This window comes from Galleria mellonella, unplaced genomic scaffold (genome assembly GCF_026898425.1).
Source record: "Galleria mellonella isolate WM207_F2 unplaced genomic scaffold, CSIRO_AGI_GalMel_v1 utg150, whole genome shotgun sequence".
NCBI lineage: Eukaryota > Metazoa > Arthropoda > Insecta > Lepidoptera > Pyralidae > Galleria > Galleria mellonella.
The window spans coordinates 1,442,977-1,585,523 of NW_026442002.1; the positions used below are offsets into that span (position 1 = coordinate 1,442,977).

Below are 142,547 nucleotides of genomic sequence, written 5' to 3' on the forward strand. Positions count from 1 at the left end.
TTTAAAAGTGATAAACACGTCAAACCGAATTTATCAACTAATACCTGCTGCTGATTTTCACCACCGTACAACCCGCTACGAATTAAAGTTCCATCCCAACCATCTGGACGAGTGGCCGTCCTCCACCGTGCGTTTTTCAAGGCACTTTCTTCCACGCACAACCACTTTTTGGAATCAACTGCCAGCAGCAGTATTTCCGAACCGATACGACATCGTAACCTTCAAGAAAAGAGCATATTCCTTTTTAAAAGGCCGGCAGCACACCTGCAGTGCTTTTGGTGTTGTGGGTGATCATGGGCGGATGCAGGCACGATCAGGTGAGCCCATGTTCGTTTGCCCCCGCATTTTAGCCATTGAACTGTTTCGTCTCTTTCTTTTATGCTAAATTCTAAATTTGAAAGATAGTGACAAAACAGTGTTATAGTTAAAATAGGTTTGAAGGTCTTTATGAATAAGGGGAGATACGTCTATAAATTTAAAACTACATATGTATATGTAATACATACCGTTTTCCAAATATTTTAAATTGATAATTTTGCATAATTACTGTTTTGTTGACTAACAAAAAAAAAATTTATAATAAGTCCCGTTTATAAACCATAATGAGCGGGACATTATCTTGTTATACTAGCGACCTCTATGCAGCAAAGGTACAAAAATAGAGCGAAATATACATGGAATAGCGACATCTATTTTCATTTATAGTTAGACAATTTAATAAACTATTGTGCTAATGCCACTCCACCTAACCTAAACTAAATTGTATAATAATTTTGATTTAAAACTATTAAAGTAAAAATAAATTTATTTGCATAAACATATGTGTTCTGTAGACACATACTGGTTATTTAAATGACATTATAATTCGAACATGTTGATAACAACATCGAATAATTATGTTAAAGTGAATGCTGTGAATACCTATAATAGGCGTGTGCATTAATATTGTATTGTATTTAATGTTTGTTACACCTATATGTTATAATGCAATATGCTGTTAGTGTTCCTTAAATAAATAAATAGTTTTTATTGGCATGCAAATTTTTTGTTGTTTTTACAAAAAAATACTATGTATAATAATAACAAATCAAAAAAAAAACAATGACAAAAATTAAATTGTATTTGTAAATGTCAATATAGTATTATACTAATATTAGAAATTTAGTTCTTAACAGCCTTCAGAATGAAAATTTCTTTATATTATCAAATTTTAATTTTAAATATAGAGAAATTGCGCTTCAGATACGACCATAATGTTATTAGTGAAATAAATTGTCGATGGTAAAGTTTTCCGAGCAGCCTGTACACGAAGAAAGCGTGCAGCCTTGGTGAGCGCGATCCTTGGAGTTCAGTACCGCGTCGCACGTGCTACAAACACAACGGACAACGCATAACTGTAACTAAACCCATACATACAAACACAGTGATAAAGAAAAACTGTAAACTAAAGCCGAATTAACGAGTTAAATAAAACTGTTTCTCTCTGGTCTAAAAGGATTCTAAATGCGAAATTTAAAAGTTTTCTATAAACTGCCAGCACACGCTTCACGCACAAACTTAGATTTTATCTGTGGTTTTTGTTTTTTATTTGTCTTTTTTTTTTAGCAAAGGAATGTGTTTGTCAAATTATTGAGTACCTATTGTTAATTTATTAATTAGTTTTAATAGGCAATAATACGTAAGCAATCTAGTAATATTTATTAATTAATTATTTATAATAAAAAGAAATATTTGTAATATTTTTCTTTAAAATATTATAATTTACATTTAGTGTTTTAAAATATTTTATTCATAATTTGAATGACACATTCCATTTTGTATTTAGATTGAATAAGATTTTTAATATTTTTTTTTATGTCTAAAAAAATGTTTTTTTTTTACCTTAATATTTAATGTATACTTACGCTATATACGTGTATCAACATACAAGCGTGAGTATATTAATTTATTTATTAAAAAAAAAGTATTTAAATCAATAAATTTACTTTTTTTTTTTTATTTTCTTCAGGTTCAAAGGAGAGACTCAATTTAGTTATTTTTTTTATGTTTGTTATCACATAATTTCGTCACTTATAGACGGATTTACAAAATTATTTTTTTATCTGAAAGAATACACTAACAGATTGATCTCACAGAGACTTTATCAATCAGTTAAATTAAAAAAATTGGTTTTGACCATTGTAATCACTTTTTTTTAACACAATCTGTTATTACAAATAACCAATCGCCCCGGCTTCGCATAGGTAGACAGTTAACAATATACAGCCCATATTACTAGCTAGTAATGTAGCTTCTTACTTTTGAAAGAATTTTTAAAATCGATACAGTAGTTTTTGAGTTTATCCATTACAAAAAAAAAAACAAATAAAAAGTCAAATCTTTCCTCTTTATAATAATATGCCCTTATTAATAAAAATTTATATCTTCGACAAAGCCTATTTTAACAATTACACTGTTACGTCACTTTAAATTCCAAATTTAAAAAAGAAAGTGACGAAAATGTAAAAAAAGTGTAATTGTTAAAATAGGTTTGAAAAAAAGAGACAAAACAGTTCAATTGCTAAAAATAGTTTCTGATTTATCAATAAGGGGATTAGTATAGAAAATGTTTATGGTAATATTTTTTTTTATTCATTTCGAACTTAAACATATTTATCTACTTAAACTATAAATAATGTTGTCTATTCTCGTATTTTTTTTTAAATATTTTTTTTTTTCCATATTGCATAATATTTTTTTTGTTATAAAGACAAAATACAAAGCAATTGATTTGTATTTGTCATGTACAATGCGACTAATGAAGTAATTATGTCCGTCTGTTACGTTACCCACTAATCTACAGAACTAATGGTATGTAATTTTGTAAATTGAGCATTTCACCATAATGTTTTTTTTTTTTCTTATCTCTTTTTAAATGTGACGTGAAAGTGTAAATTATTGATTTAAATATAATCTATGGATTTAAATTATAATGAATTTTAATTTGATATTATTTTATTTAATTTCTTTTCTCTCTTAATTTTTAATAATTTATTCTCGTATTTAATTTTAAGATTGCATGTTCTCAAGCACGCTGCTTAAAAAAACCACTGTATTTTCTATTATCTATTAAATTGTGTTAAAAGAAAAACGTTTAAATTTGAAAAGAAGGCGCATCGTTTCTGTAATTATCTCTTAATACTTGTCAAATTTCATACATTCAATATTATAATTCCGATAATTAATGAATGATTGTTTAAAAATATAAAAGCAACATCTGCAAAAGAAAAAAGCAAGTGTACGAATCCATACATCTTAATCTTCTATAAATTAGAATATTCGTGTTGTACAAGATGGAGATACTATATCTTTTTTAAAATGTATTAGAATAGTCAAAAACTATTATATTATACTATTATAATTATGATAGAAAAAAAAAACATGTAAATTATGTAATTTTTTTTTTTACTATATAATAAAGTCAATAATATTGTGCAATACTTTTCAGTAACTTCTAAAACGACAGTGGAATTTAATTTTTAAAAAGTTTCAAAAACAGAACTGTTAAAGTTCTGGCAGTTTATGGTTTCCGTATGTTTTTTTTTTTTATATTTTTAGTAGTCTATAAACACTTTCAATATTGAGATTAATTCCATTTATTAAAAACGATTCGATCTGTTTAATATTTTTTTCTATTATTTGGTCTTTTCTTCAATCGTCGGCTTAAAATTTTACTTTTAATAGTAAATTTAACTTAGGAAGCTAAATCTACTATTAAAAGTGAATTAGGATTTCATAACCATGGATAAAGAACAAGCCCATCTACTTAAAAATTAACAATTTATTGCTATTAGTTGGTTAATAGAAAAAAATATAGTTTAAACATTTTAAATGATCATTCTAGAATAATTATAACTGTGTTCGAAATTTGACAATTATTTTCAATGTTGCCAGCATAAGAACTTCGATTCAAACGATGTCATTAGCTCTTGTGCAAAAAATAATGCCTAAATATTGTTTATAATTATTATCTCTTTCACGTGTCCGGCGGGAAATTAATTTTTTTTTAATGTATGATTCACGGTGCGCCTTTTTTACTGTATCTTAGAATTTTGATGGTATTTATGTAAGTAACACACATAAGACTTGATATAGTTGTTTTCAAAATTGTCTCTACAAATTAAAAAGTCAAAATTTCCGAATTAAGTCAAACTAATTTTCAAAAATGACAAAACATAATAAGTTTGTCATTAAATTTCCATTGTCCAATATATATAAAAAGAAAAATACCGCCTAACGATATTAATATATAACGGACAAACGGCCAAACCATCAAAATTCTTATAGCAGTTAAAAATTACCTAGACCATAATGTCCCAGGTCAGTTTACGTCTCAAGTCCCAATATTAAAAAAAAAAATTGTGTGTAATAAAGTTGCCATTGCATGATTTTAATTAAAAAATCTAAATAAGACAATATAAATGATTGTTCTAATTATTATTTTGTAAGTTTTACATTTCCGCGATATATTTTTTTTATGGGTGATAATGGAATGGTAACCCCACCCGCGCTATCGGTATACACCGGCGGGGCACCAGTGAAGAATAAAAAGAGAGGATGAAGCTGGTCATCCCATCGTTACGAATTCAACAAGAATTGTTCACGATGGTTTCCAGGGGAAACCACGTAGACGTCGACCTGCTAAGGCATATTGCTAGCAATGGGGCTGTCAAACTCCATTGCTAACAATCCCTTTCCCTCCGAACGGAATATGTTGATTGGCCGAGATAAATAGTAGTCTATGTTCTTTGCTATGTCATATAAAATGTGTATACCAAATCTCATAATGTTCGGTTCATCCATTAAGGCATTAAGAGGTGATAAACAAACAACACTCACTACTACATTTTATATATCAATAATTTATTGTTCTTTTTCTTTTATACCACTGAGGTGGCAAACAATACGGCCCACCTGATGGTAAGTGGTTACCGTAGCCTATGAACGCCTGCAATACCAGAGGTATTACACGCGGGTTTCGACCCTGAAGAAACCTCTTTACACCCTTTCAAAGAACTCCATGCTGTAGTCTCTTGGTAAAACCAAAAATGTTCACTGCTAAACATAGGTCTTCTTCAAAACTGTGTTTTTTTTAAAGGATGGAATAATAGTATACATTGGTCGGGACATCAGGAAAAGATGATAGGTGAAATGAAAAGGCTTATTAGTTAGCCTATCGTGATGAATACACTAGGAACTTAGCACGCTGGTTTCCTGAGGAGACCACGTGGAAGTCGACTTAACAGGATATATTGCTAGCAATGGGACTGGTAGTCCGCATTACTAATAATCCCTCCCTCTCTCCCAAAGTGCGTTTTGTCTGTAGTTGCCTGTATTTATAATATTAACAAAGAAATACATATATTAATCTAATCTATTTATAAAAACAAAAATGGACTCTGAGACGAAAGACCTGGGACACTAAAACAATTTACTCATGTAAATAATTGCCACAATAAAAAATTTTGTAATATTTACACGATTTTGATGTGTTTAGATATAGAATTCAATCGAAATTATAAATTCTTATTACTTGTCGATTCAAAGATAATAAAACATGGGGTACAAGCCTAAAATTTCAAACTTATGTTTATTAAAAAATATATGGGTACTTATTTATTATATATGTATAATCCGTAGAAATGCAGACGTTATTCTTAATCTATGAGATTGCCTACATTATAATATCTTGAAAGATATTAACAAAGTACGTTATGTCTAGCATAGATATCCTTAATCTATTTAGAATGTAAAGAAAAGTAAAAAAGCAAACAGTTTTTTTTTTATTTATTAGACTATGGTCAAAAGTCATTGATCAAAAAGTATTAATGTAAAGAACTTAATACCAATTAGATATTTATAATTCAGCTATTTATGTTGAATTACAACGTTTTAAAGTAGATCAAACTGTAAAACATTATTCTTAAATTACGCGTACTTAATGTACATGCATAACTCAATTATCGAGAATGTATTAAAACCCATTACAACACAAAATGCACTGACCTTACCTTATAATTAATCATGGCGATGACTTGCTATCCTTTTCAGTTACATTCTAATAGACAAAGACGTTACTTTTTGTCTATAGATTTAGGGATGTGCTCCATTCAAGGCTATTCAATTTTGTTTTAAATTTCGATTGGATTTGTAGTCTTTTATTATAAATTAAATGATATTGACTATTTTTTTTTTAAATAAGAAATCCTACGTGATTATATTGTTGAGATGTTTTAAAAAATATACATATAATATATATATATATATAGCGTCTAGATAAAGCGTTGAGTGACAAATAAAATACTAAAAAGTAAACTGTCAGCGTCTGTTCTATTTTTTTTTTCTTTTGTGGCGTTATCTGTTCTATTCGCTGACGCATTGTTTTTTTAGGATGACTGCTGTGTGCGCAGTGCTGTCATATTGTTTTGCATAAGTAACGATGTAGGTCTCAGGTTCAAATCTCTGTCGGGTCAATTTTGGAAAAGAACTTTTCTAAATTGATTTGGGTCTGGGTGATCATATCACAGGGTGTTTTATTGGATGATAATGGAATGGTAACCTCGCCTGCGCTAACGGTATACACTAGCGGGGCACCAGTGAAGGATGATAGGTGAGGATGAAAAGGCGATTCCGTTAGCTTATCGTGATGAATACACCTGGAATTCAGGTCAATCTGACAGGGTGTATTGTTTGCAATGAAACTGGTAGACTGCATTAGTAACAATCCCTCCCCCTCTCCCTCATATCATGAGTTATCTTAGCTTGAGGAGCAGGCGGTTGATGTGATAATATGGCACTTATAATTAGGGAATTTGTGCTTGAAAGTATATGAATAACAATTTGACCATTATTTCTATTGCACCAAATACAAGAATAGTATTGCTTAAAATTTTTAATTTTCTTTTTGTATGTTTGTCACCTCATAATTCTGTCATTCATAAACAGATTTGGAAAATCCTTTTTTACTATCAGATAAGTCGGTTTAGTAATTTAAATTTTCAATCAAAATTTCGCCTCGATTGAAATCGGTTTTGTTTGTGGTATATTTTTTATTTACTATTGTATGTTTTACAAAGAACGCGCCATTTAAAAAAAAGAAGTAATGAAGCCATATTTGTCAGGAAAATTTTGTCACGATTGAAATCGGTTTTGTTTGTGATAATTTTTTTTAATTGTATGCCTCAAGGAGAACGCGTCATTTAGAAAAAGGATAGAAGCCATACTTGTCAGGAGACACTTTATCTAGATGTTTTTAATCTAATATTATAATTTCTAACCATAACTATTTGAACTTAATAACATGCTAAATTTCTTACTTCTAATATGTCTATAATTCCAAATAAATTTGTAATTAAATACAATAATATTAAAACAACTCAACACTAGATGTTATATACTAGTTAATAAATTTTTCTTACTAGCAATATTTATGAATTAGAATACAATACAACAATAATACATTTTTAATTACGTATTCACATGTTTTTAAATATTATAAGCTTTTAATTATAGGCGACAGGAAGACCCAGTAATTTTATTTTCGTACCTGTTACTATTAACGTACGTAAATGTAATTTATTTACTATTTTTCTTTTATTTTTACAATAAAAATGTAATAAAATAAAAAGCAAACTTTATGATTTTTATGAATGAGATTGAAAATTATGTAGATTTTTATAATCATTTTATGGACATATAAAATGTTTTTTATACACTTATAAAAGTATATTTGTTTGAATCACTTGTAAAAGAACGTTCATTTGGTTTTAAGTGGATTCCTAGTCGCCTATACATTTTTTTACAACAACGAACGTCTCTAGTTTTCGAAACGTCAAAATTCGCGCCAACATCGAAGCGCCATATTGAAACCAAAGACAAGGACATAGAACGTAACTGGAAGGTAACATAAATGTACGTATTTGGGATTTTCAAGATGTGCCGAAAGCAAGCAGCCGCTGTCATTCTGCCATTGCTACTGGCGTGGCTTACTGGCGACTCATCAGAGGCCCTCAGCACATTCGGTGTCTCGAATACGCGACCGCCATCAGCCGCCCCAACCGCACCGCCCGGTAATTTTTTTTATATAATGGGACCTTTTACACTAAGTGCACAACTCACAAACACAATTGGTAATCACGTTTTTATAGAACACATGGACAGTCACTGCAAGTTTTTTTACACTGAACGTTTTAAATATCGTTGGATATTTAAGATATTCAGTACGGAAATAGATTACACGGATGCTCATGTTTCCATAGAGGTTAAATTATACTTGTTTATTATTGTCCCATTATTTAAAAAAATGCCAAGGCGTACGTTTGTAGGAAGGCACTGAAATATTTTGTATAATATATTAAAAGAATGAGTCAGGTCATAAATTAATATATAATTGTAAATAACGTGCACAAGAAAATGTAAATAAAATTACATTTACAATATATTTTTTTTATACAATCATTCACCTAATAAAAAAGTTGAATATAAAAATTTAAAATTCGAATTCGGCTATTGAAAAAGTACACATTGAGGGGTATAGATAAAGAAAATGTGTCAACAACGAATGTTTACGTGTATCATGATATATTTTTACTTAATCGGACAATGTCACGGAGGTTTCAGTCCGGCATTTGGCGGTGCTAGAACTGAAGCGCCCACGTTAAGACCAACGCCCACGCCGCCGACGGGTAAGAGTTCAGATTTAGGTAATTTCCCTAATCTACTTGCACTTCTGAATAATAATAGAATAACCCACCGGACAAGTGGCAAACGAATATGGCTAAAATCGTTATCGCTAGCCAGTCCATGAGATAGAATGAGATGGAGATATACGCTGTCTCTAGGGATGGGTAATATATGGAAATAACTATATATTTTAGTTTAAATATCTATACACTAGTCCAATAACGAATATCTGTTACCAAAAACATAATATCGTATAACAGACTTTTAATATATTCAAAAATAGATACCCGACCGATATGGGCGATATCAAAATGGGCGATGACCTTTTTCCCGCCATTAATGCCCAAACGAAGCCAATATATATATATCGGATCGGTATCCATATTACCCATGCATATCTGTCTCATTATTTCTCGTGCGAGCATTTTTATTGTCTATTTCTTGTCTATGAGAGCTGTATCTGAGAACGAGAAGCTCTGATATTACAGAGCAATGCAAGCAGATTATAATATTTCGGTTTATACGACTTTAACTGTATATAAGTCGTCACAATTTTGAATCCACTAACCCGCTTTGGAACAGCGTAGTGGAGATTTAAAATCAGTTTTTTTTTTTAATATGTATTCGTATTATCTATGGTATAACTACGAACATAGATACACGTAATAGTTAATAATTTGACATAATTAATTGTTAATTAATTTATTGAGCTGTAAATATGCTTAAAAACTACTTTCCCCTTATATTTCTACATATTTTTGATGTAATAACAATATGAAAATTATCAATTACATAAATACATACGTTTATTATTCATAAAAAATATACATTAGTCTCAATTTAAATATTAAAAAAAAAACAATAATTGCACTTCTTATTAAAAATAGGAAAATAAAATTTCAGTTACAAAAAATTATAATTATTTCAGTGTCTATAATAATTAAAAAAAAAGTAGTAGGCACAGCGGCTTCAGAATTACAGCGGCTGCAAAAGAAGAATCATAAAAAAATTACATTAATTGATAATCTATGATGACACAATCGTTAATAAAATGACAAGAACTTTGAGTCACAATAGTTACTTAGATATTTATGTAATAAATGTTCTTATTTAGACAAAATGGGTATTAAAAAAGCAATAGAAAAACAAAAATTACGTTAGATTAAGTAGATAAAATATATTTCGCTATTCACCAAGCACACAATAGGAATATTTTTCGCAAAATCCTATTCAATTATAATCTATCAACATTAAGAAAATAGGCAATTTGAAAATAGAATTCCAAATTAAATATCCATAGACAAAACGATAGAACGTAAACACGTTCGTTTCGACAAATAAAGACTCGGATATACAGTGCGATAAAAATGTGGTGGTACTGTAAAAAAACTACTATGATCTCCTTATTGATAACCGGATGGCTGAGTGTACAGTCCGTCGACGCGTTTGGCATCTCGTCCTTTGGAAAGGCGAACACAGATCCGCCCAAACCTGCGACGACCACTCCACCACCTGGTAAGATTTTTCTAATTAATGGGACAAATATATAATTATATATCATTCATTTAAACACGATCATACACTTCACACATCTAGCGATACGCAGCATGCAGGAATAGTGTGAATAAATGGCTTTAACTCGATTATTAGCTGTTATTATTTCCATTGCTCTAGTTCACGTTTGGCATTTAATTTACTATACATAACTCTACGTAGCATTTAATTGCATAATTTTATTATTTTATATGAATGGTTGAAACTTTATATTTTGTTTTGCTTGCGAAATTACATGTTCAAAGGTCAGACTTGTTTTATGCTTTATTTTATTGGTTAAAAAATTGTTAATGAAAAATTAATCTATTTTTAATTATTATTCTTCTACCTAACGTAATGAATGCATAAAAAATATATACAGTACATGATTGCTGTTGTGGCAACTCTCAAGTGAGACCAAATTACTTGCTTACCATCAGGTAGGGTGAGTTTGACCTACAACTATAAAAAAATATAATTGTTTCAATTTTTACTTCAAAATGTCTGTTACGTCATATTAATAAATCCTAAACATAAGAAAATTAGAAGATTTAAAATAAATCGATCTCGCGTTTGCATCATAGCCGCTCAAAACTAAGTGCCCCGGATGATCCCGAAACTAGTCGAGCTTTCTCGATCAAATTACTAGTAAATTAAACCGGTAGTTATTACATTATTACCTCACATTATTTTATTAATTAAAACACTATTGATTTCTCAAAATATTTAGCTGATTATAATTTTAAAGAGCCAAGTAAAAATTTGCATGCGATGAAAGTGAATGAAGCAATACTTAGAGGCACCCATTTCGTCTGCCTGCCCACAAGGCGTGAATTTATAATATTAATTCCTTTATTAATATGTTACAGTTTTCAGCCTGGTTTATTTATTTTTTTGTTGCATGATTTATGGCTTTTAAGAGACAGGAGTGCAATCAGACTTGCCGTCGTCACGAGTTGGCTGTTTCAGCAACGCCTAATATATTTTTTTATAATTTCTGTTCTTAGTTTACCAATTTGCATTCATACAAAAACCTTGCTGCATTTATTGCATTAGGTGCTAAGAACAAGGAATTACATAGAAGGAATGATAGTTATTGGTTATAGAAATCTAAAAACGTGAGTAAAACTACAAATAATAAATACGTATTTATATTTAAAACGTTTACCTTTTTTTTCCAATTAGATTTTATTAACAAAAAAGTCTACACCACATCTGGATCCGGTAGTAAATAAGAAAAAAAAATTAAAAAACGTTATAGGTTACATACGAATGTTGCCATAATTTTTCAATCTTTTATATACTTTTTTATATATCAGTATTAACTGATTAATATATGGTTTAATAACTTTGACAGTTAGATAGTGGAACAGATGGAATAATGGAATAGATCAGTCTCCTTGGATAATTAGTAGATGTATTTATCGATAGATATATTTTCCCTACCCTATACGTATGATAGAACGAGACAGCATCATCGGATATCCTGTTCTGTTATATGAATGCGGCAAAGAAAACTTAGATACCAATCTACCGATTAATTCGAATATCCCTTATTTTGGGGTAGAGAATAGATAAAATTTAAGGTTTCATAATGCAGGGAATTTTACAAAAGCTGTAACAACCATACCTATTTTATTTTGGGAATACGGAAATATGTTATATATATTTTTTAAGTTCCATAAAACATAATTAATACCTATTTACAAATACGTACATTTATGTGCATAACCAAGGTCTTTATAAAGTAATAAAGGTCTTCGTTAAAACGGCTATTAAAAAAAAAACATAAACTTTGGTGATTCGATGTTAAGTTATAACTAGAGCGATATTAAAATTTAATGGTTCTTGCTTCATAAATATTACTTGTTTGTTTACTATAAATTAAAAGAAATTTCCGATGTAATAATTAAAATAAAATCATTTATAATAATCGAATTGGCTTAAAATTGTAGAATTAAAAATTAATTTTATTAATTTAAAAATAACAATGTAAAAAATCGGCATTTTGAAATTCGAACATACCATACGACGTAAAGTTACACGATTCGAATTATAAAGCTGGTAATACACGATGCGTGTGTTTTGCGGGTCGAGATGTGGTGCAGAAGGCAGGCTGCGGCGGCCATATTGCCGATTTTACTCGCCGGTTGGCTGACTGGTGAGAGTTACCAAGCACTCACCACATTCGGCAAGAGCTACTCACAAGCACCAAAAGAAGTTGAACCCACTACCCCACCAGGTAAGTCTTGCACTACACTTTTACATGCATTTATGGATATTTACACAAATAAATTATTCTATTTGCTGTTATTATAATATTTACGTGTCAGATTACGTGTCGTGTTTTATGTACCATTGCTATACGCAGATATTTTTTCTTTATCTATTATGTCCGCGTTCCTTTGCCTCATTGGAATATAAAAAAGTCTACTCTATAGCTACATATGCACTTATGGATTTTTACGCAAATAACGGTTGAAAATTTAATTATGTATTTATTATAATAAAATTGACATGTTACACACAAACTACAGGTATTTAATATGTTATAATCATACATAAGTATATTATTATGAGTTTTCGTTATATAAATTATCCATTACGAACGTGTTCCTTTGCCTTTTTCCAATTAGAAAAAAAAAAAAAAATATAATTATACTCTGTGGTCATACCGCACAACTCGCATTTAAATAAAGATTTTTAAGATTTCAATGTGAAATTTTACCGATGCGATTAACAAAATTAATTTTTATTTATAATTGACTTTTTGTAATTTTATTGTAGATATTTATTGAAATAATACTGTTTTATTAAATCAATTATAATCACTATATTCTAATATATAAAAATCTCGAGACACGAGATTTTAGAGCGAGAGGCGAGCTTAACTCTGATGCTCTGTACTTTTGTTTACCTCTGTCATATTTTTATAACTAATGTGTACAATAAAGTATTAAATAAATAAATAAATAAATCTATATTATATATTTCTAATATATAAAATTCTCGTGTCACAGTGTTTGTTACCAAACTCCTCCGAAACGGCTTTACTGATTTTCATGAAATTTTGTGTACAAATTGGGTACGTCTGAGAATCGGCCAACATCTATTTTTTATACCCCACAAAGACAAGGGTGACTCACCACAAAATTTTTTTTTTAAATTTTTTTGACAAAATTTTGTATTTTTATTTGAATATGATTTAGCATTGATAAATACATACAAATTCAAATTTTCACGCTTTTACGATCAACCCCTGTTGTTTAATCGCGATCTTTATATTCCGCAATAGTGTTGCAAGATGACAATCGAATATAATAATTGTAGTACGATATATTTTCATGTATAGTTCTAGAAATAATGTATATGGTAAAACAACGTTTACGGAGTCAGATAGTATTACTATAATGTAATATTTTACTGAAATAGGTGTCAACTTGTAGCAGTCCATAACACTGGTTATTTGGTTAGATTAATAAATAAATAAAATATTTATATACCATTACAAGCACACATAATTCATAAATAAATAAGCGAAAGAAAAAAATAATTTGGCAGTTTTATCTGCCTCTATTTTATTTATTTATTTATTTATTCATTAGTACAAATATGTGTACATGGCGGACTTAATGCTAAAAGTATTCTCTGCCAGTCAACCATAGGCAAGTGTCAGAATACTCGAATGCGGTACTAGTAATTATTGATATATATACATACTAAAACTACATATATAAACGAATAAATATATATGAATAACAAATATACTTACACATATATGACATATACTATATTATACACGAAATTGAGAATAATATAAAGCACTTATTGCTCGGATAAAAATAAAAAGTGAGCGTGAACGCTTTTTTTGAAAGACGGTTTAGTCGGTAGTCTCTTAATGGCATCTGGAAGCGCGTGCCAGATGCCATTAACAGTGATGGTGATGAAATTGTCTTTAATACAGGTTTTTTTTTTTTATTTTTTAATAAGTCTTTTGTATTTCATTAAACCATGATCTTTCGTCGTTATATACGTAGGCGCCTCTATGGTGTAAAGGCAAACTAACTCGGCATGAAGTTATGGAGCATTCGTAGCACTGATTTTCTTACATTATTATTTATTGTTATTTGCTTATTTATTACTAGTTATTTGCCAGTAATATTTAACTAATGGTAGCGGAATTAAACAAAATAATGCCAAATAAATAACCACTACAATATATTTGTAAACAATCTGCTAAATCTACTATAGAAAACTATTACGAAATCTAAGAAATGTGTTTGTCACATCATCGTCGTATTAAACGTTAACTGTCCACTGCTGGACATAAGCCTACCCCTTAGGGGGGTTTGCTAGTAGTTGCCATACTTGGCAGCTGGATTGGCAACCGCAATTAGGGTTTAGGATGTTTTAAGAGGGACGCTTCTGCCCATCCCTTTCTCTTCCTTAGTCGCTCTTACGACACCCACGGGAAAAGGAGTGGCCTATTCTATGCCGGGACCACATAACCACAGTAAAGATATATATTATGTTGCATCTCTGTGCATCTTCTATCGAATTTATCATGGGGAGTGCTCTGAGGAATTGTTCGGATTGATACCTGCTGCTGATTTTCACCACCGTATAACACGCCATAAACTAAAAATTCATCCCAACCATCTGGACGAGTGATGGTCCTCCACCGTGCGTTTTTCAATGCACTTTCTCTCACGCACAACCACTCTTTGGAATCAACTTCCAGCAGCAGTATTTCCGAACCGATACGACAACATAACTTTAAGAAAAGAGCATATTCCTTTTTAAAAGGCCGGCAGCACACCTGCAGTGCCGTTAGTTTTGTGGGTGATCATGGGTGGCGGTAGTCACTTACCATCAGGTGAGCCGCATGCTCGTTTGCCCCCTGTGTTGTAAAAACAAAAATATAAAATTGATTTGATAATGACGACAATTTGCTGTTTATCCTTATTTTTTTAATAGAGATGTAATTTTAACCAAAATTCAGCGTACATTTAAAATATTCTGTTATGGGCTCACCATAAGATCAAAGTTACCCCGATGTCCGATATTTTCATTACAATATATATATAAATAGATAGATACTCTTTATTGTTTCCTCCAAAAGATTACAATAGTAAACTTATTAAATACAAACAATTACAAGAAATAATCACAGTGAGAGAACAATGGGCGACCTTATCGCTAAGAGCGATCTCTTCCAGCCAACCTTTTATATATTATTTCTTTTTATTTGAAAAGACTTTAATTAGCGGGAGGTTAGTGGCTTATAATAGGATATCATTCGTCAAATTTAATTAATTATGAAAAATAATTACATAAGCAATGCATGTAAAGCTAGACTTTATACTGCGTAAACTTAAATGCAGTTTACTTAACTTCTACTGTACCTAGTTTTTTTTTTTTTATACAACTCAAAATGGTAAGCTGACAGCCCACGAGACACGAGCAGTATCATGGACATAACAGAGTATACTGTCTCGCCCATGATACCCCCATGCGTTGCCATTCCTGAGGACTCAGGTGTTATTCCTCTGTACCCAGTAAATTCACGCCATATCCCACCCTTCAAACCGAAACACAGCCATGCAAACACAGCTGCTTCACGGTAGAAACACGAATGGGACAGAGGTACCCAAGCAATCGACTTTTGTACAAAGTCTCCCTATAAGGAATAGAAATGAAATACTTTTGTGCGCAAAATAGAGAGCATGTGACAAATCGCGTTCGCGATGTAGGTACGATTGGAAGCTAACTGGAAAACAGGGCTTTTTTTATAGGTGAAAATGACATGGTTACCCCGCCTGCGCTATCGGTATACACTGGCGGGGAACCAGTGAGGGATGATAGGTGAGGATGAAGTAGGTCAGTTAGCCCAAAGTGACGAATTCAATGATAAATTAGTCACGATAGATATATTTCCAGGGGGAACCGCGTGGAGGTCGACCTGATAGGGTATATTGAAAGTGATGGAGTCTAACCTCCCCGTTACTAACAATCCCTTCCCCTCGAAGAGCAGGGTTGTATATCATTGTAATCTATGTTATTATTAAAAAAAAAAACAAAGAAAAAGGTAGACACAGTTTTTAAAATTTAACATTCGTCTAAAATGGGTATTAAATATAAAATGCTTTTTTTTATACAACTTAGAATGGCAAACAAGCTGACGGCCCACCTGACGGAAAGTGGTAACCGTCGCCTATAGACACGAGCTGTACCGTGGACATAACAGAGTATACTGTTTCGTCCATGATACATCCCATGCGTTGCCATTCCTGAGGACTCAAATGTTATTCCTTTGTAACCTGTAAATTCACGCCATAGTCAATTTTATAAGATTTATTAAGTAACACGTATTTTTTGCCATTCTTAGTTGTAGAAAAAAAATATAAAAAAAAATTACCGGTAAATGGATTTATAATACAAATCACACAACAAAAACAATTAACTTATAGATATTTTACACAATACGGGGGTAATGTATTATTTAATTTATGGGGGCAACATTTTGAATTTACTATTTATACGGTTATTTGAAATTAGCTAGTGAAAATTCACGATATTAATCAGTATCGATTTTTTAGAACATACGAAATGTTTATTTAATTAAAAAAATTAAAATACTTTTCGATTATTTTTTCAGTCACAAAATAATTATTCGAATATGTTTTGTTTTTTTTTAAAAAACGCGTATGAAAAGTTGTTAAATATGAACCTTTTTACATACATTGATAGATAGTAGTTTTTTATAAAAAATTAAATATAAAAACAAATGAATTACTAACAAAATATATTGTCATAGTCGTAGAATACTGACGGATCTTTATACGTAATTTTTGTCAGATCCGTCGGTATTCTACGACTATGACGATATATTAGGTACATCAAGTCAACAGACGGTATTTTTACTTACAATCAATATAATTAATAAATAAAGACAAGAACCAGTATATTTTATAAACAAAAATATTTATTAATAACAGCCAGAATGATAATAATAGACTCTATTGTCATAAAAATAAAAAAAAAACCATGTCAGCAAATCCGCTTTTTAAGCATCGAGGCATTGGCACAGCAATCAACAGTGCTTGCCTACAAGCAGCGTTCCTTTTTAAAAGCAAACGCTCAATTTTGCTTAAACACTAGCGCATGGTCACCCTTATTAAGAAACAAACGCCATATTAAATAAATTGATAAATAAAAATATTTAAAAAAAAAAACCGACTTCAATTTGACAGAATTAGCACGTGACCATCGCAAGAGTGAATCGCTTTTCGAATTACGAAAATATCGTAAAAATTTACAAAGCATTTGATAATCTATTTGAAGTCGGTTAGAAGCTAAAGCTAAAAATAAAACCAATGCACAGTTTTACAAACATATTTCACGCTAAAAATTAAACGGTTAATAAAATATATTAAAATAAAATGTTAATCGATACTGAGTGTAGTGGAATTTCATTAGTAAATTTCTATATAACGGTATATATTTTGTAGATTCTGATGTTTACCCCACGTCTACTCGGACTATGTATTTAGCGCCGCCGCAGTACATTCGTGCCCCGGTGCCGCCTAAATTAAGCATTCTCGAGAGCCAGCTGCATTTGTCCCGGGATGGGGGAAGTGATCTCGAAGCAGGTAACTTCTAGAATCCTCATATGTATACATTAATTGTCTATGCGCCCGAGAAACGCACGAGTACAGAAAATAACATTTAGCTCATATATTGTGATTTTTATATAGGTGAAAGAATTTTTAGTATTTAGTGGATTTATTTATTAATAAAAGAGAAAAATATTAATTTTCTTCCATACAGTATTAGTTCAAACATAATATATTATATTATGGAACGCGCTTCCTGATGCCATTAAGAGACTACCGACTAAACCGTCCTTCAAAAAAAGCGTTCACGCTGACTTTTTATTTTTATCCGAGCAATAAGTGCTTTATATTATTCCCAAATTCGTGTATAATATAGTATATGTCATATATGTGTAAGTATATTTGTTATTTATATATATTTATTCGTTTATATATGTAATTTTAGTATGTATGTATATCAATAATTAGTAGTACCGCATTCGAGTATTCTGACACTTGCCTATTGTTGACTGCTTTTAGCATTAAGTCCGCCATGTACACATATTTGTACTAATGAATAAATAAAAAAAATATTATATATATATATATATATATATATATATATATATATATATATATATATATATATATATATATATAATATAAATAAATATATATATAAAGAATACAATCTATATGTACCTACTGCAAAATTTTATTTAATTCTGTTCAGGTTTTAAGCACGGAATTTAGTGCCTAACAAGTAAATATGTTTACAAACTTTCACATTTATAATTAGTATTATTATATATATTTATAATAAACTTATATTTAATTTTTCAAACCGCCATCAAGGTTATCTGCTCATCCTAAAGATGTACTGGTATATATAGTTTATAGTATTCCGCCTTTTGTCCGTTTTTATTGGTTGATAAAGTTTAAATAAATAATTTCTTTTTAGAATTCTTCTCAGTAACAAAATAAAGGGGATTTAACCTATACAAAGCCACGTAAGTTTATTGTAAACTTAACAACGGATAATTGATGAGGGTGAAATCAGGTTTTTTTTTTATACAACTTAGAATGGCAAACAAGCTGACGGCCCACCTGATGGATAGTGGTAACCGTCACCTATAGACATAAGCAGTACCGTGGACATAACAGAGTATACTGTTTCGCCCATGATACCCCCCCCCCCCCCATGCGTTGTCATTCCTGAGGACTCGGGTGTTATTCCTCTGTACCCAGTAAATTCACGCCATAAGCGCGTAAATTCACGCCATGTGCATAAGCCTCCTCCATAGACTGCCATAAGGAACGCTCCTCAGCCACCTGCATCCACTGACTCTCTGCAACGCATTTCATGTCGTCACTCCATCTAGTGGGGGGTCGTCCTACACTGCGTTTGCCCGTATGTGGTTACCATTCAAGAAACATTCTTCCCCATTTGTTGTCGCCCATTGCCACTCCAGCTTGCTTATCCTCTCTTACAGACAACCTTTAAATATAAATATATATATATATATATATATTCGAAGATGTGTGTTTGTTTAGGCTTTGTTCGGACTATTTAGTAGATTGTTTATGTGAAGTTTGCACAAAATCGCTCGAGCGGTTCTTCAATTATCACATTTTTTGTAACAAATGGAATCAATAAATGGCGGAACATTTTGTTAATGGGGATTTTTGTGTCAAATTCAATATTTTTTTAAGATCCCCATCTTGTGCTGTCAAATGGAAACTTTTTCAATGTTGACAGTACAATTAAAATAGTTAGCAACTATTTTTTTTTAATAAATAAATTTGATCTTAAAATGTATATATATATATATATATATATATATATAAAATAATATTATAGTAATATTTTTGTTAACGAAAGAAGCATTGCCAAGCGGCCCCGACATGGTTAACATGGCCATGAAAAAAAAATATCGCCATATATATTCTACGTGTGTGCCCCGGCATAGAATAGGCCACCCCTTCCTTTCCCGTAGGTGTCGTAAGAGGCGACTAAGGGAGGACTAGGGATGGGCAACAGCGACCCTCTTAAATCATCTCTAATAGCCTAACTTCAGTTGCCAACCCGCCTGCCAAACGTGACAACTACTGGCAAATCTCCCCTTACGGGGAAGGCTTATGTCCAGCAGTGGACAGTTAACGGCTGAAATATTAAAAAAAATATTCTACGTACATTTTTTTTTTCATTTAACAGTTTCCTCTTGTCGGTGCAACTAATTCATGCATCTTCCTCCAGCCAGCTCTATCCCAGGTCATATCCTTGACCTCCCTACACGACACGACACCTAGTGTTTCTTTTACCTTCCCATGTAGTTATTTATCCGTCTTCCCCCTTCCTGTATACAGAGGGGAAAGGGATTATTAGTAATGGGGTCTGATCCATTGCTACCAATATACCCTATCCACGCGGTCCCCTCTGGAAACTATCGTGGTTAATTCTAGTGGGGATTCGCCACAATGGGCTAACTGACCTGCCTTTTCATTCTCACCTATCATCCCTCACTGGTGTCCCATTAGCGTATATCGATAGCGCAAGCGGGGTTATTTTTTTGGTGGGTGAAAATGGTATGGTAACCCCGCCTGCGCTAACGGGATACGCTGGCGGAGCACCAGTGAAGGGTGATAGATGAGAATGAAAACAGGCCAGTTAGCGCATCATGATGAATTCATCAGGAATTTACCATGACAGTTTCCAGGGGGAACCGCGTGAAGATCGACCTGGTTGGGTAAATTGCTAGCAATGGGATTTGTAGTCTCCATTACTTACAATCCCTTTGCCCCTTAATGCACAGGCGGGGTTACCATTACATTATCATCCATTCAAGAATCCCCCTTATTCTTCCTATATTTTAGGGGAGTAGATATACGCATAGACAAAGGCTTTTTTTTTATGATCTACGTCAAAAAAATGGCAGACGCATTTTTACTAATTATTGTACATAACTTATTTACATAGTGTAACAAAAGAAACCTCACATGGCGTCTTATCGATCCAGACTAATATATTCTATAGCATATTTTAACTGAATACCCAATGGCTAGGTCGTAGCACCATGCTTTATGGAAACAATAAACCATTGTGTTGAAACATTCATATATGTGGTTTGTGCTTTTGTCTCGGCTTTACTGCTTGAAGCAATGACTGTATGTGAACATGCGATATTTCGAATTTAATGTACTATTTCACAACTTTATTTTGTCAATCCCCCATTTTGCCATTATGTTCTGTCTTCTAAAATCTCCCATCTTCATTTTAATAACCATCTATTTATTTATTTATTTAAAGGAACACCAACAGCATATTGCATTATAACATATAGGTATAACAAACATTAAATACAATACAATATTAATGCACATGCCTCTTATAGGTATTCACAGCATTCACTTTAACATATGTAGTCATACAGTGCGAGAAAATGAAGTAACAATTATAATGAATTGAAATAACACTAGACTACAAATATTTTAAAAGTTGCGTTATTAGTTATAGAAATATACATGTATAGGACTGATATACCTGAAGAAGGTAAAAGCCCTTAAAATATTAAAAAAAAAAAAAAAACCTGAGTTGTGAACAATATCAGTAAATACGATTATAAGTGAATTAAATTAACAAATATTAAAAAATATATATATCCATCTACCGTTTGTACAACAGACTGTGCTCAGAGGAATTGTTCAATATGATGCCCACGGCCACTTTCTACCATCGTACGGCTCGCCATCGACAGGCAATTCACTATTATATCTTAAAGCATGGTTTTTTTTTAATGGGTGATAATGGAATTGTAACCCCGCCTGTGCTATCGGTATACGCTGGCGGGGCACCAGTGAGGGATGATGGGTGACGATGAAAGCGGGTCAGTTAGCACATCGTGAGGAATTCCATTAATATTAACCACGACGGTTTCCAGGGGGAACCGCGTGGAGGTCGACCTGATATGGTGTATTGCTAGCAATGGGTCAGTTAGATGCCATTACTAACGATCCCTTTCCTCCTCCCAGAACATGATTAGGAGCGTACAGTGCAGTTTGTGAGATGTTTCCACCTACGAATGGTCAGGTTATGGAATGAGCTCCCTTACGACGTTTTTTTGAGATACTACAGCATGGGGTTCTTTAAAAAACGGATAAAGATGTTTCTTCAGTTTTAACGCGTGTGTAACGCCACTGATTATTGCAAGCGTTCTATGGCTACGGTAACTGTTTAGCATCAGGTGGACAGTATAATTGTTCGGCTTTTGCTACTCATTCATTCGTCGTTTTTCGGTAAGCACATGATTGAAGTCGACTTTTTTTGTAAAAGAAATAGTACATTACTGTAGCGGCCAGCAACTGAGGCATCGATGGACGAACGTGCAAATGTGGGCCGAGGCGTAGCCGAGGCTGAGTTGAGTGAGGCTAAGGCTTGTATAGTACTTTTCTCAAACAATGCACGGAAATCAAAAACACAATTTTATTTTTTAAGTTCAATGACGAATAACGAACTATAATAATTTTTCACGCGCCATAATGTTCCTTTATTTTTCAATAAACAGCTTTCTATTTGCAAGTCAGTTCGAAATTTAAATGAAACCTTTTATTAGTTACCTCCTTGGTAGCCATGTCTCGAAGTAAAAGGTCATTTCTTTTTTAAATTACAGGTCAGATATAAGTTTACATAGTAATTTATCTGGCTGCAAAACACGACAGATATGGATTTTCATACAACTTTTGCCGGCCGCTCTGCCTGCATGTATCTGGCCAGTACGGCAATTTTGATTTATCTCGAAGAAGATTGTCAAAATAATACTCACATTTCCAAGCCTATTTGAGAAAAATATACTTGTACTCCTAGTAGTGTATTACGTTATCAGTGCCTATAAAAAGGTAGAGTAACACAGTCCTCTACATGAGTATGTCTTAAAACACCACCAAGGTCTAAATGCGGTTACCAACTCGGCTGCCAAGCGTGCTAATTATGGCAAACTTCCCTGAATAGGAGGTATATGTTCAGCAGTGGACAGTTAAGGGCTGATATGACGATGATGATGGATAAATCTGTCCCACGGATTCTTGCAAGCAGCACGCTCGCGTACCGTGTCCGGTGCGAAGGGCGAGATTTGTTGGTGACGTTACTGCGTATTGCGACTCGAGACCTGATTTCATGGACTGCAGTGGTCGACTACGAAAACATAGCAATAGGTTTAAAAGATTCACTTCAATCACGACAAAATTAATACTAAATTAAAATTACATAAAATTGGCTTATGAGTTACTAAAATATACAGCCGAATTCAGTAGGTCTTCCTATTGAAAGTACCGTAAATTATACTGTCAAATTTAGTACTACCTTCTATTGGAAGTTAGTAAAATATACAGTTAAATTCTGTACCTCTTGCTTTGTAGTTATTAAAAATAAGTAAATATAGACGATTTTGGTACCTACCTGTTATTTTGAGATCACTAGTAATATAGAAATGATTCCGGTACCTCTTCTTTTTAATGCGCTAAAATAAGCACACGAACTCTGTAACTTCCTTTTTTGAATTCATTTATAAGTATACAAACGAATCGAAATCCCGTTTTTGGCAGTCGCCACTCGCAATAGACATGTAAAAGAGTCTCTTCGCAAGGTTACCACGAGGGTTAGCCTTGGCCAAGTAGGCAGTATGTAACAACGCCACTACGACATCCGGCTCTTAATCAAACTGACCTACTTGCATCTTAATTTAGAAATATCATTGTTGAATCTAGTAACGCAAAATAAAAAGACCTTTTTACTGAATTGCAGATAGATAGATACTCTTTATTGTTCCCTCCAAAAGATTACAATAGTAAACTTATTATAGATACAAACAATTACAAAAAAATATTACACTGAGAAAACAATGGGTGGCCTTATCGCTAAGAGCAATTTCTTCTAGCCACACCTTTGGATGAGAAGAGAATTTGTTAATAATGGAGACTCCTTAGACTTAGCCCCATTGCTAGCAATATATCCAACCTAGTCGACCTACACGTTGTCCACCCTGGAAACCATCGTGCTGAATTCTTAGTGTATTCATCACGATGTGCTAACTGACTTGTTTTTATCGTCACCTGTGAGGCACTGATGCCCCGCCAGCGTATACCGATAGCGCAGGCGGGGTAACCATCCCGTCATCACTCATTAAAAAAAAAACCTTTGGATGGAGAAGAGTGATGATGATGTAGACGAGATATTATACCTTTTTTTGTTAAATCATAATTTAACAACCGTGAACTGTCCATTGCTGAACATAGGCTTTCCCCATAAGGAGGGAGAGGAAGACTTTGTACAAAAGTCGATTGCTTGGGCACCTCTGTTCCATTCGTGTTTCTACCGTAAATCAGTTGTGTTTGCATAGCTGTGTTTCGGTTTGAAGGGTGGGATATGACGTGAATTTACAGGGTACAGAGGAATAACACCTGAGTCCTCAGTAATGGCAACGCATGATGGCGTAACCGTGTACTCTGTTATGTCCATGGTATTGCTCATGTCTGTAGGCGACGGTTACCACTTTCTATTAGGTGGGCAGTCAGCTTGTTTGCCATTCTAAGTTGTATAAAAAAAAAGGGTTTTGCCAGTAGTTTTCACGTTTGGCAGGCGGGTTGGCAACCGCAGTTAGGCTTTGGTGATTATCTCTTAACCGTTCAGTTCCTTTAGTCGCCTCTTACGACACCAAGGGGAAAGGAAGGGGTGGCTCATTCTATGCCAGGATCGCGCAGTAAAGAAACACAGCTTTATGCGAAAAATGAGTACAACGAATAGGGAACAATGTCAAATATTATCAATGTCAAGTACATATTGATTTTCTATAAAAAAATATGATTTGTCGGTAATCTTTCGTGGAAATGTTCTTGCGAAACTAAGTGTTGGTCGACATGAAATATTGACAAATAATAAAAAACTATATTTTGCAGGGTATTTACGTATAGAATTTATTTATTATTGTATTTAGTAAGAATCCGCTGTGTGATCCTGGCACAGAATGAGCCACTGTAACTGTAAAAATCTAAGATTTTTTTATACAACTTAGAATAGCAAACAAGCTGACTGCCCACCTAATAGAAAGTGGTAACCGTCGCCTATAGACATGAGCAATACCATGGACATAACAGAGTATACTGTTTTGCTCATGATACCCCCTATGCGTTGCCATTCCTGAGGACTCAGGTGTTATTCCTTCATACCCAGAAAATTTACACCATAACCCACCCTTCAAACCGAAACATAGCCATGCAAACACATCTGCGTCACGGTAGAAATTCTCACCTATTATCCTTCACTGGTGCCCTGCCAGCGAACACCGATAGCGCAGGCGGGGTTGATATTCCATTATCATCAATTAAAAAAATTCTAATTGGGTATATTGGTAGGAATGGGACTTTAAGATCCCTTCACTAACATATCCCTTTCACCTTGTATGGGGAGAACAACTGTAATCCATAATATCTACTATTTATGTTTATATGAACACCATCATGACAGAGGCGGATGAAGGGATTGTTAGTAATTGGGATTAGCAACCCCATTGCTATCAATAAACCCTATCAGGTCGAACTCCTCGCGGTTCCCTCTGAAAACATCGTGATTAATTTATTGTTAAAGTCACGATGGACTAACTGATCTACTTCATTTCTATTTCAATTTTCAATTTATTTTATTCGTTACAATATTGCATTGTGTTGAATATTTTTGCAAGTGACAAGAAGATATCGTAAAATATAACAAAACAAAAAAAAATATGAAACAACAAAATAACCAATAATAATTGTCAAAAAATAACATTACAATCAATTTAAAAGTCATCAGTAAGGCATAAAATAATGAAAGAGTATTTTAAAATTCATCAATTGAGTAGATGCACCTTTCCAACAAAAGAGTATAATGTTTTATTTTCAAAATTCTCCAAATTTTTAATAGTTTTTTAATGCAGTGGGTAATTTATTATACAATTTAACCGCTTGAAATTTTTCGCCATGTTTCACTATATTTAGTTTTGGTTGGACATCATATGCAACATTTTTTCGTCTAGAATTAAAAAAAAAAATATAAAAAAATATTTAGAAAATTTGTATCTATAGTACCTTGCCAGCGTATACCGTTAGCGTAAGCGGAGTCATTATTACATTATCATCGATTAAAAAAAACATAATGACAGATTTCCTTCGTTCCAATCAATAGTTTATATATAAAAAAAAATTATTTACAGACATAGGTTATATTATCATTAATTTTTATACTAATTGAAAAGTGTAAAACAAGGGATATACCTAGTAATTATCACAAAGATACAAATAACAATTGTCCAACATTTTTTATGCTAATTTCAAGCCTTACCATGCAAGTAGCTACCAATTATTTTTGTGTTAGTTCCTTTAAAACAGTTTTCGCGCGCTTTCGTGACTGGAACAAATCACCTGACGCCATCTTACAATTATCCAAATATAATTATTATCAGACATGAACATGACAGCAATATGATGAAAAATGCACTTTTGAAATTCATACCAAACTACTGCACCGTTTATAGGTTTCTTTCTTGTTTATAAGATATAATTATGTTAATGCCGCTCGTGTTTTCCCGTGCATTACGTCAGTGCGGCCGCCATCTTGTTTTTTAAAGCTTTTAAATGTCAAGTTTATGAGTAATAAAACTTTTAAATATTTTTAAAGCACCGTTTACATTCTTTTATTTTAACCGACTTCAAAGAAATAAGTTTTTTCAATTGGACGTATTTTGTTTATTGTGCATGTTGCGCGACATCTTGGTTAATTTTGAACCTGTTTTGATAATATTTTGATGATAAGTATTCGTTCCAGTGTTGAATTCGTAATAATTTCGCCAATTTTCTCTGTTTTTGAAGTCATATTACATTATTTAAAGTCATTAAAGCTATAAAGATTCTTAGTTTATTATAAATACAAAATATATTTGTTAGTCTGTCACTTCTTGGCATATTCATGGCTTAGCAAATAGTCATTAAATTTGGCATATAAATGGACGCAGTGTAGAAAATAAAGATTCTGATTATAATCAAAATAAAAAAGCAGATCTTACAAAATAGCATTATTTCATTATTATGTATACAGAATAGTATAAGTTCAGACTCGTATTATAGATCAAGTTCGTTCCTAGGGGGAAATTTTAACTTTTGTAAATATAGAAAATATTCTTAGTCATTGTCTCGGTATATAGTTTACAACTGACCTTAATTTTTCCTTACGTGGTATTTTTAAAACATTTTATCTCAAAAACACCCATATAATAGCAACTACCGTTTTAACCTACTTCTAATAGATGGCGCTGTCAGATAACACTCGGAAGCAAGTTAAGATTTACACCTACAGACCGCCAATATAACTTTACCTCTGCTGACCTTTTATATTCTACAATTACCCTAGAAACAGGCTTACGTGAGGTACTAAAAGAGGTCTAAGTTAAGTGGTGGGCGATTTCCCGCCACAACCGTGCCGGACATGACCACTCTGTCTATGTTCCAATTTTGAATTCGAAATTAAGTGTTCACCGTAGTGATTATTTGGTCTGTAGTGTATACATCTTTATATTTCGAAATCCAAAATTCGATATATTTGTGTTATGAACATAGACTAAGAATTTCTCTTCTTATGCTTATCAGGCAAAGAACATTCGTGTGCACAGCTGAGCATAAGAAAAAAAGTTTATTTTCTATAATTCCTGATTTCCAACAGTCGAACCTAGGACTTTATTGTCCAAAGTAACGCAAAGTTATCAATACAAAATTTACTTACTTGATTGTTCGTTCAAAATTCATATATTATGTTAATTTGTAATGAAACATCAAGTTCATCTATGCGTCAAATTTACATGTCACTTTATTTTTAAAGAAAATATTTATTTACTGTATTTACAACGATTGTAGGTACTATTCTCAATCTATGTATTTATAATTTTGTACGCCACAAAACAGTAACTGTTGAATTTTTTAAAGTTTCTTCTAAACAAATACTAAGTTCCTAAAACTACAGTGAACATTATAAAAAAAAAACGTAGATTTAAATAAAACTTATCAACTGACTTTAAATTCAAAAAGAGAAAACGTTCTTAACGCGGTTCTACTTTTTTTTTATTCTGCTAGAATGCAGTAATGGCAGAGTAATGAGGTCATTACTCTGTCATTTATTGGCCGATTTGGAAACCTATTTTTTTTTTACCTCAAAGGATATACTTTCTGACTGGTTACATAGAAATTTTAACAAAATTTGATTGAAAAATTAATCTATTGAATAGTTTAATTTTTCAATCAAAATACGATTGAAAACGGTGTTTTTATGTGGAGCAAATACTAAATTATTTTTACTTTGATTTTACGTATTTATAAACATCAAGCACGGCGACTATTGGCAAAATCTCCCAATAATTTTATACTTTTTTATGCAACTTAGAATGGCAAACAAGCTGACGGCCCACCTGATGGAAAGCGGTAACCGTCGCCTATAGACATGAGCAGTACCATGGACATAACAGAGTATACTGTTTCGCCCATGATGGAAAACCATTACCATTGCTATAAGAAATGCTCTCGTTCCTTATGGTAATCCATGAGAGAGGCCTATGTTTAACAGTGAACAGAAAACGGGATGATATACCCGCCAAAACACATTATCCCCCTTTCTATCCACAATCGGTACGTACAAGTGAAATTTATACACGCCGCGCGGAACCTTGCACCCTGTGGTATTTTTACCAAGTCCTTCCAAGCAGCCTTTACTTCGGGCTCGCGACTATCTTTTATTTTGATCACGGCACTCGACATTTGCATGTCGAGGCACGCGATGTTGGCCCATGTTGGATGTTGGACAATTACTTCCGCCAACATTGCTGGACCAATATGCTTATTTAATAATTCTTAACTGTCTTACTATTAATATGTAATGCGAATTAAAAAAAAAATAAAAAAAAAGTTATATCAATCTAAAGAGTCACATATAAAATGCTATAAAATAACCGATCAGTTCAATTGGCTGAAACTTTATGAAGGTGTTAGGTACGTAATTATCGTTTAAGTATATAATACAATATAAGACCGAATTCATGAAGGGTTTAAATCGAAATGATATACGGGAACCACATAGTTTTTTTTTTTTTTGATGGGTGAAAATGGTATGGTAGCCCCGCCTGCGCTGACGGGATACGCTGGCGGAGCACCAGTGAAGGGTGATAGATGAGAATGAAAACAGGCCAGTTAGCCCATCATGATGAATTCATCAGGAATTAACCATGATAGTTTCCAGGGGGAACCGCGAGGAGGTCGACCTGGTTGGGTATATTGCCAGCAATAGGACTCTCAGTCTCCATTACTAACAATCCCTTTTCTCCCCAGGAACTACTTAGTTAGAAGCGGGCAACGGCTAGTAACATATATGTATAGGTTTATACTCATATATTGTATATAGTTATTATTTTTTTAAATTTGATAAAGGTACTTATATTTATTTTCCTTAATGTTTTACGCTGTTAACTTTCTTAATTATACTATCATACTATCATATCATATCATACATGTCTGTATACAATAATACATACACATATATATATATAAACATAAAATATCTGTTCACATACAAAATACGTACATATACATGCATAGACATAATAAGTTTATGAGGACAGAAGATGCTCTATTAATCTGCTCTTTTTCATATTTATTACCTAATAACTCCGTCAGTTACAAACTGATTTGAAATATTTATTTATTATATAAATTAAAGGATATATTAACCGATTGATCCCATACAAAATTTTAACAAAATCGATCGAGTAGTTAAGTTTTTAAATTTAAACAACTGGTTTTGCTGCAATAGAAGTAATTTTTTATGAAGCAAAACAAGAAAATATCTTTGTTTATTTACTACGTAATATTTATTTTATTTATGACACTTTATTGTACAGTAAAGTCTTAAATTTCTAAGTCTTAAAGAATAGGCCACCTTCTCCTTTCCCGTGTGAATCGCAAGAGGTGACTAAGGGAGGTCAAAAAATAGGCAGCGGCGTCCCTCTTTAAACATCTCTAAAACCTAACTGCGGTTGTCGATCCGCCAGCCAAGCGTGGCGACTACTAGCAAAACCCCCCCAAGGGGAGGCTTATGTTCAGCAGTGGACAGTTAAAGGCTGGTATGATGATGATGATGAAAGTCTTAAATTACCAGAGGGAGACTTTGTACAAAAGTCGTTTGCTTGGCCACCTCTGTCCCATTCGTGTTTCAACCGTGAAGCAGTTGTGTTTGCATCGCTGTGTTTCGGTTTGAAGGGTGGGATATGGCAGTGAATTTACTGGGTACAGAGGAATAACACCTGAGTCCTCAGGAATGGCAACGCATGGGCGGTATCATAGGCGAAACAGTATACTCTGTTATGTCCATGGTACTGCTCATATTTATAGGCTTTTTTTTAATGGATGATAGTAACCCTGCCTGCGCTAATGATATACGGTGGCGGTGTACCAGTGATAGGATATAGATGATAGATGACGATGAAAGCAGGTCAGTTAGCCCAACGTGAAGAATTCCACAAAAAGTATCCACGATGGTTTCCAGGGGGAACCACGTGGAGGTCGACATGATTAGTAACATTGCTAGCATTGGGACTGTTAGACCTAATCGCTAACAATCCCTTTCCCCCCCATGTCTATAGGCGACGATAACCACTTTCCATCAGGTGGGCCGTCAGCTTGTTTGCCATTCTAAGTTGTATAAAAAAAATTATAGAATACAGAGTTCTTAAGGAAAATATGAATACACTGGCGGAGTTATTTCATTTGTTTGTTATTTATTGTCAGTTAATTTAACTTATTTCTCTACAATAACCGTACTACGATGCTACGATAAATTGTATAAACAGCCATTGTTCACAATATTATAATATATCACTTTATATAACAGATTACACCATAGATTTACCATCCATTATTTTGTCAATCAAATTTATCGTTTATCAAAGTTGATCGTGAAATATTTCTACGTACACACATGTATGTTTACTTCAATGTAAGAAAACTAAAAGTCGTTACTGGATTTGTATTACTTTCTTATACAACTTAGAATGGCAAACAAGCTGACGGCCCACCTGATGGAAAGTGGTAACCGTCGCCTATAGACATGAGCAGTACCGTGGACATAACAGAGTATACTGTTTCGCCCATGATACCCCCTCCCCCATGCGTTGCCATTCCTGAGGACTCAGGTGTTATTCCTCTGTACCCAGTTTTACTGACATATCCTAAATATCCCTAAATATCCCCGAATCGTTACATACATAGGTAATACGCCGGATTTATTCATTTTATTGCATTACAGTGGTCAAGATTCCCTCGTTAGTCGCTTTTAAAGGACGATCTTCACGAATTTCGTCATTCTGAGAAGCCCGTCCAAGTTGGACTTCGGCGTACTATCTCTTTACAGCATTTAAATGTGGTACTTACCTTCTAAAAGCCTTTTGAAGCCGAACGGTACCATTTTGAGGAGAAAAATCACTTTTAAAATCATTGAAAATCATTGCTCTAAAATTTTTTCGCTTTATTTACATTTTCACTAGTTGGTAAGCTTCAATGTGTCACAAAAAATCATTGTCAACTTTCCCGCCAATTTTTTTTTTCTAAATAAGTAAGAAGGTTCTACGCACGGAGTTCTACTTTTTAAAAAATATATTCTAAATTCAAAAAGTTGTGTTAAGCCATGTTTTATTATTACTAATAGTGTTTATTATATCTCCTTCCAGCCCGTATCTGCTCACGACAGCCCGACTGCGCGGGAATAAGCAGCAGTTCCTGCGTGAGGACCCACTACGACTCGGTCACTAGATGTCTCTGCGGTGACAACTCCTCACCGGTCAACGGCCAATGCGAGGCGCAGTCGAAAAGTGAGTCTTTCATAGACAAAATACCGTCATTTTTTTTTAAATCAGATGAATACCTCTGATGCTTTGCCATTCCTGAAGACTAAGATTCTCTACTCTGTACCCAGTAACTTCACTACCATATCTTACCCTTCAAACTGAAACACAGTCACGCTTAGCACAGCTGTTAGCCAGCCAGAAGCAAGTTAAAAAATGTGACCTTTTTTCTCTTCTATACGTATTTCACAAATAAATATCAAGATATTAATCTTATCAAATGTATAAAACGTTCAACCCTTGTTACCTCACTAGGCGCTATCTAATTTCCGGCACTAGACAGAGACGGATGCCTAATTACCACGTGTTCGAGCGGGACGAACGGTTGACCTTAAAGCTAGGGTTGTAACGCGATGTTTTCGGTTTTGCGTGCGGCCATAGTTTAACACGAACTAATAATGGTTTTTGTGGCCTTTTCATATGAAATATTCCTATTTTATTCCTTATCAAGATGTATATAACATTAATTAAAAATGGCCGGTCAATTAAACCCCTTTCGCGTATTATGATTCTTAAGACTTATTATGCTACTAGTTATGTCCTATGTGTTTCTTCTAATGGAAGATAATGGAATGGTAACCCTGCCTGCGCTATTAATATACGCTGGCGGTTTTTTTTTAATGGGTGATAATAGAATGGTAACCCTGCCTGCGCTATTGGTATAGATTGGCAAGGCACCAGTGAAGGATGATAGGTGACGAACTTCACTAGAATTAACCACGATGGTTTCTAAGTGGAACCACATGGAGGTCGACCTGATAGGGTGGGTTGGCAATGGGTTCATCAGACCCCATCACTGACAATCCTTTTCCCCCTGCTGGCGGGGTACTAACCCCGTAACCATGTATACATCACTGGTGTGATGGATGATAGATGAGAATGAAACATACGAAGCGCACAGGTTCCTAGGGTGACCCACATTAAAGTCAACCTGATGGGTATATTGCTGGCAGTGACCCTGTTAGATCCCACTACGAACAATCCCTTACCCCTTCGTCAACTCATACTGGTGTTGGCTTATCTTCGCAAAAAATAGGAAAAGGCTACAAGAACAATAATGGTGAAGATGATAATAGGCAAATTTTGGGGGGAAGGGATTGTCAGTTATGGGGTGTAATGAACCCATTACTAGTAGTATACCCTATCAGGTCGACCTCCATCCGGTTCCCCTGGAAACCATCGTGGTTAATTCTAGTGGAATTCGTTACGATGGGCTGGCTAACTGACCTGCTTTCATTCTCATCTATCATCACTCACTGGTGCCTCGCCAGCGTATCCCGTTAGCGCAGGCGGGATTACCATACCATTTTCACCCATCAAAAAAAAATAGGCAAATTTTTACGTTTTTACAGCTTTGGCCATGTGGTCCCGGCATAGAATGAGCCACCCTTTCGTTTCCCGTGGATATCATAAGCGACTAAGGGAAAGCGAGAAATTGGCAGCAGCGTTCCTCTTCAAACATCTCCAAAGCCTAACTGCGATTGCCAATCCGCCTGCCAAGCGTGGCAACTACTGGCAAATTCCCCTAAGAAGGAGGCTTAAGTTCAGCAGTGGACAGTTAAACTTTTACGTGTACTTTCCGTTTCTTTAACCACCCAGATCACCACCCCACTCCGTACTGAAACAACCTTCGTGTAATTTATAGTAATTAAGACTAACTCTAGGTTTCGTGTTACAAAGAAGTTTAATAGTTAACTATGTGTGGTGTGTAGCCATGAAATATAATTTGTATATTTTTAATTATTTAAAACTTTGATACGGATCTCGTGAAACGAAACGTACGTAAGTTGCCATATACGAATTGTAAAACTACTGAATATTATGTTATTCTCATTCTATTTTTAAATTTGATTTTTTCATAATACTTACATCGTATATTAGGTATTTTTTTAAATAAATAAATATATCTTTCTTCTCGTTTTGTCATTCTTGTTTGAATACATCTTGTAATTTCAATGCCTGCCTCTTCAAACTGAAATACAATCATGCAAGGATAATTACTGTGGGGAGAGTATTGTAAATAATGGAGTCTAGCAACCCCATTGTTGACAATAATAGAGTACTTGACTACAATAATTTCCAGGATAGCCTGTGTGAACTTAAAACTGTACTTGAAATGGTACAAAATAAATGAATGAATGTTCGTAAAACATTTCGGTGTTTGCCTAGGCTAAGATACTTGTTTGCCGTGTGGCCCCAGCATAGAATGTTAGAAACGACAAAGGGAAGTTAATTGTCGAGGGATGAGCAGCAGCGTCCCCCTTAAAATATCACCAAAGACTAACTACGGTTGCCAACCCACTTGCCAAGCGTGGCAACTACTGGCAAAACCCTCCTTTTGGGAGCAATAGACAGTATATGGCTGATATGATGATGATGATGACAAGTTGCTAATACTGATTCAAAAAAAGTTGAGACAACAAGTAGTGATGAAATAAAATTCCGTTCCAGCCCTGTATCACGTGTGCACCGGGAGCGAAGAGTGTAACGACGGCCTCATCTGCGCCAGCCCGAACATCACCAGCGCCTCACCTCCTCACTACCGGGTCTACACGCCGCAAGACAAGATTTGCCTGTGCGATAAGGAGAACGGCTTCGTCGAGAGAGAACACACTTGCAGTGGTATTTATCGATTTTAATGCAAGATTCCCATACGCCACCACTTGTTTTGATTATCGACGATTCATACTTATAATTTGTCTTTAATGACAACTGTTTCAATAATAGCACGACGTAACTTACCCAAAAGATTATTAGATAAAAGATGGATTATCCTGATTGTCTTTGTTTTATAATAGAAATTTAATAACAATATGAACTTTGTTCCAGACGCAGACATTTTGAAGACCTCCCTATTCGCTATAATTGTCGTGACGTGCTTAAGAAAAATAGTAGCGTATTAAAACACCTTTCCTACCTTGTAAATTATACATATCATTTTATTATTAATAATTAGTAAATGACAATTACGAAATAGCATCAACTGATATGTACGCTGCTTTTGGGTAACTTTAAATAAATGGGTTTTTATAATCTTTTATTAAATGGAGAAGATTTAATCAAAGATTTAAAGTTGCCCAAAATTATTAGTTACTCTAGAGACGTGCACACTTTTTTTTTTGTTAATATGATATTTTAGAGAAGATTTATTGAGCTATATAATTTCGAATATTAAATTATAATATTAAATTAAGCTGAAAGACATTATTGATTCGAAATAAATGTACTTTAATACAATAAAAACAATAAATACGTGTAGTAACAATAAATCACTAATTAGGATTTATAATCAATACGTAATAAAATAATATGTTCAATGATTGGTACAAATTCGTATTATTATTTAGATAAAGAAAAAAAAAACAAAAACAGTAGTAAAATGTTTGTAGAAGCATTTATAGATTTCATATGACATCACCCAACATTCGTAGATAGTGCATTCTCTGACACTAAGGGCATAACACTATAATTCACAGGTATGGTAACGCATCCTAGTTTTGTTTGTATCTGTAAGTGATAGTTGCTTCTTCCAAAGACGAGGCAGAATACTTTTCAATTCAACTACGGTATTTTTAATAATAATAATAATTACTGTTTTTATTGAATAATATATTATATTTAGTTAGATCTAATAGCCACCGAACTAGGCCGACCGTGTATCTCAGTGGATAGTTAAATAACTTCCTTTGACTTAAATATTTATAAAAGACGTTACAATATCGAATATAAACACACTCAAATTTGCAGTGTCTAAGATAGTTTGGATACAACATTTTTAGTTAAATATGAGTATACTCTCATAAAATATTTATAATAAAATCTGCTTCAGGTAGTATTGATTCAACAATACTTGTTATTATAACAGTAAAATATACGTGGCGATATTGTCGAGTATGTTTTCAATTATCTACTCTCCTGGTAAATAGAGTTTACAATTCGGTGCCGTGACCAGGATTCTCTTCTATCAACCATGAATTACTTTGTACTTTAGTAACTCGTTGTTGTTGAGGAAATGAAAAACAAACATTTTAAACTATGACTATATGGGTAAAGATTGTTTAAAAGTAGTTCCTGGGTGTCCTTCCATTTATATTTGTTCGAATAAAAAAAATACTAACACCTCAGAGAAACTGTTAAAATCTATGCCATTTATGTTTAATTGACTATAATATCATCATGGAATGAATATAATTACACTGTATAATATTTTGAATCAATCTTTACACAGTGTAATTAAAAAAATAAAAATTACATAGATTATATTAATCCATTCATCGTAATTTAATTACGCTTAATTATTATTATATTTTTAATGACTATTAGAATTTATTCATCAATATTCCTTCACAATAGATCTCTGTCGGAATAAATACTAGAATATGCATTACTAAATTTATTGTATATTTTTTTAATCTTCAAACGTAAGAATAAATGTATAATAGACTTTTTAAAATGTATTTTAAGCACAGTTGTAATAACATAGTATTTGCACAGACAACAATTTAAATGAATAATAATCGTAATAAAGTTATTTGTCGTTTTAAATGTTCAAAATTATCAGAAGTAAACACTTATTATAAAACTGCTGATATTACTGCCTACTTATTATTTAAGATCATCATCAATCACTCTAGTGTTGCAAGTATTTATAGGCTGCAATAGTCATATGCTATTAGTCTAGCCGTATGCTTAATTGTTACACTCGTTGTATATGAAAAAATAGTTTATAACCATTTATAGTATAATGTTATTTAAATTTAACACACATGGGTTCCTATATATGAAGCTGATATATATTTAAGTATTTACTTTTTTTTTATAAAAAAATTCACAGCAAGAATATAAAAATGTGAAATTATAAATTAGTAAATCAAATTTGTAGGTAGAAATGTTGCATTGTAAATTAACAGGCTACAAAGTAATCTTTTTGAGCAGGCTACCAAACAAAGCATATAAGCAGATATTTTCAAAAAACTTCACATACACACACTCTTTATAATATCCTTACGACATCTTTGCAGAAAGACTATTCTTAATCTATGGTTATATCAATTTAAAATTAATATATACTATATTTATGTATTAACAAATTACCATAGACAGAATTACTACACATAGTCGAAAACAGTGTATCATATTTTTAATAGCCCATTATAAAAATCCCAGAGGTCACAATTATTAACCTTTCATACAACTAGAGGAAGAAGAAGACAAAAAATAAAATATTTTATTAGTGAGCAGAGTATTAGCAGTTCGTTGATTTGTTATTGAGACTTTTTTTAATATACGACGCTCCATCTAGATTATACAAATCAATATCTACATGTTTTTGCTAAATAGAATAGATGTAGTCACATTTCAAGTGCCTATAATTAAAATATAACGTCCACTATATTAAATGTAACAATTGTAAATATTTTGTTTTCTATATTATTGTATTAAAAGCACAGTTTTCAGAATAAATATTAAAACGCTTTGAATGTCTTTTATTACTGTTTATTTTATTTTATTTCAATAGGTAAATATTACAGTGAATTAACAATGTTATATTAATTTATACGGTATAATAATGTTTTGTTCAAGCTAACCCTCCAAAAATATACGTTCACAGTATGATCAAACATAAACACACAGCTAAACAGTCTGACAATATATATATATATATATATATATATATATATATATATATACATACAAACATGGAGTGGGGAGCCAAGCCTATAAAAACCGGGTAGTTCATCTTTTTCGTTGGCCAACTCACGAGGAGCGCATACGGTGTGTAACGTGTTTTGCTGTAATCAATACATTATTTTTCAATTACTTAAGATTGGTAATTTGTTTGATTTATTATTTAAATATCGATACCAAAATCTTTATATATCAATTTAAATTTACTTGAATAGAATTAAGGCCGTGTAGTCCCGCCAATCCGCCTGCACAAACGTGGCCACTTCTGGCAAACCCCCTATAAGAGGAAGGATTATATTCAGCAATTAACGGTTGAAATAATGATGATGATATGAATGATGATTGATTGTAATTTGACATATTAGCTTTTAAATATATGTATAAAAATATTATTTGTATTTTGATTGAAAATTAAAAATTATTTAAAATTTTGTTACGTTTGTAAATATTTATATCAGAAAAGATGACTGTAAAATGAAAAAATATGTAATAATTTTAATTCTATAGAGAAAAAATTGGGTCTCGACAAAATGTATCCTATAAACTATTTTTTTATTTATATAGAGAGTACAAAGGTCAAACATTTCGATTATTCTTTATTCTTAGACAGAGGTGTACAGTTTTTTTTTTATTTAAAAAAATCTTTATTAGGTACGTATTTCTTAATCTAAGTCATATTTAACTATGCGGTAAAAAACTTACACTCGAACCATAGCTGAAGTTTTTTCATTTGCATATGTCACATTGACAGCTGCTAACGTCAACGTCACGTTTCACATTCGATCTAAAAAATACATTTCCTAATGCTTTGTTTTCTATTTCCATATATTTTATTAATAAATTTATAAAATGTCTAATGACCCGCTTAACGAAATATTAGAATTTTTAAAGCCAGAGGCTAGGATAGATTTAAAACATATATCATTGGACCACTTGGTTGGATTGTCCGGTACTGAAGAAGGTATCTGCACATTGTTACAAAATGAACAAATAATTCGTAATGTAATAGAATTAAGTGACGACAAAGTGGAGGAAATCGCTAAAAATGCTCTACTTCTTCTTGTAAACATCACAGCAACCGCTAAGGGGGCGGCAGAATTGTTAAAATACAAACCAAATACACATAAAAACATATTAGAATTACTTATAGGTTATGTTCTGAATCCACAGAAGAGAAACGCCGATGCGGCGTGTATGATACTTTCCAACGTTACTAGACTGGAAAATCAATTGGAAATATGTATAGACACATTTTTACCGCATTTAAATGATATCTTAAATGCATTTGTCAACATAGAATTTAACAAAAAAGGATCTAACCTCAATTATTTGGCGCCAATGTTTAGTAACTTAAGTTGTAGTAGTAGAATAAGGAAATGGCTGACCGAGGAGAGTCCACATGTACCATTAATAAAATTATTGCCGTTTTGTAACTTTGATCAGTCAGTTATTCGAAGAGGTGGTGCTTTAAGCACTATACGTAACTTATCATTAGATACAGAGTATCATACATTCCTACTAAGCACAGAACTTGACTTGTTAACTTACTTATTGAGTCCGTTGATGGGCAACGAAGATTATCCTGATGAAGAAATGGATATGTTGCCAATAGCACTTCAATATTTACCGAAAGAAAAGAAACGTGAAACCGATGTTGATATACGTAAAATTGTGTTGGAGACATTGAATAAATTATGTAGTAAGAGGCACGGTAGAGAGATATTGAGGGAGAATGGGGTGTATTATGTTTTACGGGAATACCACAAGTGGGAGAAAGATCCTAAGGTGTTATTAACATGCGAAAATGTTGTTGATATATTAATACAGAAGGAGGAAGAAGTGGGCGCAGAAGATTTGTCTACAGTTAACGTACCTGATGATATGGTGGAGAAGTTTCAGAAGATGGATGAAGATTATTTAAAGAATGTTGAATAAATTATGTTGTATTAATATATTTTATTTATTGGAAAACCAACAGTTTACAATTTATAGTTTAAAATAACAATAATTCATCCACATAAAAAGCCAATAACAGATAATGATTTTTTGTTAAACTACTTTATTTTTAACATTGTATTTTATTTGATGTGTGGTCCTGGGATAGTATAAGCCAACTCTTCCTTTCCTATGGGCGTCGTAAGGGGAGTTTTATGGTTGAGGAATGGGCAGCAGCATCCCTCTTAAAATATTACAAAAGCCTATTTCCTGTTGCCAATCTGCCTGTGTGGCAGTGTGGCAACTATATACAAAATCAATTGTTACAGAGTAGGCTTATATTCAGCATTGTACAGATTTTTTTTAATGAGTGAAAATAGTATGGTGACCCCGCCTGCGCTAACGGGATATGCTGGCGGAGCACCAGTGAAGGGTGATAGATGAGAATGAAAACAGGCCAGTTAGCGCATCATGATGAATTCATCAGGAATTAATCATGATAGTTTCCAGGGGAAGCCGCGAGGTGGTCGACCTGGTTGGGTATATTGCTAGCAATGGGATTCTCAGTCTCCATTACTAACAATCCCTTTCCACCCGCATTATACAGATTGATACTCATATCATGATGATGATGAAATTAGTAATATGTTTGTCATCTTAGTCCTAAGGAATGGCAATACATGAGGGATATCATTGGCGAAATAGTATACGCTGTCATGTCTATAGGCGATGGTTCCACTTTCCATCAGGAATGCCATCTGCTTGATTGCAATACTAGTTAAATAAAAAAATTCAACATTTAATGACAGGGGGGTAAAGGGATTGTTAGTAATGAGGTCTAATAGCCACATTGCTAGCAATATAGTGTATATAGGCTCGACCTCCACGCGGTTCCCCCTGGAAACCGTCTTGGTTAATTCCTGTCGAATTCATCATGGCGGGCCAACTGACCTGCATTCATTCTCACCTATCATCTTCCACTGGTGCCTCGTCGGTGCCACCGATAGCGCGGGCGGGGTTACCATTCCATTATCATCCATTAAAAAAAAACATTTAATGACACAAGCTTAACATTAATTAATTAATATAATAAATTAAATTAAAAGTAGGTAGTCGCTATTTTGCAATATCAGCATTGCACTGCTTTCAAATAGCGTTTGTGCAATGAATCTAATAGGCACGTATCGTGGTTTCATATTTGAATAATATTTAGGGCCAATTGAAAATGAACGTTGTGGTTCGGAGATAGACAATATAATACATTGTCTATCTCCGAATCCATAACGTCCATTTTCAATTGGCCCTAAATTTGTCCGTAAGTCACGTATCTAAAGATCCAAAGTGACTCATAGACAAATGTGTCTCTAATTTTATTTAATTAGAGAATAGAAAAAAAAACATGCAAACAATTAATCGAATAAAGCGACTGGGGTAGAACAGAGGGAGACTTGTACAAAAGTCGATTGCTTGGGTACCTCTGTCCCATTCGTGTTTCAACCGTGAAACAGTTGTGTTTGCATGACTGTGTTTCGGTTTGAAGGGTAGGATATGGCAGTGAATTTACTGGGTACAGAGGAATAACACCTGAGTCCTCAGGAATGGCAACGCATGGGGGGGTATCATGGGCGAAACAGTATACTCAATTATGTCCATGGTACTGCTCATGTACAGGCGACGGTTACCACTTTCCATCGGGTGGGCCGTCAGCTTGTTTGCAATTCTAAGTTGTATAAAAAAAAAATTAAAAAGTCATGATATTAATTCAATTATTTATTATTCCAATAATAAATTAGATAATAACTATTTTACATCTCGTGTATGGTCTTGAAACATATTTAATTCGGTACTGACAAATTTATAGACGTATATGGCATATTTATGGAATTAATCCCCCATTAATATTTCCCACAATAATCGACAGATACACATAACATTTATGTTATAATATTTACAGGTATATTTCTAATAATGTAATCTACACCAGGGGGAGTCTACCATGAAACGTTATTCCGAATTTTCGGACTCAACCGTGACGAATTCACAACGACATCGACCTAGTAATCGGAGATTAACAAGTCGTTCGTAACAAATCCTACGATAAAAGTCTAATGGAAGTGCATCGTGTAACTTTATCGTGAAATTTGTGTTTTATTCAGTCGCGACATTTCGAAAAACATTTCACAGTTGGTCCTCTTAGCCGGATTAACCGTGTTGGAGCCCCTAGGCGACGCACGTGTTGCTTCTAAAACAAGAACTACTGTACCACTGTCTTAAATATGACTATAAACTTAAAATACGTTAGGTAATATAAAAAAGAACAAATAAATTATATTTGAGGGTAGTTCTTTAAATGTAATATGCACTCGAAATAGTTTCTAAAAATTGTTGATTTTTTTATTTTGATCAATTTTTTGTCCAATGGATAATCCGGCCCTGATGTAGACACTAACTGACAAGATAGTATTTGCACTGTCTACAAAAATGATTCCTTTTTTTGGACAAAAATTAGACATTTAAAGTGGCGTTTCAAAAATGAACACTGCAAAATATAAAGTTGCATTAGAGCCGGGGGTCACACGAGTGCGATCTGTGACTAGGGGCACTATCTTCTCTGTTTAAACCAGACAAAAATTATAGACAGAGAAGTGCAATAAAAAAAAAAAAAAAAAAACATTTTATTTTATCCGAAAAATCATATACACAGTTACTACAAGATTTCTTATTTAACATTTTTTTTTTTTACATTTATATAGTAAAATATTACAGTTGGTTGTGACTTAGGTCTAAAACTAGTAATACTATTTAGGAGGGGGGGGGGGGGACGACGACGACGACATGAACGACACTTCAGAATTCTCTGGTGCCCACCTCACGATACAATAACTTGCAGCTATGTGGAAAAATATGTCTGAGAATAGAAACGTACCTTTAAGGGACTAACGTGCTTAAAACAATATAGAATTTTTCATATAAAATATATATATATCTATTATATGTCAACACACTATGAAATTTATTATATATTTAATTATATAACAAAAAAAAAAGTCCTAAAAGATAACACCTTATAGTCATGGTAAATTCTAAATTTTAAGTTCTGCTTCTCAAATATAGACTGTAAAACAATTCCTCTTTGGTATAAGTCAGTATATATATGTATATTAACCTCCTAATACATAAAAAACACTCAAAATTCTCGCAAACCTATTTTAGCTATTAAAATCTTTTGTCTCTTTCTTTTACACAAAATTCCTAATTTGAAAGAAAGTGACAAACCAGTAGTAAACTAAAATAAGTAGGTTTTAGTTTGTTTTTTATGAATAAGGGGGCACTTTTTTGTATGTGGCCAGTCATAATAAAGATTTTACAACACAATACAATAATTAGTACATCAACAATAATATTATATTAAAAAAATAGTAGGTACCTATTGTACTTAACTAGTATGTCGAATATGAAACCTGAAGATTAGCACCGTTCAATATTTAAATACACTCGTGCGCAAATGGCCATCTCTAGCCGTCTCATTCTTTCTTATTGCTTCAATCGCTCTATCCCTTTTTTAATTATATAACAGCGTGGTAAAGTGCCTACATGTGTATACTGTCGGTGTTCGAACCATTTATTCAATTATTAATTGTTTTTTTTTTTTTATCATTTTAACTTTTTTGTAAAATCATTATATTTAATCTGGATCTGTGGGTAAAATTGTGAATTCCAATTATTTGCCGGCGTCCTTACTAGTGATAATATGTGGGGCGGAAGGGGGGTTATTAGTAATGATACAGCGTAAAGAATTACATTTCATACAGGAGTTTCACGAAAGGGTTAACTTTTAAAGGGACGTAGATTATTAATGGCGGATGGCAATATTTTTAATTTTCGAATAAGTTTTTGATAATTTTGACAAAATTTTGACATACTGGGTCAAAGTAGCGAAACTATACGAAACACGACTTAATTTTTTAATTTAGAATTACATAAAATTTTTAAATTTAAAATAAATATTAACTCGCCAAATTACAGTTAAATTTGACCAAACTTAATCAAATTAGCTCAAACTTGGTTAAAATTGAATAAACTGGCAAAATTAAGTCAAATTTGTCCAAAGTTACTTAAATACGACAAGAGTCGACACTCGATTGAACCTAATTAACCTGAATTACCGATTTGGTCGAGTCGAGTAAAATTTTAAATTTAGAATTTATTCGAAATTCAAATTTAAAAAGTTTAGAAATTATAGATTGTAGAGTTTAAAGATCATAGATTTTAGTAGTCCATAGAGTTCAGAGTTTATAGAGTTAAGAGTCGAGAGTTTAGAAAAATCAAAGGTATTTTGCATAAATATTATTCCCTAAGAAAATAAATGAAAAATTGTCAACCCTTTCGTGACGAATGTGGCATGACAACAGACAAATTAGACGACAAATCACTGTATGAAGACTCTTTACACTGTGACAATGGGGACTGGCAGTCCTATTCCCACCAATATATTAGGTCGACCATCGTACGGTCTTCCTATATAATACGGTGAACTATCACGGTAGTGATCTTTCTCTCCTATCACCCCCCACTGGTGCCCCATCAGCACTAACCGATAGTGCAAGTGGGGTCACCATCAAAAAATGTAATATCTCGAATTAGGACACTTCTGTCGTTGTTAACATTACGGCCAGCCATATGCCAGTGTGTATACTAAATAGCAATAGTAAAGCACCTAATTGTTTTAAATTAATTCCATACAAAAATATATACATTTTATTATACTATGAATTATAAATGACAACTGTCATTTATAAATATTATTTCTTTATCATAATATTTAAAGAGTTTTCTTTCTTTCATATATATATATATATATATATATATATATATATATATATATATATATATATATATATATATATATATATATATATATATATATATATATATATATATATATATATATATATATATATATCGTCTCGTTGACGATAAAAACTTTTAACGTAAAACTGACCTCTGTATTAAATATCAAATTTGAAGTCAAACCATTTAATTTAATTAAGAAATAAATAAATTATACATATTCCAATGGTAATTTAAAAATAACAATTCAATTTTGTATTTATATCATGAAGGTGGCAACATGCATACAGCCCGTCTGATGGTAAACGGTCACTGTAGCCTATGGACGCCTGCAACACTAGGGGTGTCACCAGTGTGTTGCCGAACCTAAAAAAACTATAATATCCCTTTTTAAGAGAAAAATTCCTTCAATTTATCATGCCTTTGGATTCTTATACATACTTCACGCCTCAAATGTATTTGGTTATATACACAGAGTAGGTCACAATATACAGTTTGTTTCAATCACAGATGTTATTTCCTGTATAACCAGGCATCTTGTTTTGTATTTTAGATTTACCATAAAAGTTAATAAGCCCTGTCATTTTTTCATTGTTTTTTTTAAATTACCATAGTAATATAACCATGTAACTTCTAAACTATAAGTTTACACTCTATATGAATTGCAAAATCAAACAAATATTGTAAATTTAATTTGATAGGTAATAGAGGTCGGTTTAGTCTACCTAACTAACTAACTAACTTATCTGACTAATTCTCAGGCGGCTTATAGTTTTTGATACCTTCCATACGCGCCCTCCGCCTCTCGGAGGGCGTGGCGCCCTTTATTTTGGTAATGATGTGAGCTCCTTTCTTGGATAGGTCCGGTTTGTACGATGTGGTCGCCTCCTGGGCAAATTAAATTATATATTATATATTTTTCCTTTTATCTCCTACTATTATATAGATAGATAGATACTCTTTATTGTTGCCTCCAAAAGATTACAATAGTAAACTTATTATAGATACAAACAATTACAAGAAATAATCACAATGAGAGAACAATGGGCGACCTTATCACTAAGAGCGATCTCTTGCAGGCAACCTTTGGATGGAGAGGAGTAATTATAAACAGTTTGATTGGAGGCACGATGAATAAATAAATATATTATATTATATTATTATATATGTATATAATTTATTTACATTACTTACAGCACACAAATAACAACACACATAGATATATACACAAAAAAAAATATTATATTATTAGATAAAAGAAGTAACATAATTTTTTATTTTGTAGGTATGCCAGTTTTAAAAAAAAATTTAATAAAGAAATTTTATAGATGTAACAAGTTAAAATAAAAAAATATTTGAACAAAATTTATTTATTTATTATTATTTATAATAAATGAAAATTCGAGTTTTGACTGTGATATGTAATGACCTTCTTCTGATCATGATGTTCTTGTAAGAATTAAAATCTATTTACTCACATCATCCCAGTTCTCTTCACTTGGTATGATGGCGGGAGGTGGTTGGACCTCCACAGTGGGCCGGTAATCATCGTCCACCACGTATATTTGAGAATCCAGCATGTACCGTTTACGGCAGCATGACACATGGTACTGGAAAAAATTGTTACTATTGAACTGTGAAGAGACCAAACAGTGTGGTTGTTTGTGAGAGAATGGGCCATATATTATATTATATTATTATATAGTATATAAAGAAGAGACTGAAGCACACAAATAACAACAAAAAATATATGCAAAAAAAAATGTTAAAGTGATTAAATTTTATACCCATTGTTATTATTTATATGTTTATTTTGGACAATAATCACTTTTTTTTTATTTTTTTATTTATTTCGAATTAGCCACACCAGTATACATATTATACATAAATTAAATAACATTTTTTGTGTAGCATGCTGATATACATACCTATAGCAGGCGTACACAACATTGACTACAGATTACATGCATATAAATGTCATAATATAATTAATATAATAAATTTACAATTACATATTCTTTATTAAAAAATATCACTGTATATAATTTATCCATTATTTCTTTTTTTTTTTTATAACACTGTAGGGGGCAAAGGAGCATATGTCACTATTATATATTTACTAATTAAAATATTTCGCCTTTCCTAATAAGCAAAGGGACAACAGCAATTAAATAAATAATATGTTGTTATAAAAAAAAATTATTGTCTGAATAAAGGCTTATCTTCTATTATTATTATAACAAAAATATTTATTTTTGTAAAACTTAATCACTTTCACTAGGATAATATCTGAATAATATTTTTTTTTATAAACTACCCACTTTACACAACAGAATTTAATGGTCCAGAGATGGGCAGTACCAAGCATAGCAATTACTGGCAAAACTGCCTTATGGGAGAGCCTTATGTTCAGCAGTGGATAGTTAAAAGCTGATGTGATATTGACGGGGACCAAACCCGCACCCATAAAAAGGGAAGACGGTATATTTATGCCCTTGGTCCTGGGATAGAATAGGCCATCCCTTCTTTATACTCGAGTGTCGTAAGAGCTAAGGGAGGGCGAGGGATGAGCAGCAGTATCCCTTTTAAAACTACTAGCAAAACCCCCCCGAGAGGAAGGCTTATGTCCAGCAGTGGACGGTTAAAGGCTGATATGATGACTATCCAAGGTTTTCTTACATCTAGTTCAACATCGTTGACAATGTGAGTGGCGTCAAAAGGACACGTCACTTTCTTGCAACCTGGGTATTGCTTCCTGCACTTTTGCAGGTGGATATGCATTCTGTAGTGCTCCACTTGGTGCGCCATGTTGTATGGACACGACATCATTTGGTTGGGCTGAGGATCCGCCATAATTCTGATAAAAAAAAGAAGGTATTAGAATTTTTTTTTATTAAATTTCATGAAATGTTCGAAAAATAAATTAGTAGGTACTGCGATAAACAATAGATTTATAAAAATAATTAATAGATAGATAAAAAAGAAATATAATTTGAAAGGATTTATATGGGATAGGAGTTTCGTTGTAAGAAACTTTCTTTGGCGGCTAATTTTATGTAGGTACCTGTATTTATGTAGGTAACAGATTTCTTCTAAAAATTACAATACCCGTTAAAACTAACGATATACATTCAGTACAATTTAATCAGTTTGTACAATAATCACATATAATTTGCTACGCACGTAATGTAACAACAAAAACAGAGTGTGGACGCGGAAAAAAATTTGCACAAAATGCAATGTAAGTCTAAGAACGGTCGTAACTAACCGCGACAATTTTTTTCTAATCTACGATTTTTTTTTTAACAAGATGTTTACGGCTCTGGAAACTTGTCTTTACGAGCCTCTAATTTATGATTCGAACTAATGTGACCATCTCATTAATAGAAAATGTGCCACAGACAAAATAATAAAAAAAAATTCTAAAATCTGCTACATTTGCCGTTATAAATATACTTACAAGGGGATGAAAAAAAAAATACAAAATGAATTCAATAAAATTTCTTTACTCAATAAAAATATTTACTCTACATGTCAATATTTGCCTCTAAATTTTCGTCTTCATTTTTCAAGTATTTTTTCTTATTATATATATTATTGTTTTTAGTTAATTTCCGTATTCTTTTATCTCCTTTTTGTGGTAATTGTAGCTGAAACATGTTGGTTTAGGAATCTATCCCTTATTTTTGTTTTATTTAGATTCATCTGAGAAAAAATTCTTTTGCACGAAGCCTTCGACATGGGCAAACATAATAAAGTTTTCGCGAAATTTGTTATATAATATTTAGATAGTCTATTTACTATATAGATTTTAACAAATCTCTTAGACATTTATCAAATTTCATTTGCTGAAGTTCGTCATCAACTTTTTGAATGTTATTTTCGTCTACTATGTTGTGAATCAATCGTCGCAATATTTAAAAATACGTGGTTAACGTATGTTGAATCATTCTTTATTTAAAGACATAATGTTAAGTTTCCCAATTATTTTAAATATAACTACTCACAATGTTTACATTCTTTGAACGACTGAATATGTCTTTAAATGCTGTGTGAACTGTTGTTTAGTGTGTTGTCTACAATATACAATCTAGTGCATAAAAACACAGTTTATATATCTTGTCATTCAAACTACTGAACAAACTTCCGATTAAATATTTGTCTTTAAAAACTGCGTGAAAAAATGTTTAAAGGTGTCAATCTTGCTTGAAATATAATGTTTAGTTTTTGATGCAATATAAACGTGCATAAAAAAGCATGTTATATATTTGTCATTTAATTCATTTTTCTGATTAAATATTTAGTCTTCCAAAAACTGACGACTGAAAAAATTGTTTAAAGGTGTCTCATTGCTCTAAAATTCTTTTGATGCAAACGTCAAAACAAAGCCTGCGAATTTTGTAATACCTTAATTCCTTTTATACAACTTAGATTGGCAAATAAGCTGACGGCCTACCTGATGGAAAGTGGTAACCGTCGTCTATAGACATAAGCAGTACCATGGACATAACAGAATATACTGTTTCGCCCATGATACCACTCATACGTTGCCATTCCTGAGGACTCAGATGTTATTCCTCTATACTCTGTAAATTCACTGCCATATCCCACCCTTTAAACCGAAACACAGATATTCAAACACAACTGTTTCACGGTAGAAACACGAATGGGACAGAGGTACCCAAGCAATCGACTTTTGTACAAAGTCTCCCTCCTATTTTATGTTTTTCGGTAAAGGTAAATTGTGTTACACTAGCATACCACGAAAATTTAGTTCCAGCGTTTTTACTTCTTCTTTTAATGAAGATTTCTTAAAAAAATAACTGTACAACGTGAAACAGTTTAATAAAATAATTATTTTTGAAAAATCTCTGAAGAATCTGATTACATGTTCAAAAATGTTTTTAAGATGATCTTTGCTTTTTTAAACAAGATAGTCTAGTAATTAATTTACAGTTGCAAGCTTTATAGAATGCAACGTACTGGCCTTCTTCTTAGCCCTCGATAATCAGGAAGAAAGCATGGGATCTTGGACCCACTCAGGTCGATAAAAACGTTTCTATTTTCTTTTCATAATTGATGATTCATTACATAAAATCGAACACAATATACACCAAAAGAGAATGAGGTAAAATCATAATTTGATTAGTAACCAAATCAATAAAGGAGATTAGAAACACTATTGCAGTTTCTTTACAGTTCATAATCAAATGACGCACTTGTTTAAAAACAGAACAAGCGTGATATTCTCGTATAATCTGACTAAATAATAAATAATTTATACTGTAATTATATAACTAATGTAATTATTTGTAAAAAGATGAATTTATTGAAAATTCAAATTAAGTAATGTGAATTTTCTTGGAATCTTTCAAATCTGTCAAAATTTGCCGTTTTTGTAAATCATTAGTATGATCTGCCACGGACATAATTTGGGAGCGAAATTTGCCAAAGCGGCATAAATTTACCACAAATGGTCACATTGGTTTCAACTACCTACCATTTGTTCTCTTTGGTCTATACAGCAGTCTAATCTTGTTCTCAGATAGCAGTTGCTTCAGTCTAGACCATAGATACAGAACCGATTTAGATTGACATTACTATCTATAGTGAGTTACTGACATTGACTTATCTAAACTGAAAATGAATGTAACTTTTTTCAATTTTAATTTTTATTTATTATATGTTTTTAAATTAATAATATAATATTATTAATATTTAATACGTATTTCAATTTTAAAAACACTTTCACAGGAAGATAAAATGGAAAAAGTATTTCAAGATCCCGTTCAACTTTCGAAAGGTATAAATTTGAGGTGAGTAAAAAAACAACATTAAAATTGTTTATCAAATAAAATTAAGTTTTCGCGTTTCACTAATTTCTAAATTGCGCCTTAATGGTAAACACCGCTACCTATATGCACTCGTAATATCAGAGAAAATGCATGTGTCTTGCCGGCCTTTTAAGAAGGAATAAGCTGGTTTCTAAAAGGTCTTTGTTAAAAAATGTTCCCTTGTGCCCTGACATAAAATGGGTGTGGGTGTCCAAAGAAGTGACTAATGGAACTTAAGGGTCGAGGGATTGGCAGCAGTGTCTCTTTTAAAACATGATCAATATCTAACTGTAGTTTCCAAACCGCCTTCTAAGTGTGGCAACTACTGGCAAAATTTCCTAATAGCCGGAGGCCTGGGGAAGAAAGATTCTTAAGTAGTGACCACATATGGATAAATGCAGTGTAGCACGCTGCCTCACTAGATGGATGACCTGAATTGCATTGCAGGGAGTCAGTGGATACAGGTGACTCAGGATATATATATATATATATATATATATATTTAAATGACTATGTAGACAATTTTAGAAAATTAACACCATGGACACTTGCCATTCAAGTGATCATTTAATGTGTAATAAATAGGCTTTATTCAATTAGTGTTTTTTAATAACAGTTTTAAACTTATTAAAAGGCAGATCTAAAATATCCTTTGGTATCTTATTATAACATTTAACACTCATTCCCATAAAAGTTCTATTAACTTTTTTAACAGGATACTTTATTCAAGTTTTAAGAACAAACTTATTAAAAGGTAGATCTAAAATATCCTTCGGTATCTTATTATAACATTTAACACTCATTCCCATAAAAGTTCTATTAACTTTTTTAACAGGATACTTCAAGTTTTAAGAACAAACAAATTTTTTTTTTAACTTATTAAAATATTAATAAATTTGATGTCACACTGATTCCTCCTAGCAGCGGAAAAGATAAAAAATCTATTTATTTCAGGGAACTGATGACATCGGCAACAGAGTTTCACATTGACATGGATTTTAAAAAGAAACAAAGCGAGATGTGTTTAAACATGGACGAAGATCTATATCCAGACTTAGACGATGGAGAGGACAGGTTGGTTTCTTAAATTCTAATTTTTTTATCTTTATGGAAAATTTGTAATTGGTAGCATCCTTTGAAAGAAGTGTTGTACCAGTAAAACACAGTATTTTTATGGAAGGAACATGAATGGAAAAAGAGCAAACAATATTGAGCCTCTTGTATTGACAAGGCAGATTAGGCTTAGTACTGAAACATAGTTCAAATTTATTATTATTATATATACATTTCAAATTTGTTTAGTTCTAAACTATGTAATATAATATAATGTAAATTGAACTCTATTTTCTGTGCTAAGCCTGTCATTTGGGTCACTGTGTGACAGAGTTATGGTTAGTACAGGCAGCCCAGCTCCATCCAGAAGCACAAAAGCTTCCTGGTATTCACAGGCCTCACAGAGCGAACTCACCGTTCTGAGGATTTCTAAATGTTAATGGGTCATTGTTTCATATTCCAAGATTATGAGCAACTGTTTCGTGTGCATCAAAACAGCATCGACATAGAGGGCTGTATGTGGCTCCTATTGTGTATAAATGTTTGTTTAATGGACAATGGTTGATTATTGTCCCTATTATTGTTTCAAGGTTTTTCCTGTCTAGATATAATAGACGTTTTGATAGTCCTCGACTCAACATTGGCATGGCCAATTTTGATTGTCTGCAATCAGTAGCGGGTAGTTCTAGACCACTCTAGAAAATTCTTTTTTTATATTTCTGATAATTTTCCAAATTGGTTTACAACTGACTGAGTTATGAGGTAACAAACGTAAAAAAAATGGAATCAAATTGAGAGCTTCCTTCTATTTGAAGTCCTTTGTAAAGAGCTCTTCACACCCTTTAATTTTAATTTTTCTTGACAGTGATGTTGAAGATGTGCTAAAAAATATTGAGGACTCAACAGACAAATTGATGCTCGCGTCCCCGGAGTACCTGTCCTTCAGCGAGCTCTCGGCCAAGATGGTGGACTGCGTACCTAGTGGGGATGTTAAAATACTGATCCTGGAAGAAGGTATGAAATATTATTATTTAATAATATATTATTTAATAATTATTATTCTTACGGAAAATGTTTAAAATATCACAACATCAAGAAACTAAAGGGTAGTCCCTAAAAAAATATTTAAAAAATGTTGTATTATTTTTATGCCACTTAGAATGGCAATACCGATAGCGCAGGCAGGGTTACCATTCCAATATCATCCATAAAAAAAAGTCTTTATATAAGTTTATATATGTATATTCATATATATTTATGTATAATTTATTGGTATCTATTTATGTAAGTATTTTATTATTATAAGTATATTTTTTTTTTTATGCTTTATTTCTCTTTTTTTAATCTTATTTTTCTGTTACGCCTCGACCTGACACATTTTTAATTATTCCTCTCTATCCTAAGGTTGCCTGGCTAGCCATTGTTGCCTCTTCATCTTGCTTTCTTCACCTTTAAAAGTGATACAGTATCATTCTTTGAAGGGGACAATAAATAGTTTTCATTCATTCATTATTTGCAGGTGATGGTCCCTTGGTGCCAGTGGACGCTGAGGTAACCCTGCATTACGCTGCCTATTGGGAGAAGACTAAGATACCCTTTGATTCGACCCTCACCATGAATTCTGGTGCACCCATGGTATGTACATTGTTAGTTACGCTATTGTATATCTATTTATTTATTAAACTTTAACACACCTAAATAATGCTCTAAAAAATGCTTTTTGTCATTATTTTCACACCAGAGAGAGACTTTGTACAAAAGTCGATTGCTTGAGTACCTCTGTCCCATTTATGTTTCAACCGTGAAGCTGCTATGTTTGCATGGCTGTGTTCGGTTTGAAGGGTGGGATACGGCGTGAATTTACTGGGTACAGAGGAATAACACCTGAGTCCTCAGGAATGGCAACGCATGGGAGGTATCATGGGCGAAACAGTATACTCTGTTATGTCCACGGTACAGCTCATGTCTATAGGCGACGGTTACCACTTTCCAACAGGTGGGCTGTCAGCTTGTTTGCCATTCTAAGTTGTATAAAAAAAATCAAGCTATTAATACATTTATAACTAATGCTCTCTCACAGACGATTCGCCTGGGCGCCGGCCGTATCCTGCCAGGGTTGGAGGTGGGCCTGACTACAGTGCACGGCCCGACCGCCCGGTTCCACCTGCTGCTACAGCCGGCCGCCGCCTGGGGCCCGCGCGGGGCGCCGCCCCGGGTCCGCCCTGAGCCGGCCCTGTTCATCATATCTTTGTATTCGGTCAGGGATATGTATGCTACGGCGCGGTGAGTATATTAATTTTACTAATTACAGAACAGTAGGATTTATCCTGGTGTTTCCCAACGTAGGGCCAATTTGATAGTTAAGGGGGGAGGGAGCAATAAAAAATGGACTAGAAGTGATTTTAACCCCCTTGCTCTGGACCATTTAAATGCAATGCTACGAGTTCATATCGGTGTCAAATTTAACAAAAAAAAAATACTTATTGGGTATAATTTCGTTTGACGTTACCAAAATATCAACTGGGCGATTAGAGTCGTCAAGTAAACTTTTTCGGGGAAAATTATGTATAGGGGCATAAAAATTTTAGAAATGTTCAAGTGGGGCATGGCACAAACAAGGCTGGGAAACACTGACGCAAACGGGATATCGATTGCGTCACACTTTGAGGTCAAATAACTAAGGACGCTTATTGTCCTTAGACCCCAAAAGCAAAAAATCATAAAGCAAGGGATTACAATGAACAAAATATTTTTCTTTTATAATATTCGTCATCATTATACCAGCCTTTAACCGTCCACTGCTGGATATAAGCCAGCTTGGGGGGTTTTGCCAGTAGTTGCCACGCTTGGTAGGATTGGCAACCGCAGTCAGGCTTTAGAGATGTTTGAAGAGAGACTGCTGCCCGTCCCTCGCCCTCCCTTAGTTTTTATTGGATGAAAATGGAGTGGTAACCCCGCCTGCGCTAACGGGATACGCTGGCGGGGCACCAGCGATGCCAGGTGATTCCTAATGAATTCATCATGATGCCAGGGCCTATCATGATGAATTCATCAGGAATTAATCATAATAGTTTCCTGGGGAAACTGCGAGGAAGTCGACCTGGTTGGATATATTGCTAGCAATGGGATTCTCAGTCTCCATTACTAACAATCCCTTTTCCCCCCGCCCTCCCTTAGTTAGCTCTAATGACGCTCACGAGAAAGGAATGGATAGCCTTTTCTATGCCAGGACCACGTGGCCATTTATTTATAATTGTTTTATATAAATTCCTATATTTTGTAATATATCTATGACTATTTATTTACTTATTTATTTATTTCTAATATTATTTTGATTACAGATTTAATGACCTTCCCATGGAGGAGCAGAGGAAATTCGAGGTCACCGTCAAAATCGTAGATGCGTTACATTCCCAAGCAAAGGACATATTTGCAAAGAAAAAATATAAAAAAGCCATAAGGAACTATCAACAATCTATGTCAGTATTAGGCTTGTCCCAACCGAAAAACGAAGCGGAGGAGCAGCAAATTAAAAAGTTAAAAATTATTGTCTATGTCAACTTAGCTATTTGTTACTATAAAATAAATAAACCAAAGTATACATTGATTATGTGTGAAAACTTAGATAGGATAAGCGATTTAGATAAACATTGCAAAGCTCTGTATTATTATGGTAAAGCACATCAGATGTTAGGTAAAAACGAAGACGCGTTAATATACTATAAGAGGGCATTAAAATTAGAGCCGAAAAATAAAGAAATAGGCAAAACGTTGGCTGAATTAGACGATTATTTAAAAAGGTCGGCCGTGAAGGAAAAAGAAATGTGGCAGAATGCTCTTGGGTCTGCGCCTGTGGAAAAAAAAGAAAAAGTTTACAACGTGGACGAGGATTTTCAAAATGGCGTCCGCGATATGTGTCAAGATTTGGCGGGAAGAAATGAGTACAGTAAATTCGATTTGCCAACCGGCATGACGAAAGATGAGGTTGATTGTATCAAATCTTTGGCGAGTGATTTTGAAGGGCTTGTCGTTTTAGAAGATGGCGAGGGGAAGAGGAAGAAAGTTAGCATAGTGAAGAAAATGGCATAGTTATGTTTTATGTAAACAATTTTATATACAAAAACATTCATATCGAAGTGTGGCAGTGTCGAAATCTCTCACTTTGCTTTTTTTTTATTAAACTTAGAATGCAAAAGCTGATTTAAAGACCCATATTTAAGGGGTAGGAAGCCGTTCTCGTTTCGACTACCATTTTCTTTCTTTCTTTCTTTATTCTTTATTGTACACAAAAGGTTATTAAAATGTAAAAACAAACATTTTAACTCATATACGTCTAAGTTAAGTATGCACTTGTGTACTTGCAGTACTGAAGCGTCGGACTTGAATCACATTGTCTTCTCATGTCCAAAATTTTACCAAAACTCTCTCTGATATGTATTAAGGATGGTTCGCGAAGTGATAACAACTGGTATGCAAGAATACTGGTTTATTACTGACAGCGCATCAAGTCTCCCATTACTAATATATATGTAGGTAGATATAATTATGCTCATTATTATTAAAAGAGGGTAGCAGATACATCATCTTTCCACCCTAATTTTGAAACCTGTTGGAAAAACAAACAATACTTTATTAGGGTGCCTGTCCATGCCTAATAAGTACATTTTACATCTAAAAATATCTTAATACTAAACAAAATAAACTAGGCCTTCACTTAAAGAAAACTGTATAATCTACTTTCTTTCTAGGCCGTTTGGAACGTCCGGGTGACGATTGTATGGTGACTGGATTCTGAATGGTAGATGTAGTTTGAGGTATCTGAACCTCCGGTTCCTGTCCCACCAAATCCTCGCCCTCACGTTCCACCACTCTACAGACATTACCATCAGAATGAACAATACAATCTGCTACGTTTGTGGCTGGCACTTCGTTATCTTCCGCACCCCCCACCGAAGATGTGTTAACCAGGTTTTGCTCATTCAGTTGTTGTGGTAATACTGATACCGTAGGGGGTGGTGAAAATGACGGAGTCCCCTGGCCGTACACAGGACAAGGGTGGATGTTTTGTGGCTTACTTCTCCCATTATCAATGGTTTTTCCGCACTTGTAGTGTATTATTTGATCTAAGTGTCTAACACATGTAGTATTTAGATCATCAATGTATACCTTAAATAATCTATTACCAATAGTGTTTACAATTACACCTAATTTCCAATATTTCTTTCTAGCACTGTACCAGCGCGCCAATACCCTGTCACCATTTTTAAAAAATCTACTGGGTTTTGCTTTATTCCTGTCGCTGTTTTCACTATACGAATATTTATGTTTTGTAGGCAGTACTAAATCAAGTCGAGATCTTAGATTTCTACCAAACATTAATTTTGCGGGTGATTGACCTGTAGAACAGTGTATGGTGTTTCTGTACTCAAATAGATAACCCATTAATTTTTCATTCAGTGGCTGGCACTTCGTTATCTTCCGCACCCCCCACCGAAGATGTGTTAACCAGGTTTTGCTCATTCAGTTGTTGTGGTAATACTGATACCGTAGGGGGTGGTGAAAATGACGGAGTCCCCTGGCCGTACACAGGACAAGGGTGGATGTTTTGTGGCTTACTTCTCCCATTATCAATGGTTTTTCCGCACTTGTAGTGTATTATTTGATCTAAGTGTCTAACACATGTAGTATTTAGATCATCAATGTATACCTTAAATAATCTATTACCAATAGTGTTTACAATTACACCTAATTTCCAATATTTCTTTCTAGCACTGTACCAGCGCGCCAATACCCTGTCACCATTTTTAAAAAATCTACTGGGTTTTGCTTTATTCCTGTCGCTGTTTTCACTATACGAATATTTATGTTTTGTAGGCAGTACTAAATCAAGTCGAGATCTTAGATTTCTACCAAACATTAATTTTGCGGGTGATTGACCTGTAGAACAGTGTATGGTGTTTCTGTACTCAAATAGATAACCCATTAATTTTTCATTGAGCGAACACTGGTTTGAGGTCTCTTTTAAAACTATTTTTAACATTTTTTTACATGTACGGACAGAGTTTTCCGCTTGCCCATTGCTACATGGGTGGTAAATTGGAGAAGTAATATATTTAATACCATTACTGGAACAAAATTCATTAAATTCTTTACAATTTATTTTGACGTCGTTATCTGAAACTAATGTGTTAGGTATACCGAAAACTGAAAAAAATTGTTTTAATTTAGTTATAAGTGCTTGAGTGGTGAGGCCGGCGCTCATGTGAATACACTCTAGCCATTTTGAGAACGAGTCAATAACTACTAGGTACACCCGTTGCCCTACAGACAGGTAGTCAATGTGAACTCGATGCCAAGGTGCGTGTGGACGCTGCCAGGGCGCGGGCGCGGCGCGCGCCGGTGAGGTACGTACGCTGGCGCACTGCTCGCACGCGCCGCACCAACGCTCGATGTCGCCGTCTATACCTCCCCACCACATTCTACCGCGCGCGTTACACTTCATTCTAACTATACCTAAGTGTGTACTGTGCAGTTCATGTAACATCCGTTCACGCAATGCTGACGGAATTATAACTTTATGACCACGCATTATAACCTCATTTTCAAATTGTAAATCAGTCCTACATTGAAAAAATGGAATAATTGATTTACATTTTATTTTACGCGGCCACCCCACTTTCATGTACTTGATTACAGTTTGTAATGTCTTATCTTTCTTAGTCGCCTCTTTTACATTGTTAAACAGTACCGCCGATGAAGCCGCGTCTAAAAAATTTATGGCGCAGTATGCGTCATACTCTTTGTCGCTTTCACATATTGTTTCCGAAACCGGTGCACGAGAAAAATAATCCGCAACTACATTTTTTTCACTACTAATATAATGAACAACATAATTGTATGCCGACAAAATAATAGCATACCTTTGCAGTCGTAGCGCGGTCGTAGTCGGAATTCCCGTTTTAACATTAAATATCGAGACTAGCGGTCGATGATCTGTCTTAAGAATGAACGGCTCACTTCGGCCATACAAATATTGATGAAAATGTTTCACTCCGAATATTATTGCCGTAGCCTCTTTCTGTATTTGGCTGTAATTCCGTTCGTTGTTCGAGAGTGAACGAGAACCGAAAGCCAGCGGACGCTCGCGACCTTCACTGTCAAGCTGTGATAAGACCGCCCCGAGGCCAGTGGCCCCGCGTCCACGGTGAGCACTAGCTGCGCCGCCGGGTCGAAGTGCGCCAGCACCCGTTCCGAGGCGAGCTCGGCGCGCACGCGGCGCACAGCGAGCCGCTGCCGCTCGCCCCACTCCCACTTAGCGCCGTCCCGTAACAACTCGTGAAGCGGGCTCATAATACTCGACGCATTCCGTATAAAATTTCTATAATAATTAATTACACCTAAGAATCTTTTTACTTCAGTAACATTCGTAGGTTCGGGAGAATTCATTATAGCTTTTACTTTCTCTGGACTTGTACGTAAACCATTTTTATCAATTACGTACCCTAGGTATGTAACGTTTTCTTTCAAAAACTCACACTTATCTTTTTGTAATCGTAAACCGGCGTCGTCTAATCTGCTCAGTACTTGTTCTAGCCTTTCTAAATGTTTATCTTTTGTGGAAGCTGTTATACAGATGTCATCTAACAACAACACTATTTCGATCGATTTTTGAAATACAGCTGGTGCGTTAGCGAGGCCGTAAACAAGTCGCGTATATTTAAATAGCCCTTTCGGTGTATTTATTGTCGTAAGTTCTTGTGAATCGTCTGATAGTAAAAACTGATTATATGCATTTTTTAAATCAATTTTGGAGAATTGTTCACCTCCACCAAGTTTTGCAAATACCTCCTCGATCCTTGGTAAAGGATATTTATCAATTAATAAATCCTTATTCAATGTAACAGAGTAATCGCCGGCAATTTTTACTGTACCATCTTTTTTTAACACCGGTACAATAGGCGTTGCGTAACGCGAATTACTAACTGGAATCAATATACCTAGATTTACCAGTCTATTTAATTCCAATACTACCTTATCTTTTAGGGCAAAGGGTATAGGGCGAGCCTTGAAAAATTTTGGAACCGCGTTTTCCCTTAATTGTAGATGAACTTTAAACTTGTTAAAGCTGCCGAGCTTATCTCGCCATAGGTTAGGGTAACGTTCCAGTAATGTGTTTACATCAATATCATAACTCAAGGTATTAATATTTGTAGTTAACACAAGATCGAAGGTGGACATAAAATCACGACCCAGTAGAGGAGGGCCGGTCGAATCTACTACGAATATTTTCAACGTTTTTGTTTTCTTATTAAATATGGCCTTAGTTACAAAATACCCTAAAGGTGAAATTTTATGTCCATTATACAAACACATTTTAATATTGCTATACATTAATTTATGCATTGAGAACATGTCGTTATACATATTTTTTGAAATGACTGATGCACCTGATCCAGAGTCTAATTCCATGGTCACGAACTTATTACTTAACATCAAATCTATACGTATCGGCTTATTATTAATTACATATCTTAAATTAAAGTTTTGGCACTCGTCACATCCGGTGTCGCTATCCGAATCATTTTTTCCGATTTGATTTACGTAAACATGTTCGTTTTTATTTTTTTTGTTACACATCTTTTTTAAATGCCCTTTAATACCGCACTTTTGACATTTGTAATTTTTATAACGGCACTTATCTTCACTGTGATTTTTCATACCACATACTAAACACTGTATTTCGTGATTATATTTACATTGATCGCGGCTAGCCTGCGACGTCCACGCCGCACGTGAATTCGCGACGCCGCCATTTTTACTGCCGCCACCGCCATTTTTACTGCCGCCACCGCCATTACCGCCGTAATTTCTCCTTGCAGATCCGTACGATAACTTATATATCGCTTCTTCCTTCACAGCCACTGAGTCTGATACGAATGCCTTTGCATCCCTAGCACATTCTGCCTTTTCCGCGATTTCAATGGCACGTGCTAACTTTAACTCGGAAACGTTTTGTTCAAACAATTTATCGCGTTCAGGACCTGGACCCAGACCTAGGACGAAACGGTCCGTGAGATTTGTATCCAAGGCAACACCAAAGTCACAGTAACTTGCTAAACCTCTTAGTCGTGCCGCCCAGTCTCCTAGTGACTCCCCGCAGTTTCTTGTTGCGGAATAAAATTTTGCTCTGTCGGCGAATGAACACTGTTTCGGCTTAAAATGGCTGTCGAGTAATAACACCAGGTTTTCAAAACTTTGCGTCTCCAGTTCTTCAGGATAGGCTAGGTTACGCACTAGACGGTATGAGTTGTCCGATAAATGCGTAATCAATATTGCACATTTACAGTCATCTTTCACATTATTCACTTTTAAAAATTGAATTAGTCGACCTTTAAAAATAGACCGTAATATTCACAGTTTTTATAGTCAAAAATAGGTATATTTCCTATAAAAGACATTTTTATTGTAGGTAGGATCGTCCTCGTCGCCACTGATATGTATTAAGGATGGTTCGCGAAGTGATAACAACTGGTATGCAAGAATACTGGTTTATTACTGACAGCGCATCAAGTCTCCCATTACTAATATATATGTAGGTAGATATAATTATGCTCATTATTATTAAAAGAGGGTAGCAGATACATCACTCTCCCTTTTTAATACCTACTTCAATCCATCCATATCTCCTTCCCAACTTCTATTCTTACCCTACTTTCTTAAACTGACTTCTTCTTCTCATTTAACAGTTTCCTCTTGTCAGTGCAACTAGTTCATGCATCTTCCTCCAGCCAGTTCTATCGCAGGCCATATCCTTGACCTGCCTATACGACAACGACCTTCCACTAACTATTATTCATAAACAATATTACAGTTTAGTTACATTGTATGACTACATATATATGTATACACTTTTGTAACTACATATTTCATGATTTGTAATTTATGTAAATATTTATTTTAATTTCTGTTTAGCACTACTACTGCCCACTCACTACTTCCTACGCCACTGTGTTAGGTTGACTGGAAGAGATCTCTTTTTTATACAACTTAGAATGGCAAACAAGCTGACGGTCCACCTGGTGTAAAGTGGTAATCGTCGCCTATAGACATGAGCAGTACCATAGACAACAGAGTATACTGTTTTGCCCATGATACCCCCTATGCGTTGCCATTCCTGAGGACTCATGTGTTATTCCTCTGTACCCAGTAAATTCACTGCCATATCCCACCCTTCAAACCGATACACAGTCATGCAAACACAACTGCTTCACGGTAGAAATACGAATGGGACAGAGGTACTCAAGCATTTTTAGAGATAAGTTCGCCTTTGTTAACTTTGTTATGGTGTCAAATGGTCAATGCCACTAAAGAAGAAAAAAAAAACAGGACCATAGACATTATGATGTGCACAGTACTTGTTTGGTGTCCTAAAATATCGAATTAAATTTGTATGAATGTAAATGAATATATTTTGTTGTAACATTCTGCCCATGTTCATTTTATTGCCATATTTTTATCATAATTGTATGAGTTGTTCAGAGTTTTATATTGCGGTCGCGTTCACTCGCTATGTTTGTATTGAAACATTAGTAGCGCCTCTAGCGGATAGTTTCGGAAGCTCACATTTCCATACAAACTTATCGACGCGTCGTAAAGTGTCTTTGTGCCATTAATATAAATATTGTAAATATTCAAATGTGTGATTTTTTATTAAGAAATAAATACTTTATATTCTTTTTTAAGATTGTACTTTTTAATCCTATAAAAAAGCACAAAATATCTCTCGTGTACGCACGCTTAAATTTACCAGCAACCTTAACCAGCGCTCTCTAGTGCATTTAATATTGAATCCACTATGAGTATGTAACATACAGTTTTTTAATGGGTGATAATGGAATGGTAACCTTGCCTACGCTATCGGTATACTATGCTGGTGAGGCACCAGTGAAGGATGATAGGTGAGGATGAAGACAGGTCAATTGGTCCATCGTGATGAATTCAATGACAAATTAGTCACGATTATTTTTAAAGGGAACCGCATGGAGGTCGGCCTGATAGGGTATATTGATAGCAATGGGGACTAACCTCCCCGTTACTAACAAACCCTTCCTCCCTATATAATACAGTTGTGTAACTACTAAAAAATCCTCGGTATCATCATATCAGCCTTAACTGTTCGCTTTTGAACATAGGCCTCCCTGGGGGGAAAAGGGATTGTTAGCAATGGAGTTTGACAGCCCCATTGTTAGCAATATGCCTTATTAGGTCGATCTCCACGTGGTTCACCCTAGAAACCGAAGGATCATAGGTGAGGATGAAGCAGGTCAGTCAGTCCATCGTGATGAATTCAACAAGAATTGTTCACGATGGTTTCCAGGAGGAACCACGTGGAGGCTGACCTGACAGGGCTGATACTGCTAGCAATGGGGCTGTCAAACTCCATTGCTAACAATCCCTTTCCCCACAACCACGTGAAGTTCAATCTGTAAGGGTATATCGCTAGCAATTGGACTGGTAGCCTGCATTACTAACAATCCCTTCCCCCTCCCTTAAAAGGTAGGTCAGTTCATCGTGATGAATAGGCCTGGAATTCAATACGATTTCCAGTAGTGACAATGTTGAGGTCGATTTGATTGGGTATATTTATAGCAATGGGGTCCCTTAGTCTCCATATCTAACAATCTTTTCCCCCGAAGCAGTTTATAGTATCTCTAATCTGTACGATTTATTTCGAAAGTTGGCCATAGGTCATAAATAATTGTGGTTGACGGAATAGTCGAGTTGGGGGGAAAGGGATTGTTAGTAATGGAGACTGAGAATCCCATTGCTAGCAATATACCCAACCAGGTCGACCTCCTCGCGGTCCCCCCTGGAAACTACTATCATGGTTAATTCCTGATGAATTCATCATGATGAGCTAACTGGCCTGTTTTCATCCTCATCTATCACCCTTCACTGGAGCTCCGCCAGCGTATCCCGTTAGCGCAGGCGGGGTTACCATACCATTTTCACTCATCAAAAAAAAAAATAGTCGAGTTAGTAAACAAAATCATAAAAATGTAGAACACGATCTCGATATCGTTTGTTTCTTACATTGATATAAAATTTACTGTATAAATGGATTATATTACTAAATGATGGATTGTTTAAATCAAATAGTATATAACCAAGGGATAATAGGTTTTTATAATTGTGTAAGGTACCTATTAAGCATTGAAGCACCTCGATTAACTTGAAATAAGTTTTATTTTTTCAAGTTGACACCTATAATAATAATATTGATTATTAATTTGATCTATGCACTTAATTTAAATATGAAACTAATTTTAAAACACAGAAATGATAAGTTAATCAAAATATATATATATAGGTATTTTATTCGAAATAAACAAATGCATTTTATTTATAGGTACATAACTGTTAAATTAAACATATACATAAACGTAATTAAACGTGGCACTAACGCATCGAGTAACGAAACGCAAAACGTCAAAGTCGTCTGACGTGTTTAATTTTCTAATTTCCCAATAGTTTTTGAAAACGTTTGTGAAACATTGCTTACGTTTGTTTTATCAATACATCGATTCGATAAGCCATTATCGCTCATATGTCCACGTAGCGAGTCTACCTAAACAGGTAAAATCAAAGTTTTTACACTTTCACGCTTTAAAAATTGTAGAATTGAAATGAAACTGGTTTATTACTTTGAACATTTTTGAATTCCTTTTCCACGCTGTTGCTCTACTCGTTTAAAAAAGTTGAAATAAAAAAAATATATATATATACCTACTTATCTGTACTATTTCTTGGTCGCTTATTTAAATATTAAAAAAAAAAATTGCAGATTAAAAAAAATGCTGCGTGTAATATTTTTCGCTGCGATGCTGCAGTGTACGATATCACAACAATATCAACAGAAAGTAGCTCCGGGCGTTCCTCCGCAGAATTATCAGGTAACAGTTTGAGAAATAAACAAACAAACAACAAATGTATCATTAAATTGTAATATTTATATTATTAACGGACAATCTCGTCGAAGTTACTGTTGACCCAAGAGCTGGCAGCTGCTTTAAGTAAAAGATAAGTTTACCAATCCAAAAAGGTTGCTGCCAGTATCTTGGTCATGCTGCCTTGATGTGGTGCGTTGGGAGACTATGTGTATTTAATTATGTTTTATTTTAAACATTGCATAAGATACTTATTATTTTTATATTTTTATTAACTATAATTTTTTTTTATGTCCTCCAATTCACAATTATAATCTAACATTCATAGGTTGTCGGGAAAAGATCCCTTTTATGGGATAAGCCCATCATTGTACTATTTATTTTCTTAAGAACTCTGTATGTTATAATTTAAAACTTTACTGTACAATAAAGTATTACAAACATACAAACAAACAAACTTAATATTAAATAGTAGTTACTAATATTATGAACTAGCCGTTTCACACGGTTTTGTCCATGTGAATTAGTATATAAACAATTATATGTTCTATGTTAGGATATAAAAAAATGTGGGCAATATTATGGACCATATGTTGCTATATTTAGTATAATTAAACAATGGGTTTAAAGGAAAATAACTAATAAAGAAAACTACAGAAGACACACTCGGCTGAAGTGGCAATAGGCTGGTCACATAGCTCGAAGGACCGACAACCAATGGGGAAGAAAGGTTCTTGAATGGCGACCACGTACGGGTAAATGCAGTATAGGATAACCCCCCACTAGATGGACGACCTGCAATGCATTGCAGGGAGTCAGTGGATGCAGGTGGCTCAGGGCCGTTCTTTATGGCAGTCTATGGGGGAGGCTTATGTCCAGCAGGGGACGGATAGTAGCTGAAATGATGAATATGAACTGAAAATATTAACCGACTATGAAAAGAAGATGATTCAAGTAAATAAATGTATTCTAATTGTAATAAACATGTTGTTACAGAACTACCAACAACCGCCACCACCGCCGCCTCCACAGCATCAACCGGTAAATTAAAACGATATAATTAAATTAAACAATAAATAAAATTTCCATTAATATCCCCTTAAAAATGGTGGTCCACTACTGTTTTTTTTAATGGGTGATAATGGTATGGTGACCCCGTCTGCGCTATCAGTATACACTGGCCAGGCACCAGTGATAGATGACTAATGAGGATGAATGCAGGTTAGCCCATCCTGACGAATTCTATTAGAATCACCAGAGGTAGACTTTGTACAAAAGTCGATTGCTTGGGTACCTCTGTCCCATTCGTGTTTCTACCGTGAAGCAGTTGTGTTTGCATGGCTGTGTTTCGGTTTGAACGATGGGATATGGCGTGAATTTACAGGGTACAGAGGAATAATGAGCAATGCATGGGGGGTATCATGGGCGAAACAGTATACTCTGTTATGTCCATGGTACTGCTCATGTCTATAGGCGACGGTTACCACTTTCCATCAGGTGGGCCGTCAGCTTGTTTGCCATTCTAAGTTGTATAAAAAAAAAAACTAGAATTAGCCACGATGGTTTCCAGAAGGAACCACGTGGAGGTCGAGCTGACAGGATATATTACTAGTAGTGGGGCTATTTGACCCCATTACTAACAATCCCTTTCCCCCCAACTACTGTATGTTATGTGCGTTTCACTTCTTGCCTCTTACTGTAAAAGTGGAATAAATTACCTACAGCGGCATTTCCTAATAAATACGACATGGGCACCTTCAAGAAACGAACTTATAAATTTTTAAAAGACCAGCAACGCATCAGCGACTCTCGTGGTTGCGGTAAACTTTTACCATCAGGTGACAGGCATGCTGGTTTCTTTTTACATAAAAATATATATATATATATATATATATATATATATATATATATATATATATATATATATATATATATATATAAATAGCTTGAAAATAGAATGACCATGGCTACTAATATGACCTTTTTTTATGCAACTTAAAATGGCAAACAAGCTGAGGGCCCACTTGATGGAAAGTGGTAACCGTCGCCTATAGACATGTGCAGTACCATGGACATAACAGAGTATACTGTTTCGCCCATGATACCCCCCATGCGTTGCCATTCCTGAGGACTCAAGTGTTATTTCTCTGTACCCTGTAAATTCACGCCATATCCCACCCTTCAAACCGAAACACAGCCATGCAAACACAACTGCTTCACGGTAGAAACACGAATGAGACAGAGGCTGCCAAGCAAATGACTTTTGTACAGTCTCCCTCTGGTGTTAGGTGCCCTGTTAGTTTAACCTTCACACTCTACTCTCTGGAGACTTGTGATTAATCCCTATTTTGTCTCAGTGAACCGACTGACTTGACTTCATCCTCTCTTGTTATTCCTCATTGATAGTACACCATAAATATTGACCAATAGTGCAAGTAAGGTTATTCCAGTTTTATCCATTAAAAAAAGTAACAACAACAATATCAGCCACCTCAGCAACAAAGATCACCACCTCAACAACAATCCTGGTTATTCAAAGTTCCAACATGTGTAACTATCATGTTTTAACTTAATAAATTATATCATAGCCGCCGTAACAACAGTACCAATAATAGCAACAGTATCAGCCACCCTCTCCCTCCCCCAACAACAGTACTAGTTAATCAAAGGTCCACCATGTGCATCAATCATGTTTTAACTTTATGAATTATATCTTAGCCGCCGCAACAACAGTACCAACAATAATAACAGTATCAGCCACCCCCTCAACAACAATACTAGTCAATCGGAATTCCACCATGTGCATCAATCATGTTTTAACTTTATAAATTACATCTTAGCTGCCGCAATAACAGTACCAACAACAATAACAGTATCAGCCACCCCCTCAACAACAATACTAGTCAATCAAAGTTCCATTATGTGCAACAAGCATGTCTAAATTAAATAAATTATATCTTAGCCGCCGCAACAACAGTACCAACAACAACAACAGTATCAGCCACCCCCTCAACAACAGTACCAGCAGCCGGTACAACAGCAAGTGCCTGTACAACAGGTGCCCGTACAACAACAACAGCAACACGGCCACGCACACCACGGTGGTGAGTTTCACACCATACTCGCTTTTTTATGAATCCCGGCATAGAATGGGTCACCCCTTCCTTTCTCGCGGGTGTCGTTAGAGGCGAGTAAGGGCACTTAACAGTCGAGGAATAGCCAGCAGTGTCCCTCTTAAAATATTACCAAAACCTTACTGCGGCTGCCAACCCGCCTGCCTAGCGTGGCAACTACTGGTAAAATCCTTCAAGGCGGAGCCCTATATTCACCAGTGGACAGTTGACGGCTGATCTGATGCGGTGTTTAACTATATACTTAACTAGCTGTTGCACGCGACTTCGTCTGCGTCATATATGTTATAATGAGTCAGTCTTAAAAGTTAGATATATACTCTTGCGGACATTTTTTAGATCAATTTTTTGGGTAATTGGAAACGTTTACGCAGCGCACGCAACGGAACGGACGAACGAACGGGACGTTTCGCCCATGACACTCCCCATGCGTTGCCATTCCTGAGGACTCGGGTGTTATTCCTCTGTACCCAGTAAATTCACGCCATATCCCACCCTTCAAACCGAAACACAGCCATGCAAACACAATTGATTCACGGTTGAAACACGAATGGGACAGAGGTACCCTTTGTACAAAGTCTCCCTCCTAAAAATTCTGTAACAAAATATGAAATTGGTGCCAAGTTTTTTTTTATGGGTGAAAATGGTATAGTAACCCCGCCTGCGCTAACGGGATACGCTGGCGGAGAACCAGTGAAGGGTAATAGATGAGAATGAAAACAGGCCAGTTAGCTCATTATGATGAATTCATCAGGAATTAACCATGATAGTTTCCAGGGGGAACCGCGAGGAGGTCGACCTGGTTGGGTATATTGCTAGCAATGGGATTCTCAGTCTCCATTACTAACAATCTTTTTCCTCCCAGTTGGTGCCAAGTTTTTAATGATAGATTTTATATGCAACGTATTCTATTATTTATTATTATGCTTATTTTTTTTTTTGATTGGCTTGTCCTTGATCGGCTTAAATTTTCTTTCAGATCCACAACTATTGAACACGGCGAACATAGCACAGGAAAGAGAGTGAGTAGAGTTGATTGTTACCATTGCCATAATCCATTAACGCCCGCAAAATTATTAATGTGCCCTCCTTCGGCCGCTAAATTATCAATATGCCCTCCTACCGGTCTGAAAATTATCAGTGTGCCCTTTCCTGGTCGCAAATTATCATTGTGCCCTTCCCCGATTACAAAATTATCAATGTGTCCTTCCCCGGCCGCAAAATTATCAATGTGCCCTTTCTTGGTCGCAAATTATCATTGTGCCCTTCCCCGATTACAAAATTATCAATGTGCCCTTCCCCGGCCGCAAAATTATCAGAATGCCCTTTCCTAGTTGTAAAATTATCATTGTGCCCTCCCCGGCCTGAAAATTATCAATGTGCCCTCCCCCAATTTCAAAATAATCAAAGTGCCCTCCTCTTGTTCGTAAAATTATCATTGTTCCCTCCTCCATTCACAAAATTATTTGTACCCGTTTCCTCGCCCTCAAAAATATCAATAACCCACTTCCCCCACCCGTAAAATTATCTATACTCCTTCCTCCTACTCGCAAGAGTAACTATGTCTCTCCTCCTTTTCCCTCAAAAAATGTAAATGCCCTCCCTCATCAGCAAAATAAAAACTAAACAAGGCAAACAACTGACGGTCCACTTGATCTTAAATGGCTACCGTCGTATATACACTTAAACAGCATCGTGGATACTGCAATATTGCGATGACCATGCCTCATGTTTTTTTTTTTATTATACAACTTAGAATGGCAAACAAGCTGATGGTCCACTTGATGGAAAGTGGTAACCGTCCGTAACCGAGCAGTACCATGGACATAACAGAGTATAATGTTTCGCCCACGATACCCCCCATGCGTTGCCATTCCTGGGGACTCAGGTGTTATTCCTCTGTACCCTGTAAATTCACGTACTAGGAGACTAAGGCCTTTTTGCCTCCGTACCCTGTACCCATTTAGGAATGTTATGCACCATGGAATGTTATTTCAGTCGAGAGCTTCCCTATGTTTGGTGATGGTTGCTTCAGTAAAGTTGTTAAAGTCCATGTTTTTTATATGAAATCTACTTTTTACCCATGTTCATTATCTAGGTTCCCTATCAGGGTATTCTAGCTCGAAGAGCTGGTATTCATTTATCAATCCATTCCACAGCCATATCCAGGAGCACATGGAGGTGCCCATAGACACATCCAAAATGTCCGAGCAAGAACTACAGTTCCACTACTTCAAAATGCACGATGCCGACAACAATAACAAGCTGGACGGATGCGAACTGATCAAGTCGCTCATACATTGGCATGGTGAGTCAAAATCTAGTACGCTAAACGATAATTTAGTACTTTGAGCAATAAAAAGTAATTTAGTACCCTAAAGTAAATTAATACCCTAATAGTGATATGGACCCTAAAAATCACTTGGTACCCCAAAAATTACTTGGTACCCCAAAAATTACTTGGTACCCTAAAAATTACTTGGTACCCTAAAAATTACTTGGTACCCCATTAATTACTTGGTACCCCTAAAAATTACTTAGTACCCTAAATCCTAAATAGAAAAAAAACCCCGTCTGCGCATACTTTTTTCATGAAAAAATTTTCATTACTTTATCACTATCACTACATAGTAAAAAACAAAATCGATTCCTGCTGTATCCTTATGTATGCTTAGATCTTTAAAACTACGCAACGGATTTTGATGCGGTTTCTTTTAATAGATAGAGTGATTCAAGAGGAAGCTTTATATGTATAATACATGCATAATATTGTAGAGGAACACTGATAATTTTAGATTTTTCTAATGTGATGTCGTAAATAAACACATTTTTTAGCATTTCACCCGTGCGAAGCCGAAGCGGGTTGTTTTTTTTTTAATTAAGCTAATTGTTTTCCCGTTTAAACTAGTTATTTTTCGCGGGTTGTTTATTTTTTTTTAATAAATAAAATGAAGTACCCTTCATTCTGGCTCAGACGGGTTACGACTTTATTTTTCTTTTGTTTATTTTTTCCTGAGAACTTTTGTTAATTTTTTTTTATAATTAGCTTTTCATATATTACTCTTTGACAACGAAAGTGATTTATTAAAATGTGAACGTTTAATACGTTACAACTTTTTTATTATTATTGGTATTTAAAATTTTATTTTGATGTTATTTTAAAATATTGTTTTTGTGCTTCGGTTCATTCGTTGAGTGTTTTTTTTTTTAATAATTGTTATAAGATAAGGGTATTTGTCAAATGTTTTTAAATTTAAAATTGTAAACGATTAATATATGCATAGAATTATAGATTACTTTTTGAATTTTCATAATTGCAATTGTTGTTTTTTTTTTAATTAAATATTATTAATATTTTTTATTTTATTAAAGTGATTAAATTTTAAATGTTCTCGTATTTATTAAATTTACATTAATTGTTTACAATTTTTTTTTATGGAATTGTTTGTTTTTTTTTTAAAGCTTTGTATATTACAATGTTTTATTGCAATAAGTGTTTATGTTCATGGCTAACAAAAGTATTTGGCAACTTTTGGCGGGAAATGCTTTTGTTGTGTGTCACGTTCTCTGTCATTTATACTTTTTTCTTTTTTTTCTTTGTATTTTTTTTTTCTGTACATTATTTCTATAAAGTGTATAAAGTATAAGGACAGACTGCGTGATTGGAAGTCATTGTGGTATATGGTTATTGGCATATATATATATATGTATGTCTATATATATATATATATATATATATATATATATATATATATATATATATATATATATATATATATATAGACATACATATATGTTATTTTAGGATCTTTAAATTGGATTATATAGATAGAGCTTTGAGTCTCAAAAACGCGTCAACTTTTTGTCAGCTAATAGTCAAATTAGCTTCTAATTTTTAAAATTGTACTTTATTACAACAGTTACTAAGTTCAATTTTGTTAAGCAAATAAGATTTTTTTTTTATTTTCATAAAACGAACTTTATTACGTTATATATGCCAATAATCACATCGCGCTGGTACATCACTTACATTCGTGTTTGTCTCTCCCCCCCCATATGTGCGGTTACCATGGCAACGGTATAGAGCAAGGCCACAAACAGACACCGCAACCCGGCAACCCACCTGTCGGCGAGAAGATATTCGCCGACGACGAGCTCATAAACCTCATAGATCCCATTCTAAACATGGACGATCATAACAAAGATGGTTACATTGATTATCCGGAATTTATTAGAGCGCAACAAAAGAGCCAGAACAAAGACGGCAGAACGTAGGACATTCCTTAGCCTCGCCAATAGAATACGGACTTTTTTGAAGATTTAAAAAACGAAAAGTGCTGTCTGTATAAAGTGCGGTACATGAAAAAAAATTTTTTTTGAACAAATTATATGAAATATATAATGCACTTTATTAGTTCACGATAAGGTTCAATTTGGAATGTCGATAATATATTGATTTCAAAATGACGACCCCATTATTAGAAGCTTTTTTTTTTAGTTGAAATGTAATTTCTTTATGGGAATACTCTAATATATATATATATATATATATATATATATATATATATATATATATATATATATACATATATATACATATATATATATTGTTCTATAAGTATAGACAACTGATTTTTTTAAATTTTTAATTAAACCTGTTTTTTAATCAAATTAAAAAAAAAGTATTTTAATGAGATTCAATTTTTTATTATTATTTTACAACACTTTTCTATTTTTAAACTATAAAAAATGCTAATTTCTATAACGTGCAAGAAAAATAATACGTACAATAAGAGAAAAACTTTGTATTTTCTCTTTCACATTATATTAGTTTACTCTTCTATGGAATACTGGCGGTTATATGCCGTAGCGTAGTATGATACCGTGCGATTGTACCGTCACGATATAATCGAAGAGGAAAATGTATGCAATTGTATGAAAAGTTTTTAAGTTACTATGTACGTCCACGATATCGTCGCGCTATATTAAACGTATTTCTATAGAGCTGCGTGCAGTGCTTTTCTTTTATATCGTAACGGTACAATCGTAAGATATCGTGTATATCGATAATGTAAACTGGAGCTAGTTATGCAGAAACCAGCCACGTTACCCCGGATAATAATATTATATTTAAGATGTATTTAAAAATATTTTTAAATATTGTTATGTATTTTCAATTCAAACATATATTTCTGCATATTTAAAAACTTCGCTCGAATCCTAAATATCAAAAATGTAGAGTAGTCATCAAATTATTTTGAAATGAGCACAGTGTGCTCAAACTTGCTTCTATATGAAACTTATAAAACAAAATTAAATTCTATACTACCGAAATATCAAAATCTTACTCTAGTTTCGATTTTTAATTGCTTTTTAAAAGTATTTCATATTTAAATGTCAAAATTATTCTAGTATAACGTTCGACGAAGTAGTAACGTTCGATATATATATCGATATTGAAGTTCGAATCAGATTGTTTCGATATTAAAGTATATCTGAAGTTAGACACAGAGCCCACCTAAACCTGATATTAATTTTGTAGTCATTACAATTGCGCGGGAATTTGTAGCCAATGTACATCGATATAAAGTTGTAGATTGATGTCAATTATATCTAATCCCTTGACTGAGGCATTACGCCAAGTTGACATCTGTCATTTGACAGATGAGCGGTGACAACCGTTTCCTATACAAAACGCTCAAATAATGTAAATTGGACTCTTTTTCCGCGCTTTGCCTCTCATTTGGGCCGTTGTGCGTAACGCTCAACTATGTTAACAGAGATTTAAAAGAGTAACTGTTGAGTTTCTTTCGGGCTCTTCTCAACAATCAGGACCCTGCAGTAGATTAAAAAAAAGGACGATTTAAAAATGCTTGTAAACAAGTCTATTTTAATAAAAGTAATTTGAATTTGGAAATATCTATGTCATCTATTTTAACTTCTATGGTTGGTTGCATGATATTATGAATAGAGTGCAACTATTTGTAAAATGCGGATTTTTTTTACTACCCTCCCAATCTATGGAGGATTTGAAGAAGAAGGGTCAAAAGCATAGAAGTGTCACTTCTATGCAGTCTGTTTTTTCTTACGGCTTTAAAATCGTTATGGAATCGAGCCCACAGGTCTTTCATAGAATTGTCAGTATCATAACAATATTTTTGAATGTTCTTATTTAGAAATTGCACTTAATTACATCAGCTTAGGGGTCCATTTTGTAAATCAACAAACTTTGTCATTTAAAATTGGACCTTATTACAATGGGACCTAAGTTCAATTTTATACGAACACTTCGTTGTATTTAATCTATAGATAGGTCTTGTCAATTCACTGAAATATATTTTGAAATGTTTATATTGAAAGGAAAGTGCCAATATTTAATTTGTCGCAAATGTTTATAAAAATGTAACAGTTGGATTCACATTACATACCTATATATATTAAATATGCCCCCAAAATGACCACTTTTCTTTGAAATCTGAAATCTTAACTGAAAATTCCCTGTAACTACTTATTTAACAAAAATACTATTAAAAATATTTTACTTTATTTATATTCTAAATATAATATTTATCAAATCAGTTTGCATGGTCTATAGAAGATTTTGTTTATTCAAAATAATATAGATATCGATTAGGTTAGTAAATAGAATCGATACAATTAATTAAATCAGTCGTATCGATATAAAGGTTCTATAAAAAAAAAAAACTACTTACTGTTCAAAAATGTTTAAATTTACTCGAATAAAGAATATTTATATTATATACTACGACCTATGAAATATAATTGATTAGAATATGTCATGGTAAAACTAAATCATGTATAATCGATTGTATCGTATCGATATATTCGTAATGTAATAGTATTATATTGATCGATCTTTGTATATGCACATTCTGTATAAATACTCCCTGTGTACATCTCTTGTGTGCACAATAAAGAGTTTATTATTATTATTATCTTAATCAATTATAATCGATTTAATGTTTGATCGATTGTATCGTATTCATGATTACCCAATAAAATATCAGATTATTTGTGTCTAAAAATAATGAATATCGATCGATTATTATTCTATGCAATATATTGTCTATCAAATAAATAAATTAATTTGGCGGTAAATCATTAATGTGAAATCAACTGTTATTTATATATATAAAAAAAAATATTCTACGTATAAATTAGTAATTATGGCGTAAATTTACAGGGTACAGAGGAATAACACCCGAGTACTCAGGAATGGCAACGCATGGGGGGTATCGTGGGCGAAACAGTATACTCTGTTATGTCCACGGTACTGCTCGTGTCTATAGGCGACGGTTACCACTTTCCATCAGGTGGGCCGTCAGCTTGTTTGCCATTCTAAGTTGTATAAAAAAAAAAAATTACATATTTAGCGTCATTTTCTAATATATTTCTGCATATTTTCCACTAGATAAGTGTTTTAAATACTTAATGGTAATATTTTTGTGTAATGTATATTTTTATCTGTGGCATGAATAAGAGTGTATTTTTTTAATATGTAATAAAAAAAATCGGCTGTTTAGCTTTGCACCTTTGCCGTTCCCGTCGAGTGTAAACTATAATTACTGACAATACATAAATATATGTATTATAAATAAACTCAATCTTGAAGTATTTTTAGTTTATTAATATTGTTTTTTTTTTGTGCTCAAATAATGTGCTTCCACAGAGTAAAGAGTATTTTGATCTTGTATCAAAATAATTATTTTTTCTCGTAAGTATTACACTGTTTACCTCCACTATGCATTTCTTTTTTTTTTTTATTGTATTATTCTTTTTTTTTTATAACATCATGAGCGCAGTATATGAATTTTAGATAACGTAGATAATGGTAATGATAAAAAAAGTCACAAATTTAAATTTGACAGATGCGTTTTGTTTTTACATCTAATAAAAAACAAATTAAAAAGTATACTTATGAAAAGTTATTTAACTATTACATGTACATTTGGAATTTATATACGAATATATATATATAACTAATCAAGTATACTTAAGTAATAATAAAAAAAAATATTCTGACATTCAAAATTGCTTTTATGACAGTTTTCTCTGCCTACCACGAAACGGATATGGCGTGAAGATGTTAAGATTAAAAAAAAAATGTAAGCTATTTCATCGAAATATTTGTGGAAAGAGACTAGATCTAGATTTTAAATCTAGAATAATTTTTTATTTATAAATATCGAATTTAGAATTTTTATACGGCTAAAAAGCCCAATTAAAGATATTTATTAAATAAATATTCTTGCTAGGAGTAAAAAAAGTCTCAGACACCAAGAAAAGTCTATGCACAAGGGACTTAAGTCTTTTCTTGTGAGTATAAATTATTGAATGGTGTCTACATTGGTTTTTTTTTTTTGTATATATCTCTTCCTGGAGAAATATTAATTTATAAGAAATTGTCTGTATATATTGTACATTAGTTTTTCGTATATTTCAGGTCAGTCATTGTTTATTTGTGGGAACTGTGGGTAGTTTACATTCTTTTTTCAGACAATAACACCATATAATTCTTAATTGTTTAATTTAAAAATAGTTTTCATTATAAAATTAAATTTCTGTTAGCGCTAATAAGAATGCATAGTTTCAATTAAGTATCCATATAGAGAAATATGGCTGAATGTGATTAGTTCTTTGGTTACGAAAAAAAAAAAATTGGCGCCAATAATGACTGCTTGTATTTTTGTATTTTTTTTTTGTTCCAATGTTTGTTATGCTTTCGAAATATAGATATTTGAATTGTTTACATTTGTAAGAGTTTACATATGTAAAAAAAAACATAAAATCTTACTGTTTTAGAGTTATAATTACTTATTTAACTATGTTTATTTTTCATCTCGAATTTTGTTTTTAATTTTTTTACATTGGTGGTTTATATATTAATATAAAATAGTTACGGTTGTAAAAAGATATTTATTATCTTCAATAATTTTATTACAATGACAAATTAGAGTTATCGACTATGCCTGTGCTGTATCTTTTTTACCGCCAATGGAAATTAAAAAAGAAAGTTGTCTATGGTCACAGTTTATTTTTAAGACATGCATTGACTTTTTTTCTTTATTATTTCTGTTCCACGGTTGTGTCGTAATGTTACAAGATGAGAGTGACTGTTGGGAATTAATAAATTTCTACAAAATAATCCTCTTTTATTGTAATTATATATTTCGGCGATTAAATCGTTTTTTTTTTAAATATATTATATAATGCCATGCGGTCCCGGCATTGTACCTCTATAGGTTAAGTACCTGATAATAAATGAATATTATTATATAGAATGGGCCACCCCTTCCTTTTCCGTGGGTGTCGTAATCGATTAAGGGTAGGCGAGGGATGAACAGCAACGTTCCTCTTAAAATATTTGGCGTGAATTTACTGGGTACAGAGGAATAACACCTGAGTCCTCAGGAATGGCAACGCATGGGGGGTATCATGGGCGAAACAGTATACTCTGTTATCTCCATGGTACTGCTCATGTCTATAGGCGACGGTTACCACTTTCCATCAGGTGGACCGTAAGCTTGTTTGCCATTCTAAGTTGTATAAAAATAAAAAAAATATATAAAATATTTCCAAAGCCTAACTGCGGTTGCCAATCCGCCTGCCAAGCGTGGCTACTGGCAACGATTTGGATGAAGTCGAATGTTGTTACTGATATGTTTTTAACCCTTTGAGTGCCGACGAGCGCCGTCGCGTTCGTGCGCATTGCAACTGAAAGTGCCACGAGCGTCATTAGCGCTCGTGAAATCAGTCGCTGTTTAGCTTGCTGTAAAAAAAAAATATTAAAATTGGATAATTTTTGGAGGAGATACAGTTTTTTTAGAGACAAGGGTAAATGACATCAACACGACAAAGATTTCTTTGGCATTTTTAAGTAGATATGAGAAGAAATGAATGGCACTAAAAGGGTTAAACAGGATTGACGTCAACAAAAACGGGTATATATCGTATACAGAATTTAAAAGATGCTGGAAATTTCGAAATTTTCAAAAGGCGGTAAAGAGGTTTCTTCAGGGTCGGCAACGCGCGCGTAATGCCCCTGGTATTGCAGGCGTTCATAGGCTACGGTAACCGCTTACCATCAGGCGGGCCGTATGCTTGTTTGCCACCTCAGTGGTATAAAAAAAAATTGAAAATTATCCAACAGGGTTATAATTGTATTTAAATGGTTAATGAAATATACGGAGCGATGTTTTGTTTTCTTTATAGATTCATCATCATCATCATCACCTTTTAAAAAAAAGCGTTCACGCTCACTTTTTTACTTTATCCGAGTAGTAAGTGCTTTATATTATTCTCAAATTCGTGTATAATATAGTATATGTCATATATGTGTAAGTATATTTGTTATTTATATATATTTATTCGTTTATATATGTAATTTTAGTATGTATGTATATCAATAATTACTAGTACCGCATTCGTGTATTCTGACACTTGCCTATGGTTGACTGGGAGAGAATGCTTTTAGCATTAAGTCCGCCATGTACACATATTTGTACTAATGAATAATTATCAGACGTTATCTGTCCATTGGTGAATATAGGCCTTTCTATATTAGGCGGTTTTGCCAATAATTGCTACGCTTGGCAGACGGTTTGGCAACAGCAATTAGCTATTTAGTCATGAGTAAAGAGGGACGCTGTTTTTTTTTAATGGCTGATAATGGAATGGTAACCCCACCTGCCCTATCAGTATACGCTGGCGGGCAGTTAGCCCATTGTGACGAATTCCACTAGAATTACCAACAAGGGTTTCCAGGGGGAACCACGTGGTGGTCGACCTGATAGGGTGTATTGCTGGCAATGGGTCAGTTAGACCCCATTACTAACAATCCCTTTCCCTCCAGAGGGACGCTGCTGTCCATCCCTCCACCATTAAGTTTCCTTAATCGCTTCTTGCGACACTCACGGGAAAGGAAGGGGTGGCCCATTCTATGCCGGGACTACGGCGATTTTTTTAATTAATCGATCGGAAACATGGACACTTACCATCAGGTGAGCCGCATGCTCGTTTGCCCGCTGTGTTGTAAAAAAAAAAACTCCTTCAATTGTTTTTGAAAATAGACAAATATTTGCGACATTTTCACACCTCGACAAACTAGTTATAAACGCTCTTAACTCTCTGTCTCCTTTAGTGAGATTTGGCGAGATGTCTCTCCCTCCCTCTTCTCCCTTTCTCCTTTATTCCAGAGTTGGGTAATATATACCAATATCAATATATTTTAGTTACAATATCTATACATTGGTCCTATAACGAATATGTTAAAAGTCTGTTATTTAAAAATAGTACATTATTGCAGCGGCCAGCAACTGAGGCATTGATGGACGAACGTGCAAATGTGGGCCGAGGCGTTGCCGAGGCACACATACGTGAGTCCATCAATGCCTAGTTGTGGCCAAGGCTTGTATAGTACTTTTCTCAAATAATGCGCGGAAATTAAAAACACTACTTTTTAAGTTCAATGACGAATAACGAACAATAATAATTTTTCACGCGCCATAATGTTCCTTTGTTTTTTTTTTGCATTAAACAGTTTTCTATTTGTAAGCCAGTTCGAAATTTAAATAAAACCTTTTATTAGTTACCTCCTTGGTAGTCATGTTTCGAAGTAAAAGGTCATTTCATTTTTAAATTACAGGACAGATATGAGTTTACATAGTAATTTATCTGGCCGCAAAACACGACAGATATGGATTTACATACAAATTTTGCCGGCCGCTGCCCGCATGTATCTGGCCAGTACGGCAATTTTGATCTATGTCGAAGAAGATAATGCTCACATTTCCAAGCATGTTTGAGAAAATAATATTAGATAACAGACTTTTAACTTATTCGAAAATAGATATCAGATCGATATGGACGATATCGAAATGGCTGATGAACTTTTTCCCGCCATCAATGTCTGGCGAAACCCAATATATAGATAAAGGATCGGTATCCATATTACTCATGCCTAATTTAGTGTGATTTATACATACTTCATTCATGTGTGTTTGACAATGCTTCGTTTGGCTGTATTGTGCAAGGCATTGGCTGGTGAAGGAATAGAGAAAAAAAAAATACATTAGGTAAGTACTTAGAACTAAATTCTTTAATACCAGACGATTTATCATATTGAAGACTAGGCAGCATGGTCTCCGACCTTAGCCTGTTCCACAACGGAACAAACGTACTAAAAAAAAAATTATAACTAAATATTGTCAGAACCACAGATAATACTATACTAGTATGTCAGAACTAACCTACTTCAGCGCGCTCCCTTAACTCACGCAGTACGTTTATTAAATAATATTACAAACATCATTGATATATTTAGTAGCAGCCTGCCAAAGATATTGGAAGCGGCTCACAAATATCTGGACTCGAGTTAAATACCTTTATTATAATTTTGTATGTCAGCACACTAGGTTTATAACATTGATTTGGCTTGATTTGTCATTTTGTATCAATTGTTTGTCGTCTTTTTGGCTCGTTTCTATGAAAAAGCTTTCACTTTTTTGCTGGTTTTGGCATTCCTTTAAAAACATGCTAGCAACTTCGATTTCACCATATTGTCTACGAAAATTGTGATCATTTGGTTTGGTGATGGACTGGTGAAGGTGATAAAGTAAGTAATATTTTAATTAAGTATTTATAAAAAGAGAATAAACCTACAGATTTATTGTCACTATGAATATTAAGGTTGTTGGTTACTAAAGAAAATTAGACAAGAATTACTAGATAGCGCTGGAATCGACACTTGTGTTTTTTTTTTTTGTTGATTATTTTATAATTAAAGATAATTAGAAGTGAAATTTCCAAATTGGCGAGTAGTTTTATTTATTTTTTACCGATATAAGTAGTAATAATTTATCATATTTTTTGTCTTTATTCTCTTGTATTGTACAACTTTGTAAAAAACATATGCTTGCAAATATAAAATAAATAAATGAATCAACGAACGAACCAATGAATAAATTACTAAATAAATAAATATTAGGTTAAAACTCGATTTTAGCGCCATCTAGAACATCGTGTCAATTTTTTTTTAATGGGTAATAATGGAATGGTAACACCAGTAGTGGTGACACCAGTGAAGAATGATAGATGAGGACGAAGTAGGTCAGTTAGCCCATCGTGACGAATTCAACAAAAATTATTCACGATGGTTTCCAGGGCGTCCCACGTGCAGGTTGACCTGATAGGGTATATTGCTATCAATGAGGCTGTTAAACTCCATTGCTAACAATCCCTTTTCCCCCGTCAAATTTTGTTTAGTGATCAACCACTTTAAGGTCGATTCTGATTCGTCATTTCTCTAAACCTACTTTAAAATTTAAATTTAAATCTGATACCACATTGAAAATCCTTATTCTAAGGACCAACATGAACTAAAATTGTAATAGATTTAAATATTATAAATTTAATTTGTGTAGTAAAACTATCAAATTAGAATATTAACTTAAGTGATAGATATAAAGTAATAGCGCTTCAGAATCGATCTCATTGTTCGTATGAATATTTTAAATATAATATTAAATACGTCTTGCATTTAATAATCGAAGATTTCCGTGAAGAATCAATAAAAACGCCATTTCCAGTTTCATAAAAAAAAATGTCATAATATAAACCGGCCATTTTGACTAGGCCGTGCATTCACCGTGTTGTGTACGTACTATGATAAACTCCCTAACTATGTCAGGGTAAGTACTTTCATTATATTTTTTTATCGTAATTTTACAATTACATATTGCTTGTCACTTTTATTGCATGTTTTATTTATAAATTATTACTTAACAATATTAGAAAAATTTCGCGCCTTTTTTTATTACCTATCTTTCAATTATCGTTGACATATGTCAACGTAACTGTCAATTCTTGTATTAAAAAAAAAAACTGCAGTAGTGTTTTCATTTGCCTCGATAAAGTTAATTATATAAAGAGCTATATTTCATAACTGCATTAAGAGAAATTATATAAAGTCACTAGAGGAAGACTTTGTATAAAAGTCGTTTGCTTGGGCACCTCCGTCCCATTCGTGTTTCAACCGTGAAGCAGTCGTGTTTGCATGGCTGTGTTTCGGTTTGAAGGGTGGGATATGGCAGTGAATTTACTGGGTATAGAAGAACGGCAACGCATGGGGGGGGGGGTGTCATGGGCGAAACAGTACACTCTGTTATGTCCATGGTACTGCTCATGTCTGTAGGCGACGGTTACCACTTTCCATCAGGTGGGCCGTCAGCTTGTATGCCATTCTAAGTTGTATAATTAAGGTTACATGAGTAAAACTTAAGATATATGTAAACAGTGGTGACATATCGTCATATCAGCGGATAACTGTCCTCTGCTGAAAATAGGCCTTCCCGATAAGTTTTGCCAGTAGGTGCCATATTTGACAAGCGGATTGGCAACCGTTGTTAGGCTTTTGTGATATTTTAAGAGGGACGCTACTGCGCATCCTTAGACCATTATGTTCTCCTAGCTGCCTCTTACGTCACTCTCAGGAAAGGAAGGGATGGCCCATTATATGCGGGGACCTTTCGGTAATGATTTATAATTATCACAAAATAATTACAAGATGGAGCCAATTGGAGTCAGCCTTATTAATGGCAAATGAAATTATCGAAAACAATTCAAAATTGCAATATATATATATATATATATATATATATATATATATATATAATTTTTTTGTTTCCTCTTAATACAAATGAGGTCGAATAACGAAACAGGTTTGTTGGTATTATTTGTTGCATATATGGTATCCCTTTATCATTTAGTGGTTATTACAATTAGGTATGGCAACACTATTAAAAATATAAATAAAAATTAATTTAATTAAATATAGATTATTATATTAACTTAATTAAATACTTTTTATTTTTTTTTAATAATATATACTCTCTTTTGTTTAAATATAAATTGATGTTAGGCACGCTTTTGTAGTATGACATTTAAACATGTATTGAACACCCGTTTATGGCAAGTTTATTTTTTATAGTTACGAAAAGACATACAGACGAATCGAGGACACTGTTTAGATTCATTTAAAAATTAATTTTTTTTCATCCGACATTTTCAGGCAAAGTCGACAAGAATCACAAAGCGTACACCGACCAGCAGCTGGAAGAAGTTCTAGAACATGCGATGAGACATACAGACTTAAACAAGGATGGATATGTCGATTATATGGAGTATAGAATTAGTGATTTCAAAGCTAAAAAAGCTATTAAAGATGACAATGTTCGTTAATAATTAATACCATTGGTCATTTGTACATATAGATGGAGCGGAGAGTGTTAATAAACGTCCCAAAAACGCTCAGGCAATTGTGACACGTCTTATTTTCATACTTAGTGTTATTAAAACATAATTTAAAAATTATAACTTAGTGAAATTAAAACATAATTTGTATTAATATTTATGCCTACTCGTTTTTCGTTATATATAAGGGATAGGTACTTTGCATGCTCGCAATTTTAGAAGTTATCTGTGGGCTATGGACTATTTGTGTCCGATCTTTGTCGGTGCTGCCCTCTCGCGCCGATCGCCCCTTCTGTTTCGAGCTTAGTATGAGTGACCGCGACTGGCCGCTCTCCTACAAATTAATTAATGAAAAATATATTTCTGCTGTCTTTCGTGTCATCTTTCTGACCATCAGAACACCGGATCCTGTAGAGAGCTGCTGGAATTGTTCGCAGGTGAGTACCTATCCTATTTTCAAATTACGAAAAGCGAGGTAAAAGCAAGCCGGCGACCCGGCTCAAAATAAGTTGCTTCACCATAGTGTTTAAATGTTCAATCCCTTGTCTGCATGTTTCAAAGATTTAGAATTATAATAACTATATTAATTTGAAAAATAAATCAATGACAATATAATCACGTTTATATCTGACAGAAGATTAAACGCTAAAATAACTTATTTAACAGTAAAGATCTACTTGGTACATTTTTAGATTAAATTTTGTATGTATCGATCATAAATTATGGAAAATAAAGAAATTAAAAAACAAAACTTGCAATATATAAAAAATTTACGTTTAGTGTTATTTAAAAAAATATGCGTCAGCCAAAAATTACTGTAGAGTGTGAATGATTATATTTTTATTGCGTTTTTTAATACTGAATGCTCCATCTTGAGGTACGTACGTAATATCTATGCGTTTATTTAAACATGAACTCCTTCCATTCCTATATATTTTTTGTTGCATGAACAATCAGTAAGCAACTACTTCGTTATTATTATAATATCAAAGTTCCATCCCAACCATCTGGACGAGTGGCGGTCCTCCACCGTGCGTTTTTCAAGGCACTCTCTCCCACGCACAACCACTCTTTGGAATCAACTTCCAGCAACAGTATTTCCGAATCGATACGACAACATAACCTTCAAGAAAAGAGCATATTCCTTTTTAAAAGGCCGGCAGCACACCTGCAATGCTACTGGTGTTGTGGGTGATCATGGGCGGCGGTAGTCACTTACCATCAGGTGAGCCGCATACTCGTGTTATAAAAAAAATATTTATCCACCAACAAAATTTAAAAAAAAAAATAGATTATTGTTATTAATTAACCAGGGCAACCGTACAATGTTTTTTTTTCTTTTAATATATGTATATAAAGAACAACTTTTTAATTTATTAATACTTTGGATAGTAAGCTATCAGACTAAATATGTGGGATATATCAGTGAATTTACAGGGTACAAAGGAATAACACCTGAGTGACCATTTTGTGAATGGCACATGCATGAAAAAAAAATTTGTTACTTGTTTTATATAGGTTTCTTTTTTTTTTGTATATGCTTTTATTTCTTTTATCTCTTTTATTACTTAGAATGGCAAACGGTTACCACTTTCCATTACTGTGCCGTCAGCTGTTGTTATTTATGTTGTAAGTAAAAAAAAAAAATAAATTATCTATAAGTTTTATATAATTTTTTTTTTTTTTATTACATCTGCCTCCCGTATGTATTGTGTGTCATTTATTAATGAATATCTTTTAAGTTAAAGTAAATAATTATGTTATTGTTTTATTATTTCCTGTTTAAATAAAATTATAAAAACGACATTTGTTTCTAATTTACATATATCTTTGAGCCATTACAGGAAACGGAAGTAAACGGTGAGTTTATAGTTTTTTTTTTATTATTATAAAACTTTAAGCACAGATTACCAAATATTTGAATAAAAATACACAAGTAAATCTTATAGAATGTTAAAATGTCTAATGCTTGAGATATATGAGTCAAAATTGGTTTCGAATTGGCTAATATCGTCATAGTGGTAGAATACTGACGGATCTTTATACGTAATATTTGTCAGATCCGTCAGTATTCTACGACTATGACGATATATTGCCAAGTTATCACTTATTTATTTAATAATTATTCAAGTTTATTAATCAGTATGATAGATTAGACAAGAAAAATCATCATTGTTTGTCATTCTAAGTTGTATATGGACAAAAAAAAGCTATTAAAGTTTTATTTGGAAGTTACAGTGGCGCCGCAGTTTTTTCTTGAAAATCTTTAACCTTCGCCTGTTAATACGGACACCAGTGAAGGGTGATAGATGAGAATCATCGCCATGATTAGCCCGTAGAACTATGAATTCATCAGGAATTATATTATATTTCTATACTAATATGTATAATATGGCAATACTGTCTCCATTAATAACAATCCCTTTCCCCCGGCAACCGCAATTAGCTTTAGTAACTCACACTACTCTAAAAGGTTTCTAAATTGGTTTTATTTTTTTTTCTTTTTTTTTATGTCTGTTACCTGTTAACTCCGTCAGTTGTAAACCGAATTCGGATTTTTTTTATCTGAAAATATATACTTACAAGATTGGTCTCGTAGAAATTTTATTAAAATCGCTTCAATAGTTTAGTTTTTAAATCAAATTAACTCTTTTAGTGACCATTGTAGTCGGTGTGTTTATACATTTTATTTATTTGAAAAAAAAAACTATAAATTACATTAAAAAATGTACTTACATATACTTAAGAACAAGGAAACATAGAAAATGTTATACGGCCGTATAACCCTACCAAATTCAGATACAACCTGCTTGCACACTTACTACATAAACTGTGTCGTATATATAATCTAGTAATGTAATATTTGTCATGCAAATAATTGACACATTCTCTCTACACTAGCCTGCTATGAATTGAGAAAATAGCAACTGACGGTGTATCTTTTGAGACTAATTATATTTGCATAAGAAGAAAGGAGGCGACCATATGATTTACAGTTTAATAATATTGTAATTCCTTGTTCTTAGTTATGGTCATAAGACAAGATTAATATCCTAAAACGTGTTAAGACAACATGAATGAGATGCAGTTTCATTATAGTTAACTAAAAACTACAATAAAATTAATTAAAGAAACAATTGAACGTAAAATTTAACATATAATTAAAATCTAGTCAAATTAACTCTTTTTCTTCAGGAACAATTATTATTCATAATGTAGTTATGTTTGCATGGCTGTGGGTTTGAAGGGTGGGATGTGGCGTGAATTTACTGGGTACAGAGGAATAACACCTGAGTCCTCAGGAATGGCAACGCATGGGGGGTATCATGGTTACCACTTTACATCAGTTGGGCCGTCAGCTTGTTTGCCACATTATTGGAAACCATCGTGAACATATGTAAATGTAAATTTTACCAGTCCATTATCATCCATGAAAAAAATGTATTATTATAGGGGGAAAGGGATTGTAAGTAATGGAGACTAAAAATCCCATTGCTAGCAATATACCCAACCGTTAGCGCAACATGGTTACCATTCAATTTTCATCCAATAAAAAAAAATGTATTATTATAAATTTTATTGTATTTCTAGGTTCCAATGGTGTGGAAATAGATTCAGCAGTCATATACAAGGACGCGGATTTGGAGGAGATCGTCGAGGGGGCGCTGAAACAGGCGGATGTGAATAAAGATGGTTTTATCGATTACGTCGAATTTAAATCAGCCGGCATGAATTAGATTAATAGGAATTTGTTATTGTTAATTTGTGAATTTATTTGTGGATGGCGTGAATTTACAGGGTACAGAGGAATAACACCTGAGTCCTCAGGAATGGCAACGCATGGGGGGTATCGTGGGCGAAACAGTATACTCTGTTATGTCCACGGTACTGCTCATGTGTATAGGCGACGGTTACCACTTTCCATCAGGTGGGCTGTCAGCTTGTTTGCCATTCTAAGTTGTATAAAAAAAAAATGTATTTTCAACCGATTTCAAAAAGAGGTAGTTCTTAAACGAGTTGGTTTTTTTCTAATCTTGGGTACCTCATGACTCCGTCAGTTGTAAACCGATTTGGAAAATTTTTATCTGAACTACTTTGTTTTTTTTTTAGTTGGTTAAAAATAAATTACATACTATTTTTGTTTACGATTTTTTTTTTTAAATAAAACGCCTACTCCGTACGCTCGGAAAACAATTATGTAACGAAAAAAAAAATTTAACACTGTATTCAACTCTGTATAACAACCGATTACTATCAAAATGACTGTTTTATCTTATAATTTAAGTCGCTTTCTTGCGGAATCCAATTATAATTCCTAATTATAAGAAATGTATGCAATTTACAAATATTTTTGTCTTAAATCTTATTATTGAATCTGTTAAATAATGCAATAGCTGCTCAATAATAGATGGCGCTGTACTGAATTATTGTAACCATCGATTCGGACTATAATGTTGGCCTCTGTTCGCTCTCGGTATAGTCAATACAAACGGTTTGAGATTGATCAAAATGAGACTGGATTGTAGTGTGGATACATAGTTTCTCAAGTAATAAAATTTTACTAGACTGAAGTAAGACCAACAGCAAACTGACACCAGCATTATAGTGTGGATCTAGCCTTAGAATATTACATTCGGCAACACTTATTAAATTTGATATATTTTATGATTTTGTGTTTGTATTTATTAAAATTCTATAACGTTGCTTATAAAAGCATTGAAATGGAGTTTCCTGACAATAATTTGAGACACCTATGTAAATATTCAAATACATTCAAGTGAGATTGTTTAAACTTTTGTATACTAATGAGACTACTCAAGGATAGATGGCGCTGTAAATATTAAAGATTAATGATGTCGGAACTTGTGAAAAGTGGACTGAGCGCGCTCTCAATTATCAATTGGTTTTTTTGTAAGAATTTTTGTATTTTTTGTTAATTGGTTATCAGGGGTAAATTAACATTTTCTAGTCAATGGGGAAATAAAAGTAAATATTATAAAACAAAAACTTGTTTTATTGTTTTTACCACAGTTAAATCAATAATTACACATATCTTAAAATAGCTATTTAATAATCAATTACACACGTACTTTCCGCAAAATTAAATACTAATAGGAAAAGTTTAACCTGTATTTTTCTTTTAAATTTATACATTGAATATAAGATTTAAAATTATTAATTTATTTCTAATTTCTAAGTTAAAAGTTTGTAAAATTTAGTCATTTTCATTTCATTTGATACGACACATAACTTACATTAAATTTTTCTTAAAAAAAATACATAAATCAATTTTACCAAATTAGTACATAAAAATTACGATAGAGAACAATTTTTATTAATTAAAAACAATAAATTATTTGTAATTACAAATGAAGTCGCGACATTTTCAGAAATAATAAAAAAGATACTTAACTCGTAGGAAATGGCTTTTTATACTAATAATATGTATATACTATATATCTAACGTCCGTGTGGTTCCAGCATAGAATAGGCCACCCCTTCCTTTCCCGTGGGTGTCGTAAGAGGCGACTGAGGGAGGGCGAGAGACGGGCAGCAGCGTCTCTCTTAAAATATCTCTATAAACCTAACTACAGTTGCCAATTCGCCTGCCAAGCGTAGCAACTACTGGAAAAATTCCCCTACCGGGAAGGTTTATGTCCAGCAGTGGACAGTAAACGGCTGTAATAATGATATATCTAGAACTAAGGCACATTTGTCTTTATGAATACATACACGTATATTTCTCACAAATTTTATTATTACAATATTTTTTTGTTATTTTTTAACTCCTCGTTAAAAATAACGAAATTTCAATACTATCACAATTTCACCAATCCAGTTTATTTTGAATGGCATCTCTAAATGTCAAACTGCGCTCACTGTAAAACTGCGAGAACCAACTGCGGAACGCCTTTATCTGTTTGTCCGTCCGTACGTATGTTGGTGAGCTAACAAACCGCTTATTATTCCAAATGGCAACGTCGCGTTCGAACTGGAAAAAAAAATAAGCAGAGATTATATTAGAGACTTTACACAATATACAATTGTGTTTAAATAAAATAACTATTGAAAGATATATAAAAATAAAAAATAATCTACAATAATTGTGTATTAGCACAAAACTTGTATGATTTACATACATATCTGTCACGCCTGTCTCCCATTAAGGTAGGCAGAAACAATGGAACGCCAAATGTATAATTTCACTCATTATTTTGGACAAAATATACCAAGATTGTTATTTAAATAATAAGCTAAGTATAAATAAACTCAAAACAGCATTTTCGCGCCGAAACAAAAAAGTTCTAGCTATTTTATAACGAAACTTACACAACTACTTAACAAAAGATGGCACTACTAACCATGTAACTTTCGATTTTCACGAACATGCCCCCTACGGGCGCGTTGTAGGTTGGCGAATACAGTCTATGCACCACCTTTTGAAGTAGAGGACCTATGGGCGTCACTGACTGTGACACCAAGATAGGTCCTCCCGGCGTCTGTAAATATAGACGGACGTGACCTGGACCGATCTGTAAAGGAATAATAAAATATCAATTCGTTTTATTAATATAACTATTCACAGATAGATGGCGCTGAATCTCTTTTACTGAATCAAGTGTTATTTAAAGGAAGTCCTCACCTATTATCTTATACTGGTACCTTGCTAGCGTATACTGATAGGGCAGGCGGGGTTACCAGACCCGAGACAATTCAGAAAAGCTCGTATTCCAAATTTGACCGACCTAAGATCTCATAAGGCAATTTGTCCACCACTGTGCAACGAAGATTGTCAAAATTTTGTTTTTTACTTGGTATTGTCCACAATTTAATTAGAAATTAATAGCCAATTTATATTTACCTGCGCCGTGTGTGTGCCGGCATAAAATAAGCCACTCCTTTTTTCCCGTGGGCGTCGTAAGAGTCGACTAAGAGAAGGCGAGGAATAGGCAGTAGCGTCCCCCTTAAAACATTACAAAGGCCTAACTAGCAAACCGCCAGCCAAGCGTGGCAGCTACTGGCAAAACTCCCTTTATGGGGAAGGCTTATGTCCAACAGTGGACAGTTAACGGCTGGAATAATAATAATTATATTTACCTGAGTCACAGACACGCCCACGTGAAACAAGTTCAGCTTCATTATCTTGTAGTCGTGCGTCAAACTCATGGTTGCGGTATGGTCATCGTTTCTGGACCAGTCTGCGGCCCACACGTGCCTGCCTGGATAATATTTCTGTTTTACAGTAGGTATAACTTAACCGTGCCGTGTGGTCCCGGCATAGAATAGGCCACACCTTCCTTTCTCTTGGGTATCATAAGGGAATATTTACCAGACGGAGACTTTGTACAAACGTCGTTTGCTTGGGCACCTCTGTTCCATTCGTGTTTTTGGCGAGAAGCAGTTGTGTTTGTATAGCTGTGTTTTGGTTTAAATGATGAAATACGGCAGTGAATTTACAGGGTTCATAGGAATAATACCTGAGTCCTCAGGAATGGCAACGCATAGATGGTCATGAGCTAAACAGTATACTCTGTTATGTGCTTGGTACTGCTCATGTCTATAGGCGACGGTTACCACTTTCTATCTATTCTATGTATACTTTTCATCACGCTACGATCAATAGGAGCAGAGCAGTGAAGGGAAATGTTAAAAATGTCCACCCGTGCGACGCCGGGACGGGCCGCTAGTGATAAATAAATTAATTAAGAACAAACTGAGACATGTACCTATGAAGTTGAGAAGGATTGGATACTTCTCGCCCAACTGCGACAAGAGTGACGGCGCGTGGACAGCATTGAGGTGGGCCACGTCGGCACCGTTCTCTGGAATCTCCTGCGAATTGGAGCATCATCACGGCATTTAATTAACGTTCCACTGCTGGGACTTGACGTCTTTCTATAAGAGACTTTGTTTGGAGAATAATTATATTATTTATATATATATATATATATATATATATATATATATATATATATATATATATATATATATATATATATATATATATATATATATATATATATATATATATATATATATATATATATATATATATATATATATATATATATATATATATATATATATATATATATATACTAATATTATATAGAGGAAACATTTGTATTTTTGTGTGTATGTACCTGATAGAGTACATTACTAGCAATGGAATTCTCAGTCTCCATTACTAACAATCCCTTTCCCCCCTACCAGAGGCATTGCAGGCGTGTTGCCGGCCTTTTAAAAAGGAATATGCTCTCTTTAACGTCGGTTGAAAAGTGGCTAAAATGTCCTCAGCTGGCTTAGGATGATTAGCTAACGACCAACCTGTATATGAGCACTGATGATGAATTCGTTCCTCCCCCTATATCCCCATTTCTTCACTTCCGGTGCATCTTCCAGTCCCCAGAGCGGCTCCCGGCCCTCGGCATCATGCCAGATCCACACAGCGCCGTCAGCTTCCACTGTTGGCCAGGTCTTGATGGAGATCCCTCGAGGAGCTAAGAAGGTATTTTTGAATGGGTGAAAAAATGGTAACCAGTGATTGGTGAGGATGAAAGCTGGTCAGTCGATAGATAGATACTCTTTATTGTTTCCTCCAAATGATTACAATAGTAAACCTATTATAAATATAAACAATTACAAGAAATGATCACAGTGAGAAAACAATGGGCGACCTTATCGCTAAGAGCGATCTCTTGCAGCCAACCTTTGGATGGATAAACAGATAGATATGAATTCAAAAGGAATTAACCGTACTACTAATTAGTAAGACTCACCAGAGGGGGGGAGGGATGGAGGAAAGGGATTGTTAGTAATGGAGACTGAGAATCCCATTACTAGCAATATACCCAACCAGGTCCACCTCCCCGCGGTTCCTCCTAGAAACTATCATGGTTAATTCCTGATGAATTCATCATGATGCGCTAACTGGCCTGTTTTCATTCTCATCTATCACCCTTCACTGGTGCTCCGCCAGCGTATCCCGTTAGCGCAGGCGGGGTTACCATACCATTATCACCCATCAAATAACTCACTAGAGGGACTTTGTACAAAAGTCGTTTACTTAGACACCTCTGTTCCATTCGTGTTTCTACCGTGAAGCAGTTGTGTTTGCATGGCTGTGTTTGGGTTTGAAGGGTGGGATATGGCGTGAATTTACAGGGTACAGAGGAATAACACCTGAGTCCTCAGGAATGGCAACGCATGGGGGGTATCATGGGCGAAACAGTATACTCTGTTATGTCCATGGTACTGCTCATGTCTATAGGCGACGGTGACCACTTTCCATCAGGTGGGCCGTCAGCTTGTTTGCCATTCTAAGTTGTATAAAAAAAAAAATTGTACATTAAAGTTTAAATAAACAAATATGCATATAATTATTTTTCTGTCCATTTACCATGTTCAAGGCCTGGTACACTAACGCACGAGCCATCTTCTCCAAACCTCCACTTGTGGAATGGGCATTCTATGCAGTTCCCACAAACGTTGCCCCCCACAGCGAGATTCGCCCCCAAGTGGGGACAGTACGCGTCCACACATCTGGCAACCCCGTCTTCACCGCGGTAAACGCATAGATTTTGACCTAGAATTAAATTTACATTAATTAATATAATATAGTATAATGAAACAAATTCACTGGCCGTGTGGTCCCGGCATAGAATAAGCCATTCCTTCCTTTCCCGTGGGTGTCGTAAGAGGCGACTAAAGGATAGCGAGGGATAGACATCAGCGTCTGTCTTAAAACATCTCATAAGGTCGCCCATTGTTTTCTCACTGTGATTATTTCTTGTAATTGTTTATATTTATAATAAGTTTACTATTGTAATCTTTTGGAGGAAACGATAAAGAGTATCTATCTATCTATCGAAAGCTTAACTGCGATTGCCAATCCACCTGCCAAGCGTAGCATCAACTGGCAAAATCTAGGGGGAGGCTTATGTCCAACAGTGGACAGTTAAAGGCTGGCATGATGATGACGATGATGAAATATCTAATATAACCATAAGGGAATATCAGTAGTTGCTACGCTTGGCAGGCGCAGTTAGGCTTTTAGAGATGTTTTAAGAGGGACGCTGCTGCCCATCTCTCGCCCTTTATAAAAACTTGAAATTTACTTTCAACTTTATATGGAATGTATTTCTCAAATTAGCTGTAAGTTTTCCTGTTATTTATATTAATATTAGAAATAAGAAATATTTGAATGTTTGTATGTTATAAATAATCTTAAAAAATGCTTGGACCGATTTTTTCTCTCTCCTATATATATACTTAGAATGGCAAACAAGCTGCCGGCCCACCTGATGGAAAGTGGTAATCGTCACCTATAGACATGAGCAGTATCGTGGACATAACAGAGTATACTGTTTCGCCCATGATACCCGCCATGCGCTGCCATTCCCGAGGACTCAGGTGTTATACCTCTGTACCCAGTAAATTCACTGCCATATCCCACCCTTCAAACCGAAACACAGCCATGCAAACACAACTGCTTCACGGTTGAAACACGAATGGGACAGAGGTACCCAAGCAATCGACTTTTGTACAAAGTCTCCCTCTGGTAAATATTAATTAAAATATATGTTTACAAAACATTTATTTACCATTACTTGTAAAATACTATAAAAAAAAAACCTTAAGGGGGTAAGAGGTTTCTTCTGGGTCGGCAACGCATGCGTAATACCTCTGGTATTGCAGGCGTTCATAGGCTACGGTAACCGCTTACCATCAGGTGGGCCGTATGCTTGTTTGCCACATCAGTGGTATAAAAAAAACCTTACCTAAAGCATCGACAGGAGTGACCCCGCCAATCTGTAAGTTTGAGCTCTCGACGATCGCAAACCAGCCGTTGGGGTATGGAGGTGGTACTTTAGACCCCAGACGCCTGGCATTCTGAGCTCGAGCGATACGCAGGGCCCTGTCGGGACCAGATTTTATGTGTTCGAAGCCTATTTCCGTCAGTTCCTAAAAGAGAAACAAATCATTATATATGTGGCAACACCATTTTAATTTCATAGTTGGCAACACCACAGATATTGTGGAGCGTTATGGCGGGAAATGGCTGGCAGAAAAATGTTTTCTTTAATTTCTAACATGTTTATTATGATTATACTGTGTTTTGAATATTACTTATGGAAATATAATTATTTTCAAGTTACGAGCCTCTTAGACTCTGGAGTTCTAGACACTGGCAGAAATGGCCGTAATAATGGCGACCGATTGCCATTGAGAAAAAAAAAAGAAGAAAATCACCACATGCAGAATTTTATATGGCAACACTAAATCATGCTAGTAGTAAGAACACTGGCCCCTTCTTTTTTTCTTCCATCTTTAACATCAATTTACATTCTGACTTTTGTAATTAGCTTTCTCCCGTGACTTTGTTCGTGTGCATTAGTATATAAAGTATGCTATGTGCTAAGTTGGAATATAACCAACTCGTATAGTAAATTTCATTAAAATCTGTTCAGCCGTTTAAGTGTAACAAACATAAAAACATATTTACATAATTTCACTATTATAATATTTGTAGCATTTATTGTAATAAACAAATAATTTACTAACTAATAGAAACTAAAATAACTACACTACTTTTAAATTAATTCAAATCCCCCCCCCCCCCAAAAAAAAAACGAAGGCTTATATTCAGTAGGGGACAGTTAAACGTCGATATTATAATGATATTAAGCTATGTGGTCCCGGCATAGAATAGGCCACCCCTTCCTTTCCTGTAGGTGTCGTAAGAGGGCAATGGGCAGCAGTATCCCTCTTAAAACATCTTTAAAGGCTAACTGCGATTGCCAATCCGCCTGCCAAGTATGGCAACTACTGGCAAAACCCCCTAAGAGGGAGGCTTACGTCCAGCAGTGGACAGTTAAAGGCTGATCTTGATGATGAAACATACCTTTGTATACAGTATTGGATTCCAAAAAGATTTATAAATTATATATATTATTAATACTAATATCACAGAAATAAATACAAATATAGTATTTTGTCGCAGCAACTCGGCAGCTGTAACCAACGCTCTGTACGTTGTGTTCAAATAAAAAAGTAAAATGTCATTTTTAAATTCCGAATTGAAGATGGCGTCGTGACATTTCGACAACGTGAACTCTTCCGGAAACTGTTTCACTTCTGATGTTGTTGCACACGTCATATCGTTTGTTTATTGTATCTGAAATAAAAGGATAAAAAATTTTTTTACTGCCAAACATTCTACACGAGCAGCCTGCGGGTCAACTGTACACAGGCCTCACTCAGTGCCCTACGAATCCAGTACAATAATAGTTTTAGAGTGCTGTTGGGGCTAGTTTGCTTTTGTAGCGCCTCCAGCATGTTTGCTCAATCTCGCGTAAATGATTACTACGCTATAAGGAGAAAGAGGACTGCATCATTGCTGCACAGAGTTAGGACAAGCACCGACAGCATTCTAAAAGTAATAGGCGGGAAATATAACTCGCCTATAATTGGACATTTCATTCAGATGCTGTTCTAGTCGGCTGGCTCACAACAGAGTGAACTGCTTTAATTAATTTGCTTGTCTTTTTTGCTAACATAGTTTGTAAGAAAACTGTTGCTAACAAAAAGGACCAAATTGTAGTCGGAATAATAAAGTATATTATTATTATTATTAAAACATGAAATCTTTCTTTGTATTTAATTATTAAAATATATTTGGTTTTATTTTTTATGAATAGAAGGGTTTTATTTATGTAACTTAGAATGGCAAACAGGCTGACGGCCCACCTGATGGAAAGTGGTAACCGTCACCTATAGTACCATGGACATAACAGAGTATACTGTTTCGCCCATGATACCCCCCACGCGTTGCCATTCCTGAGGACTCAGGTGTTCTTCCTCATATCCTATAAATTCACTGCCATATACCATTGTTCAAACCGAAACATAGCTATGCAACCACAATTGCTCCATGGTAGAAACACAAATAAGACAGAGGTACCCAAGCAATCAATTTTTGCACAAAATGTCCCTCTGGTGGACAGTATTTATGTAAAAAAAAATACAAATAAAAACTCAACTAATATCATAGAGAATTAAATGTGTCAATATTTAAGTGTATTGTCTTAACCAGCATTTTGCATGCACTATTAAAAAAAAAAAAAACTATTATTCCCGCTAAAATTATTTGTGTTTAGTATCGTCGTTACGTCACAAACCACAGAAAAAGATATGCATCATTCTCACTTTATGTCTCTGGTATTATTATTGTATCTATCTATGCTCATTCGCCGATGGTATCTGGCTAAAATTTAAAAAAAATATAAATGCAATTTTTAGGTTAGATTATATGTGCTCGAACTACAGACTTAACATAATGTACTCACGTTGCCGGTACGTAAACTTCTTTTGTGTAAATTAATCCTATTTTACAATTACAAACTATTATTAATTATTATTTTAATTATTTACAATCTTAGTACACAGATAAAACGTAATAGGTAAAACTTCTAATACACTGAACTGTCAAAATCAAATTAAATACCTTTACCTAGTTGAATAATTGGATTGTTCAGTATAAATAAAACAAGGTTCCGTATAATATAAAAGTTTTGTTTTAATTTTATTACGAATTGTAGAGGGCGCTTTTATAAATTGCAGAGGAAAGATTAGATCAGAGAAAATGTATGGGGTTGAATGGAGACTCGTTTAATATAAAGCGAATCTTTTTAACGCAATATTTGAAACACAACCACAGAATTTTGAAGGCACAACAACCTTCAAAAGGCGCCCTGCGTTATATGTATATTAAAGCCGGCGATCGGTTGTCTCTTGAATTGGGGACCGATAGACGGCGGAGGTCGCCAGTTCGGAGGCCGATCGTTTGTTGCAGTCTCCGGCCTTCCATCCACCTTCCTCATGCTCCTCAAATAACGCACTTAAAATATTGATTTACCTACTATTATAGGCATCCCGTCACTCGTATCCAATAGCGAGGACGGGATGTCTTAAATATAGTATTGGGATTATAAAAAATCTACGAATAGTATCGTGAACGAGCAAGGAAATTTAAAAGAATCTCCATACAATTGCATACATTTTGCATACATCGTATCGGTAAAATTACATGATACTAGCTTTTAACCCGCTACTTCGTTCACGTGGATTTCAGAAGTAGGAAAACTAATGACACAAACCACTTATAGATGACGTTTTAAGACGAAACATGTACTAGATTTTAAATTAGATCATCAGGAATACAACAGTGAAAGCCGCATCTAAATTGGTGCAGTAGTTTTTTTCATGAAGAAACAAATATACAGACAGATTTTTTTTATATATTTGTTATCATTAGAATTCTGTCATTTACAAAGCAATTAGGAAAGTTTTTTTTTTAATGATTTACTTTCAGATTGCTTTCGTAGAAATTTAATCAAAATCAGTTCAAAAATGAAATTTTAAATCAAAATAATTGATTCACGACTGAAGTCGATGTTAATAATAATAGGTAGCATACGGCCCACCTTATGGAAAGCAGTTACCGTAGCCTATGAACTCCTGCAATGCCAGGGGCATTAGACGCGTATTGCCGACCTTTTGTGGAACAAAATCTTAGCTTATTGTGTAATCGAGGCATTAGAGTCATGCCTGCGCCGTTTATTTATTCTTTGTATCGCAACGTTAACTGTGAGTTGTACAAAGATATTCATTCTGTATCGACATCTGTCGTGTGGTCCCGGCATAGAATGGACCACCCGTTTCCTGTTAGTATCGTAAGAAGTAACTAAAGGAAATGGTCGTGAGATTGGCATCAGTGTATATCTTAAAACATTGAAACCTAACTGTGGTTGCCAACCCGCCTGCCAAGCGTGGCAAATACTGGCAAAACTCCCCAATAGGTGAGGCCTATGTTATGCAGTAGCTAAAAAGACAATGACAAACATTTGAGTTTCCAAAACCGTCCGCTAGTGGCGCTGCTATGATTTCCATACAAATTTATCGAGTTGTCTAAAACCTTTCGATACGGAACCCTAAAAGTTGACAATAAATTCAATGTCAGTGTCAAAACGCAGTATGATCAGTTGCTATGTGTGTATGACCTAGATAATGTAACATAGTGTGTGCACGCGAACAAGGTTGATACGAAAAACAAATCTTACGAATATAATAATGCTTGTGTTTTGGCGCCATGTCATAGTTGAACTTTTTTTTTTAATCCTTCTACTTTTAAATGTGAAAGTTTGGTTGTTACCGTATACTGTTTTAATGGCTTAATGAATCATTATGAAGTTCATACACGTGCTTTATGGGGTGAAGAAGGATTTCATCATTATTACCATATCAGCCGTTGGCCGTGTGGTCCCGGCATAGAATAGACCACCGCTTCCTTTCCCGTGGGTGTCGTAAGCGACTACGGGAGGGCGAGGGATGGGCAGCAGTGTCCCTCTTAAAATATCTCTAAAACCTAACTGCGGTTGCCAACCCGCCTGCCAAACGTGGCAACTACTGGCACAACCCTCTACAGGGAGGGGGGAGGCTACATGCAGCAAAGGACGGCCTTAAATATTGCACCGCAAACAAAAAAAAAAAAAAAGAGCTGATATGATGTCGATGATATCAGCCGTTAACTATTGGGAGGCGGGTTGGCAACCGTAGATAGGTTTTAATGTTTTAAAAGAGACGCCGCTGCCCATCCTTTGCCGTTCCTTAGTCGTCTCTTACGACATCCGCGGGAAAGGAAAAGGTGTTCCATTCGATGCCGGGACCACACGGCAACATTCATCTATAGATACTAATATTACATACATACATACATACATATCTGTCACGCCTGCCTCCCATTAGGGTAGGCAGAAACAATGGAACGCCAAATGCTTCGATTCAAACAGACCTCTTTCGCTTCCTCCACATTCATCAATCTTTTCATACACGCTCGCCGGTTACGGGTACTTTTAATTTGGCCCATCTTCAGCACGTCGCCTACTAATATTATAAGAAGGAAATGTTCGATTGTTTGTTTGTAGTGGATAAACTATTTAACTGATTTTAAAATTTTTGCACATGTAAAAAGTATCGGGTTGACTGGAAGAGATCTCTGTCAGAGATAAGTCCAGCCTTGCTCACAACATTTATAAATGCATTAACAATGTAATTTACAAGTGCAATAAAGTATATATGAATAAAGTTCTTTTTTTTTATGGTGAAAATGGTATGGTAACGGGATACGCTGGCAGAGCACCGGTGAAGGGTGATAGATGAGGATGAAAACAGACCAGTTAGCCCATCATGATGAATTCATCAGGAATTAACCATGATAGTTTCCAGGGGGAACCGCGAGGAGGGCGACCTGGTTGGGTATATTGCTAGCAATGGGATTCTCAGTGTCCATTACTAACAATCCCTTTCCCCCCATACGCACAGCGTTAGCTTATACTAGTTCCAATATTATATACAATAACAATATAAAATGAGAACAATTATATATTAAATATTATATATATATATATATATATATATATATATATATATATATATATATATATATTACTTAAATTTATATTAATAGATTACTTAATAATCTCTGCAAACTGGATGGTCTTACCAATGCGGAAGCTAAACATAGGGTACAACGATATTTACAAAATCTTGATTACGATGCCAGAGAACGTGCTACGAACCAGTGAAGGTGCTCCGCCAGCGTATCCCGTTAGTGCAGGCGGGGTTACCATACCATTTTCACCCATCAAAAAAAAAAAAAACGCTGTGCATAGCAATTAACGGTGTACAATTTTAAAACTTTATAACTAATAAAGTTTATTATAGTCAATGTAATGTGAATTGTATTACTGTTGCTGTGCCTGAATGAATAAATAAATAAATAAGAAACCAATTTTAAAAATAGGCATGTTCTCAATACAATTGTGTTTTTTTTTTTTCGTTTGACTGACAGAGTTACGAAGTAACCTCACAACTTCTCAGTTGTTAACCGATTTGGGAAATTGTTTTTTTTTTTTATCCGAAAGGATACATTTTCAAATTAGTTCCATAGAAATGTTATCGAAATCTGTTGGGTAATTGTAAAATTTATTCAATTGTACAATACATCAATAAATTAATGTTAATATACGATTCCTTAAATACTAATACTAATTATAAGTAATCAGGGGGGAAAGGGATTGTTAATAATGGAGACTAAGAATCCCATTGCTAGCAATATATCCAACCAGGTCGACATCCTCGCGGTTCCCCCTGGAAACTATCATGACTAATTCCTGATGAATTCATCATGATGGGCTAACTGGCCTGTTTTCATTCTCATGTATCACCCTTTACTGGTGCTCCGTCAGCGTATCCCGTTAGCGCAGGCGGGGTTACCATTCCATTTTTACCCATAAAAAAAAATTATAAGTAATCTCCCAACGCACCACACCGAGGCAGCGTACCCTAGATACTGGCAGCATTATCTCTTTGGATATCTAAACTTATCTTTTACGAAAAGTAGCTACCAGCTCTCGGGTCACCAGTAACCTCGATGAGGCGCGCTGTTTGTCGTGCAGAAAAAATTCTTTGCATTGGCATCTGGCCCCACGGGCCCATCGTCTCTACAGCAAATGGCAGAAAACAATAAGACCCCTCCAGATGTGAGTATTTACGCCTCTTTATTGTTTCCGCTGTCACTGCCGCAGCACCAGAGGGAGACTTTGTACAAAAGTCGATTGCTTGGGTACCTCTGTCCCATTCGTGTTTCAACCGTGAAGCAGTTGTGTTTGCATGGCAGTGTTTCGGTTTGAAGGTGGGATATGGCGTGAATTTACTGGGTACAGAGGAATAACACTTGAGTCCTCAGGAATGGCAACGCATGGGGGGTATCATGGGCGAAACAGTACACTCTGTTATGTCCACGGTACTGCACATGTCTATAGGCGACGGTTACCACTTTCCATCAGGTGGGCCGTCAGCTTGTTTGTCATTCTAAGTTGTATAAAAAAAAACCCGAAATAAAAATTATTGGTGTTGCCACAACTGAAGTAGGATTTGTTTGTGGAACATAAACTTAATTATTTATAAATCCAGTTCGGAATGGAATTTCAGTTGAGAAGAGCAGGTAAGAGAATCAGCTTGTTTTTTTTTCAAACAATAAGCAGAAGACATAACTAGGTTATGATTTATTAATAAATCAATTTAACTAGGTCACATGGATGTAGTGTGGTCCCGGCGTAGATTGAGACACTTTTCCTTTCCCGTGGGTGTCGTAATAGGCGACTAAGGGAACATGGTCGAAGGATGGGCAGCAGTGTTTCTCTTAAAACAATATCACAGCCTAACTGCGGTTGCCAACTCGCCTGCTAAGCGTTGCAACTACTGGTAAAACCCCCCTATGGGGGGGGAGACCATGTTCAGTAGACAGTTAATGGCTGATATGATGAGCTTAAGTTAACTTTGAGTAGAAACGAAAGAGATAACAAATAAACAAACACAGGTTCATATTATTTTCAAGAACGTTCTTAAATATTTCATATTAAAATATTAAAAAAAAAAAACACATTATCTTTGATTAATCAAAAAAAAATATATAAACAATCAAATAAACAACTAACCTCACTTTTTAATTTACAATAAAAAAAAATAAAAAATCGTGACCTTGGCTTAATAAAATAGTAAAGAAAAAAAAAAAGTATACAAACAAACTTACCGGCAATATCAATCCATCACAGTTCGTTTCTATTTTATGGAATCTCAATAATGACCCGAACCCGGCCGCGTCAATGTTTGCACTGAGTATCCTGAATGTGTACTTGGCTTTATATACAGAACGTAGTTCTGCAGGAGTGTAGCATTAGGTTTATTTAATTTGCCAATTTGAGGTTATGTTTTTCGCGCGCATTCATATTATGTATGACCCGACGACCCGGCAAACGTTGTTTCGTTCCCTGTTGCCTGCATCTTCTTTTATTGAGACAAAAAACTACCCTCTCTTTCATGATGAAGCAAAACAATACTATAAATAATGAAATTTTGAAAATGAGATTTCATTAAAATATATAAAATTTTGTAAACGAAATTTCATTGAATTTAAATTAGTTTAGCGCTTTCCGAGATTCACGTGAATGAACAATTTTTGAAAATAATATATATCCTATATTACTAAATCGCTGATAATTTAATTTTCTTTAATGAAATAATTTTAAAATTGGTTGAAAAGTTGAAATTACATTTTCTTTCTCTTGAGTCATAATCTTAATTTTTCATTTTTCGAATTGAATTGTCAAGTTTTACAACCATTAAACTAAATTTCTAATGTAAGTAGTATATTCATTTATTTTAACATTTATTATGTAAGTAACCAGGTATCATATGTATTTATAGTGTATGTATTTATGTAATATTTTATTATATATTTTAATATTTTATTTAACTGTATATTTGTTTATGTATTAATAGTTGTAGCACTTCAGCTGCCCGCTAACGACATGCTGTCTCACTGTACTGGGTTGACTGGAAGAGATCTCTGTCAGAGATAAGTCCACCCATGCTCGCAATATTTATAAATGCATTAACAATGTAATTTACAAGTGCAATAAAGTATATATAAGTAGTTTTTGAGTTTATTTTCGTTTTAGTTTCTTTAAGAATTCCAGATAAATTAAGACGAGAAGTAGAAGAGAATAATTATTGCCAATTTTATTTATATATATAAGATATAAGGTATATATTGTATCTTTATACAAATAATCTGCCAAAAATAAGTCAACTTTTCAAACGACGTAGAAAAGAAAAAAGTTTTCAATTTGAATATTTTATGTACGTGACGTCATAACTAAGAACAAGGAATTACATAGAAGGAATGATAAAATAAAAACTGTAAATCATATGGTCACCTCCTTTCTTCTTATGCAAATATAATTAGAAAAAAGAGGACGAAGGATACACTATAAGTTGTAATTTTTCTCAATTCATAGCAGGCTAGAAAACGTTTGATACGTCAATTATTTGTCAATGACAAATTTTACATTACTAGATTATATATACGACACAGTTTATGTAGAAAGTATGCAAGCAGGTTATATCTGAATTTGGTAGGGTTATACGGCCGTATAACATTTTCTATACACTAGCCTGCTATGAATTGTCAATTTTATCACTCCCTCTATGTAATTCCTTGTTCTTAGATTATAAACCGATTTGAAAAATTCTTTTTTTATCTGAAAGGATATACTTACAGATTGATTTCATAGAAATTCTATCAAAATTAGTACAGTGGTTTAGTTTTGAAATTGAAATAACTGGTAATGCCACATTTAAGTCGGTTTTATTGAGGAACGCAATTTGATTTGTTCATGTGTACGTAAAAAGGAATACCGCAATGTACAGTTGTTGCTCAAAATGTGGAAGAAATATACAGTACTATTTTACCAGAAGGAGACTTTATACAAAAGTCGATTGCTTGGGTACCTCTGTCCCATTCCCATTCGTGTTTCAACCGTGAAGCAGTTGTGTTTGCATGGCTGTGTTTCGGTTTGAAGGGTGGGATATGGCAGTGAATTTACTGGGTACAGAGGAATAACATCTGAGTCCTCAGGAATGGCAACATGGGGGGTATCATGGGCGAAACAGTATACTCTGTTATGTCCATGGTACTGCTCATGTATATAGGCGACGGTTACCACTTTCCATCAGGTGGACCGTCAGCTTCTTTGCCATTCTAAGTTGTATAAAAAAAAACATACATTGTGAAGTTCAGTTAAAAAATAAAAACGATACAAAATACTTATTAATATAAAATAAAAAAAAACAAAGTAGGGCATTGCATTATGTTTAATAAGGATCTTATTTTGTAAGCAATATTTATATTATATCAAAGAATACCCAACCAGAATAAAACCCAACCAGTTAAACTGACGTGTAGCTGACTCAAAGTAGGCCTGTTTTCGATATTCGATGCTCTATATAATCAAAGATTACGGGGGGAAAGGGATTGTTAGTAACGGAGTGTTACTAGTTCCGATTTGTTTTAAATCGGTACATGAAGTCAAAAAAAATCGGGATTCAGGGTTGCAGATCGGGACAGTAAACAAGAAACAACGGGTTTTTAACTCTGGGATCAATTTATTGCGTTTTAAACTATTAGTGCGAGTGTAGTATTATATTAATTAGCTAAATTTAATATATATATTCTTTATTGCACTTGTAAGTTACATATAAAATAATGTATTTATAAATATTGCAAGCAAGGGTGGACTTATCTCTGACAGAGATCTCTTCCAGTCAACCCGATACAGTTGGGAAGCATGTCGTTAACGGGCAGCTGAAGTGCTACAACTATTAATACATAAACAAATATACAGTTAAATAAAATATTAAAATATATAATAAAATATTACATAAATACATACTCTATAAATACATATAATACTTATTTATTTATATAATAAATGTTAAAATAAATGAATATACTATTAATCTTACATAACAAGTAATCAGTCTAATAGACTAGTAGAAATTATAAAACAAAATCGTAATTTAAGTGTAATTGACGCATTTCAGAAGAATATATATATATATATATATATATATATATATATATATATATATATATATATATATATATATATATATATATATATATATATATATATATATATATATATATATATATATATATATATATATATATATATATATATATATATATATATATATATATATATATATATATATATATATATATATATATATATATATATATATATATATATATATATATATATATATATATATATATATATATATATATATATATTCTTTATTGCACTAAAACATACAGTAACAACAATAAGTTAATAACAATGTTAGCAAACGCGAACTTATCGCTAAAAGAGATTTCTTTCAGTCAACCTATTACAGTGGCATAGGAAGTAGTGAGTGGGCAGTAGTAGTGCAAGACAGAAATTTAAATAAATATTTACATATAATTATATATATACAAGAATATATATAAGAATAAAGTATCTAAGGATTTATGTAATTTTTTTTTATTAATATTATATTTTTCATTAATCGGCACATTTAGCGTCCCGATCAGGTACAAATCGGGACGCGTCCCCAGACCCCTGAGAATCGGGACGTCTCGCGCACATCGGGACACCTGGCAACACTAGTTGGCATACGCAATTATGTTTTTGGTAATTTTCAAGAGGGACGCTGCTGTCTATCCCTCGATTATTTAGTTACTTATATACTTATGTTACATCATAACCTTCAAGAAAAGAGCATATTCCTTTTTAAAAGGCCGGCAGCACACCTGCAATACCATAGGTGTTGTGGGTGATCATGGGCGGCGGTAGTCATTTACCATCAGGTGAGACGCATGCTCGTTTGTCCCCTGTGTTGTAAAAAAAAAACTTGGTCATCTCTTACGATACACACGCGAAAGGAAGAAATATTTTAAGTAAACTTAGATTTTTAAATTGTCATTTGGTTTCATTACTACTTATTCATTACAACATATAAAATTGTAAATAAATGATATTGATATTATACTAGAGGGCGCTGTGATATAATAAATATCACAGCGCCCTCTAGTTCTAAACTAAGCAGAACTTATAATTATTGATAAAGATTATTGAGTCCTCAGAAATGGCAATGCACGGGGGGTATCATGGGCGAAACAGTATACTCTGTTATGTCCACGGTACTGCTCATGTGTATAGGCGACGGTTACCGCTTTCCATCAGGTGGGCCGTCAGCTTGTTTGCCATTCTAAGTTGTATAAAAAAAAACTTATTGATAGAGAATTAATACTTACTTTTTGTAGAAAATTTATAAAAAAAAAAACACCAAACCAATACAAATAGACATACAAACTGTACGAGGATCGAATCTACGGCCGTCAATAGGTGAATAGTGACGACTGCTCCACTATTGCATAAAACGATCCCTTATAAATTTCAAATGTTTTTTTTTTTCATTTCATTGTGTTATTTAAATTTAGACATTATGCTGTGTGGAGGAGAGTTTTTTTATGGATGCAACATTTGAAATGGTAATTTATTTATGTTTTATGTACGCATGATCAACGCCAGAGGAATACATATGTATTACTACCAATATATATATATATATTGGCATGTAATAAATAGTATCTGTTTTTTTTTTAATATTTAAAAATGGAATGGTAACCCCGCCTGCGCTAACGGTATACGCTGGCGGAGCACCAGTGAGGAATGAAAGGTGAGAATGTAAAGGCAGATCAGTTAGCCCATCCTGATGAATATACTAGGAATTCAGCACGATGGTTTCCAGGGGGGGCAACGTGGAGGTCGACCTGACGGGGTATATTGCTAGCAATGGAACTGGTAGTCCGCATTACTAACAATCCCCTTCCCCAGTATCCTATTTTATTTTATAGTTAGTTTTTAGTTTTACAGTTTCAGAGATTGTTAGGTACTCCTTTTCCATTCGTGTTTCAACTGTGAAACAGTTGTGTTTCGGTTTGAAGGGTGGGATATGGCGTGTATTTACTGGGTACAGAGGAATAACACCTGAGTCCTCAGGAATGGCAACGCATGGGGGGTATCATGGGCGAAACACTATACTATGTCATGTCTATAGGCTGCTCATGTGTATAGGCGACGGTTACTACTTTACATCAGGTGGACGGTCAGCTTGTTTGCCATTCTATGTTGTATAAAAAAATATAGCTAAATATATATAAACGTGGAATAACTATTATTCATATAAGCAATTCAGCTGTCAATTGTATTGTAAAGTTTTTTTTTTGCTTTGAAGGCATGGACGGTCTGCGGCGTTCTGGTATCATTCAGGAGGAAGTTCCAGAGACCAGCAGCTTGGACTGTAAAGGATTTGATAGATAGATAGATAGATAGATACTCTTTATTGTTTCCTGCAAAAGATTACAATAGTAAACTTATTATAAATATAAACAATTACAAGAAATGATCACAGTGAGAAAACAATGGGCGACCTTATCGCTAAGAGCGATCTCTTGCAGGCAACCTTTGGATGGAGAGAAGTAATTATAAACAATTTGGTGGGAGGCACGATGAAAAATTTTGTTTGTTCTAAATATGGGAGATGTGATACATATATAATATATATATATATACATATACACACATACATATAAACGTCTACACAAATATATAAATACTGTTCACAGATTTGGTGCAGAAATTAAAGTTGTGTGAATTTAGAATAGAATATAATAGAAACATTTATATATATTACAATATAAAATATAAATAACATATATATTATATAATTATATATGCGAGTGTCCCAGCGCAATGTGAACAGCTGCACAGCGCTGGTTTTCAGCCAGTCCCTCTCTTAACAATTTAAATATCATTACACTTATATGACTTATATTTAGAATGAGAATAAAGAAAAATAATTAATAATTAAAATATCAATCATTTCAGCCATTATCCGTCCACTGCTGGACATAAGCCTCCCGCATAGACCACCATAAAGAACGGTCCCGAGCCACCTGCATCCACTGACTCCCTGCAATGCAGTTAAGGTCGTCACTCCATCTAGTGGGGGGTCGTCACACTGCGTTTGCCTGTACGCGGTCGCCATTCAAGAACCTTTCTTCCCCATCGGTTGCCGGTTCTTCTGTTAATTAAATTAAAAGCAATATACAATAAAACTAAGTAAATATCAATCGAAGAGGTAAAATAATTAAAATGTCAAGATTGCTATTTAAATTTGGCTTCGGTAACAGTTCACCATCAGGTGGGCCGTATGCTTGTTTGCCATCTCAGTGGTATATAAAAAAAATACTAAGAACGAGAAATACCAAAATCTTTAATAAGATATTCCTTAGTACTTACTATAAAAGGGTTTTTCTTTAATGAATGATAATTGAATGGTAACCCCGCCTGCGCTATCGGTATACGCCGGGGCACCAGTGAAGGATGATAGGTGAGGATGAAGAGGCAGGTCGTATGTGTAGCTCATCGTAGAATTCAACGATATATTAGCCACGATGTTTTCCAGGAGGAACCGCGTGAAGGTCGATCTGATAGCGTATATTGATAGCAATGTGGACTAACCTTTCTATTACTAACAATGCCTTTTCCACTTGGTTATAAAAGAGTTATGTGTAGTTAATTATGAGCAGATATCGGAACGAACACTCAGGTTGTGGAATGAGCTCCCTGCCGAGGTTTTTCCAAGAAACTACAGCATGGGGTTCTTTAAAAGGGGGGTAAAGAGATTTCTTAAGGGTCGGCAACGCGCGTAATACCATTATAACAGGCGTTCATTCCCCCTTTGGTTATAAACCATCAGGTGGGTGTAGTTGTTTATGTGTGGTATAAAAAAAAAGATATCGGTGCCAAATTTAACAAAAAAAAGAAAATAAAAAAAAATGCTGTAAATATTTATTAGGTATAATTTCGTTTGACGTTACCAAAATATCAACTGGGCGATTAGAGTCGTCAAGTAAACTTTGTCGGGAAAATTATGTATGGGGGCATAAAAATTTTAGAAATGTTCAAGTGGGGCATGGCACAAAAAAGGTTGGGAAACGCTGATCTACATTTTTAAATCTTACGAAGAATATATTAACAAAAATTGGCAAGAAAAACGGAACTAAACATCTAAACTAGCGATTAACAGAGGGAGTAAAGAGGTAATTAGGATAGATATTTCTCGTTGAAGAGGATATTTCTGTGCCTTTCACACGCGTGTCGCGGCAGAAGGCGTTTTGATCGATTCACTCTCTTTAATTGTAAAGATTGATTCAGGACATGTCCTGTATATCGACTATAAGCACCGAGCTTCAGGTCTTGTTTTGTAATACGCGACAGAGTCCTAGCAGGAATCTTCATTTGTAGCCATAAGATTTTTTGCTTCCTAACGAACTTCTGTTTCGACGAATTCTAGCTTAAATAGCATTAACAGCCTTTGTAGTTCTAACAGCACGCGGCCGCCCCGATCTTTTCTGGTCATCGATAGAGGAAGTGTCATTATGGTACCTGTTGATAGTACGATATATGAACATATGGCTGATACCAAGCCTTTCAAGAGTCTGGAATATGACCGACAGCTCCATACCCACTTTGTGCAAGGCGATCACTGCAATTCTGTTTTCTTTAACACCTCATTCTATATTGTAATTCGATAATTTAATAATGAACACGAAAATATATGTGAAATGGCGCGAAATCGAACGTTTTTAAAATAATAAACGTGTTCCAAATTTAAAATAATTGAAAAGATAAAAAAAAGTTTTTATGTAACAGTATTTATGGCCAGACTAGTTATACTCGTATATTATCGAATATATAAAACTCTCGTGTCGCGATGTTTGTTACCAAACTCCTTCGAAACGGCTTTACCGATTTTTATGAAATTTTGTGTGCATATCGGGTAGGTCTGAGAATTATTAAATGTTGTATTATAACTATATGTAACATCGTTGAAATACGGGGGAAAGGGATTGTTAGTAATGGGATCTAATTCCCCCATTACTCACAATATACCCTATCAGGTCAAACTCTCCGCGGTTACTCCTGGAAACTATCATGATTAATTCTAGTGGAATTCATCACGATGGGCTAATGGATCTGCTTTCATCGTCACCTATCATCCCTCACTGGTGCCCCGTCATTCCATTGCCACCCATTAAAAAAAATACTGTTGATATATCAATAAAAAAAAATGTCGTTTAATTAATACTTAATCTATGACATAAACGGAAACCAATAATACTTAATCTTTGATATACATAAAAATATGTCTAAACTAAGTGTTGTATTATAATCATATGTAATACAGTTTATGGGGGAAAGGGATTTGTTAGCCATAAGATTTTTTTTCCGAACAATTATTTATATAGCAAAAAATTGCTTTCGTATATATATATATATATATATATATATATATATATATATATATATAATTAAGTATTGTTAGTAACGGGCTTTAATTTCTCCATACAATACTCTCCATACAGCAGCAAAAAATTGCTGTATAAATAATACTTAATCTGAGACATTAACAGAAACCAATAATTCATAATCTTTGGTAGACAATTAGAATGTCAATACCCATTGTCAGCTGACCTTTACAACTTACAATAATAACAATAGATAAGATCAAAGGAGACCTGTGAATAGGCGAATCTGTCTATCTCTTAATTACGCATTAAAAAAAAAAGTTGCTTGCGTCATCAACTTCATTACCTTCCTACCCTTATCCCAATTATTATTTGCGGTCGGCGTAACATGTTCTCCTCTTCCATTCTTCTCTATTCCCAGTCATTTCCGCATTCACTCCCATTCTGGCCATATCGTCTTTCACACAGTCCATCAATGTCTTTTTAGGTCTTCCTCTGTTCTTATAGCCATCTACATTCATTCTTAATATTTTTTTTTTTGCAAAATAGTCATTGCGTGATTTAAAAAAAATAATGAATGCCTATTTTAGAAGTCTAACAAGTTTATCACTATGTTAATTTTATATGGATCCGTACCGTACTAGATACACAGAAGACAGGTTCTTGATGGCGACCCCATACAGCAGCAAAAAACGCAGTGTATAAATCGACCTTCACGAGATGGATTAACAGAAATGCAATAATTCATGGATGCAGGTGGCTAGACAATTAGAACGTTGTTTATGGCGGTCTATGGGGATACTTATGTCCAGCAGTGGACGGATAATAATAAAATGATGACGAGATCATACCAGACCTGTATCAGCCGTTAATCGTCGATCTGGTGAACTTATTAAAAAAAAAGTACAGAGTCATAACTTCAGTCCTCAGGAATAGCAACGCATGAATGGTATCAGTATATTCTGCTATGGTGCTCACTATTCATGTCTATAGGTGACGGTTACCACTTTCCATCAGGTGGGCCGTCAGCTTGTTTTCACACAGTTGTATAAAAAAAAAAGAAAGGAAATTGTTGGTTCATATATTTTGTTTTTTTTTTTGTTTTGTTGCTTTTTTATCTTTATTTTTTTATCTCTTTTACTGTGTATTATATGTATTTTTTTATTATAATTTGCGTGCTGTAAGTAATGTAAATAAATTATTACAATTATTATCTACAAACAGACAAATTTTCTAAAAAAAATATTGCCTATTGATAGAACCCCTCATATAAAGTTTATCTTTAAATAACTTTTATAGACACCGTCTACCTTCAATTTAATTATATTTCTAAAAAAACGTTATTTTAAGATTTTTTTTAAATTTTGTTTGTCTGTTTTTGTGTTCCGCATAAAGTTCTGTACGGAGTCATTGAATGCAGGTGGCTCACGATAGATAGATAGATAAACACTTTATTATCTTTATTTATGTCCGTAAAGCAGTTGTGTTTGCATGGCTGTGTTTACCATACCATACCATAAGCCGTGGGATATGGCTGGTGAATTTACAGGGTACAGAGGAATAACACCTGAGTCCTCAGGAATAGCAACGCATGGGGGGTATCATGGGCGAAACAGTATACTCTGTTATGTCCATGCTACTGCTCGTGTCTATAGGCGACGGTTACCACTTTCCATGAGGTTCCGTCAGCTTTGTTTGCCATTCTAAGTTGCATACGAAAATACAATTAAATATGACTAGTTCTTTTTGTCACAATATTGTACCCTTACATTGATGTTCCTTTCCACTTTGGGTGTTATTGGAAATGAACTCTTGTAGAGTTAAGCTCGCCTTTGTACATTTACTTATCCTTGTCATATTTTTATGTACAATAAAGTATAAATAAATAAGAAATTAAAATATATAACAAGGCTGTATGAACCATACACTTTGCCTGTCCGATTTGGAATAATTTTAAAACAACAACATATTAAAGGTGCATAGAAAAACTTTTAAATTTATGGTAGTTTATAATAGAGTTTTTTATTTATAACAATTTATACTCTCCTGACGTCATTCATACATCTATAATTCAGGACTTCAGTAACACATACGTTTATATTGTAACTGTAGTTTGTCCGTTGTTTTGTATAAATACATATGTGAAATTGTAATGTACGATTTGACACTGTTTTAGGCGACCGTTAGCGAATGACGGGCGCCATTTTGTTTTTCTCGAAACGAGTTCGGATATGCGTTGGAACGTTATTTTGCAGTTGAACAGTTTTAGGGTTCGAGAAAAAAGCTGTAACCGACATTACCTTTGTCTAATATGCATATTCTAGATTATAATAAAACATATAGAACATTGCGTGTAAAAAAAAAGAGACAAGACAAAATTGAATCAGCAAAACGTCACTTCAGATTGATATATATTTTTTAATTCATATTTTTTTTTCAGAGTAATAATTAATTGAATTAAAAATACCAAACCTGGTTGATATTTATAAATTTTAGGTTAGGAATATTTTCTGATATAATATATATAGGTATAGCAAATTGCTTACTAATTAATATATATGTAATAATTAAAATGGCGGCCACTTTCGACTTTTTTTTAAATGAAAACATATTTTAAATGTATACTAAAATCAAAGTATTTAGGAAAGATTATTATTATATGAACCTTTTTTTTTATGAGTGATAATGGAATGGTAACCCTACCCGCGCTATCGATATACACCGGCGGGGCACCAGTGAAGGACGACAGGTGAGGATGAAGACAGGTCAGTTAGCCCATCGTGATGAATTCAACAAGAATTGTTCACGATGGTTTCCAGGGGGAACCACTTGGAGATCGACCTGGCATATTGCTAGCAATGGGGCTGTCAAACTCAACAAAATTGCTAACAACCCCTTTCCCCCCTATATCAACCGTTGGCGTTGGCTCTTCGCTAATAAACATGACTTCTTTTTAAAGAAACTCCTTATGGGTAGCCGATATCAGTAGTTGACACACTTGCTTGCACGCCAAGCTGGTTGGCAACCGCAGTTAGGTTTTGATGATGTATCAAAGGGACACCGCTGCCTATCCTTCGACCTTTAAGTTACCTTAGTCGCTTTTATTACATCCGCAGAAAAGAATGGAATGCCCCATTCTATGCCGGGACCATACGACAAACTATTGTATTAAGAAATGTGAAAGATAACAACGATTGCTGGAAGGACGAATGGATGGATGTTTGTGACTCTTTCACGTAAAAATTACTGAATAGATTTTTACGTGAAAGAGTCTTTAACAAGTGTTTAACAATTAGAAAGCACGAGAAGTTGCAGTCACATTATTTTATTTGACTTCAAGAAGGAGACTTTGTACAAAAGTCGATTGCTTGGGTACCTCTGTCCCATTCATGTTTCAACCGTGAAGCAGTTGTATTTGCATGGCTGTGTTTCAGTTTGAAGGGTGGGATATGGCCTGAATTTACTGGGTACAGAGGAATAACACCTGAGTCCTCAAGAATGGCAACGCATGGAGGGTATCATGGGCGAAACAGTATACTCTGCTGTGTCCATGGTACTGCTCATGGCTATAGGCAACAGTTACCATTTTCCATCAGGTGGGCCGTCAGCTTGTTGAATAAAAAAAGTTAATGTTAAAAATCTTTTTTCTTTTAGTGAATGATAATGGAATGGTAACCCCACCTGTGCTAACGGTATACGCTGGTGGGGCACCAGTGAGGGATGATAAGTGGACAATGAAAAGGCAGGTCTGTTAGCCCATCGTGATGAATAGATCTGGAATTCAGCACGATAGTTTCCAGGGGGAATCGCGTGGAGGTCGATATGACAGGATATATTGCTAGCAATGGGACTGGTAGCCCGCATTACTAATAATCCCTTCCCCCCATGTTAAAGATCTTGGGATACTGATGAAAAACCAACTAAGATTTTCAGATCATATTGATAAAGTTGTAAACGAATTTAATAATTGGTAAGTCAATTAGAATTATTTTGTTCAATTCGCCTACTATTAAATGAATAAAATATGTAATTATTTCATGTAATTATTTATATTTATAATAAGTTTACTATTGTAATCTTTTGGAGGAAGTAATAAAGTGTATCTATCTATCTAAAATAAAATAAGTATTTCGAAATTTATCCTACTATCATTCAACTTTACATGTAAGAAGTAAGTTGGAGTATTGCGCACATGAATAAGGGCTCCTATTGAGTTAGGAACTAGTCGGGCATACCTAAATTTAACTCTTAATTAATTTTGATATAAACCATTACAACTTGTATTTAATGAAATGTTTGATTGATTTTTTTACTAAACAAAAGCTTAAGTCAGAGTATTTTAAATAGCATTTTAAACTAATTATTGCACGTGGCTTTGCAGGCGTACTATCGTGTTTCACTTTTAATTAAAAAAAAAAAAAAAAATAAAAACCTTATCTTAGTGGATCCTTAAGTTTTAAAATAAATCTATGAACCAAATTTTAGTTTCGATAACTTTGCGTTGATAGATTAGTCAATAAAAAAAGATTTTATAAGTATAAATAACTTATACCTAACAAGATGTCAAATACGAACAGTGAATTACAATTGACATATTCAAATTACATTATCTTTGAGAAAGTGCACAATATTTTTGCCACGTGAACATTAAAAAGAAAAAAAAAAAAAACTACGTAAGCATATCCGAACGCGCCGCGACGATACGAATTTATTAAAACCAATTGCCTCAATACAATATTTATGGGACTGTGTGCGTCAAACATTGAGATTTGAATAATGCTTACAAATATTTTGAATTTCGAATAACTTCGAACAAACATCTTTGATGCGTCGCACCTACGCTGACCGTGAATTTATTCCCGTGTCTGTAAAAATGGCATTTAGTTTAATTCGCTCCTTTATTTGTCTTGCATGTTTGAATTAGTCATATTTTTTTTACGATGTTATTTTTAACACCGTCTCATTTGTCTACGGTTTTGTTTCTAGGATTATAAGTATGAATTATCTAGGTGTGGTGAATATTGTACCTAGTTTTTTTAGTATTAAATTGTCTATTGATAATAATAAAGCCCAACGAATCACTCTTAAGCTTTCTAGCCAAAGTCTTAATAAATTTAAAAAAAACTCAATGGTTTTCGTTTATTTTTTTTATAATATATAATAATTTAACTCCTTCGGGGGATAATTCATTAAAAGTTTGCAGGCAGTAATATTACAAAAATTATATAACTTTTTTTTTTATATAGCATAGAGGGCAAACGAGTATGCGGCTCACCTAATGATCACCCGCAACACCAACGGCATTGCAGGTGCGCGCTGCCGGTCTTTTAAAAATGAATATGCTCTTTTCATGAAGGTTATGTTGTCGTATCGGTTCGGAAATACTGCTGCTGGAAGTTGATTCCAAAGAGTGGTTGTGCGTGGAAGAAAGTGCCTTGAAAACCGCACGGTGGAGGACCGTCACTCATCCAGATGGTTGGGATGGAACTCTAATTTGTGGCGGGTTGTACGGTGGTGAAAATCAACAGCATGTATCAATTCGAACAATTCAGAAAACTCCCCACGATTTATTGATAAACTGGAGCGTCTCCTCATCCAAGCCATACGCTTTATCTTCAACCTTCGAAATTCGATCACATTTCTCTCTATCGGTCTCAGTTCAAATGGCTTCCCATTCGTAAACGCAGAAACCTTAGGACTCTTTGTACCCTCTATACTCTTCTTCGAAACCCCCAGTCTCTTAATTATTTAAGCAGCAAATTCCAGTACCTTTCTGAAACTCACGATCGTAACCTAGGTTCCAGTGCTCTCCAACTATCTATCCCCTCTCACCGTACTGGTTACGCTTCAAACTCTTTTTTCCTACATTCTTCACGACTCTGGAACGCGCTTCCTGATGGCATTAAGAGACTACCGACTAAACCGTCTTTAAAAAAAAATGTTCATGCTACTTTTTATATTTTTATCCGAGCAGTAAGTGCTTTATATTATTCACAATTTCTTCTTATTCACAAGTTGACTGTGAGAGAATGCTTTTAGCATTAAGTCCGCCATGCACACATATATGTACTAATGAATAAATTAACAAATAAATTGGATAAAAGGTGCATAGAAATGCAACGTCTCTACGCAGTTTCAGTGTGTCGAGTCGGATATTTTTACAAATGTTGAAACATTTCTCACCGTTACACAATACCCATAGTGGAATGCCATTGAGGATAAAATAAATACAATCGTGAATGAAAATAACTCTCAGATTGTTTCTTGTTTCTCTCAAAAAAAGAACACAATTTTTTTTTAATAGGTTTACGGCTTTGGGCGTTTGCTTTTACTCGAACTTTATATCTATCACTCTTATTATATTGAAATGAAGACACTATTCCTAGGTAGGCGTTTAGATCTCCTTTTATATAAGTTTACCTTTTTAAATTTTGCATTTTTTATTTTGAATATTGTTTTTTTTTATAACATTTTCATTTCTTAATTTACTGACATAGGTATACGCTTTTGTGAAATAAATAGAAACTGGTATGCTTCTAATTATATTTATTGACACCAGTTTTCCTTCCTACCACCCGCACGTTTAATGTATATATATATATATATATATATATATATATATATATATATATATATATATATATATATATATATATATATATATATATATATATATATATATATATATATATATATATATATTAGGGAAGAGGGATTGTTAATAATAGGTAGTTCAATCCCCACTGCTAGCAATATAGGATATATTGCTAGCAATGGGGTTGGGTTGAAGGTTGATGGGTCAGGTCGACCTCCACGCAGTTGACCTGGAAATTATAATGACTAATTCAACAAGAATTATTTATTAAATAAATAAATAATTCTTGTTGAATCCGTCATAATGGACTACCTGACTACTTCCATATCTAACATTCCTCGCTGGTGCTCTGCCAGCTTATATATTTGGCAGGCGGGTCGGCAACAGAACCTGATGAAATCCAAATGGCTAACATTGCTAACAATATACCCTCTATTTTAGACACCTTTTCTAACACTCCCCACCCCTCGCCTACCGCAAGTATCACTATTGATATTTAGTTTGTATCAATAAAAAAAAAAAAACTATTAAAAATATCTATTTCTCATTGGTCAACTAAGCGAGAGATTGTGTATTTATCCGATTGTCTCAATTAATTCGACTCCCCGGCGCGGCAGGCCCTAATTTAAATACGTCGCGCGGGTCGATAAATCGATTCGATATATTCGAGTATCGATCGAGTAAATTCGTATACTTCCGCGAAAGTGATTTCGTTTTCATGCATTACTCTTATTTTTATAATCTGTATTTTTGCGTTGGCGCGAAAATTGCATAGAGTTATGTCGAAATAGAATGATTTGTTTATTGAAAAAAAAAATTAAACCATATTGCATAGGGATAGCACACTTGGCATACTTTTATATTATATGATATTAGTTATTCTAATACAATTTTATTAAAAAAATTGTCTCTTTTGTTTAAATCTAACACAGTTTTAATTGCTGCGATGGCGACCTTGACGTTTGAACCACATTTCTTGCTTACCATGAGTCATGTAAATTATTTGGAGTATGCAAAATATAAAGTTTCAATAAATGCACAAAAAATAAATAGATATTCTTTATTGTTTTCTTCAAACTCAAATCATCTTTATTAAAATAGATTTGTTTACAAGCACTTTTAAAACATCATTTTTTTATTAATGCAAGGTTCAGAAAGTATTTATCTGTGGTGAAAAAGTTCGCAAGAATTTCAAAATTCATCCCCATATCTAAAAGCCTGAATGGTCCCGTAAAGCGCAATTGCAGAAATGATTTCTCCTAAAAACGCTCAGGTTATAAAATGAGCTACCTGTCAAGTTTTTTCCGAAAGACTGCAGTATGAGGTTCTTTAAAAAAGAGGTCACTACTTCCTATGCCACTGTGTTAGGTTGACTGGAAGAGATCTCTTTTAGATATAAGTTCACCTTTGCTAACATTGTTATTAACTTATTGTTGTTACTCTATGTTTTAGTGCAATAAAGAATATATATAAAAAGGTAGTTTCGGGGTCGGTAACGCACGCTTAATACCAGGGGTATTGCAGACGTTCATAGGTTACGTCAAACCGCTTACTATCAGGTGGGCCGTGTCATTGTTGTAATACGATTAAAAATATTAATGCCTACTCCATCAGTGACAACAATCCTGATCTATTTTTTTATCTATTTATCTTTGTTTATCTATTTTTAAATATATTGAGTAATATAGTTAACCGCTTTAGATAATTAGTTAAATATAGTAAAATCATAATTAACTGTAATTATCAAATATAAAATTATTATGTGACACTTTATGAGCAATAATTTTTATAAGAATTAATAAATAAAAAAGAAAAATGCCTGTCTAATCATTTATATTTCTCCGTTTAAAAATAAATATCGAAATTGGCGCCATATTACATCAAATGTAATGGCAACATACTCAGAACTACACAAGCCAAATTAACGTATGGACGAATTGACGAATAACTCATTTCATATATTTCTTAGTATTCTGTGTACTTATGACAAAACTAGCGATGCCTGTTATTTTGTCGTATAACCGGGATAAAAAGTAACTTATAGCCTAGCCAAAATATTGCTATGCAGATTTTAAACGTCAAAAAAAGTGGGGCCCATATAAATCTAATCCATTGTCCTTAAAATAATTATCAAAGTTCATTTCTGTTAAGTAAAAAACTAAAAACAATTAAGAACATTGGAATGTTTTCTAATGGCGCAATCAAAAGCAAAAACATAAATATTGTTCTCATTTATTTTATTGTGTGATACTTGTAGATGGTTGCATGGATTTATTTTCAACTTTCATCATTAAGAGGATAGTGCCAACTCATAAATTATGTAGTCATTACATGTTCTGTAGGTATCTAATGTCCCGCCAAAAATAGGTTTATTTTGTAACTTCCAGGTAGGCATAGAAATTCAACTATAATGCCAGAAAATAACACTTATCTAACATTAATTTTATTACCATATAATTATTTATTCCAACGGCCTTCCTTTTATGTAACGGTTGGTAAATCTGATATAAATCTGACTACATTTATTTTAAAAAAAGTTACCATAGCATCCGATATTCGAATTTGAATAGGTATTATTTTTTTATTTGGCAATGGGTACATGGAAAACAGCCAAAAAGGCCATACATATTCCATAAGTTTTTTACTGTGACCTTATCACTTTAAGATATTTATGTATTCTACACGGTTTCCTGGTTTTTTGCAACGACCATACGAATAAATTGGGTCAATACGGGTCAAATTATTAAAGATAAGCTCTCCGTAATACCTACCAAGCCAAATTTTGCACGTAAATTGAGCCGGAATCGATGGAATGGTCAAGTGTTTTATTTCAAAAATATTTAAATTTTCGGACTAAATTCAAAATTCGAAAAACAACTAGCATAAAAATTTAACTAAAAACGATTATTCTTTATCTGAAACATATTTATCTATTATGTAGATGAACTGTCATGTGAAAAAATGTTCGAAAAGAGTGCGCTCTTGCAATTCTATTTTCAAATATGGTAAAAGTAAATCGGTGAAGAAAGAAAAAAGAAACTATTTTATTTTGACAGCACCCACACAGGGGTTACAAAATGACTAAAGCTAAAAAATAATAATAAAAAACTATTTCAGCAGTTTAGCAATAACGTGTGTGTGTGTGTGTGTGTGTGTGCTTGTGTGTGTGTGTGTGTGTGTGTGTGTGTGTGTGTGTGTGTGTGTGTGTGTGTGTGTGTGTGTGTGTGTGTGCGCGCGGTGCGTGTGTGTGTGTGTGTGTGTGTGTGTGTGTGTGTGTGTGTGCGTGTGTGTGTGTGCGTGTTTGCGTGCGTTGCAATAATCGTCAAAACAAGGCTAGTACTTAGCATGTTTTTTTAATAAATGATAATGCAATGGTAACCCCGCTCGGCTAACAATATACGCTGGCGGGGCACCAGTAAGGGATAATAGGTGATGATGAAAAGGCAGTTCAGAGAGATGAGAGGTAAGGATGTAGGCAGGTAAGTTAGTCGTAGTAGGAACGATGAATGAATACGATGAATTCAGTATAATAGTTTCCAATGGGGACCACGAGGTCGATCTGGCAGAGTATATAACAGTAGGACTGGTATTCTGCATTACTAACAATTTGCATAAAAGCAGGAGGAAGGGATTGTAAGTAACGCATACTAGTCCCATTGCTAACAATATACTCCGTTACGTCGACCTCCACGTGGTCCCTCTAGACACCATCGCACTGAATTCCAAGTATATTCATCACGATGGGCTAACTGACCTGTTTTCATCCTCACCTATCATCCGTCACTGGTGTCCTGCAAGCGTATACCGATAGCACAGGCGGGGTTTTTTTTTATGGGTGAAAATGGTATAGTAACCCCGCCTGCGCTAACGGGATACGCTGGCGGAGCACCAGTGAAGGGTGATAGATGAGAATGAAAACAGGCCAGTTAGCCCATCGTGATGAATTCATCAGGAATTAACCATGATAGTTTCCAGGGGGAACCGCGAGGAGGTCGACATGGTTGGGTATATTGCTAGCAATGGGATTCTCAGTCTCCATTACTAACAATCCCTTTCCCCCTGCACAGACGGGGTTACCATTCCATTATCACCCATTAAAAAAAAGTGAATATGTCAGTAAATGAATCATGCTTAAAGTCAATCAAGGATTATAAAAACTTGTTAAATAGTTAAAAATGTTTGAGTAAAGATTAGATTTCTTTATTAGCGAGAACATTGTTTTTTTTTACAGATACTGATCTATTAGGTGAAGTACAAATCATCATCTTCCTACCCTTATCCCAATCATTTATGATTTTATCCATATTACAAAAAGATTTGGTTTCTAGTTTTACGACCGGCCACCTGCCTGACGTCGACCCTCTTTGGGATTTTTTTTTATGAGTGATAATGGAATGGCAACCCCACCCGCGCTATCGGTATACACCGGCGAAGGATAATATAAGGATGAACATTTGTACTTCACAAGAATTGTTCACGAATTCCCAAAGAGGTCGGGGGGGGGGGGTCAAACTCCATTGCTAACAACACCTTCCACCCCCCCTCTTTGTGTTGCCTTATATTTAGCAATGGAGTTTGACAGCCCCAATGCTAGCAATATGCCCTATCAGGTCGACCTCCACGCTCCTTTCCACTTAGGGTTTGCTGGTAGAACACCACCCTGGAAACCATCGTGAACAATTCTTGTTGAATTCGTCACGATGGGCTAACTGGCCTGCTTCATCCTCACCTATCATCTCTCACTGGTGCTCCGCCGGTGTATACCGATAGCGCGGGTGGGGTTACCATTCCATTATATTATTCCATTTACCAGTGGGAGACTTTGTATAAAAGTCGATGGCTTGGGTACCTCTGTCCCATTCGTGTTTCAACCGTGAAGCAGTTGTGTTTGCATGGCTGTGTTTTGGTTTGAAGGGTGGGATATGGCGTGAATTTACAGGGTACAGAGGAATAACACATGAGTCCTCAGGAATGGCAACGCATGGGGGGTATCATGGGCGAAACAGTATACTCTGTTATGTACATAGCACTGCTCATGTCTATAGGCGATGGTTACCACTTTCCATCAGGTGGGCCGTCGGCTTGTTTGCCATTCTAAGTAGTATAAAAAAAAAAAGAACATAACAACACTTCAAAAACTTCTGTTCCCTTAATCACTTCTCACCACCTCCTGAAAATTCAAATTATTCTAGCGTTGATTATAACCGTATTTTAGGGGGAGGGAATAAGTGAGCCGTGCCCACCTTAGAAATATCTTACGCCCACCCTAACATACGAGCGGGGATTTTAGCTTTGCGCAAAGACAGAGAATGTCTGAGAGTACTTAATACGCCTTTTTGGGGGGAAAGGGATTGTTAGTAATGGGTCTAATTGCCCTACCGCTAGTAACACACCCTATCAGGACTACCTTCACCTGGTTCCCCCGTCGACCTCTACCTGGTTTCCGTTGGAGATCATCGTGGTTAATCCTTGTGGAATTCGTCACGATGGGCTAACTGACCTACTTTCATCCTCAGCGATCATCTCTTACGGGTCTGACTGATCCCGCCGCAGCAGCGGAGGTTACTATTCAAACACAGGGAACAAACGAGCATGCGGCTCACCTGATGGTAAGTGACTACCGCCGCCCATGATCACCCGCAACACCAACGATATTGCAGGTGTGCTGCCGGCCTTATAAAAAGGAATATGCTCTTAAAGGTTACGATGTCGTATCGGTTCGGAAATACTGCTACTGGAATTCGATTCCAAAGCGTGAATGTGTGTAGAAGAAAATGCCTTAAAACACACACGGGTGAAAAACCACCATTCATTAAGATGGATTATTTTCATTTACTAAAAAAAAAAAAAACAATTTTAGATCATCACTAGAAGTTTCTGAACGCAAATAAAAAAACACACACACACACACACACACACACACACACACACACACACACACACACACACAACAGATTCTTTGTCCTATAATAAATTCATTTGGCCTCCATATAAGAAAGTGGACCATGTCACGTCGGAATACGTGCTTTGTGTCACATAGTATCAATGCGGAGGAATGTTTTTTTTTTATTATTATTTTTAAAATACAAATAGAATGCATGCACCATTAAAATAAATAACTAAGATGTGGAACGCGCCCGTTTTGTAATCTGTGTCTACGAGTAGATACAATGGACTCTGTGGGCGTGTCTGTCGTGTATCTGTAAATACACGCTAGTGACGCGCCAATCTGAATGATTTTGTTATTCGAACAATTAGTAATTACCAATTTTATAATTCGACTCGATCGGAAATTAGTAAATTACTAATTTATTAATTTACTAATCTCCGTATTCGAATGATTTTACTAATTAGTGACTAATTATAACAAATGAATGAAATATATTTACTGTTTACCACTGATATTGATGCTCCTTTCCACTTTGGGTGTTGCAGGAAGAGAACTCTATTGGAGTTAAGCTCACCTTTGTACATTTGATTACCTATGTCATATTCTTATAACTGGTGTGTACAATAAAGAATTAAATAAATAAAATAAAGAATAAGTGTATTCCACAGTCTGTATCCATTACTACTACATTACCATCTTAGTAAAAACGACGACGAAAAAAAACCCCACCAAGTACTGAAATATCAAATTTCCTATAAAAACTGTATTTACTTTTATCGAAAATTGGTAATTTTCACTAAATTTAAATTGGCAACACTCTTATCCATTCATAAATTAAGACAGTCCAACGATTGGATCGACTCGGCTATGTTCGTGTCGACTCGTACATCAAAAACTACTAATGAATGACATTAATAGTCGAATAATTTGAAATTCGAATAATCCGATTAGTAAAGTCGCGCATCGCTAATATACGCTTCTGTAATAAAAACACAAAATATTGGGCAACACTAGCCCACTGCCAACTTAAAGAAAAAAAAACAACTAAAGATTGTATAGAAAATACTATTCTACTATTTGTTTCTTAAGATTTGGCCATTGTCGGTTTAATTTTATTTTTTTTCGCTTTAATATGGCAACTAGCCTTCAATGTGAATTCTGGCAAACAGGGAAAGATCAATCTTTACATTACTTTCTTGTTCATCTTTTAGCATTCAGCGTCTTGTGCTAATTGATTTTTTTATGCAACTTAGAATTGCAAACAAGCTGACGGCCCAACTAACGGAAAGTGGTAACCGTCGCCTATAGACATAAGCAGTACCATGGACATAACAGAGTATACTGTTTCGCCCATGATACCCCCCCCCCCCCGGCCCATACGTTGCCATTCCTGAGGACTCAGGTGTTATTCCTCTGTAGCCTGTAAATTCACTGTCATATCGCACCCTTCAAACCGAAACGCAGCCATGCAAACACAACTGCTTCACGGTAGAAACACGAATGGGACAGAGGTGCTCAAACAAATGACTTTTGTACAAAGTCTCCCTCTGGTAACCTAGTAAAAAAATAATCCAATAGAAAGCATACTCATTCTAAATATCATTTATATAAAAAATAAGACTAAATTAAATAAATATACATATATAATATAAATATACAGTACATAAACGTAAATATAGTAAATAGATCAAGGTAAAATCACACATAGTAATTTTACATTTTGGATTATTTACCTCTTTACGTAGTTACGTTCTTTTTAATAGATGATAATGGAATGGTAACCCCACCCGCGCTATCGATATACACCGGCGGGGCACCAGTGAAGGATGATAGGTGAGGATGAAGCAGATCAGTTAGCCCATAGTGACGAATTCAACAAGAATTGTTCACGATGGTTTCTAGGCGGAAACACGTGGAGGTCGATCTGAAAGGGCATATTGCTAGCAATGTCAAACTCCATTGCTAATAGTCCCTTTCCTTCATGTCTGTGGTTTACGCATGATCCAGGACAGAGGCGGACTGACCTTAAAGCAAACTAGGTACTCGAGGTATTTTTTAACTAACTCTAACGGTATACGCTAGGAGGGAAGGTATTGTTAGTAACGCGGACTACCAGTCCCATTGTTAGCAATATACCCTGTCAGGTCGACCTCCACGTGGTCCCCTCTGAAACTAATTGTGTTGAGTTCCAGGCGTATTCTCCTGATTGGCTAACTGATCTGCCTTTTCATTTTCATCATCATTCACTGGTGCCCCGCCAGCGTATACCGTTAGCGCAGGCGGGGTTACCATTCCATTAAAAAAAAAAAGATACATATAACTCATTTAATACAAAGAAGGGCGCCTACCTGCACCATTACTATTTACATATTAGAATAATCTAAAAATAGATCCGTCTGTACGTATTGTGACCGAGTTACAAGTTCTGAATGTATCAATCCGTGTATTTTCGTCCTCAAAACTATGTATTGATGTAAATGTTGTATGGAAAGTGGCGACCGTCGCTAGACATAAACAGCACTATGGCCATAACAGAATGCACTGTGATTGTCTATGGTGACTAGTTATAACTAAGCACGGCGAATTACATAGAAGAAATGATAAAATAAAAACTGTAACTCATATCGCCTCCTTTCTTCTTATGCAAATATAATTAGTAAAAAGAAGCCGAAAGATACACCATCAGTTGCTATTTTTCTCAATTCATAGCAGGCTAGTGTATAGAAAATGTTTGATATGTCAATTATTTGTCAATGACAAATTTTACATTACTAGATTATATATTCGACACAGTTTATGTAGAAAGTATGCGAGCAGGTTTTATGTGGATTTGGTAGGGTTATACAGCCGTATAACATTTTCCATAAGCTATTTGTCCATAAGTTAATGACAGTTTACCCTCAGATGGGCTGAATGCTTGTTTGCCACCGCTGTGATATAAAAAAAATCAAATTTTAGACATAAAGCATTTAAATAATTACACATAATGTTAACAGAGATTTAAAAGAGTAACTGTTGAGTTTCTCGCGGGCTTTTCTCAACAGACAACGACCTTCCGAACCCATAAGTAAATTAAAAAAAAAATATTTATTCGTCTCTTTATTGCACCAGAAACAAAAATATACAATGACAACTAAATAATTCAAGTGAAATACAGTAACATAAATACAAATTGAAATATACACATAAAGGTACAAAAGGCGGTCTTATCGCTGGGGCGATCTCTTACAGACAACCTTTGGTTAAAGGAGAACTGACAGAAGTGGGTTGGCGGCGCAAGAGTGAATTAAAAAATTTTTTCGTGCGTAAAATACAAAAACCTATAATGCACTAAAATATCAAATACATATAATTTATTAAGCGATTTACTAATACATAAACATATATATATATATATATATATATATATATATATATATATATATATATATATATATATATATATATATATATATATATATATATATATATATATATATATATATATATATATATATATATATATATATATATATATATATATATATATATATATATATATATATATTACACACACAAAGGAAATATGACGAATTCAGTAAAAAAATTACAGAAAAATGGAAAAGTGTAAAACACAACCGATACGACAACATAACCTTCGAGAAAAGAGTATATTCCTTTTTAAAAGGCCGGCAGCACACCTGCAATGCCGTAGGTGTTGTAGGTGATCATGGGCGACGGTAGTCACTTACCATCAGGTGAGCCGCATGCTCGTTTGCCCCCTGTGTTGTAAAAAAAAAAAAACAGTATTCTACAGTGAAAGAAAATGTGATTTGACTTATTCCAGTCTACAGATGATTTGAATTTATTTCATTCGTAATATAAAATAAAAAAAAAAAATTCAAGAAAGATACAGTTGTATAAAATACAATTTACAATTTTTACAATTTACATTCAACGAGGAAATATAAATTGTAAAATTTGTAAATGTATCTTTCTTGAATAAAAATATTATTATTTTTTTTTTAATATATAGTTTATAGTTTTGTAAATTTTTTCCTTTGCCAACATTTCCAGTGGTGACATAGACATAATGTTTACGAAACTCAATAAGTCGTAAACAAATAGATTTCCAATAGTTCTATGAATCGATTGTCTATCCCCGTCTCGCTGGTGTGTATTAATATACCTATCTCTTTCAATTTAACGGGTATTCAAATATCGAAATTGGAACGGCGGGCAAATTTCGAGGTTTTACTTATGTTTTATTTATAAATCTTTCACCAACACAGGAAAGAATTGTCCAGAATATATATAACGGATCTTTCTGTAAGTCTATGACCAGGACATTCATATTTCTCAAAGATTTACCGTAACAATATTGCTTTGTAAATGTGCCACAGGGATATAGGGTGAACAAACCTAAGAACGACATTTGCAGTAAATTTATTAGTTTTTGACAGTTGTTTTTTTTTTTAATTTGTTGTTTTTAGTTACGCCTCTGAACTCTGTCATTAATAAACCGATTAAAAAAAAACCTTTTTTTTTTATTTGAAAGGATATATTTTCAGTTATAACATGTATTGACTAACGATCCGACCCGGCTTTGCACGAGTAGAGATAATTTTCGAAAATCAATGCATATAATATAACAAAAGTTTCAGCCAATTCAACTGATCGGTTATTTTATAGCATTTTATATGTGATTCTTTAGATTGATATAACACCTAAGCGCGGTAATTATTGGCAAAACTACCCATGCGGAGAAGACTTTTGTACAGCAGTGAATATTTCATGGCTGAAATGATATATATATATATATATATATATATATATATATATATATATATATATATATATATATATATATATATTTTTGTTTATTTCAAGTAAACAGTTACATAGACAGTGTATATACTTAGTGCTGCGAAACTGCATTGCAGTTTGTCTGCAGCTTTGCGCTCATTGTACATACAGCTCTTTGAACAATTATAAACTTATACCTTAATCCTATATGTGAAGGGTTCGTTGGATAAAACAATAAAAATATAAGATACTGAATAAAGAAATATTGTTCCCTAGTACAATAATAGATGTTTTAAAAAGTAATGACGTTTCCCTAATAAACAAAATACACATTGACATAACAAGAAAAATGAATAAATTCTATTTTTAAAAATAACTTAAATATAACCTCAACATACTCAACATACCCTTGCGATGATATCACAAGACAGACAAACGTACAAAAACTACATTTCATATAAAATTACAAGTCTCACAACATCACAAATCTAGACGGTTAGATATTTTGACCAAACTAAACTTATATCTTTATACATAAATATACACAGATATGCGTATACACATACATATACATACAGACATGTATATATTTATGTATAAATTTATTTAAATAAATGTACTTACCTACAAATAATTAGGTTTAATTTTTTCACCAGCGAGACAGAGATAGACGATTCATAAATCTATTGAAAATTTATTTGTTTACGACATTATGTCTATTTTTTTTTTAAATGGATGATAATGGACTGGTAACCCCACCCGCGCTATCGGTATACACTGGCGGGGCACCAGTGAAGGATGATAGGTGAGTATGAAGCAGGTCAGTTAGCCCATCGTGACGAATTCAACAAGAATTGTTCACGATGGTTTCCAGGGGGAACCACGTGGAGGTCGACCTAATAAGGTATATTGCTAGCAATGGGGCTGTCAAACTCCATTGCTAACAATCCTTTTCCCCCCAACATTATGTCTATGTCACCACTGGAAATGTCGGCAAAGGAAAAAATGTATAAAACTACAAACTTATATAGTTAGGAATGATACAACTCATTTTTTTTTAATTCCTTTTTAAGATACCCCCCATGCGTTGCCATTCCTGAGGACTCGGGTGTTATGCCTCTGTGCCCTGTAAATTCACGCCATATCGCACCCTTCAAACCGAAACACAGCCATGCAAATACAACTGCTTCACGGCAGTAACCTGCAAAAGCACGGGATTGTTAGTAAAGGGGTCAAATAGCCCCATTTCTAGCAATACACCCTGTCAGGCCGACCTCCACGTAGTTCCACCTGGAAACCATCGTGGCTAATTCTAGTTGAATTCGTCAGGATAGGCCAACTGATCTGGGTTTTCATCCTCATTAGTCACCTATCACTGGTGCCCCGCCATTGTATACCGATAGCGCAGACGGGGTTACCATACCATTATCACCCATTAAAAAAAACCCGAATGCGACAGAGGTACCCAAGCAATCGACATATTACACGAGGTTCAACTTTTGACTTTACGACCGCCCGCCTGCTTAATGTCAACCCTTATCGGGAGGGGGGGAAAGGGATTGTTAGCAATGGAGTTTGACAGCCCCATTGCTAGCAATATACCTTATTAGGTCGACCTCCACGTAGTTCCCCCTGGAAATCATCGTGAACAATTCTTGTTGAATTCGTCACGATGGGCTAACTGACCTACTCCATCCTCACCTATCATCCCTTACTGGTGCCCCGCCGGTGTATACCGATAGCGCGGGTGGGGTAACCATTCCATTATCACCCATTAAAAAAAACCCCTCATCGAGAGTAAGAAAAAAAAAGGAGACGTTGTGAGTAAGTAAAAGAAGGTATTTACTATCAGACGGGCTGTATATTTGTTTATCACGTTCGTGGTATTAAAAAAAAAAAAACACTATAAAAGGAAAGAAAAATTTATATACTGTATTTCTAGCAATATAGTATATAAATAAATGGCCGCGTGGTCCTGGCATAGAAAAGGCCATCCATTCCTTTCTCGTAAGTGTCATTAGAATCGACTAAGGGAGGGCGAGGGATGGGCAGCGGCGTCCCTTTTAAAACATCTTTAAAAGCGTAACTGTGGTTGCCAACCCACCTGCCAAGTATGGCAACTACTGGTAAAACTCCTCTTATGGGGAAGGCTTATGCCCAGCGGTGGACAGGTAAAGGCATAAATAACAATAATTCCTAGTAACACACCCTGTTGCTAGCAACGAGGCTTTTCCATTACTAACACTCCCTTATCCCCCATTAAGCATATTATATTCCTACGTAGCAAGCGGCGAGCCTACCACCGTTACGTGGATCAATTTGGTTTTCTCTATGGGAGGTCGTGAAACTGTTATTAAAAAACAATTAAAAAAATTTTTTTTATGGATGATAATGAAATGATGACCCCGCCTGAGCTATCAGTATACACTGGGGGGGCACCAGTGAGAGATGATAGGTGAGGATGAAATCAGGTCAGTTAGCCCATCGTGACGAATGCAAGAAATATTAATCACAATGGTTTCCAGGGGGAACCGCGTGGAGGTCGCGAGGAGGACGTTACTAACACTCCCTTTCTCCCCACGTGCATGGTGTTAGTGGATCATGCGCGGGCTTTTAACGACCATGAAGTTTAGACATAGTACGTTTAAATAAATACACATTTTTTTTTTACAACACAGGGGACAAACGAGCATGCGGCTCACCTGATGGTAAGTGACTACCGCCGCCCATGGTCACCCACAACACCTACGGCATTGCAGGTGTGTTGCCCGGCCTTTTAAAAAGGAATATGCTCTTTTCTTGAAGGTTATGTTGTCGTATCGGTTCGGAAATACTGCTGCTGGAAGTTGATTCCAAAGAGTGGTTGTGCGTGGGAGAAAGTGCCTTGAAAAACGCATGGTGGAGGACCGCCACTCGTCCAGATGGTTGGGATGAAATTTTAGTTTATGGCGGGTTGTACGATGGTGAAAATCTGCAGCAGATATCAATCCGAACAATTCCTCAGAGCACTTCCCATGATAAATTCGGTAAACGATGCACAGAGATGCAACATCTCTACGCAGTTTCAGTGGGTCGAGTCGGACAGTAAGACGCCGATCGTCAACAATTCGAGCTGCCCGACTTTGTATGCGGTCTAACGGAAGGAGATGGTTACACATAATGTTAACAGAGATTTAAAAGAGCAACTGTCGAATTTCTCGCGGGCTCTTCTCAAGTTTCCGAAACCTGCATTCGTAAATGACGACTTGCAAGTGTTTGTAAACAAGTCTATTTGAATAAAAACGATTTGAATTTAGATTTGTTATCGTCGTTTACCATCACCGGAGAATTAGATTTTTGATTACCACGCTACGTTTTTGGTAAGAGCCATATTCCAAGAACCATAGAGTAAATAATCACTAAATAGGTATATGAATTAAGCGTGTAGGACCCGACATAGATTGAGCCATCCCTTCCTTTCCCGTGGGTGTCGTAAGAGGCGACTAAGGGAGGGCGAGGGATGGAAAGCAGCGTCCCTCTTAAAATATCACCAAAAGCTAAACCCCGGTTGCTAACCCGATTGCCGAGCGTGATAACTATTATGCAACTTAAAATAGCAAACAAGCTGACGGCCCACCTGATAAGAAAGTGGTAACAGTCACCTATAGACATGAGCAGTACCGTGGACATAACAGAGTATACTGTTTCGCCCATGATACCCCCCATGCGTTGCCATTCCTGAGGACTCAGGTGTTATTCCTCTGTACCCAGTAAATTCACTGCCATATTCCACCCTTCAAACCGAAACACAGCCATGCAAATACAACTGCTTCACGGTAGAAACACGAATGGGACAGAGGTGGCCAAGCAAACGACTTTTGCACAAAGTCTCCCTCTGGTACTAGAAACAAAACAACTAAAATTTCCCTTATGGGGATAGCTATGTTCAACAGTGGATGCAGGGGGAAAAGGGATTGTTAGCAATGGAGTTCGACATTGCTAGCAATATCAGGTCGACCTCCACGAGGTTCCCCCTGGAAACCATCGTAAACAATTCTTGTTGAATTCGTCACGATGGGCTAACTGACCTGCTTCATTCTCACCTATCATCCATCACTGGTGCCCCGCCGGTGTATACCGATAGCGCGGGTGGGGTTACCATTCCATTATCACCCATTAAAAAAACAGTGGACGCAGTTAACGACTGACACAATACTGGCGTGTAAATGGCAACATTGTTTTCTACTATGTGTAGAGAATAGTCGTAATATATAAGTATTTACGAATTTGTAGATGACACGTGTAACGAAGTGTCACTATATACATACCTACCGTCGCCATCTTGAAAAACAAAATTTAAATGAGTATTTTAAAATTTTCAAATTTCGTGTATCGAAACAATAACAACGTTTTCGACGAACGTTCGACTTCGAAAAGAAGGCTCCCACTTGTATTTTTTTAGAATAGAATAGAACAGAAAGCATTTATTGCCAGTTACAATATAAAATATAAATAAGATGTACAAAAAGTGTCCCGTACTAGGCAGAAGGGACCGGCTCAGCTGATGCTGCGAGTGTCCCAGCGCAATGTGAACAGCTGCACACCGCTGGTTTTCAGGCAGTCCCTCTTCTAACAAAGTATAACTAAAGTGCAGGATACCATTGTAAATTGCTTCTTACAAGAATTACTTCTCAAACAATATACTAATTAAAAAAAAAAAGGAAAGAAGTTTTAATTTGTGCCTATATTTGACACATACATATACATACATATATATATATATATATATATATGAAAAATTAGAAAAAAATCATTAGGTGTAAGATAAACATCGTGTATATTCCCCAATAGCAAAGCAGTGGAGGAAAATGAATGCATATATGCACGTAAAGTATAAAATTTGTGTGTACATGTGTATGTATGTGATCAAAATAGCTGGTATTGACATAATCGAAGTAGATTTTTTTTTCGTGTTACTTACAAAATCGAGATATATTTTTAAAATGTTGTTTAAAATTTGTAAGTTTGTAAAATAAACCTATGGCTCACTACACGTTTTGGGAGACTGCAAGTGTGGTGAGTAATTTATAAATAAATAAATAAATACGACCCGCCTGATGGTAAACTATAACCACTGGTAGTGGAATTTTAAAAACTCAACTGTACCTATGCATCTTTAAAACTTTTTTAATATTATTACTGTTTTCCAGAAAAAAAAAACCGATGTCAATTCTGGCAAAGCCAAATTATTTTGTTTTAATAACTAAACGATTTTGATAAAATTTCTGAGGATCCAATCTCGGTCAGATGTAAATGAATTTGGTTTACAACTGACAGAGTTCTGTGGGTTTTTTTTTTATACAACTTTGTTGATGTTTTAAGAGAGACGTTGCTGCTTTTCCTTCGCCCTCCCGTAATCCCCTCTTACGACACCCACGGGAAAGGAAGGGGTGGCCTATTCTATGCCGGAACCTACAGTGCTCTAGTTAAATATTGCTTTGTCTTAATTTATTATAGCATGACAATAGTTGATTAAGATGTCGAAAGAAATCGGTCGATCGAGAGTCTCCGTTGAAAATGCTGAGATATAAAAAAAAATATATTGTACATAATGCAATTGTTTCTCGTTATTAGAACTAGAAAAAAAAGTCAGCGATGGCATTTTATATTATACAGTTTAGCATTTTTGTATTTAAAAAAAAAATATACAAATTATGTTGAGTTTGGAAAGATATTAAGATATTTATATGAATGAATACGAGTACTTCCTAACGTGAAGCAGTTGTGTTTGCATGGCTGTGTTTCGGTTTGAAGGGTGGGATATGGCGTGAATTTACAAGGTACAGAGGTATAACACCTGAGTCCTCAGGAATGGCAACGCATGGGAGGTATCATGGGCGAAACAGTATACTCTGTAATGTCCATGGTACTGCTCATGTCTATAGGCGACGGTTAACACTTGCCATCAGGTGGGCTGTCAGCTTGTTTGCCATTCTATGTTGTATAAAAAAAAAAAGAATACAATAGTGTAGTTCCGGGATAGAATGAGCCACCCCTTCCTTTCCTGTGGGTGTCGTAAGAAGTGATTAAAGGAGAACGAAGGATAGGTAGCAACGTCCCTCTTAAAACATCTCCAAAGCCTAACTGCGGTTGCCAATCCGCCTGCAGAGAGTGGCAACTACTGGAAAAAACCCCCCAAGGGGGATGCTTATGTTCAGCAGTGGACAGTTAAAGGCTGGTATGATGATGATGATGAATTGTAAATAGGTACTCTTTATTGCTTTTTTAATGTATGATAGAATGAAAAGATGGGTCAGATAGCCTTCAGTAATAAATACACCGTCATACCCTACAGCCTAAATGGTCGCGTACAGCGCGGTTTCAGAGATGTCTCCTCCCACGAACACTTAGGTTATGGAACGAGCTCCCTGCCGAGGTTTTCCCAAGAGATTACAGCACGTGGTTCTTCAAAAGGGGGGTAAAGAGATTTCTTCAGGGTCGGCAACGCGCGCGTAATGCCTCTGGTATTGCAGGCGTTCATAGGCTACGGTGACCGCTTACCATCAGGTGGGCTGTATACTTGTTTGCCACATCAGTGGGATAAAAAAGAAATTCAGCATGATGGTTTCCAGGCGGGACCACGTGGAGGTCAACCTGACTGGGTATATTTCTAGCAATTCAACTGATAATCTGCACTAGTAAAAATCTTTCCCTCCATCCACTCTATATTTTTACCTTTTTTTTTTTTTATACAACTTAGAATGGCAAACAAGCTGACGGCCCACCTGATGGAAAGTGGTCACCGTCGCCTATAGACATGAGCAGTACCATGCACGTAACAGAGTATACTGTTTCGCCCACGATACCCCCCATGAGTTGCCATTCCTGAGGACTCAGGTGTTATTCCTCTGTACCCTGTAAATTCACGCCATATCCCACCCTTACACGAATGGGACAGAGGTGCCCAAGCAATCGACTTTTGTACAAAGTCTCCCTCTGGTGTAAGATGTAAATTTATTATAGATAGATACAAACAATTACAAGAAATAATCACAATGAGAGAACAATGGGCGACCTTATCGCTAAGAGCGATCTCTTGCAGCCAACCTTTGGATGGAGATATCGACTAATATACTAATATTATTAATCACACCATATTGACACCATGTTATTTCTGGGGGGGGGGGGGAAGGGATTATTAATAATGTAGATTCCATTACTACTAATACATCCTGTCAGGTCGACCCCCACACGGTTTCCCCTGGAAACTATTTTGGTTGATACTTGTGAATGCCTCTTCATCCTCACCTATCATCCTTCACTGGTGCCCCGCCGGTGTATACCGATAGCGCAGGCGGGGTTACCATTCCATTATCATCCATTAAAAAACTTCCTAATAGATCGTCCTCGGAGGGAAAGGGATTGTTAGTAATGGAGACTGAGAATCCCATTGCTAGCAATATACCCAACCAGGTCGACTTCCTCGCGGTTCCCCCTAAAAACTATCATGATTAATTCCTGATGAATTCATCATGATGAGCTAACTGGCCTGTTTTCATTTTCATCTATCACCCTTCACTGGTGCTCCGCCAGCGTATCCCGTTAGCGCAGGCGGGGTTACCATACCATTTTCACCCATCAAAAACAAAAACCAGATCGTCCTCGTCTTGATTCCCCTTTGAAATCATCGTGATTAATTCCAAGTGAATTCATCACTTGGTATACCAACTGCCCATCTTGCATCCTTGCCCAGCACACACAGGTGTCCATCCAGCGTATAAAAGGCCGGCAGCACACCTGCAATGCCGTAGGTGTCGTGGGTGACCATGGGCGGCGGTAGTCACTTACCATCAGGTGAGCTGCACGCTCGTTTGCCCCCTGTGTTGTAACAAAAAAAAAACAACAGCGCGGGCGGGTTCACCATTCAATTTTCATTTATTAAAAACAAAAATTTTATCCTTCCTCTGCCCACACGTGTCCATACATTTTAATTTTTCTGAATCGCACGAACTTTACGTCAATTCACTTTAACGCATTCAAAGCGTCAACGTACACATTTATACTTTATAATATTATTTTACAATGCCCTCTAAATTTTTAGGGGACATATGTAAATTAATTTTTGGTTGCCTGGATGTGATCGCTCTTGGCGATATGGCCGCCCATTGGTTTCTCACTGTGATCATTTCTTGTAATTGTTTGTATTTATAATAAGTTAACTATTGCAATCTTATGGAGGGAACAATAAAGGGTGGGGGGAAAGGGATTGCTAGTAATAGAGACTAGGAATTCCATTGCTAGCAATATACCCAACCAGGTCGACCTCCTCGCGGTCCCCTGGAAACTATCATAGTTAATTCCTGATGAATTCATCATGATGGGCTAACTGGCCTGTTTGGGGGGAAAGGGATTGTTAGTAATTGAGTTTGACAGCCCCATTGCTAGCAATATGCCTTATTAGGTCGACCTCTACGTGGTTCCCCCTGGAAACCATCGTGAACAATTCTTGTTGAATTCGTCACGATGGGCTAACTGACCTACTTCATTCTCACCTATAATCCTTCACTGGTGCCCCGTCGGTGTATACCGATAGCGCGGGTGGGGTTACCATTCCATTATCATCCATTAAAAAAAAAACTGGCCTGTTTTCATTCTCATCTATCACCCTTCACTGGTGCTCCGTCAGCGTATCCCGTTAGCGCAGGCGGGGTTACCATTCCATTTTCACCCATAAGAAAAAAAAACCATAAAGGGTATCTATCTGTCGGTCTTATTTTGAATTTCATTACCCAAACGATAGAGGGCGCTGCCTAACAGCATCATTCATTTATACAAATAATCACAAGGGTTTTTATGGTTCAGATTTACGTCAGATGTCACTAGTTGTCTAGTCCAGTGACGCATTTTTGAAGGGATTTAAATAAAATATACACCCTTAGTTGAGAGTTTGAACTATTGTCTTTAATATACAGACGTAAGCGTCATTGAATTTTTTTTATACAACTTAGAATGGCAAACAAGCTGACGGCCCACCTGATGGAAAGTGGTAACCGTCGCCTATACACATGAGCAGTACCATGGACATAACAGAGTATACTGTTTCCCCCATGATACCCCACATGCGTTGCCATTTCTAAGGACTTATGTGTTATTCCTCTGTACCCTGTAAATTCACGCCATATCCCACCCTTCAAACCGAAACGCAACCATGCAAACACAACTGCTTCACGGTAGAAACACGAATGGGACAGAGGTATCCAAGCAATCGACTTTTGTACAAAGTCTCCCTCTGGTAATATTCCGAATTCGTATAAGATTTACATGTATGCTTGTTGTTGACCGCGGTTTTGCGTACGTCGAGTTTCTTCTTTCAGTTGAGATTTTTTTAAATTATTTCTTAGCGTGTACTAGTTGACTGTCCACTTCTGAAAATAAGCTTCCCCCATAAGGGGAGTTTTTCCTGTAGTTGCCACACTTGGCAGACGAATTGGCAACTACAGTTAGGGTTTAGAGATGTTTTAAGAGGGACGCTGCTGCCCATCTCTCGCCCTCTTTCAGTCGCCTCATACGACACCCATGGGAAAGGAAGGTGTGGCCTATTCTATGCCGGGACCACACGGCCACGGTTGTTTTATTGAACCTTACTAATATAGTAACATTGTAAGTGGACAATCGCCGTGTGGTCCCGGCATAGAATGGGCCACCCCTTCCTTTCCCGTGGGTGTCGTAAGAGGCGACTAAAGGAAATTAATGCTCGAATGGATAGGCAGCAGCGTCCCTCTTGGAACATTACCAAAACCTAATTGCGATTGCCAATCCGCCTGTCAAGCGTGGCAACTACTGGCGAAACTCTCCACATGGGGAAGGCATATGTCCAGCAGTGGACTGTTAACGGCTAGAATGAATGAAACAATTAGTTTAGTCGTATAAGTGACAAAGAAACGTTATTATCAAATTTTTTATTAAATGGGTTGAAAATGGTATGGTAACCCCGCCTGCGTTAACTGTATACGCTGGCAGGGCACCAATGAGGGATGATAGGTGAGGATGAAAAGGCAGGTCAATGAACCAATCATTGTAATTCACCAAGTTTTAACCGCGACGGTTTCCAGAAAAGACGGTGTTAAGTTTTGGACTTGTTGAGGTTTATGCTAGCAACGCGTAGTAAGAGACTTTGTACAAAAGTCGTTTGCCTCTGTCCCATTCGTGATTCTGCCATGAAGTAATTGGAACTAGAATGGTCACGCGCAATACGGTCTCAGAGGATCTTCCTGTCGCAAACACTCAGGTTCTGGAATGTTGTGACATGCGAAGTCATGCGAAGACAAGCAGTTCAGTGAGGCCATCATGATGAATCCATCAGGAATTAACCATGATATTTTCCAGGATAAACAGTGTGGAGGTTGACCTGGTTGGGTATATTGCTAGCAATAGGATTCTTAGCTCCCATTACTAATAATTTCTTTTCCCCCGTCGCGCCATGGTTATACGCTGGTGAGACACCAGTGAAGGATGATAAAGTGAGGATGAAAGCAGGTCAGTTGGGCCGTCGTGGTAAAATCATCAGGAATTGCAGAGAAAAAAAAGAATTAACCATGATAGTTTCCAGGGGAAATCGTATGGATGTCCACCTGGTTGGGTTTGTTGGATTTGTCAGATTTCATTTGTCAGATGTACCGAGGCTTTCCCTTGAGACTATAGCGTGGGGTTCTTCAGGGCGTTTTAAGTTTTCTTATGAGTCGCCTACTTGCGCATGACATTCCTTGTGTTACAGGCGTCTTTAGGCTACGATAACCCCGTTTACCATCAGACGGGCCGTATGCTTGTTTGCCACCATAGTTGTATATAAAAACGTTCGCATGGCTGTGTTTCGAAGGGTGGGATATGGCAGTGAATTTACAGGGTACAGAGGTATAACACCTGAGTCCTCAGGAATGGCAATGCATGGGGGGTATCATGGGCGAAACAGTATACTCTGTAATGTCCATGGTACTTCTTTTTTTGATGGGTGAAAATGGTATGGTAACTCCACCTGCGCATACGGGATACACCGGCGGAGCACCAGTGAAGGGTGATAGATGAGAATGAAAACAGGCCAGTTAGCCCATCATGATGAATTCATCAGGAATTAACCATGACAGTTTCCAGGGAGAACCGCGAGGAGGTCGACCTGGTTGGGTATATTGCTAGCAATAGGATTCTCAGTCTCTATTACTAACAATCCCTTTCCCCCCAAAACGGATATATTAAATATCGGATATTCAATATACAATATCGAATCGAAGGACTTGATCAAAATTAATATAAACGTCTAAATAGTGTGGGTGATATCAAAATGGGTGTTAAATTGTTTTCCCTCATCAGTATCTATAGGAACCAATATATAGAGATATATTAGAACAGTACTGATATTACTGTATGTATGTATATACTATATGAATCCACGCCTACTACCCTCAATACTCACTCCTGGTCGCGTTCGTTGAATCTGTCAATACCATCTGCACTTGAAAGAAAAGATATGTTAAAAAAGCACACTTACAACACAGCAGTGTCAGGTCGACCTCCACGCGGTCACCCCTGAAAACCACCGTGGTTAATTTTTGCTGAAATCACCACGATGTGCTAACTGAGTGACCTGCCTTTTTTTCATCCTCACCTATCATCCCTCACTGGTGCCCCGCCAGCGTATGCCGATAGCGCAGGCGGGGTTACCATTCCATTATGATCCATTAAAAAAAACTTTTAGTTCGAAATAATTCGGGCGCATTATTGTCCACGGCAGACAGTTAATACGTCGTCTCCATTGATTTAAGAAAAATAAAAACAAAAAAAAAAACTTCATTCCGTACTTCCATATTTGAAATTTAATATGAAAATATAATTTTAACAACAACATCCAGAAACCCCATAGTTGATACCGTGGAAAGCATCTTGCTAGCATCTCAGTCTACCCATTTATTGCTATATAGACTTTAAACTAATGATTTTAAAGTCCAATATCCATCAGTGGAACATTAATGAAAACATGCTGAATATAAAACGAAGTATGGAAATGCAAGACTATAAAAATACAGCGCGTACCGTCCACCACGCAGTGCCGGCTTACCGCCAACACACCACGGCATCACTCGTATAATAAATTTCTTTTTAGAAAATCCAAATATGAGTGTTGTAATCCTTGCATTTATCGCCATATTGGCATACCTTTTTTTCGCGCGGAAATCCGTCACGTGGAAGAATTCGAAATCCAAACTTGACAAGTCCGTCGTTTTAAAAAGCGCGCCAGGACCGATCCCTTTGCCTGTCATCGGCAGTTTGCATTTGTTGGGCAAGCACGAGTCACCCTTTCAAGCATTCACGGAGTTGGCTAAACACCATGGAGACATATTCAGCATTCAATTAGGCAGTACACCGTGTTTGGTTGTAAACAATCTGGAATTGATCCGAGAAGTATTGAACCAGAATGGAAAATTCTTCGGTGGCCGTCCTGACTTCCTGAGGTTTCACAAGCTCTTCGACGGCGACAGAAATAATTGTGAGTACTCTTTTTAATCTCTTTTTTTTTTCTAATAGTTGTTTTTTTGTCTTTTTATCCACAATGTATTAGGTAGAGGAAGTTAGCCATACAGCCTGATCTTCGGTCGTTTTCAAACTTGGAATATAACTTTTTTTATGTATTTTTTTACATTAGTTTTTCTACGACTTTGGATACGAGATATGTGGAGCTATAATATATTTTTTAATGACATTGACTGGTATACTTTAAATTTTGTTTTGATTTTCTATGTGTATATTACTAGAGATCTGTTACAGATAGAGTTATTAAAAATATAGTCCATGTAACTTGATAATAATGTAGCTTTCTTATAGGTGAAGGATTTCTTAAAATAAATAGTGTAGTTTTTGAATTTATTCATTACAAACAAACAAACAAACGTTTCTTCTTTATAATATTATTACATGTATAAACATTTAAAAACTCTGTAATTGCAAATTTTTAATACATTTTATTAATACAAGTTTTATATTATCTAATAATTTATAATTATTATTATAGAAAAAAAAGGGAAATAAATTTTTAATAATACTTTATTTTTAATCAATATTATGATTATTATTTTATTACATTAGCCATTAACTGTCTACTGCTGGACATATGTTAGACCTCCCCCTTGAGAGGTTTTGTCAGTAGTTGTCACGCTTGACAGGCGGGTTGGCAACCGCAGTTAGGCTTTAATGTTTTAAGAGGGACGCTGCTGCCCATCCCTCGACTATTAAGTCCTCTTAGTCGTCTCTTACGACAACCACGGGAAAGGGGGTGGTCATTCTTTGTTGGGACCACACGGCAATTTATTTATTTATTCATTAGTACAAATACGAGTATGTGTGCATGGCGGACTTAATGCTAAAAGCATTCTCTGCCAGTCAACCATAGGGAAGTGTCAGAATACTCGAATGCGGTACTAGTAATTATTGATATACATACATACTAAAATTACATATATAAACGAATAAATATATATGAATAACAAATATACTTACACATATATGACATATACTATATTATACACGAAATTGAGAATAATATAAAGCACTTACTGCTCGGATAAAGTAAAAAAGTGAGCGTGAACGCTTTTTTTGAAAGACGGTTTAGTCGGTAGTCTCTTAATGGCATCAGGAAGCGCGTTCCAGAGTTGCGAAGAATGTAGGAGGAAAGAGTTTGAAGCGAAACCAGTACGGCAATTCTGTGATTTGGAATTCTACTATTAGCTTCAGAGAGCATCTCATTGGGACATCTAGAAGTTTTAATCTGTTTTATTAGGTTTCCTACTTTTGAAATACACGTGAACGAAGTAGTGGGCTAAAAGCTAGTCCACTTCTATACTAATATTGTAAAAATAAAAAAAAATGTTTGTTTATTGGTAAACACAAAAACTATTCAAACGATTTTAAAAATTCTCTAAATTACAAAAATAAATAAAAAAAAATTAAAAAAAACTCTCATCTATGGAAAGCTACTAATTGTCTTGTGGTCCCAGCATAGAATGGGCCACCCCTTCCTTTCCCGTGGGTGTCGTAAGAGGCGACTAAAGGCACTGGAATGGATGATTAAGGAATGGTTGAAAGATGGCAGCAGCAGCGTCCTTTTTAAAACATCTCCAAAGCCTAACTGCGGTTGCCAGTCCGCCTGCCAAGCGTGGCATTTACTGGCAAAACTCTCTAAGGGAGAGGTTTATGCCCAACAGTGAACAGTTAAAGGCTGGTATGGCAATAATGATAGAAAGGTACATATACGAGAAACACAAGCTATATAATGTATTTAACCTAATTTAAGAGAGTGACTTTCAATTCAGATGTATTTAAAAAAAAAAAACTATCTACCCATGCGAAGTCGGGCCGGATCACTAGTCTTGTCATAAATATGTAAATTTATAGCTAATAATGTATCATTATGCAGCATGTTAGCCGTTTTTTAATGGATGATAATGGACTGGTAACCCCACCCGCGCTATCGGTATACACCGGCGGGGCACCAGTGAAGGATGATAGGTGAGAATGAAGTAAGTCAGTCCATCGTGACGAATTCAACAAGAATTGTTGACGATGGTTTCCAGGGGGAACCATGTGGAGGTCGACCCGATATTGCTAACAATCCCTTTCCACCTTCATATCAACAGTTATTGCGAGCCAACCTTGTGATCACGTGACATTAACTAGTCAAAAATTTCAAAAGTTTTTCATAAAATTCGTGTAATTATATGCAAATTGTTTTGTACTAGTTTTTACCCGCGACTTCGTTCACGAACAGCGATAAAAAAGCTAGCCTATATCCTTCCCCATGCCATATAATACGTGTATACCAAATTTCATAGCGATCGGTTGAGCCGTTAAGACGCTATGGGGTAACAAACAAACTCATTTTTACTAGTCTAATATTAGTAAAGATAGGAAGCAACGGTTACCCAGTGCCATCAGGCGGGCAGTCAGCTTGTTTACCCTTTCCAGATATATATATATATATATATATATATATATATATATATATATATATATAATTAAAACAGTTTTTATTATGTTTTGAATTCATGACCTATAAAAATAGTCGAGTCAGGGCAGTGTTCCACTAAACTATGGACCCCATGAATTATAAATAGATCGCTTGGTGTTACTATCGTATCGCAATATGAGGCGTTAACTGCCCATTGTTGAACATAGGCTTTCCCATAAGCTCTGCCAGTAGTTGCCACGCTTGGCAAGCATGTGGCAACCGCAGTTAAGCTTTAGTCATGTTTTGAAGACTCTGCATTCCATGCCTCGACCATTAAGTTGGAAGCAGTGGCCTATTCGAAGTCGGAACTATACGGAACCTAATCCTCACCGACATGGGGGAAGGGATTGTAAGCGACCCTAGCAGGTCGACCTCCACGTGGTCTTCTCTTGAAACCATCGTGCTGAAATCCAGGTGTATTCATCACAATGGGCTAACTGACCTGCCTTTTCATCCTCACCTATTATCTCTCACTGCCAGCGTATACCGTTAGCATAGATGGGGATAACATTCCATTGTCGTCCATTAAAAAAAAAACTGTCCACTGCTCAATATAGACTTCTCCCTTAAGGGGTGTTTAGCTAATAGTTGTTTTACCAGAGGGAAACTTTGTACAAAAGTCGTTTGCTTGGGTACCTCTGTCCCATTCGTGTTTCAACCGTAAAGCAGTTGTGTTTGCATGATTGTGTTTCGGTTTGAAGGGTGGGATATGCCGTGAATTTACTGGGTATAGAGGAATAACACCTGAGTCCTCAGGAATGGCAACGCATGGGGGGTATCATGGGCGAAACAGTATACTCTGTTATGTCCATGGTACTGCTCACGTCTATAGGCGACGGTTGCCACTTTCCATCAGGTGGACTGTCAGCTTGTTTGCCATTCTAAGTTGTATAAAAA

General features: G+C 34.9%; 7 protein-coding genes and 1 pseudogene across 23 annotated transcripts in view; 5 read left to right on the forward strand and 3 right to left on the reverse strand.

Annotated features, from left to right (window-relative positions):
* The first annotated feature begins 1,357 nt into the window (after positions 1–1,357).
* LOC113519182 (uncharacterized) lies at positions 1,358–37,286 on the forward strand. 11 transcript variants are annotated; one of them, XM_031911914.2, is made up of 5 exons: positions 1,358–1,396; positions 9,984–10,236; positions 31,637–31,777; positions 34,262–34,432; positions 34,640–37,286. In XM_031911914.2, exons 2-5 carry the CDS (start codon positions 10,089–10,091, stop codon positions 34,711–34,713), a joined length of 534 nt encoding a protein of 177 aa, XP_031767774.2. In that variant the 5' UTR covers positions 1,358–1,396; positions 9,984–10,088; the 3' UTR covers positions 34,714–37,286. The 11 variants fall into 11 exon arrangements, with proteins under 11 accessions (XP_031767774.2, XP_031767766.2, XP_031767771.2 ...); XM_031911906.2 differs by having other exon boundaries at positions 1,361–1,486; XM_031911911.2 differs by having other exon boundaries at positions 1,361–1,396; positions 9,977–10,236.
* A 955-nt stretch (positions 37,287–38,241) lies between these two features.
* On the forward strand, positions 38,242–39,448 carry LOC113519183 (protein HGH1 homolog). Its single transcript, XM_026904238.3, has one exon. The coding sequence runs from the start codon at positions 38,348–38,350 to the stop codon at positions 39,431–39,433; it is 1,086 nt and encodes a 361-aa protein (XP_026760039.2). The 5' UTR covers positions 38,242–38,347; the 3' UTR covers positions 39,434–39,448.
* Positions 39,449–44,368: 4,920 nt separating this feature from the next.
* LOC128200061 (gametocyte-specific factor 1-like) lies at positions 44,369–47,598 on the reverse strand. The gene is made up of 4 exons (XM_052892105.1): positions 47,349–47,598; positions 46,964–47,141; positions 45,763–45,894; positions 44,369–45,172 (listed from the first exon to the last, which is right to left on the reverse strand). Exons 2-4 carry the CDS (start codon positions 47,135–47,137, stop codon positions 45,035–45,037), a joined length of 444 nt encoding a protein of 147 aa, XP_052748065.1. The 5' UTR covers positions 47,138–47,141; positions 47,349–47,598; the 3' UTR covers positions 44,369–45,034.
* A 2,261-nt stretch (positions 47,599–49,859) lies between these two features.
* On the forward strand, positions 49,860–55,609 carry LOC113514823 (inactive peptidyl-prolyl cis-trans isomerase shutdown-like). 2 transcript variants are annotated; one of them, XM_052892107.1, is made up of 7 exons: positions 49,860–49,893; positions 50,039–50,100; positions 51,073–51,192; positions 52,037–52,185; positions 52,691–52,806; positions 53,252–53,454; positions 54,513–55,609. In XM_052892107.1, exons 2-7 carry the CDS (start codon positions 50,048–50,050, stop codon positions 55,258–55,260), a joined length of 1,389 nt encoding a protein of 462 aa, XP_052748067.1. In that variant the 5' UTR covers positions 49,860–49,893; positions 50,039–50,047; the 3' UTR covers positions 55,261–55,609. The 2 variants fall into 2 exon arrangements, with proteins under 2 accessions (XP_052748067.1, XP_052748066.1); XM_052892106.1 differs by lacking the exon at positions 49,860–49,893 and adding an exon at positions 49,900–49,933.
* A 2,822-nt stretch (positions 55,610–58,431) lies between these two features.
* Positions 58,432–60,803, reverse strand: LOC128200077 (uncharacterized protein K02A2.6-like; annotated as a pseudogene).
* A 2,850-nt stretch (positions 60,804–63,653) lies between these two features.
* Positions 63,654–86,675, forward strand: LOC116413426 (multiple coagulation factor deficiency protein 2 homolog). 4 transcript variants are annotated; one of them, XM_052892142.1, is made up of 8 exons: positions 63,654–63,807; positions 64,016–64,124; positions 65,115–65,159; positions 66,837–66,854; positions 67,102–67,222; positions 68,229–68,271; positions 69,409–69,557; positions 71,334–76,415. In XM_052892142.1, exons 2-8 carry the CDS (start codon positions 64,026–64,028, stop codon positions 71,522–71,524), a joined length of 666 nt encoding a protein of 221 aa, XP_052748102.1. In that variant the 5' UTR covers positions 63,654–63,807; positions 64,016–64,025; the 3' UTR covers positions 71,525–76,415. The 4 variants fall into 4 exon arrangements, with proteins under 4 accessions (XP_052748102.1, XP_052748103.1, XP_052748101.1 ...); XM_052892143.1 differs by lacking the exons at positions 66,837–66,854; positions 71,334–76,415 and adding an exon at positions 82,338–82,514 and having other exon boundaries at positions 67,081–67,222; XM_052892141.1 differs by lacking the exon at positions 66,837–66,854 and having other exon boundaries at positions 67,081–67,222.
* A 417-nt stretch (positions 86,676–87,092) lies between these two features.
* On the reverse strand, positions 87,093–101,469 carry LOC113521084 (cholesterol 7-desaturase nvd). 3 transcript variants are annotated; one of them, XM_052892129.1, is made up of 9 exons: positions 101,175–101,469; positions 94,503–94,697; positions 93,301–93,484; positions 91,920–92,105; positions 90,848–91,020; positions 90,247–90,352; positions 89,618–89,739; positions 88,882–89,052; positions 87,093–88,511 (listed from the first exon to the last, which is right to left on the reverse strand). In XM_052892129.1, the coding sequence occupies exons 2-9, from the start codon at positions 94,677–94,679 to the stop codon at positions 88,347–88,349; spliced, it is 1,284 nt and encodes a 427-aa protein (XP_052748089.1). In that variant the 5' UTR covers positions 94,680–94,697; positions 101,175–101,469; the 3' UTR covers positions 87,093–88,346. The 3 variants fall into 3 exon arrangements, with proteins under 3 accessions (XP_052748089.1, XP_052748087.1, XP_052748088.1); XM_052892127.1 differs by having other exon boundaries at positions 94,425–94,697; positions 101,175–101,467; XM_052892128.1 differs by lacking the exon at positions 101,175–101,469 and adding an exon at positions 95,869–95,987 and having other exon boundaries at positions 94,425–94,697.
* Positions 101,470–138,671: 37,202 nt separating this feature from the next.
* LOC113513581 (cytochrome P450 307a1) overlaps positions 138,672–142,547 on the forward strand; it is a 14,069-nt gene continuing 10,193 nt past the window's right edge. The window contains exon 1 of the mRNA XM_052892119.1: positions 138,672–139,136. Coding sequence (XP_052748079.1) covers positions 138,764–139,136 — 373 coding nt within the window. The 5' untranslated portion in view covers positions 138,672–138,763. The remainder of the gene's footprint in view (positions 139,137–142,547) is intronic.

Coding starts and splice junctions, on each gene's coding strand:
- LOC113519182 (XM_031911914.2), top strand. CDS start 10,089: ATGTGGTGGTACTGTAAAAAAACTACTATGATCTCCTTATTGATAACC. Junction 10,237..31,636: donor GACGACCACTCCACCACCTG/GTAAGATTTTTC, acceptor ATCTCCTTCCAG/CCCGTATCTGCTCACGACAG. Junction 34,433..34,639: donor GAGAGAACACACTTGCAGTG/GTATTTATCGAT, acceptor ACTTTGTTCCAG/ACGCAGACATTTTGAAGACC.
- LOC113519183 (XM_026904238.3), top strand. CDS start 38,348: ATGTCTAATGACCCGCTTAACGAAATATTAGAATTTTTAAAGCCAGAG.
- LOC128200061 (XM_052892105.1), bottom strand. CDS start 47,137: ATGGCGGATCCTCAGCCCAACCAAATGATGTCGTGTCCATACAACATG. Junction 45,895..46,963: donor TCAACGATGTTGAACTAGAT/GTAAGAAAACCT, acceptor AATTTTTTCCAG/TACCATGTGTCATGCTGCCG. Junction 45,173..45,762: donor GTGAAGAGAACTGGGATGAT/GTGAGTAAATAG, acceptor TAATTTGCCCAG/GAGGCGACCACATCGTACAA.
- LOC113514823 (XM_052892106.1), top strand. Junction 51,193..52,036: donor TTAGACGATGGAGAGGACAG/GTTGGTTTCTTA, acceptor TTTTCTTGACAG/TGATGTTGAAGATGTGCTAA. Junction 53,455..54,512: donor GATATGTATGCTACGGCGCG/GTGAGTATATTA, acceptor TTTTGATTACAG/ATTTAATGACCTTCCCATGG.
- LOC116413426 (XM_052892141.1), top strand. CDS start 64,026: ATGCTGCGTGTAATATTTTTCGCTGCGATGCTGCAGTGTACGATATCA. Junction 67,223..68,228: donor CGGCCACGCACACCACGGTG/GTGAGTTTCACA, acceptor ATTTTCTTTCAG/ATCCACAACTATTGAACACG. Junction 68,272..69,408: donor AACATAGCACAGGAAAGAGA/GTGAGTAGAGTT, acceptor TCCATTCCACAG/CCATATCCAGGAGCACATGG.
- LOC113521084 (XM_052892127.1), bottom strand. CDS start 94,679: ATGACGTGTGCAACAACATCAGAAGTGAAACAGTTTCCGGAAGAGTTC. Junction 91,021..91,919: donor TGTACCAGGCCTTGAACATG/GTAAATGGACAG, acceptor ATACCTTCTTAG/CTCCTCGAGGGATCTCCATC. Junction 89,740..90,246: donor AATCCTTCTCAACTTCATAG/GTACATGTCTCA, acceptor AATATTATCCAG/GCAGGCACGTGTGGGCCGCA.